Below are 112,314 nucleotides of genomic sequence, written 5' to 3' on the forward strand. Positions count from 1 at the left end.
CGCTAACCTCCAATTATTACCCCGGTACCTACCGCCACAGGGGTGCCAGGAAGAGCCGGTACCAACAGGTCCGGAGCATCAAATATGGTGCTACTGGGCCTAGGCTGGGGAGGGCCAGTAACATGGTCCTTGCCCACCCTGGTAACGTCAGGCTGTTGCTGCTTGGTTGGTATCTGGCTGAAAATAATTTTTTTTCATAAATAATTAAATAAAAGAAAAAAAGCATAGGGTTCCCCCTATTTTCAGTATCAGCCAGATACCAACCAAGCAGCAACAGCCTGACGTTACAAGGGTGAGCGAGGACCATTGTTACTGGCCCTCCCCAACCTAAACAACATCAGCCTGTTAGGGCTTCTGCCCAGGAGTGCCATTTTTGAAGCTCCGGGCCTGTTGGTACCGGCTCTTCCCGACACCTCTGTGGCGGTGGGTACCAGGGTAATAATCACCCACGATTATTACCCCGCTAGCTGATTTTGGGGCAAACGCTAAGCCCCGACTTAGTAATGGACTGTCTATAAGACTGCTTCCACTACTAAGCCTGTAAAGTAAATAAAACATTTAAAAAAAAAAATTTTATTCCAAAAAACACTCCCCCACAAGTCGTTGTTAATATTAAACAAAAAACGCTGGTTATCGTAGTCCGCCGAATCTGAAGTAGCCCACAGGATAGACGGATCTGAAATAGAAAAAAAAAATTATTATTACATTCAGGGGAAAAAAGTGGTAAAAAAAACATGTAATAAACACACACAATTTTTTTTTGCTTATGTGTGCTAAGAAAATGCTATTCCAAAGTGATTTTATTGGCTTTTGCTTATGTAAGCCAAAATTTATCAACCCCCTGTGATAGTATGATAAATATGTCACACATAAGAAAAACCAAATCCAAAAAATACCTACAGAACTCGCTTACCAAAGCAACAACGATAAATGTCCCCCATAATATACTGAACATTTTGGTCTCCTTCTGAAAATAATACTCACAATCTAATTTCTGAAGGGTGGGTATCACTGTCCTCTCCAATTAGAATAATCCCTTTTAATTTTACATTGCCAGTGAACCTGGAAAAGAAGCAGCAATGACTGCAGGAGCAAAGATGAAAGGTATTTAAACCAGGTTCGCCAAATGAGACAACATACTTACGGGATGTTGAACAGCAATTCTGCATCATCATCGCTTTCTACAAACTGGACAAAGAGAATTCATATGAAACACTTGTAAACTTTAAAACTGTTTATCTGAATATGTAAAATAGTGAATATAGACACACATATATATATTTATATATACATACACATTTTTTAAAATTAATTTATATATTTTTTTCTTTACACAAACAAAAGATCTGTTAATTACAGGAGAAATATCATGAAGAAAGACGTTTTTCCCATGCAGTCGGACCCCGACTCTCCCCAGGTACTGGGCGTGTTGACCACCGTAGGAAGCAGCGGCTGACACGACCTCTCCATGTGTCTCTATTGGAAAGCCAGAGATAGCATAAGTCCCCAAAACCGAGAAAAAGACTTGGGCCAGAGGACTGAAGCCGATATTGGAGCCACAGTGGGAGCAGCGGATGGTTTGCTCATTTAATGGTGGCAGCCTGGGCATATAGGATAAATTTAAAAATTTGTCTGGAGTACCCCTTTAAGCTTTGCATCACAACATTCTGACCCCCCTATAACATTTGTATTTTGCAGTTGAAGGGGTACTCCAGCATTTTAACACAAATTTCCTATCCACGGGAATGAGTGACTAATCACAGGAGACCAAACACCGGGGCCCCCCTTTCCTGAAAGGCGCCCCAACTCTCTCCTTGTGCACAGAGCGGGTTGACATGCCCCCTCCATGCACTGTCTATGAAAATGCTAGTATCAGCTGAGGGAGGGTCTATTCACATGGGCGGAATTCGCACTCCCGTTGACACTTCGGAAGTTCCGCTAGTGGAATTCCATCAAAAGGAGTGCAGAATCCCACAGAAGTGTATGGGCTTTTATTTAAGGCGGAAATTCCGTTGGTGTGAATAGACCATAAAGCACTCTTGTATCTTCAGTGCTTCCATAGAGAATGCATGGAGGGGGTGCGGCAATCCTGCTCTGCTCCACTGTTCGGGGACCCCAGTGGTTGGGCCAACTGTGATCAGATACTCATCTCCTATTGTGTGGGGATTGTTGTTAAAACGCTGGAGTACCCTTTTAAAATGGATGGGGGGGGGGACCATGTTGGGATAGCTGTGACTTTTTCATCACTTTTAACCCGTTAACAACAATGGACGTAAATGTACGTCACATACATTTACACGCCACCATGATCGCGAGCACCGGAGCTATCAGCAGCCAGGGACCCGCCGGTAATGGTGGAATCCGCAATCGTGCGGATGTCCGCCATTAACCCCTCAGATGCCGTGATCAATACAGATCGCAGCATCTGCGGCAGTGCGGTACTTTGAATGGATGATCGGATCGCCCGCAGCGCTGTCGCTTCTGGGTCTTCTGCTCTGGGTCTTCTGCTCTGGTCTGCGATCGAGCAGAAGATGACCAATAATACTGATCAGTGCTATGTCCTATACATAGCACTGAGCAGTATTAGTAATCAACTAATTGCTATGAATAGTCCCCTATGGGGACATAAAAAGTTTAAAAAAAATAAAATAAAATCGCCACATGCGTAAGTCTGAACTATTAAAGGGGTATTCCAGGCAAAAACTTTTATATATATATATATATATATATATATATATATATATATATATATATATATATATATATATATATTAACTGGCTCCAGAAAGTTAAACAGATTTGTAAATTACTTTCAGTACTTATGAGCTTCTGAAGTTAAGGTTGTTCTTTTCTGTCTAAGTGCTCTCTGATGACACCTGTCTCAGGAAACGCCCAGTTTAGAAGAGGTTTGCTATGGGGATTTGCTTCTAAACTGGGCGTTTCCCGAGACACGTGTCATCAGAGAGGACTTAGACAGAAAAGAACAATCTTAACTTCAGAAGCTCATAAGTACTGAAAGGATTAAGATTTTTTAATAGAAGTAATTTACAAATCTGTTTAACTTTCTGGAGCCAGTTGATATATATATAAAAAAGTTTTTGCCTGGAATACCCCTTTAAAATATATTGTTAATTATCCCGTACTGTGAACGGTGTAAACGTTAAAAAATAAAAATAAAAGTCCAAAATTGCTGCTTTTTTGTCACATTTTATTCCCAAAATTTTTTTATAAAAAAATGTATAAAAAGTAAAACCTAAGCGAAAGTGGTACTGATAGAAACTACAGATCATGGCGCAATAAATGAGCCCTCATATCGCCCCATATACGGAAAAATGAAAAAGTTTTAGGTGGTCAAAATAGGGCGATTTCAAAACATACTAATTTTGTTAAAATGGTTTGAGATTTTTTTTTTAAGCCGTACAATTATAGAAAAGCATATAACATGGGTATCATTTTAATCGTATTGACCCAAAGAATAAAGAAAACATGTAATTTTTACCGGAAAGTGTACAGCGGGAAAACAAAACCTTCCAAAATTTGCTAAATTGCGGTTTTCTTTTCAATTTTCCCACATAAATAATATTTGTTTGGTTGCGCCATACATTTTATTGTAAAATAAGTGATGTCATTACAAAGTACAATTGGTGACGCAAAAAACAAGCCCTCATATGGGTCTGTGGATGGAAATATGAGAGTTATGATTTTTAGAATGCGAGGAGGAAAAAACGAAAATGCAAAAATAAAATTGGTCTGGTCCTTAAAGTGTAGCTCCCACCAAGTAATATATAATCTAATATGTTCCTACCTATTAGTAATCTAGCCCTAACCCCTTACCTGGCTTTAAAAAAATTTTAAATCGCTTTAATAGAGCAGATTTGGTGCTTCTAAATCTGCTCTATCAAGCAGGGCAGGAAGCAGCGCTTCCCAGCAGGCACGACGTCACTGATGCCTTGCTGGGCGCTTGCTTCCGCCCTCAGATCGTCTATGCAGCGCTTCTGTCGGGAGCACGCATAGATGATCTGCCAATAGCACTGCAGGCAGCTCCGGGGTCTCCTCCTCCCTGTTTACCTGTGCATGTGCTATCCAGGGAGGAGGAGTAGAGGAGCATCGCCGGCCTGCCGTGCACGATATTACAGCCGAGACCCGGCTAATATAAGACCTCAGATCAGACTTACCCATCCGGAGGATTAGCGCAGCAACGAGTGCGCGCTCTGCCTCCAGACAGGGTAACGGGGGCGGGCAGGGCCGCGCGCGAGGGCAGTGGAGCTGGCCAATGCGCGCAGCCCCAGCTATCAGCGTGCTCGCTCTTGCCTGTTTGATTGACAGGCGGGAGCGAGCACAGCAGAGCCTGAATTTCGACTCATTGCCAGGCTGAAATGAGTCGAAATTCTATAGCGACGTCACTGCAGAATACATTCGGCCACTAGGAGGGCGACCCCTAGTGGCCGAATTTAAAAGTGATTTTAAACTTGTTTAAAATCACTTTTTTAAATTAAAGTATATAAGAGATATGTTGTAGTACTTAACCCCTTAACGACGCAGGACGTATATTTACGTCCTGCGCCGGCTCCCGCGATATGAAGCGGGATCGCGCCACGATCCCGCATCATATCGCGTCGGTCCCGCCGCTAATCAACGGCCGGGACCCGCGGCTAATACCACACATCGTCGATCGCGGCAATGTGCGGTATTAACCCTTTAGAAGCGGCGGTCAAAGCTGACCGCCGCTTCTAAAGTGAAACTGAAAGTGACCCGGCTGCTCAGTCGGGCTGTTCGGGACCGCCGCGGTGAAATCGCGGCGTCCCGAACAGCTGACCGGAAACCGGGAGGTCCCTTACCTGCCTCCCCGGTGTCCGATCGGCGAATGACTGCTCCGTGCCTGAGATCCAGGCAGGAGCAGTCAAGCGCCGATAATGCTGATCACAGGCGTGTTAATACACGCCTGTGATCAGGATTAGAGATCAGTGTGTGCAGTGTTATAGGTCCCTATGAGACCTATAACACTGCAAAAAAAATGTAAAAAAAAGTGTTAATAAAGGTCATTTAACCCCTTCCCTAATAAAAGTTTGAATCACCCCCCTTTTCCCATAAAAAAAAATAAAACAGTGTAAAAAAAATAAAAAATAAACATATGTGGTATCGCCGCGTGCGTAAATGTCCGAACTATAAAAATATATCATTAATTAAGCCGCACGGTCCATGGCGTATGCGCAAAAAAATTCCAAAGTCCAAAAAACCGTATTTTGGTCACTTTTTATACCATTAAAAAATGAATGAAAAGTGATCAAAAAGTCCGATCAAAACAAAAATCATACCGATAAAAACTTCAGATCACGGCGCAAAAAATGAGTCCTCAAACCGCCCTGTACGTGGAAAAATAAAAAAGTTATAGGGGTCAGAAGATGACATTTTTAAACGTATAAATTTTCCTGCATGTAGTTATGATTTTTTCCAGAAGTGCGACAAAATCAAACCTATATAAGTAGGGTATCATTTTAACCGTATGGACCTACAGAATAATGATAAGGTGTCATTCTTACCGAAATATGCACTGCGTAGAAACGGAAGCCCCCAAAAGTTACAAAATGGCGTTTTTTTTTTCGATTCTGTCGCACAATGATTTTTATTTCCGTTTCGCGGTGCATTTTTGGGTAAAATGACTAATGTCACTGCAAAGTAGAATTGGCGACGCAGAAAATAAGCCATAATATGGATTTTTAGGTGGAAAATTGAAAGGGTTATGATTTTTAAAAGGTAAGGAGGAAAAAACGAAAGTGCAAAAACGGAAAAACCCTGAGTCCTTAAGGGGTTAAGTACTACAACATATCAATTTTTTTACTTCATGACAGTGCCCATTTAACCCCTTAAGGACGCAGGACGTAAATGTACGTCCTGGTGAGGTGGTACTTAACGCACCAGGACGTACATTTACGTCCTAAGCATAACCGCGGGCATCAGAGCGATGCCCGTGTCATGCGCGGCTGATCCCGGCTGCTGATCGCAGCCAGGGACCAGCCGTCAATGGACGACGCCCGCGATCTCGCGGGTGTCCGCTTTTAACCCCTCAGGTGCCAGGATCAATACAGATCCCGGCATCTGCGGCAGTTCGCGATTTAAATGAACGATCGGATCGCCCGCAGCGCTGCTGCGGGGATCCGATCATTCATAACGCCGCGCGGAGGTCCCCTCTCCTTCCTTCGTCCGGCTCCCGGCGTCTCCTGCTCTGGTCTGAGATCGAGCAGACCAGAGCAGGAGATGACCGATAATACTGATCTGTTCTATGTCCTATACATAGAACAGATCAGTATTAGCAATCATGGTATTGCTATGAATAGTCCCCTATGGGGACTATTCAAGTGTAAAAAAAAATGTAAAAAAATGTAAAAGTAAAAGTAAAAAAAAAAAAGTGAAAAATCCCCTCCCCCAATAAAAAAGTAAAACGTCCGTTTTTTACTATTTTACCCCCCAAAAGCGTAAAAAAATTTTTTTATACATATTTGGTATCGCCGCGTGCGTAAATGTCCAAACTATTAAAATAAAATGTTAATGATCCCGTACGGTGAACAGCGTGAACAAAAAAAAAATAAAAAAAAGTCCAAAATTCCTACTTTTTTAATACATTTTATTAAAAAAAAATGTATAAAAAATGTATTAAAAGTTTTTTATATGCAAATGTGGTATCAAAAAAAAAGTACAGATCATGGCGCAAAAAATGAGCCCCCATACCGCCACTTATACGGAAAAATAAAAAAGTTAGAGGTCATCAAAATAAAGGGATTATAAACGTACTAATTTGGTTAAAAAGTTTGTGATTTTTTTTAAGCGCAACAATAATATAAAAGTATATAATAATGGGTATCATTTTAATCGTATTGACCCTCAGAATAAAGAACACATGTCATTTTTACCATAAATTGTACGGCGTGAAAACAAAACCTTCCAAAATTAGCAAAATTGCGTTTTTCGTTTTAATTTCCCCACAAAAATAGTGTTTTTTGGTTGCGCCATACATTTTATGATATAATGAGTGATGTCATTACAAAGGACAACTGGTCGCGCAAAAAACAAGCCCTCATACTAGTCTGTGGATGAAAATATAAAAGAGTTATGATTTTTAGAAGGCGAGGAGGAAAAAATGAAATCGTAAAAATTAAATAGTCTGAGTCCTTAAGGCCAAAATGGGCTGAGTCCTTAAGGGGTTAAAGGGGTACTCCGCCCCTAGACATCTTATCCCCAATCCAAAGGATAGGGGATAAGATGTCAGATCGCCTCGGTCCTGCTGCTGGGGACCCTGGGGATCGCCGCTGCGGCACTGTGCTATCATTACTGTGCAGAGTGAGATCGCTCTGCACGTAATGACGGGCGATACAGGGGCCGGAGCATAGTTACGTCACAGCTCCGCCCCTCGTGACGTCACGGCCTGCCCCCATCAATACAAGTCTATGGGAGGGGGCGTGGCGGTCGTCACGCCGCTGCCATAGACTTGCATTAAGGGGACGGGCCATGACGTCACGCTGCTCAGGCCCCTGTATTGCCCGTCATTACGTGCAGAGCGTTCTCACTCTGTGCAGTAATGATGGCGGGGTGCCGCAGCGGCGATCTCCAAGGTCCCCAGCAGCGGGACCGCGGCGATCCCCAGGGTCCCCAGCAGCAGGACCACGGCGATCTAACATCTTATCCCCTATCCATTGGACAGGGGATAAGATGCCAGGGGCGGAGTACCCCTTTAAGGCCAAAATGGGCCTGGTCCTTAAGGGGTTAAATCAATGTTTTCCCTGTCACCAAGAAAACAACAATTCTGAAGTTATTAATTGACAGTAACATGGCCATCTCTGTAGGAGGCAGTGTGGACTGTGGGGAAAATTTATAAAAAAAAAAAAAAAACTGTCTAGAGGAAAAGTTGCTGAGTTGCCCATAGCAACCAATCAGATTGCTTCTTTCATTTTTTTTAAAGGCCTCTGAAAAATGAAAGCAGCGATCTGATTGGTTGCTATGGGCAACTCCAACTTAACCTCTGGACAGGTATCTGTGAGTGGCACACCCCATGGCGGTTATCACTGCAAGCACCTGAGGGGAGCATGGTGGCAGGTGGAGGCTGCTGGAACCCCCAGCTGTCATTTTAACAACAACCCACCAGTTCTTCCGGCTGCTTTATATCCTGGTGACAATCCTTGTACCGCATCAGGTGCCACTCACCCGGCTCCGGTCTGCACGTTCTTCCCAGGCCTTGAACACTCCCTTCCCGCTCCCCTCCACACTTTCGTTCAGACACTGCAGCTTGTATAGGTCAATCTTACGGTACAGCCCGTACTCTAGCCCGCGCTCCGGGGTTTCTGTTCGCTCAGCTGCACAAGCGCAGCCCCCGCCATGACTGTGTCCGTGCGACATACTATCCGCTTCTCAAACTCCAACAGAGCCATCTTGGTACTCCCCGCTACATATAGCCATTCAGTGGGTGGCCATCTTGGTACTCCCCGCTACATATAGCCATTCAGTGGGTGGCCATCTTGGTACTCCCCGCTACATATAGCCATTCAGTGGGTGGCCATCTTGGTACTCCCCGCTACATATAGCCATTCAGTGGGTGGCCATCTTGGTACTCTCAGTGACGTCATCCCCATAGTCACGTGCACCGTCTGAAAACCCACCTCTACGTAAGTGTATAGGAGTACTGTATGTATATAAAGCAGTGTTTCCCAACCAGCGTGCCTTCAGCGGTTTTGTGTACTGTACTTTACATATATAGGTATGACTGAGGGGGTATTTATCATTCTACACCAGTGTTTCCTAACTAGCGTGCCTCCCGCTGTTGCAAAACTACAACCCCCAGCATGCCCGGACAGCCGAAGGCTGTCCGGGCATGCTGGGAGTTGTAGTTTTGCAACAGCGGGAGGGGCGCTAGTTAGGGAACACTGTATCTAAACATACACTCTGTTGTACTTCTAGGTTCACACCACGATTTTGCTATACGGTTTCATAATGCAACCGTACAGAAAACCGTGCCCATAGACTTCCCATTCAAAACCGTATGCACCATAATGTATACGTTTGTCTCCGTTTTTCAAACCATACGGTTCTTTACTTTTTTTTTTCTGGACAGAAAACCGTGGCCTACCACGGTTTTTGGTCCAGGGGAAAAACCGTATAAGGCTGGGTTCACACTACGTTTTCTCCCATACGGGAGCGCATACGGCAGGGGGGAGCTAAAACCTCGCGCTCCCGTATGTCACCGTATGCGCTCCCGTATGCCATTCATTTCAATGAGCTGACCGGAGTGAAACGTTCGGTCCGGTCGGCTCATTTTTGCGCCGTATGCGCTTTTACAACCGGACCTAAAACTGTGGTCAACCACGGTTTTAGGTCCGGTTATAAAAGCGCATACGGCGCAAAAATGAGCCGACCGGACCGAACGTTTCACTCAGGCCGGCTCATTGAAATGAATGACATACGGGAGCGCATACGAAGGCATACTGGAGCGCGAGGTTTTAGCTCCCCCTGCCGTATGCGGTCCCGTATGGGAGAAAACGTAGTGTGAACCCAGCCTAAGGCTGGGTTCACACTACGTTTTTCAACTACGGTTCCCGCATACATTTTGATTAGTGAAAATGTATGGAACTGTATTGAAAACGGTATACATAGGCAAAGCATTGCAAACCGTATGCACCCTGATGCATACGGTTTTTAGCAGTACTCCAAACCGTGTTCAACCACAGTTTTGACTCCAGTTTTAAAACCGTATTGCACCGCATACCTTTTTTTTAACATGGACATCAATGGGAAACGCACATCTATAAGGTTCCATATGGCGAAACCGTATGCGTTTTTTCTTCGCACATGCGCATTTGCATCCTAAAGACCCCTCCCATTAAAAATGGACAGAATTTTCAAAAACGTATGTTTTTTGTAAAATAAAAACGGACGGAACAGTATGCACTTTTAAAAACAGTATACTGTTTAAAAACGCATACGGTTTACTTTTCCCATACTGTTCCATCCGTTTTTTCCCCATACGGTTTATGATAGAAAACGTATGCAGGAACCGTAGTTGAAAAACGTAGTGTGAACCCAGCCGGCTGCATTCACATCTTGTTTTTTACATACGGTGCCGGATCCGGCTGGGGGAGGGGAAAACCGGGCGCTCCCGTACCCCAGCCGCATCAGCCCGTAAATCCATTTACTTTAATGAGCCGACTGGAGTCAAACGGTGACTCCGGTCGGCTCAGTTTTGACCCGTATCCAGTTTTGTGACCGGACCTAAAACCGTAGTACACTACGGTTTTAGGTCCGGTTGGGAAACCGGATACGGGTCAAAACTGAGCCGACCGGAGTCACCGTTTGACTCCAGTCGGCTCATTAAAGTAAATGGATTTACGGGCTGATGCGGCTGGGGTACGGGAGCGCCCGGTTTTCCCCTCCCCCAGCCGGATCCAGCACCCGTATGTAAAAAACAAGATGTGAATGCAGCCTTAAACCGTATACATTTTTTTTTAACATGGGAGTCAATGGGAACCGTATGTGCGTAAGGTTCCATCCAGTTTTCACCATACGGTTTTTGACTTTGCACAGTTTTTTTTTTCTTGGAATTTCATTGTTTCAATAAAACAAGTGAAACTTTATTCATAATAGAGTGAAAAGTTCAAAACTTTTTCAAAAATTTTCTTTAAAAAAATGATTCAACTGGACATCATTTTTAAAACAGTATACAGTATTCAACCGTATACAGATAAAAATTTCTACACACGTTTGATACAGTTTAATCAGGTTTTGAGGAATCCGTTTTTTATCAAAAACCTGATACAGGAACTATATTGCAAAAATGTGGTGTGAACCCAGCCTAAGGCTAAGTTTCTACTTGTTTTTTTGTCCTGCGTTTTTGGGTTGGAAAAAGCGCAAGAAAAAACGCCTGGAAAAAACGCCAGTGCAATTTCCTGCATCTGGCGTTTTTTCTGGCATTTTTTCATTTGTGTGGAAATTGCTTTTTGGCACCCAAAATTTGTTGGGTACCAAAATAAATAAATAAATAAATAAAAGGATGCAGTAGTGATGGTAAAAGAATGTATTTAACAAAATTTATATTTTTTATAATGAAATTTATATTTTTTATAACGAAATTTTAATTAATTCTTAAGAAAGTGTGTGTAACGCCGAGCGCTCCGGGTCCCGCTCCTCCCCCGGAGCGCTCGCGGTGTTCTTCTCCTTGCAGCGCCCTGGTCAGACTCGCTGACCGGGAGCGCTGCTCTGTGTTTCTCAGCAGGGATGTAATCCCCGCGGCAGGACGTGCCTGCCTGCGGGTTGCATCCCATGTCTCTCACCTGCCCCGTCCCGGCGCGTGCAGCCCCGCTCTCTAGGGCGCGTGCCGGGTCTCTCAGATTTAAAGGGCCAGTGCACCATTAATTGGTGCCTGGCCCAATTAGTTCCAAGCACTCCCTACGCTATAAAAACCCACTTCCCCTTCCTATCCCTGCTGGATCTTGTTGCCTTGTGCCAGAGAAAGCGTCCCCGTGTGTCCATTGCCTGTGTTTCCTGACCGTTGCCGCCTGCCCTGACCTTCTGCTACATCTGACCTTCCTTCTTGCCTAGTCCTTGTGTATCGCGCTTGACTCAGCAGTCAGTGCCGCAGCAAGTCCATCCCACCTTGCGGCGGGCTCTGGTGAAAACCAGTAACCCCTTAGATTCCGTTCCCCTGGTACGGCCCACGCCATCACCTCACTGACACAGAGGATCCACTACCTGTGTCGTCCCCGCATACCAGTCTGGATCCTGACAGTGTGTGTGTGTGTTTCACTTTTTTTCCCTTCGCTTTTTTGACATTTTATAGGCAGTACTACTACTCCCTGCATAGAACACACTGTATACACTGTACACACTAATAGACATATCGCCCGATGTGATCGTCCATAATATAGCAGAGATGCGGAGCGGCTCTATACAGTGCTCACATCTATGCTCTTTACTCTGGCCAGTGATGTGAATAGAACATCATTCATATTTTCCGCCCAGAGTGGGGAATGGCCAGATGGTTCCAGCCAATCACCGCTCTCTGAGGGAAATATGAATGAGTGATGTTCTATTCATATCACTGGCCGGAGTATAGTGCAGAGATGTGAGTGCTGTATAGAGCCGCTCCACATCTCTGCAATAGAAAGGACGATCGCATCAGGTGTTAGGAGTGATACCCGCTGTGATGTTTCTATTACTGCAGGTACTACTACTCCCAACATGGAGTACACTCTGCTCCATGTTGGGAGCTGTAGTACCTGCAGTTAAGGAAAGATCACAGCAGATGTCACTCCTAACACCCGCTGTGATCCTCCTGTATAATGTATAGATGCGGCCAGCCGCTTTTCTATGGTCCCCTGCACTGACGTATATATACACCTATTCATATTTCCCTCAGAGAGTTGTGATTGGCTGGAACCATCTGGCCAATCACAGCTCTCTGCAGGAAATATGAATAGGTGTATATACACGGCAGTGCAGGGGACCATAGAAGAGCGGCCGGTCGCATCTATAAATTATACACGAGGATCGCAACGGAACCCGGGGCAATCAGTCAATTAGTATAGGTACTACTAATCCCATCATGGAACAGTGTGTGTAGTAGTGAGTAGTAGTACCACCTAAAAAATTAAGAATAAAAAGTGAAATACACACACACTACATTTTTTATTATTGTCGGCTATATTTTTTAGTGCCCTGCCCGCACACATAAATTGATCCCTGTTTAAAAATTTTAAAAATTTTGTTATAAAAAAGAAAAATTTCGTTATATACAATTTTTTCTATCACTACTGTATCTTTTTTATTATTATGTTTTAACGGTACCCAACGATATTTTATTAAAAATGGTATCTCCATCACTTTTTTGTATCGCTTAAGTCCAAAAGACAAAACCTGAAAAAACGCCAAAGTTAAACCCACATGACGTTTTTCTTGGCGTTTTTTTACTCCCATAGACTTCTATGGGAGAAAAAAGCAACAATTTCAGGGGGAAAAACGCCAGTGGCTCAACATGCTGCGATTTTGCTAAACCGCCAAGGAGCTAAAAAACGCCAAAAAAGAGTGAAAAAAGCCAAAAGGATTTAAAAAACGCCAAACTGAAAAACGTCAAGTGGAAAAATAATTTAGCGATTACTCATTGATTTACAGCTAACATCTGGCCAAAGCGTTTTTTGGTCGAAAAAACGCCATGCGATGCCCAAAAAAAAAAAAAAACAAGCAGGAACTTAGCCTAACAGATAAATGGCGCACAATGTATAAAAAAAACTTAAATCGGACCAATACTTTTGTTGTGCTTTTTAAGGGCACGATTGCACAATTTTGGGGTTTATTTAAAGCTAAACTCCTGTCTCTTGGGAGGCAGGATATTTGTGAAAATTTCACTCCGTCATCTAAACTTTTCACAAGACGTATAACTTTATTATCTGGTTTATGGTCTATGGCTGTATAAGGGCTCATTTTTTACTCCGAGATCTGTAGCTTTTATAGATGGGTATTAATTGATCCAATTTTTTTATAATAATTTTTTTCCTAACCTATGTAATTCACTGTACGGGAAAAAATAATGTTATATTTTAAAAGGCCAAAAATTCTGCATGCAGCAATACCAAAAATCTTTATGTCGTTGTTTTTTTTCTTATTTGGAAAAGGGGGAGATTTTTTGCACACAAGGAGACTTTTATAAGTAATTCTTGGATTGCTCTGACGGACAGGCCTGACGCTAGCCTAAGGCAGCTGCCTATGGCTAGGTTCACACTACAGAATTTCCGCCGGCAATTACGCTTTAAAATGGCAGACAGAAATTCCGCTTACTAAAATGTACTGTATTTCCGTTCACAAATTCACACTTCGGAATTTGTGAAGCGGAATTTGTGAACAGAAAATGAATGAAACTATATATGATGTTTGTATGTATGATAGATGTGTGTAAGCTAGAAGGATGTATGTATGATGTGTGTGTATAAATAATGCGTGGGGGGATCCGGAGGCGGCGTGGGTGTGTGTATGTATGTATTATGCGTGCAGGGGGGGTATGGATATGTGTGTAGGATGTGTGTGTATGTATCATAGATGTGTGCGTGTATGTATGATGTGTGAATGTATGACAGATGTGTGTACCTAAAAGGCACTGATGCTACTACTGCTACTTCCTAGTGGGGCTGCTGCTACTCTTACTACCTAAATGGGGTCTGTTACTACTTTATTTTTAGGGGGAAGGGGGCTTTTAATTCTATATATGGGGGGCTACAACTATATACTGGGGACTGCAACTTTATAAAGGGGGCTACTATCTACTCTGCTCATAAAAAAAGGGAACACTAAGATAACACATCCTAGATCTGAATGAATGAACTAATCATATGAAATACTTTCGTCTTTACATAGTTGAATGTGCTGACAACAAAATCACACAAAATTAATGGAAATCAAATTTATCAACCCATGGAGGTCTGGATATGGAGTCACACTCAAAATCAAAGTGGAAAACCACACTAATCCTTCAAACAAATCAAATTGAGGCCCAGGAATGTATGTGGCCTCCACGTGCCCGTATGACCTCCCTACAACGCCTGGGCATGCTCCTGATGAGCTGGTGGATGGTCTCCTGAGGGATGTCCTCCCAGACCTGGACTAAAGCATCCGCCAACTCCTGGACAGTCTGTGGTGCAACGTGGCGTTGGTGGATGGAGCGAGACATGATGTCCCAGATGTGCTCAATCGGATTCAGGTCTGGGGAACGGGCGGGCCAGTCCATAGCATCAATGCCTTCCTCTTGCAGGAACTGCTGACACACACTACAGCCACATGAGGTCTAGCATTGTCTTGCATTAGGAGGAACCCAGGGCCAACTGCACCAGCATAAGGTCTCACAAGGGGTCTGAGGATCTCATCTCGGTACCTAATGGCAGTCAGGCTACCTCTGGCAAGCACATGGAGGACTGTGCAGCCCCCCCCAAAGAAATGCCACCCCACACCATTACTGACCCTCCGCCAAAGCGGTCATGCTGGAGGATGTTGCAGGTAGTAGAATTTACTCCACTGCGTTTCCATACTCTGTCATATGTGCTCAGTGTGAACCTGCTTTCATCTGTGAAGAGCACAGGGCACCAGTGGCAAATTTGCCAATCTTGGTGTTCTCTGGCAAATGCCAAATGTCCTGCACTGTGTTGGACTGTAAGCACAACCCCGACCTGTGGACGTCGGGCCCTCATGCTGGGTTGTTACCCTCCTACAGCCTCCTCCACGTCTCCTGATGTACTGGCCTGTCTCCTGGTAGCGCCTCCATGCTCTGGACACTACGCTGACAGACACAGCAAACCTTCTTGCCACAGCTCTCATTAATGTGCCATCCTGGATGAGCTGCACTATCTGAGCCACTTGTGGAGGTTGTAGACTCAGTATCATGCTACCACTAAAGTGAAAGCACTGCCATCATTCAAAAGGGGATAAAACATCAGTTAGGAAGCATAGGAATTGAGAAGTGGTCTGTGGTCACCACCTGCAGAACCACTTCTTTATTGGGGATGTCTTGCTAATTGCCTATAATTTCCACCTGTTGTCTGTTCCATTTGCACAACAGCATGTGACATTGATTGTCAATCAGTGTTGCATCCTGAGTGGACAGTGGGATTTCATAGAAGTGTGATTGACTTGGAGGTACATTGTGTATTTTTTTGAGCAGTGTACAATGGGACATACCTACAGGGAGTAACCCCTACTTATAGGTGGCTGCTACTGCCTACAGGGAGTAAATGCCCACAGCTATCTACACGGGGACCAGCCGACAGGTGGCATTTACCTACTCTGGACACCTCCGTAATGGGGGAAACCATGTGAAGGGATCTACTTAATAGTCCCTACTCTTAGAAGTCCCTACTCTTCCCCCAATCCTCTTATCTACCCACTCTACTGTGTTATACACCAAGGGGGGGGGGGGGGAGGTAGTATTACTGTACAGAGTGCTATAGTTGCTTAAAAAGCGCACAGCCTAAAATGTTTGTCTGGCAGGTTCTGTGGAGACGAGTTGTGGCTGGAAGAAACTCTATTAGCAGATTGCCTCTTGCTATCATAGAAACCAATTTCCACCAAGTTTCAGTGCTGAGACCCCACCAGCAAGCAGGGAGAAGCCCGCAGCAGCGCACTTCAGTCCCCAGCTCACAGCATTTTCTGTCCAGCTACTCTTGCTGAACCCATAGACCAGTGTTTTCCAACTAGGGTGCCTCCAGCTGTTGCAAAACAGCCTATGGCTGTCCGGGCATGCTGGGAGTTGTAGTTTTTCAAAAGCTGGAGGCACCCTAGTTGGGAAACACTGCCCTAGACTTATAAATGGGCTGTCTAGCTTTTCTGGAATGTGCTTATCCCTACTGTTTCTCGTAAACTGTGGGGGTCTCAGCACTGGGACTCAAACCTATCAAAACTTTAGACACTCTCAATAAAACTAATTTTTGCTATTGCACTCCTTATGGTAAATGAAAAATATTTCTAATATACTTTGTTTAAAAAAAATGAAGTTTTCTATGTTTTATTTGTGCTTAAAAAAGCTCAAGAGCACATTTTCCCCCAATTCATACACAGACTTTGGACCAAGGTCCAAACACAGGAAGTGCCGCCTGGAGTGCTGAGGGGGGGGGGGGGGGGGGGGGTGTCCAGCCTCATCCAATCATAGCTCCTCTCACACATAACTGCCATATGCTGTTGGCTGGACAAACCCCCCCCCCCCCCCCCAGCACTCTAGGCGGCACTTCCTGTGTTTGGACTTTGGTCCAAAGTCTGTGTATGAGTTGGGGGAAAATGTGCTCTTGAGCTTTTTTAAGCACAAATAAAAGATAGAAAACTTCATTTTTTTTAAACAAAGTATATTAGAAATATTTTTCATTTACCATAAGGAGTGCAATAGCAAAAATTAGTTTTAATGAGAGTGCCCATTTAAGTCAAGTAACAAGCTAGTCAGTGAGGACTACAAGTCCCATAGTGCCCAGAATCAAACGTGGTTCTTTGTGCATCCTTCATTGAACATTGCATTAAAAATTTACTGTTCCTGTTTATCCTGCAAGTTGCTGAAAGTAAAGTTTAAGTGGTTACCTCAACCTGGCATTTGAGGTGTTTTTTCACCCGGTGCCTGGCACAAGCAACTGCTTTTCCTTGGTGGGGCAGTGTGCAGGCTGGCTAGGATGCAGAGGGTCGGCATTAGGTGGCAGGGCAGTGTGCAGGCTGGAAGGGCGAAGGAAGGGTCCGCGTTAGGGGATGTGCAGGCTGGGAAGGGTTCATGTTACGGGGTAGTGCGGTGTGTGGGCTGCAAAGGGCGCAGGGAGGGTCTGCGGTAGGTGGCAGGGCGGTGTGCAGGATGGTAAGGGCGCAGGGAGGGTCTGCGGTAGGTGGCAGGGTGGCGTGCAGGATGGTAAGGGTGCAGGGAGGGTCTGTGGTAGGTGGCAGGGTGGCGTGCAGGATGGTAAGGGTGCAGGGAGGGTCCGTGTTGGGGAGCGGGGCAGTGTTTGGGCTAGTAAGGATGCAGGGAGGGTTCACATTCTGTGTGGGGCGGTGTGCGGGCTGGTTAGGGTGCAGGGAGGGTCTACGTTAGCGGGGGAGGCGATGTGGGAGCTGGGAAAGGTGCAAGCAGGGTCCGCATTTGAGGCAGCAATAAAGATATGAAGTTTGAAAGGTGACCTGTAAGAAGTCCCCTGGGTGGGAGCCGTCCTCTTCTAGTCCCATCTGCTCGGGCTGTAATTATGCCCACCTCAGTGTGATGGTGTGTGGGAAGGCATGAAACATCTGATGGAAACACAAATGACTGGTTACCCTCAGGTTGATTCCTGGCAGGCACAAGTAGAACAAAAAAGGCTCTTAATTATGGTCTATATGGTATATGCCATGATTAAGAACCTTACTGGTTCAAAACGCGCTGGTGTTTCATTTGCCTTTTTGATTAGTTTTGTTTTTTGTCTTTTTTAAATTATACTATATCAAATTTTAGAAGTTAACTACCCTTAGGAGCTGGAGACACTTAGCCTTTTTGTTACATGTGGTAATTGTAAGCCAGCATGGTGCACTGCACATAAGCATGTGACTGGCACCTTTTGAATGGCCTTTCTGTGTGTTACCATAGTACCAAGCAGTCACTCCAATGCCATTATGAATAGTAGGCGGGCAAGTAGCTCTTCATTAGTGTATTGTACCTGTGGAAACGTATATAACAGCTTACCTTCATCCTGCTGTGAACTGCTATTTGAATCTGCCATTGTAGCAGTAAGTATGGGCTTTTTCTGTGATTTCAACCATAGGGGGCACACAAGACATTCAGTATTCACATTTTATTAAGAGCCAGGTAAAATCATTTGCATATATAAGTCTAGTTAAAACTTGTAATCTTCTTGAAACCACAAAAAGGATTTTATTTACATAAAGCAAAAGCTCACATAAAAGACCTAAAGTTTATAGCCCCTGCCCAATAGCTACGGGTAAATGTAAAGTGGGATCTGCAAAATCCACAATATACTCATTTCACAAATGACCTACACTAGACAGCAAGTGTCTGACACTGCTATTTAAGTATTAGGAGTAGAAACCCCATCTGCAATGGTCAAAAATACTGAGAGCTGCCACATAGGAACTTATGTGTCTAGGATACCTAAGAGCCTGTTTAAAAAATACATATCTGTCTGAGAACTGAAATGTAGGAAAAGTCCATGCAGCGCAAGACTATGCCTTTCCAGTGATGAACAGAAAGTTCTTTTTGAGTTGGCAATGAAAATAAATGATGGAAACGGTGACCCTAAAAGGATTAAATTACAAATTCAAACACACATTGAAATATAGAGTCTACAGAGAAGTCCCAGCTTTGAAGCAGCATGTGTGTGGAGGTGGGGGACACCAATTTTATGTCACAGAACAATTCTGCAAAATAATTCACGACAAATATTACATGACACTGCAACAGTAAAACGTCAAATCCATGACAGGACTGCTAAGTACATGTTAGTCATCGAGGCATCCAAAGAGCAGTACATTTCCTTTCTTGGTTCCTTCCAACTGTACAAAAAAAAAAAGTAACCTTTGTACCTAATTCTTTTATAGGAAACCGCACAAAAATAGTATTTTCTAATTTGTATTTTTTTCTAATCAGTAAAAAAACTGATTTTCGCATGAGAAAAGGACATTAGTGTAGCACACAGATTATTCCCCAACATGATCTTGTGGCTTTCTAGGGTGGTAAAGTCAGGATCCATGTCTGTGACAGAGACGGGGACATGTCTGCAAAATAACTGGAATCCCGCAGAGCCACAGGACTGAGAGGTGGAAGAAACATATTAGAAACATGAGTATAACAGCATGTTGGGCATAAGGAGACGGTAAGGTGAAGGGAAACACTTTCAGGTGCTGATGGGTCCATTCTGCCATTTAATAAAGGCTTTCCAGTGCAATAATCCCTTCCCACCACCAAAAAAAGTTCATTCTCTTCCTTATTTTATCGTCGGGAGAAACGGTTCTTGAAAGCTTTTATTGTTTTGGCCATCATTGGAGCAACCTCTGAAAGACACAAGCAAAAGGATTGTCTTATAAGGCATACATAATATGCTGTATATCTGTAGAACACATGCACTGACAGAATGAAATCTTAAAGTGGGTTCAGTCCTATTGCACTGACACCACCCACCGGGCTACAGAAGAATTAGGGTTAAAGAATAGAGGAGCAACTCATAGATGAGACGACTGGATCATTCTTCCTAATATCTGGTGATGCTGGTTCTGGTACTTCATCACACTGATGTTGTACTCAAGGCTGGTGTCAGTACTCAACAAGGTCAGGCAGTCACTGGGAACGGCTAAAGGAGCCAGGACCCACTGCTGCTCCCTACTTTGAATGTATGCACTGTATAGTTCTAATGTACTGTGTAGTCTCTTCTATACTTAAAGGGGTACTCTGGTGAAAAACACATTTTTTTTAATCAACTGTAGCCAGAAAGTTAAACAGATTTCTAAATTACTTCTATTTAAAAATCTTTATCCTTTCAGTACTTATCAGCTGCTGTATGCTTCCGAGGAAGTTGAGTTGTTCTTTTCTGTCTGACCCCAGTGCTCTCTGCTGACACCTCTGTCCATGTCCGAACTGTCAAGAGCAGGATAGGTTTGCTATGGGGATTTGCTCCTGCTCTGGACAGTTCCTGACATGGACAGAGGTGTCAGCAGTGAGAACTGTGGTCAGACAGAAAAGAACAACTCAACTTCCTCTGGAACATACAGCAGCTGATAAGTACTGAAAGGATTAAGCTTTTTAAATAGAAGTAATTTACAAATCTGTTTAACTTTCTGGCAACCTTTGATAAAAAAAAAAAAAAAAAAAAAAAAAAGTTTTTCTCCGGAGTACCCCTTTAACTTTTATTTAAATCTTCTTTTACTAGGTGAAGAAGACCTGCTGTATGGGAGAAAAAACTATTACAGTAATGGAAGGTCCCCGACTTCTATTCCAAACAAATTCTCTCCCCAAAAGATCAATGGCGCTCCTTCCTTTCTGAGCATTGTAGTGCGCCAGCAGAGCACTTGACGTCCACACATGGGGTATTTCCATACTCAGAAGAAATGGGGTTACAACTTTTGGGGGGCATTTTCTCCTATTACTTGTAAAAATGTGAAATTTGGCTCACTGGATCCCTTGTTACATTCCTTGAGGGGTGTAGTTTCCAAAATAGTATGCCATGTGTTTTTTTTTTTTTTGCTGTTCTGGCACCATAGGGGCTTCCTAAATGTGACATGCCCCCCAAAACCATTTCAGCAAAATTCACTCTCCAAAATCCTATTGTCGCTCCTTCCCTTCTGAGCCTGAAACTGAACTGGTCCCTGAAAAAATCCGATTTTGAAATTTTCCTGAAAAATTGGAAAATTGTTGCTGAATTTTGAAGGCCTCTAATGTCTTTCAAAAGTAAAAACACATCAACTTTATGATGCAAACATAAAGTAGACATATTGTATTTGTGAATAAATATAAAATGTATTTGGAATATTCATTTTCCTTACAAGCAGAGAGTTTCAAAGTTAGAAAAATGCAAAATTTTCATGAAATTTGGGGATTTTTCACCAAGAAACGATGCAAGTAATGACGAAAATTTAACACTATGGTAAAGTAGAATATGTCACGAAAAAACAATCTCGGAATCAGAATAAAAGGTAAAAGCATCCCAGAGTAATTAATGCATAAAGTGACAGTGGTCAGAATTGCAAAAAAGGGCTCAGTCCTTAAGGTGAAAAAGGGCTCAGTCCTTAAGGGGTTAAATGGACCCTTTCCACATTTTTATTATTGTCGGCTACATTTTTAGTTCCCTGCCCACCCACATAAATTGATCCCTGTTTAAAAATGAATAAAAAATTTGGGTTATAAAAAATATAAATTTCGTTAAGTACAATTTTTTCCAACCCTACCGCATCCTTTATTTATTTTTATTTTTGTGGTACCCAACATATTTGTTAAAAGGCGCCAAAGGGGCCAAAAATGCAATTTCCACTCAAAGGCAAAAATGCCCAAAAAAACCTCAGTGGAATCCTAGCCTAAAGCTGGCTGCCCCACTAAACTAATTAAGGGAAGAAGGGTCTCAGTGAGAGAAGTGACCAAATACCAAATGGTCACTCTGGCGGAGCTCCAAAGGTCCTGTGTGCAGATGGCAGACTGTGCCATGTATCCTGACAGATACAGGCTGTCAGAGCATGATGGGTAGTTTTGCACCAGCTGGAGGCACTTTGGTTGGGAAAAACTCCGTTACAGACACCTGGTGGGGTGTTTACTTCCAACATTCTAATATGACAGATGTTATGATTCATGTCTGTATCTTGCCTATTTCTGGCCATTTAATGTGTTGTATACAGTATTTTTATACTTGCACATTTGTTACTAAAAAAGATTAACCCGTTCAGGACCCATGACGTAACGGTACGTTCCGACACCCTGGGTCTTAAAGGACCCATGACGTACAGTTACGTCATGGGCAGTTCCGGTCCCCGCCGTGCGCCGGGCGGGGATCGGAGTGGGATGCCTGCTGAAATCATTCAGCAGGCATCCCGTGCAAATGCCCAGGGGGGTCATCAGACCCCCCCCATGTCGGCGATCGTGGCAAATCGCAAGTGAATTCACACTTGCGATTTGCGCGATTCCGGGTCATTACGGGTCTATAGTGACCCGGTGACCCGGAATGTAAGGGGGATCGCGGGTGTCTAAGACACCCACGATCCCCCTGAAGCGATAGGAGTGAGGTGGCACGGGTGCTACCCCTCCTATCCCTGCTATTGGTGGTCTAGACGCGACCACCAATAGCAGATCGGGGGCGGGGGGGTTTACTTTCGTTTTCCCCGTCCTGCCCACCCACAATAGGCGGGGCAGAACGGGGAAAACGAAGAGGACCGGCGCCGAAGATCCACTTACCGATCCGGGCGGGCGACGGAGGCTGCGGGCGACGGAGATCGGCGGGCGGCGATGACGTGCGGCTGGATCTGACGGAAGCCGGTGAGTTGCCTAGCAACATCTGGAGGGTACAGTTTGAGACCATTATATAGTGGTCCCTAAACTGTAGCCCTCCAGATCTTGCCAAACTACAACTCCTAGCATTCCCAAACAACTGTTTGCTGTCAGGGCATGCTGGAAATTGTAGTTTTGCAACAGCTGGAGGACCACAGTTTGGAGATCACTTTGCAGTGTTCTCTAAAACTGTAGCCCTCCAGATGTTGCAAAACTGCAAATCCCAGCATGTCCAAACAGCAATCGGCTGTCTCGGCATGCTGGGAGTTGTAGTTGCGTACCTCCAGCTATTACATAACTACTTCTCCCAGCATGCCTGTCGGTGATCAGTACATGCTGGGAGTTGTAGTTTTGCAACAGCTGGAGGCACACTGGTTAGAAAATGCTGAGTTAGGTAACAGAACCTAACTGAAGGTTTTCCAACCAGTGTGCCTTCAGCTGTTGCAAAAGTACAACTCCCAGCATGCACGGTCTGTCAGTACATGCTGGGAGTTGCAGTTTTGAAACAGCTGGAGGTTTGCCCCCCATGTGAACGTACAGGGTACATTCACACGGGCAGGCTTACAGTAAGTTTCCTGCTTCAAGTTTGGGCTGCAGCTCAAACTCTTAGCGGGAAACTCACCGTAACACGCCAGTGTGAATGTACCCTAAAAACCCTACACTAACACATAATAAAGAGTAAAACACTACATATACACCCCCTTACACTGTCCCACCCAATAAAAATGAAAACCGTAATGTATGGCAGTGTTTCCAAAACGGAGCCTTCAGCTGTTGCAAAACAACAACTCCCAGCATTTCCGGACAGCCACTGACTGTCCAGGCATGCTGGGAATTTAGCAACAGCTGGAGGCACCCTGTTTGGGAATCACTGGCGTAGAATACCCCTATGTCCACCCCTATGCGATCCCTAATTTAGTCCTCAAATGCGCATGGCGCTCTCTCACTTCAGAGCCCTGTCGTATTTCAAGGAAACAGTTTAGGGCCACATATGGGGTATCTCCGAACTCAGGAGAAATTGTACTACAAATATTGGGGGCTTTTTCTCCTTTTACCCCTTATGAAAAGGAAAAGTTGGGGCTACACCAGCTTGTTAGTGTAAAAAAAAATAAAAAATTTACACTAACATGCTGGTGTTGCCCTATACTTTTTATTTTCACAAGCATTAAAAGGAAAAAAAGACCCCCAAAATTTGTAACGCAATTTCTCCTGAGTACGGAAATACCCCATATGCTGGCGTAAAATGCTCTGCGGGCGCACAACAAGGCTCAGGAGTGAGAGCGCACTATGTACATTTGAGGCCTAAATTGGTGATTTGCACAGGGGTGGATGATTTTACAGCGGTTCTGACATAAACGCAAAAATATAAATACCCACATGTGACCCCATTTTGGAAACTACACCCCTCATGTAATGTAATAAGGGGTACAATGAGCATTTACGCCCCACAGGTGTCTTGACAGATTTTTGGAACAGTGGTCCGTGAAAATGAAAAATTAAATTTTTCATTTGCACAGCCCACTATTCCAAAGATCTGTCAAACGCCAGTGGGGTGTAAATACTCACTGCACCCCTTATTAAATTCTGTGAGGGGTGTAGTTTCCAAAATAGGGTCACATGTGGGGGGGTCCACTGTTCTGGCACCACGGGAGGCTTTGTAAACGCACATGGCCCCTGACTTCCATTCCAAAAATTTTTTTCCCAAAAGCTCAATGGCGCTCCTTCTCTTCTGAGCATTGTAGTGCGCCAGCAGAGCACTTGACGTCCACACATGGGGTATTTCCATACTCAGAAGAGATGGGGTTACAAATTTTGGGGGGTCTTTTCTGCTATTAACCCTTGCAAAACTGTGAAATTTGGGGGGAAGCGCACATTTTAGTGAAATTATTATTATTTTTTTTACATATGCAAAAGTCGTGAAACCCCTGTGGGGTATTAAGGCTCACTTTATTCCTTGTTACGTTCCTCAAGGGGTCTAGTTTCCAAAATGGTATGCCATGTGTTTTTTTTTTTGCTGTTCTGGCACCACAGGGGCTTCCTAAATGCGACATGCCCCCCGAGCAAAATTTGCTCTCAAAAAGCCAAATATGACTCCTTCTCTTCTGAGCATTGTAGTTCACCCGTAGTTCACTTCAGGTCAACTTATGGGGTACCTCCATACTCAGAAGAGATGGGGTTACAAATTTTGGGAGGTCTTTTCTGCTATTAACCCTTGCAAAAAATTGAAATTTTGGGGGGAAACACACATTTTAGTGAAAAAAAAAATTTTTTTTTTACATATGCAAAAGTCGTGAAACACCTGTGGGGTATTAAGGCTCACTTTATTCCTTGTTATGTTCCTCAAGGGGTCTAGTTTCCAAAATGGTATGGCATGTGTTTTTTTTTTTTGCTGTTCTGGCACCATAGGGGCTTCCTAAAGGCAACATGCCCCCCAAAAACCATTTCAGAAAAACGTACTCTCCAAAATCCCCTTGTCGCTCCTTCCCTTCTGAGTCCTCTACTGCGCCCGCCGAACAATTTACATAGACATATGAGGTATGTGCTTACTCGAGAGAAATTGGGCTACAAACATAAGTATAAATTTGCTCCTTTTACCCCTTGTAAAAATTCAAAAATTGGGTCTACAAGAACATGCGAGTGTAAAAAATGAAGATTGTGAATTTTCTCCTTCACTTTGCTGCTATTCCCGTGAAACATCTAAAGGGTTAAAACACTTACTGAATGTCATTTTGAATACTTTAGGGGGTGCAGTTTTTGTAATGGAGTCATTTGTGGGGTATTTCTAATATGAAGACCCTTCAAATCCACTTCAAACCTGAACTGGTCCCTGAAAAATTGTGAGTTTGAAAATTTTGTGAAAAATTGGAAAATTGCTGCTGAACTTTGAAGCCCTCTGGTGTCTTCCAAAAGTAAAAACTTGTCAATTTTATGATGCAAACATAAAGTAGACATATTGTATATGTGAATCAAAATTTTTTTTATTTGTAATATCCATTTTCCGTACAAACAGAGAGCTTCAAAGTTAGAAAAATGCAAAATTTTCAAATTTTTCATCAAATTTTGGGATTTTTCACCAAGAAATGATGCAAGTTACCACAAAATTTTACCACTATGTTAAAGTAGAATATGTCACGAAAAAACAATCTCGGAATCAGAATGATAGATAAAAGCATCCCAGAGTTATTAATGTTTAAAGTGACAGTGGTCAGATGTTCAAAAAATGGCCGGGTCCTACAGTGAAAATTGGCTGGGTCCTTAAGGGGTTAAGATCTTATATTAACAAAAAAGAACACATTGAGATAACATTAGTACCATATACAGTATCTAATAATTCAAATGCATGTGGCAGGAGAATACAAGCTCTGTGTATATGTAAAGACTTGGCAAAGTTTTAACAAACATTGGTTATTTTCTTTCTGAATAGTCCCACTTTTCAGATGTCTATGTAAGTTCTGGCAGTTCAGTGAATAGATAACACAGAGATTCAGTACGGTACGGCACCAGCATGTACTGAATCTCTGTGTTATCTATTCACTGAACTGCCAGAACTTACATAGACATCTGAAAAGTGGGACTATTCAGAAAGAAAATAACCAATGTTTGTACACCCAGAGTAATTCTGCAGTTCATGCTCTGCTGGGACCTTTCAGCCATAACCCCCCTGCTATAAACAGGAGCTGCAAATAATATAGCAATGACTTGACAGTAAACAGATCTATCCACTATAACCCTTGCTTCTCCACTATGACTCGTAATATGATGTGGCAGTGAGGCAGCATTCTTTGATTGGCATTGTGGTGGGGCAGGGTTGGCACACAAAATAAATGCATGTAAGGCAAACTTTTACTTAAAGGGGTACTCCGGCCCAAAGACATCTTATCCCCTATCCAAAGGATAGGGGATAAAATGTCTGATTGCGGGGGTCCTGCCGCTGGGGACCCCCGCAATCTAGCATGCAGCACCCACATGTAAGCACTGCAGGAAGCGCTGCACGCTCTCAGTCGTCTCAGACTTGCATTGAGGGGGCGGGGCGTGACGTCACACGGGCGGAGTCATGATGCCACGATACTCCTTCCCCGTGGTCAGGAGGCACTGAGAACCTCCAGCGCTTCCTGCAGTGCTTACAGGTGGGTGCTGCATGCTAGATTGCAGGTGTCCCCAGCAGCGGGACCCCCATGATCAGACATCTTATCCCTTATCCTTTGGATAGGCGATAAGATGTCTTGGGGCCGGAGTACCCCTTTAAAAGGGTACTCCAGTGGAAAACATTTTTTTTAAATCAACTTGTTCCAGAAAGTTAAACATATTTGCAAATTCCTTCTATTTAAAAATCTTAATCCTTCCAGTACTGATCAGCTGCTGTATGCTACAGAGGAAGTTCTTTTCTTTTTGAATTTCTTTTCTGTCTGACCACAGTGCTCTCTGCTGACACCTCTGTCCATGTCATCCAGAGCAGGAGCAAATCCCCATAGCAAACCTCTCCTGCTCTGGACAGTTCCTGACATGGACAGAGGTGTCAGCAGAGAGCACTGTGGTCAGACAGAAAATAAATTAAAAAAGAAAATAACTTCTTCTGTAGCATACAGCAGCTTGTAAATATTAGAAAGGATTAATATTTTTAATAGAAGTCATTTACAAATCTGTGTAACTTTCTGGCACCAGTTAATTTTGTAATTTTTTTTTTAAACGTTTTAAATGGGGTTCTGCTCGGAGCAATTCATTCTGCAACGGTGCTGAATATTATATCTGTGTCATAAATTTGCATTTTCTTAAATATTTGCATCAGGCAGAAGAGAAAGATGTATTGTAGAAAGCAAAATGGACTGTGTAAAGCTAAGTGGGTGGATTATGGGAAGCTGGGTAGTTGTTCCTAGGTAGCCTTTTTCCTGTAGATTTGCAGCAGAAAAGATAGATGGGTAAATTGTAGAAATTAAGGCACTTGATGAATAAATTCTGAAAAACTGGGTAGTTGTTTCAAGATCAAAAAGCTGTGTGTATAAGCAGTTTCCACAACAAGGGAGACAACTATGAAAGATGAGCCAAGTACATCTAGAATATGGGAAGAAAGGACTGGTACGGGGGTGACAATTCACTCTGTAGGATGAGGCAACAGCCACAGCACCGAAACAAAACTTTTCGGCTCCTCCTCTCATGTTATCCAGGACCTTCTGCTGCAGAACAGAAATGCATGCAGCATCCACATGTAGATTGGTAGACGAGTAAATTGGTGAGCTACACAGCAATGGGATTTAGGACCTGTGCCTTATAGAAACTATGTGTGACAGCTTAAAGGGGAACTCCAGAGGGAAACATATTTTAAAATCAACTGGTGCCAGAAAGTTAAACACATTTGTAAATAAATTGTATTTTAAAATCTTAAGCCTTCCAATACTTAGCTGCTGTATTCTCCACAGGAAGTTGTGTAGTTCTTTCCAGTCTGACCACAGTGCACTCTGCTGACACCTTTGTCCATGTCAGGAACTATCAGGAGCAGGAGCAAATCCCCCATAGCAAACCTCTCCCGCTTCAGACAGTTCCTGACACGGACAGAGGAGAGCACTGTGGTCAGACTGAAAAGAACTACATAACTTTCTCTGTAGTATACAGCAGCTAGGAGTACTGGGAGGCTTAACATTTCTTTTATTCTCCGAAGTACCCCTTTAATAGAAAATACATTGCAACAGCACCATTACTTACTTTTGACTTGTGGTTTACGTGGGTCATGTCCAGACTGAACAACACTGCTTGATGTGGGCACTGTACTGCTAGTACTTGGTCTGTCAAATGATTGGGGTTCCTCAGGGGACACACTGCTATAACTACTACTTGCTGGCATGAAGGGCTTAATCCTGTCAAGAGAGAGGCAAGTCAGGGTTTGAAATTGCACTAAGATCAATTAAGACATAGGTTGTCCCAAAAATTCTCAGTTACCCTCCTTTGTTTTTACCTTGGTTTGTCAGGGACAACTGCTGCTCCTGTTCCAAATTTTTCTTGCCTTCTACGCACATCCCGCGGGGGTTTCACTTCTGTATTCACAAATGCCATCTTGGCTTGTCGGACTGTCCAAAAATAATGGAAGTAAAAACACCCGTTAAAGTAAAGCAGTTTTCACAAAATGACCCTATTGTTTAAATCATGTTTTTATGTTAAACATACGGTATTTTATGAAATCTTTTTTTAACTTTCCATGTCATTATCTACATAAAAAATGTTTAAATCTTGCAGTATTTATTCCCGACACTTAGTATAATAATAAGAGGACACTTCCTGTTCTGTAGAAAAAACTTCTCAGTAATTTCATCATTCTTATCACAGACAGAATTACAATACATTTTGGCACCTGTATATAGATAAGACAGCATTTAGCATTCACAAATTCTGATCTACATAGATTACTGCTTACTGTCTGACGGGTTAAGTGATGATGCACTCCTTGGAGACCAGATAGTAAGTGGCGATCCATACAAAATTATGGGTGTTCTGCTACTCTATGCTTTACATTGCCACTTAACCCCATATAGCTAGAGGAGCAGAACACCTATCATTTTTTAAAGATTGTTGCTTACTGTCTGGCCCCAAAGGAGCGCATTGTCACTTAACCCCTCATACAGTAAGCAGTGTTATATAGAAATAAAAGATTATAGTCTGGCATGAAAAAGAGTGAAGTGGCTATGCACAGCATGTCCACTTATCTCCTTCTTGGCTGACTGGACAGGAGGTATACAATGTATGCCTCCTGCTCTGACCAAGCGGCTGTATCAGCACAGGCCAAGCTTAGGCGTTTTCTGCTCTTGAGTAGTAAATCCTGTTCACAGCAGGGACTCCAGTCATATTGACAGGAGTCTGGGCTCATGTACAGTAAACAGCAGTGCACCATGCATCACTGTTCAGTATATTGTGCATGGAATCGCAACAAAAGAAGTAGAGAAATAATCGGCAACTCACCGCGGCCAGCTGAGTAAATCTTCTTTTATTTCATACTCACAAAAATCTCATATGGGAAGAGGGTAGTGGGGGGACACAGGATGGCGACCAAGCTCCGTTTCGCACGATGTTCGTGCTTCCTTCCTTCCTGATGGCCGGAGGAAGCACGAACATCGTGCGAAACGGAGCTTGGTCGCCATCCTGTGTCCCCCCACTACCCTCTTCCCATATGAGATTTTTGTGAGTATGAAATAAAAGAAGATTTACTCAGCTGGCCGCGGTGAGTTGCCGATTATTTCTCTACTTCTTTTGTTGCGATTCCATGCACTATCGCTAGTCAGAGCACCACCTCCAGCAATCCTTAGTCCTAGTCTGCCGTGTAATCACCGTTCTGCAACTGAAGGGAAAGTAGTGCCGTGCTGTCCATCTATGAACTGTGTCTATATTGTTCATGGAGTTTAGCGGTGATGCTATGCACCAGACCAATGGAGAGTAATACCTGCATGTTTTCTGCGAGATAGTAGCATATTTGCTACTTATTGGGTGGTAAATCCGCTGCAGATTTCACATAGCTAAATCAGCTGCATAAAATCCACAGTGGACTTGCTATGTGTGAACACACCCCTATACTAGTAGTACTCTTTGTTTGCCTTTGGGGTTGTATTTACTTTATGTTATAAACTGGCTGTTTAAGTACTTTTTCCAGCTTTCTACTATTCAGGGATATATTTATCTTTTCACCAGATGGTTATTGTGACTACATTGTATCAAAAAACATCCTGTTTTTCTCTTTTTTTATACTCCTGTGTGTGTGTGTGGGGGGGGGGTTGACTTTACTATATACTTTGATGCAATAAAGATGTAGTTTCTAATTAAAGTATGTGGTCACTCATTTTCTATGTAGGTTACACACACAGTAGTCTGGTTCGTATCTTTTACAGAGCAGATTAGTAAACATTTACAATGCGCACAGAAACAGTAAGTGAACCTTTTGAAATTACCTGGATTTCTGCATTGATAAAAAGTAATCTGATTGTTATTTAAGTCACAAATATAGACAAACATACTCTAACTAAACTATTAACACAAGGGGAGATCGAGGTGATCTGATGTGACACAAATACCCAATGTCTCTGATAGCTTAAATAGACGTAAAGGACTGAACACCCCTTCCCTTCTTTTTTAAACTAATAACACACAATCTATACTGTTCAAATTGATAAAACTGTACTGTTCATATTGATAACATTAAGTAAACATCCACAATGAAAGGACAAAATGCACATGAACCTCTATTTTAAAGAGTTCTCCAAGATCTTATTGTAAAAAGTTGTTGTAATTCCGTGGTGAATGGCTGTGCTGTCAATTCCCTAACCCTACAGAAATGTGGCGCCACAGGACTGGAGCTCCATGATAACAGCAGTGTCAGGGAAGCAAGGAAGGTAAATATATGACTTTTTTTCTTATAAAAGGGGTTGTCCAGAAATCAAAAAAGGTCTTACCTATTCTGCTCCCCAGCGCTTATTTCCACCCTTTGCATGTCTCAAAAGTATTTCCTCCAAAATAAGAGGGGTCTGGTGCCAGTTGCAATTACTGTGTGCAGATGAAACTACACTCGTACAGAATCACCTGTAGATGCATGATGTTGCCAATGTTGGTCATCTCAATCAGGCATTGTTTCACCCACACGAGATGATCGTGACTGGCACCCCTCCCCTCTCGTTTAAAAATATTTACTTCTAAGAAGTGGATTGGGTGGAAATGGACAATGGGGTGAAGAACAGGTCAGGACTCAGGACTTGCCTGAGTACCCATTTAAGAAAACAAGAGCACAATAAACAATCTTGAAATAGGGTAGAAAGGACTCAAGGATAACCAAAAAAAAAAGACATACAAAAATCCCTACAAACTTTAAAACCTTTGTTCACGTGTCCATGGTGTTTATGGAAAGACATGACATAGGAAGCCTCTGCTGTTCAAAAAAACCAAACATTGCAACCTGTCTTAAGTTTGCCCATGACCACATGCTGGGACCTCTGCAATGTCTGAACATCCCTGTGCACGGACCACAGGGTTGACTTGCCCATCCATGCATTTTTTATGGGAGCGCCAGGGACACACAAGTACAACACTCATGTTCCTCCGGCGCTCCCATTGAGAGTAACTGGAGGGGGCATGTCTACCTTGCGCTCTATACACAAGACAATACGGTGCCGTTCTGTAGATAAAGGGAGGAATAAGTTTGCAAACGCTGGAGTATCCCTTTAACATAAATGCACAACACCAAGGTTATGTTCACACTGGAAATTGCAGAAATCCTGATCCATGAGTAAAATGAAGCAGAAATGAAGCAGAATTTTGACTTATTTGGCATGGAATTTTAAGTGGGATTTGGCTCAGAAATTTTAAGTCCGATTGACTTAATGGTATTTTTCTTGTGGACTTCAGCGAAAGAATTCACATGTCCATTCTTCTGGTGGAATTCAGATCCACATCAGAAATTTACATGGGGAAATTACTGTGTGAACACAGTCCAGAGAAATCCCATTAAAATCACTTGGTGTCTGATTTAAGACGGAATCTGCGTCAAATTCCTTGCAGATTCTGTAAAAAAATTTTTAGCATGTAGTAGCCCTAAGTTTACAGAACTAAGAATGCTGCAAACTAACACAAACACCTCAACCAAACTGTGAAGCAGAGTGGAGGGAGCATCAAGGTTTGAGGGTGATTTGCGAATGTGAAGGCAGAAGTCCATGACCTTAAGCTGAAGAAACATTTTGTAATGCAAACAGACCATGACACCATGACAAAGCACACAAGTAAATCAACTAAAGAAAGGTTGAAAAAGAAAGAGATTTGTGTTTTACAATTGGAAAGTCAGGGTTTTAACCTTAAAGTGCATCTATCACATGAAATGAAGTTGGTAAACTGGCCACACAAAGTGTACGGTATTAAAGTCTATATTCCTTTCTTATTTATTTCCTTTAAAAAAAGCTTTTTTTATAGTCAGGGACAGGAATGGCCCAGGGTCCACTATGTCCCAAGGCTGCATTGCCTCTCACCGCTGACATCACCGCATCCTGTGTGTGTGATACTTAAAGGAGTACTCTGCCCCTAGACATCTTATGCCCTATCCAAAGGAATGTCTGAAAGCAGGGGTCCCGCCGCCGGGGACTCCCACAATCTCAGCTGCGGCAACCCAGACATCCGATGCACGGACCGAACTTCACGCCGTACCGGAAGACTGGTGATGGGGGGTGGAGACTCGTGATGTCACAGCCGCGCCCCGCTTGTGACATCACGGCCATGCCCCCTCAATACAAGTCTATGGGAGGGGACGTGACTGCCGTGACCTCACAAGGCTCTGTCGCTGCACTCGGCGCTTTAAACGGTGGCCCCAAGAACGGGACCCCCGTGATCAGACATCTTATGCCCTATCCTTTGGATAGGGATAAGATGTCTAGGGGCGGAGTACCTCTTTAAGACAAGCGCAGAGCTAGGGAACGCTCAGAGACTGACCATGCAGGCACATGCACGGGAGTACTGTGTGTCCATTACACACACAGGAGATGCCATGACATTAGCGGAGACAGGAAATAAAGTAGGAAATGGACTATAGATGTTAATACCGTACACATTATGTGACCGGTATAACAACTATATTTCATGTGACAGATGCATTTTAAAGGAATCTGTCAGCTCTATTTGCTGCTAAGAGCCACAGTCTAGTGCGCCTCCTTGCTTGCCCTGACCCCTTATCACTTCCTTGACTGATATACACAGCTCTGTATGTCAAAGAGGTGCTAGGAGGTGACGACGAGGGAGGAGACATGCCAGGCTGTGGCACTTGAAAAGTTTGGCCCCTTGACGCTTGGCGGAGAAATAAAAAGACCACAGTTTATTAGTAATCAATGCAGAAATTAAGGTAATTCCAGAGAGCTCCCTTACTTTCTCGGTCACCTTATTGGGGGACAGAGACCATGGGTATTATGTTGCTGACACTAGGTAAAAAAAGAAGTTGGCTCCTCCCAGCAGGATATACCCGCCCACAGGCACAGAGCTAATTAGTTTTAGCTTAATATCAGTAGGAGGCAAACACGGGTCTGGAGCTCTCCAGACCTGGTCTTTTTCTTGTTTTATAGTTAGGGATGTTTAGTTAGTTTTTTTCATTCCTTTTATATTCTGTCTTCAGGTGTGGGTTCAGGAGCATGGCGCTACCTGTTCCCCCCTACTGCAATGAAGGGGCACGGTACATAGAGTATGGACCATCAACCCCTTCTCGCCAACAGCCAGCACCAGGGTAGTACCTCGTGTCCGGGTCCCCTCTTGCCCCTGCTCACCCTGCTATGACAGCCTGGCATAATGCAGTGTGGCGTTAAGCTGGCCGAAGACTCCATCAGGTGAGTATGAGTGGACATGGTAGGTGAGTATTTCCCCTCCCCGTCCATTCCCAGGGTGGCTGTGCTCACCAACTGCTTCTGCAGTGGGCTGCCCGCACGTTTTACCGCAGTGGGGGTTGGTGCACTTATCCCTGCACTGATTCCCGCCGGCCTGCACTTACACTCGCTGGCGGCCATGATGGTCGGACGGGAAAACGGAGTATAGCTCCGCCCCCTGTCCCCTCTCCTATGTGCGGGAACTTGTGCCGGGGGTTGTTCATTCTTCTTCCCCCGCGGGATATTCTCCATCAGCCCATTGAGGCAGGGCACCATGCGTCCCTGCTGTCGGCAGTGCCGACTATGCTCTGTATACGGCGGATAGGCGGGGAGTCCTCCGGCGCTTATGGCGCCGCTTCCAGAGTTTGCTGAAGCCGGGCATACAATAAGTGTCCCATGCGTCCTGTTGTCGGCAGCGCCGACTATGCTCAGTTTCCAGCGGTTGGCAGGGGAGACCTCCAGCACTTCTTGCACCGCTACCAGGGCATATTTCCCTGGCTCCTCTGAGCGGGACACGCTCCAGCAGAGTTGTCGCTGTCAACCGGGGACTCGCATCCTCCCGCCGCCTGCAGCTAACTTCGTCAGCCGGTGGCCTTTTTGCTGTGCGGGGAGTCTGCGCTTCCCTCCGCCCTCCTCCCCTCTCCTGCAGAGTGTCCTGTGCAGCTAGGCACCATTATTGCACAGCAAGGACGACCTGCACAGCAGTCCCTGTCCTCTCCTTGCTCACTCTGTCGGCTGGAAGAGAGGAGGAGGTTAACAGCGGCACGCATACTGGCGAACAGTACCATTTTGTGCCAAATGCTGTCTGCATTAGGCCCCGCCCCTTCTCCCCGCAGTCCGCGATCGGAGGGTTTAAACACTCTCCTCTCATTAGTATGGCGCACTGTGGGAGGGTGGATTATGGGGCACCAGTAACCGCTGCCCTGTTTTCTCCCCATGCTGCAGCCACTGGGCTATTATTATCTGCCCACGGCTGCGTTCCATTTCTTCAAACCCCAGGCGTGCTTCAGGGTTTATCCCCCCCTTACTCCATGGAGGGCGCAGGGTGACATGGACAGCACATACTATTCTCCCGTGCTGATCGGGCGGCGCTGCTTCTCCCCGCCCCTCCTGGGTTTCTGTTGATCTTTGTTTCAATTAAAAAAAAAAAAACCTTCTCATGGGCCCTCCAATGGCTGAATGGTGTATTGGTGTACAGCACTGTGCAGTACAGAGCTACCCCCCCCCCCCTCTAGTGGCCAAAAGTAGTTACTACTACATTGTTTTCCTATGGTATTCTCCCCAGATCCTGTGCCTTTTGGCGGATCAAATGTAGTATCCGTTATATAAGTTTATCAGTTTAATTTATTTATTTTTCAGATGCTGGCTTCAACAGCACATATACCAAAAAACAATAAATAAATTAATGAATATAATAAATTAACAGAAAAATTGGAACGATACTGTGCAGTCTGCATGACGCCTGCACTTGGATGACTGCAAATTTGTGAAGCGTCCATGTGTATATGGTCCCCATCTGGAGACCATATACTAAGTGTTTTTTTTACAACGGGGGCCGAAGCCTGCTTCCATCGCCCTATGCATTGCCTGATATAGCAGTATCTTCGGGTACAGGGCTCCATTTCCCCTCTACTCTCAGCTTTGAGCATAGGTGTTTTGCCGTAGGGGGTTGTAACGGACAGTGTGGTTTAAACCTGACTGTCCCCTTTTCTAAATGGAAGGTTTGGCCTTGAGTCTGGGTGTTTGTGGAGCTAACATTCATACTGTACTAACTTGATTACATAGCCTGCAAGCCTAGAGTCCACACTATGTACTTTCTAGCCCATTTCCTGAGCAACTGCTTCAGGCCTTGGTCCGTTTTCCACAGCCACCTGTTGGTCAACTTCATGGGGGTATCGGGTTTTTACAGAGGTACAGAATTAGAAATGATCATACGCATGGCTCGCAACCCTGCCCTTCCCGTCCCTTGTGTTATACCTATTAACCGGGCGGCAGCCTGCCCAAGTCTCCATCACCCTGCTACCTGTGCGAGGTGGCTGAAAGGGGTGCCCCGACTTGTGTAACAGACACTTTGCACCTACCATGGGGATAATATCAAATAGACCCTTTCTAACGCCCATGGGGAGCGTGTCATCTGCTGCAGGCAGCTGCAGTTCCAGTACTCCACTGCGAGTGGGAGTTGACCGATGTGCAATGGACCCTCTACGTATCCTGCAGGAAGCGTGATGCCTGCCGCATCCACAGTTCTAGTACCTCACAATACGTGTGGGCAGACCAATGTAGCATGGACCCATTACTATGCCCGTGGAGAGCATGGTGTCTCGCAACATGTGGAGCCGCAGTTCCGGTACTCCACTGTGAGTGAGAGTTGACTGATGTACAATGGACCCTCTACAACTCCTGCGGGGAGCGTGTGGCCTGCCACATCCGTAGTTCCGGTACCTCACTTTACGTGTGGATAGACCGATGTCGCATGCGCCTCATGTGGTCATTGCATTTCTCCTCTCTGGTATTGTTAGCCTTATCTGAAACCTGCTATGGCTGGTTCAGTTATCTCATTCCTCCCTACCGCTGCCGGACGTGGGGTAACTTGGTGGGCTGTCAACTATCGGGATTTCAGCCCTTCTGCTTCTCCTTACTAGACGGAGTTGTGCAGGTCTTGTGCGATTCCTGCCTTTGCTTTTGCAGCCGCCATCCTTCGGCCTCCTATTATGGGATGGTTTGTTGCTTTGGTTTTATTCTTCTTCTCCCTGCCATTGTCCTTCCCCTTCGGTGGAGTGCTGCAGGATTGGCGTAGTTACAGCTGTTGCTGTCCTAGCCTTCTAGTTGCCTTTCCCTAGGGGCTCGTTAGCACTGCTAGGGCAGTTCTGCCTCACAATTCCCACTCATGGCTGTGCTGGTGCGGTTCAGTCTGGATCGGTCTCATGTCTTCATTTCCATTTGCAGTGAGGGTGCTCTCTGTTTGACCTCAGCTCTTCTCTCCAGCAGTCTCTGCTTGGGGTATCTCAGGTCCGTCCTCCTGTGGCTCTTCTGTTTTGGCCACCTTTGGATCCTCGAGGTTCCGGTTGCGGCATGTCAATCCTCCAGCTTGTTGACTGCCGGTTGTTCCGTGCTTGGATATTTGTCTTAGTGGGCGACTCCTTCATCCAGACTGTGCCTTCTGTTCCGTCGCATTCTAACTTTGGCTGGACTGGCACCTCAGCTTGGTCCCCTTTGTCACTTGGTTTTTCTGGGATGTTTCCTCCTAGAGTCTTCCGGTCAGTTCTGACCGTTGGGATCCAGTGCTGGTTTAAACTTGTCTGTTCTCTTGTCTCCTGCATCTGGGAGTGCTGGGCGGCGCAGTGATTAGCAGGGCCTGTCCCACTGCCCGCTTTTCTCTCTAGGGTATAGGGCTCCTTCCCTTTGTGGTTCTAGACTCGTTCGGGACCTTCTCCCTCAAGATTCTACCTTTTCAGGGCCTTCATGCTTTGTCCTGCCTTTCAGGGGACTGTTCCTTGTCTCATTGTCCGGGATGGGTTTCATGATACTTCAACCTTGGTGGCCTTGGCAGACCTTCCTGTCCCAGTTTTCTCCGCTAGTCCTGCATTGCATGGTTTCCCTCCATCTCTCCCACTCCGGTCTCTGTCTGGGCACATGTCGCCTGAGGTGTTTTGCTCTGACTTGGGTTTGCTCGATATTAGCTGGTGTTGGACTACCAGATCCCTCAACTTGTTCCGGATCTGGGAAACTGGTGCTGATGGTGGCTGCTCTAGTGTTGCCAGACAGATTTTGCCTTCTCCCGGCCGGTTTGCGTCCCTTCGCCTCTCTGGGGCCGTGCGGACCTTGTGGCCGAGGGCCTTTAGATCATCCAGGTTACCCATCTGACCAATACGCGTTTCCTAGACAAGCATAGTCTTTCCTGTCGTGCACTTTTCCCCCACCTTCCGGCATACTCTTTGAGTTTTCTTTTCCGCCCGGTTTCTCGCAGGGTGGTTTTCGGACTGTGGCTTTGGTGCCTGAGCCTCTTGGTCGGGTGGTCTGCAGTGTGGTCCATGCCCTAGCCTTCTATCTGGCCGGCTCGCCCTTGTCTGGACACGGATCTTATGTTGTAATTCTCTTCAGCTATTCCAGCAGCTTCTGGTTTATGCCTTCTTTCCTTCTTGTTGGTCAAGCTCCTGCTGTTGAGGCTTGCCTCCTCACAGGGCTTTCCCTTTTGAGCCTCTCAGGCTCATTTTTCTTATGGCAGTTAGCGGTTCCTCTAGTTCTCTTGTTGCTCTCTTCAGCTTTTTGGTCGGGCTTTGGTGGTCCTACGTCTTTTCGATGTAAGTCAATTCCGCTCTCCTTCCAGGACGTTGCTTAGCCCAGCGGACCTCCTGGATGACCATTTCTCCTTGCATTTGGTCGGCTGTCGGATCCCAGTATCTGCAAGGTTTCCTCCTTCAGGTTCTAGCTCTCCCCTCATGTTTTGTGGGGGCTTCCAGGTGGTTGGTTTCTGGATTCCGATTCCTCTGGGCCTTGTCCACATTCCTCTGCAGATGGATGTATTCAGTCTCTGGACTGATTCCCTTTCTCTGGCATTTGTTTTTCCCACCCCAGGGACTGCTTTGGTACGTCCCATGGTCTCTGTGTTCCCCAATAAGGCGAGTGAGAAAAGGAGATTTTTTTTCTCGTAGCCTTCATTGGGGAACACAGCACCCACCAATTTATGGTTCCTGGTCAGGTTGTTTGATACCTGTTGTTACTTTATAATGTCCTTCAAACTCATATCCTTTGTTGTTTGGCTTCTCCTACTGCTTTGTGACACAACTGATTAGCTCTGTGCCTGTGGGTGGGTATATCCTGCTGGGAGGAGCCGACTTCTTTTTTTTGCCTAGTGTCAGCCTCCTAGTGGAAGCAGCATAATACCCATGGTCTCTGTGTTCCCCAATGAAGGCTACGAGAAAGAGAGATTTTACGGTGAGTATAAAAATCTCCTTTTTTTCTCGCAACTGTCTATAAAAATAGTGTACCGATTTTTATGAGTTTTACACAAAGCATATGGCTCTCACATACAGGGTACATATGGTCACATGACTGAAACTTACAATTTCTTAAATGAGTACTGTATCTCTAAATCTCACCTTTGGGTTTGTTTGCATGTGAGGAACGGATATTCTGAGTTAGCATAACCAGCCTGTGCTCCCGAGCTTCATGAAGGCGGAGATACAACTCTCTCCAGGTCTCATACTCATCTGGCCTCTGATTTCTGAAATCTCTTTGACAGTGATTTTTCCATAGTTGATCTGTGTCCTCAATAAGTACCTAATTTAAAAAGTTATATTTGCTGAAATTTAAAGGTCAGTAAACAATAAGGATCAACACATATTTTCTTTGAGCCACCCAAAGATGTTTGTCCATGTTTATTTATTCACCCTCATGACACGTAGCCAGGAGTAATAGTGAATGTATCTACAGTAGGTTGCCATGCATGCTTTCAGTGAAGAAAGACACAAAAGATGACTAGATGAAGATTGCTCTTCTAACAAGAGGGGTAACAAGCAGATCATTGCCAGCCTTGTTTATTCACCTAGACAAACCTTTAGCCCTATGTCACAACATAGTAGCAAGGAGTAGGTACTGCTCTGTGATTGGCCAAAGAAGTAAGGGAAAGAAAGTCTATTTGTGAGAACTACAGGCAAATAGCCTGTTCCAGTCCCCTGTGCACCACTGAGGGGACTCCCAGAGGCTTTACAGCACTGAAACCACTAAAATCACTGTTGTTACCACTCTGAAGGGTTAATTTAACCAAACCATGCAGGCTTGAAAATATAGGTGCACTTTAAATTTAAGTCTGACAAGAAAATGTATTTACTTACTTTTTATGATACAGGTTATATAGCAGTTTTTAGGCTTGTTTGCCTAATCATATAAAGTGTATTGTTTACATTATTCAGTTTACAACATGTAATAATAATTTTTTTTAGCATATTAGCGATAATGGTAAACTCACATGATTGCAATCCTCTATCCGGTACAACTGCTCTGGGGTGCACTTCTCCAGGACTGGCTCTAGCATTGTAAAAGGTACACCCCCAACCTCATAGATAGCTGAAAACAGAAAGGTAATATTAAAAACAAATAAGTAAAAACATAATATTATTTTCCATTATACAGCAAAGTAAAAGTGTTGGTCTGTGCATTCAATAATCCGCCATGAATTACAAATAAAAATTATGCACTAGAGGTTTACATAAAATCCTCGGAATTAAATGGATATAAACCTAGAAACTGTTACACACAAATCAGTACTTAGCACTTTGGCAAATATATAAGCTCTAAAAGAGGTAACTAGACCAAAAATATCCATGCAGTTCAATGTATACAAAAAAAAAAAAAACAACGCACAAAATTTCTGCTACAGGTGGATAAATATATCTAAAGCCTTAAATGTGCTTTTCTATATAAACAAGCACCTAAACTCCACAACTGTACGATACCTACATGACACTTTAAACTTACAGTCTATGTTGTTAGCTAGGACTCTGATACACTGTTGGTAGAGGGACATCATCTTTGGCAAGTACGCAGATTTAGATCCAGAATACACCTGCATTTTCGAGTTTAACCTACGTCCAGTAAATCCATTCCCCTCATCTTCCTCTTGGGCATACAATGGAGCTAGGAAACAATAAAAAAAAAAATCAGATACAGAATACTCAACATTACTTACAGTTACTCACATCTTCATCACAGTCTCTTACCTTTCCTCTTATTTGACAAGTTGGGAACAGTTTCAATTGAAGGAAGAGGTCGATAATTTGGCTGAATAGTTGGCAATGGTATATCAGGTAGAACAGGGACTTGGTCTATCTGTAAAGTAGTGACACAAAAATGCAAGTTACTATTAAAAGAAATGAATGTTGTGCAATATACCTAATAAAGGGTAGGATCACATGTGCCATATTTTGCTGCGTATTTCTGCAGCTGATTTTGCAACCCATTTACTTAAATTGGTAGGAAAATATGCAGCAGCATAAATGGAGCAAAATACGGAAGTGGAAAATATAGGGAAAACCTTAGTAAATACCGTGGAAAATACTTTGTAGGGAATTAAAACCCACAAAGAAACCTACACAACACTCTTAGTAAATGAGGGCCATTATGTAAGTTTAAATGATAGATATGGTCCTGTATCACAGACATTCTCTGCAGTGTTTTATGTATAAATGAGAACCCAGCCAGTTGCCATTTCCAGAGTATTAAATGTATGGTTAGTATTAACCATGAGTAATAGTCTGTGGAATTGAAAGATGTGAGCCTTTTTTACAACGTTGTGATATTCATAACCAGTCCTTAAAGCGTTGGTGTCATTAAAGGAGTAGTCCAGTGGTGACCCAGTGGTGAACAACTTATCCCCTATCCTAAGGATAGGGGATAAGTTGCAGATCGCAGGGGGTCCGACCGCTGGGGCCCCCTGCGATCTCCTGTACGGAGCCCCGACAGCCCACGGGAAGGGGGCGTGTCGACCTCCGCACGAAGCGGCGGCCGACACGCCCCCTCAATACAACTCTATGGCAGAGCCGAAGCGCTGCCTTCGGCAATCTCCGGCTCTGCCATAGAGATGTATTGAGGGGGCGTGTCGGCCGCCGCTTCGTGCGGAGGTCGACACCCGCTATCTGGCCGGAGAGCCGGGGCCCCGTACAGAGAGATCGCAAAGGGCCCCAGCGGTCGGACCCCCCGCGATCTCAAACTTATCCCCTATCCTTAGGATAGGAGATAAGTTTTTCACCACTGGACTACCCCTTTAACAAAAAATTTTGACAACTTATTCAGACATGTCAAGAATTTAGATCGCACAGGGTCTCAGTGCAGAGACCCGCTGCGATCATGAGTAATAGCCAGCTGGCTGCTCGATCTGACACATTCACTTCATGGAGTGAATGAGTGGCATCTGGTGAACAGCTGCACACTTCAGTAGGCTATTACTTGCTATGGCAGTGGGTCTCAAGACTGAGAACCAAAGCAATCTAAACCTTCGATATGTTTGGACGACCTTTCAAAAGTTTATATTAATGACACTAACGCTTTAAGGACTGGTTAAAAACATCATGGTGGACAGCCATATTGTACATATAGAGAAGTATTTTCATTACATCAATGGAAAGTCGAATAGGTAACTCCCTGCACCCCTACTTCCTGGAAGCAACCAGTTTACATTTCAGAGGTGCGCCGTGATTCGTTTTGACTACTGTTATTGTGTTTCATTTACTTAATTGACTTACTTGTGCCTTTCTTAGCCGCATATTAGTTTTGTTTTGGTCCTGCCCTGGATCATGTGACTGGAAAACAGACTCACTGAAACTTACAGTGAGTTATGGGAGCAAGGGAAGGCTCAATCTCTATTCACTCTAACGAAAGTCAAATTAATGCCCCATTGGAATGAATAGAGAAAGTGTAGCCTTAGCCTGGTCCCGGACTGGACTGGAACAGAGCAGATAACTGGCTCATAAAGACACAAGTAAGTAAATTAAGTAGCTACAATGTACATAGTGGAGGAGACTCCCAGAATAACATTTTTATGGGGAGTGCTTTGTTAACTGTCCACTTAGCGCTGTCAGCTGAATACAAACAGAATACGATATACTACAAATGTAACCGACATACAGAAATAGTGAACACACATGAGTATCAGTAAGCGTGCACTCATACAGGGCTCATGCACACAAGCATACAGAATCAGTACAGTAAAGGAATATCAAGCTCATATTGCACAACCCTACCATGTACTATACTGAAACTGTATCTACATATAGTCATATTATTTTAACATTTAAAAATACTGTAAAAATATTAATCATTATTGAGGTAATAAAGGGAATTCTTCTTAGGGTAGCTGCGTATTTGCTGCTGCCTATTTTCCTACCTATTGAAGTCAATGGGTAGCAAAATCAGATGCATGAAATATGCAGCAAAATACTCAGCAAAATACCCTACCTTTAAAGGGGTTGTCTCATGCCAACCCCCTAAATAGGACAAAAAGACTTCATAGAGGGGGTGGGTCCCATACTTCTATGTAAAAATGGCTATAGCTTTAGCTGATCTGGCACATCCAAGTATTACATAGACAGGCCTTCACATAAGTAGTCACAATGTTAGCCTGGACACAGCTTCTCTAAGTGTTTACAGCTAGACCCATGGTGAACAGCTGATCACTGAACTGACTTCTCTTTAAAAATGTTATTCTAAGAGGGTAATACAAAGGAAAACATAAAATTTTTGGTTTCTGTAACATAACATTTTTGGTTTGTGTTGTATTTTCAAAAACTAAAATTATATACAATTGCTTTTTTAAAAATACTTATATGATTGACAGTAGTGTGAACAGAAGCTTAGCCATAGCATGCCAAAGAGGCTATGTTCACACTGCAGAATTTCCGTGTGGAATTCTGCACAGAGATTCTGCAGCAGCAGAGTCCCACTGATTTCCATGGGATTCTGCTGCACTGTTCACATAGCAGAATTTTAGCATCAGAAACATCTAGCACAGAAATTCAAATACCGGTGTCTGCAGAAAGAAAAGACATGTCTATTCTTCCTGTGGAAAACACACAGAATGCATTCCCCAGCATTCCTAGTGCCCACTGGTTATGCGGGCTCTTTGGCAACTAAAGCAAACTCAGTACGATTACATTTGCCTGACCTTGGGCTCCTTCTTTTCCTTTTTTTCAGGTCTTTGTTGTTTTGACTTGCTTTTCTCTTTACGTTCTTCTTTACTCTCGCTGTGTTTCTTGGTGCTTTTTTCTGGTACTGAAGATGTCGCCTTCACCGTTGGCTTCTTCTTCTTTTTAGCGCTCTGGGGTTGGTCATAGCTGAGATAGGACTCAAAAGACATTGTTGGCTGCTCAAATTCATCTTCGGGTTCAGGTTCTGGGGGTGGGAGAGAGAGTTTAATAGATTTCCTATCATGTGTTCCTGAGTCATTTGGTTGGGATTTACTTTTGGTTTTATTTGATTTGTCCTTGATCACTAGATTTTTTTCAGATACTTTTCCTTTCTCAACAGACTCCAATCCTGTTTTGTGTTTATCTGGTTTTGATTTCTCGTGATGTTTCACTGTTTTGGCATCTAAAACATCATCTGTTTGGCTCTTTGAAACACTATGTCTATTCTTGTCCTTTTTGTGAGCACGGTCTTTGCTCTCCGGAGATAACAACTTGTCCCGACTACTCCCCGCATGGGATGGAAATTCTCTCTGTGGTTCCTTTGAGACTAATTTCTCTTTCTTTATTTCTGGGTTAAGATTCTTTGTGTCTGATCTGTGTTTTTCCTTGTAAGGGGATTTGTGCTCTTGATTTTCTTTGAGGAAGGTTTTGTCTGTGGACATACTTGGAGGACTGTAGGTGAGTTCAGGGGAATATCCTCCACTTTCCTCAAAATCCTCTTGGTCTGAATACTGTTGCCAAGTTTCCTCTTTTCCTGATCCACTGTGTGAGAGATACCTTTCGTCACTTTCATCTTCATACTCTTCATCATCTTGTACAGGGGATGGAGATCGTGGCCTCTTCCGTGTGCTGCTTTTACTGTGTTCACGTTCTTCAACTTCAACTGCAGTTCTACATTAAAAATTTAAAAGAGTAAAAAACACATTAAGTAAGCAGTTTTGAATGTACAGGCATCTTTTAGCTATTAAGCAAAGCATTTGCAAACACTTTTACCTTGGAATCTCCTGTGGCACTAGTTTTTTCCATTGAGCAACTAAGTTCCTAGCAAGCTCTCCCACTAGTTCATGCTTTCGCAGTCCATTTACAGTCTTCCCAATGCCAGTGTCCTATATAAGGCACCATAGAATATGCAGGTTAAATTACCAGTTACATACATCACTTTCAGTATATATACATAAAGTAGCCTGTGTAGTATTCAGATTTTCAAGGGTTAAGTGGGCTCTCCAGCCTTGTGTATATAACACTTATCAAGAAAAAGTCAGTTAATGGAAGCAGTGTTGTATACAGCCAGAGGCTAAAAACCTGTACACACTACTAAAAGCTGAGGGTTTGCTTCAATCTACCCAGTATAGGTATTTATATCAGCCAAGGCATCAGACTGATAGCTCTTACCTATTATGTGTAAACGTTTATTGATCGTAAGCAGAGATTTTAAATATTGTTAACAAATGAAAGTACATCAAAATATTACATAACTACTTAATACAGTTATTAAACCTTATTAATATGAAAGAGTAACGTGTACCTGTGTAACCTTTGACATGTCACATAGACATGAATATAAAGAACAAAATAGGGGGTACCGTATATACTCGAGTATTAGCCGACCCGAATATTAGCCGAGGCCCCTAATTTCACCCCAAAAACTAAGGATCGACCGATATCGTTTTTTTAGGGCCGATACCGATAATCGGTGGAGGTTAGGGCCGATAGCCGATAACTTATACCGATATTCCGGTATAAGTTATCGGCTATTTATCCCCCCTCGACACCGCTGCAGAGCATTGATTTAAAGCGGGCGCTTTAAATCAATGCACTGCAGTGGGTTTTGCGGGGCCATAGGCCGCCGCCACCACCCGCTTCTCTCCCCCTACCTTTCAGGGTGGTCCAGGCCATCCATCCATCCATCGTTCCTGTACTGTCCGGGGGCATTCCGGGTGGAGGGTGAACCGGTCCTGGCTGTTCTTCTTCTCCGGCGGTCATCTTCTCCACTCCGGGCGGGCTCCGGCCTAGTACGCTGCATAGACGCCGCTGCGCAGTGACGCCCGTGCGCAGCGACGCACCTGACGTCACGGCGTAGCGGCGTCTATCCAGCGTACTAGGCCGGAGCCTGCCCGGAGTGGAGAAGAAGACCGTGGGAGGACAGCCCGGATCGGTTCACTCTTCACCCGGAATGCCCCCGGACACTACAGGAACGATGGATGGCCCGGACCACCCCCATTACGGGTAAGTTACATTTTTTTTTTTATTGACTCGGAGGGTGGGGGAGGGGCCCGACCGGTATAGCGGTATGGGCAAAAATCCATACCGGTATACCGCCCAGCACTACAGTACGGGGTGTGACGCGGTGCGGTTGGTCGGGGGGCGGTCGCGGTGCGGTTGGTCGGGGGGCGTGTGCGGGGGGCGGGGCATTATCGGCTTATCGACAAGGTAATTGCCGATACAGATAATCCCCAAAATCGTGATTATCGGCCATACCGATAATCGGTCGATCCCTACCAAAAACCCAGGAAAAGTTATTGACTCGACCATAAGCCTAGGGTGGAAAATACATCATCCCCCCATGTCATCATCCAGACCCCCGTCATCATCCCCCCCCCCCCCGCTTCATCATCATCGCCTGTCAATCCCTTCATCAGTGGTCTTCAACCTGCGGACCTCCAGATGTTGCAAAACTACAACTCCCAGCATGCCCGGACAGCCATCGGCTGTCCGGGCATGCTGGGAGTTGTAATTTTGAAACCTCTGGAGGTCCGCAGGTTGAAGACCACTGCGGCCTTCGTCATCATCCAGACACCCCCTTTAGTTTTCTACTCCCCTCCCCTCAGTGGGAAGGAAGGGTGTGCTGGTCCGGGTCATCTATGCTGCAGGGTGGAGAGGGTTAGTCGTTCCGGGCTGTCCATTTTCACCAGGGGGGGGGCCCTCTTCTCCGCGCTCCATGAACGTCCCTGTGCGTCATTGTCAAGGCAACGTCACTAGTCCGGGGCCGCGCGGAGAAGAGGCCCCCCCCGGTGAAAATGGACAGCCCGGAACAACTAACCCTCTCCACCCTGCAGCATAGATGGCCCGGACCAGCTCACCCTTCCTTCCCACCGAGGGGAGGTGAGTAGAAAACTAAAGGGGGTCTGGATGATGACGAAGGCCGCAGTGGTCTTCAACCTGCGGACCTCCAGAGGTTTCAAAACTACAACTCCCAGCATGCCCGGGCATGCTGGGAGTTGTAGTTTTGCAACATCTGGAGGTCCGCAGGTTGAAGACCACTGAGAGGGGATTGACAGGCGGAGAGTTCACTCGAGTATAAGCCGAGGGGGGCGTTTTCAGCACGAAAAATCGTGCTGAAAAACTCGGCTTATACTCGAGTATATACGGTACCCATGCCTTAACCTGGGGTAATCAGATGCAGGTCAGCAAGTCAGGGGTCTCATACTCTGGAATATAATACCCCCCCCCCCCAAAAAAAGTAAAACCTAAAAACTAAGGAAAGCTGGGGCCGAAACATAGCTTATGTGCTTTTAGGATGTCTATTTCTACCATAAATTAAATAAAAATGAAATTTAAACAAATTAAATAAAAATTTAAGTTTTGTAGACGATTTTTGCTCTCCTATTTGTTGGATGTCACAGAAACATGTCAAATGTTTTGATCGGCACTGAGACCCCCACAGATCAGGAGAACGAGTGGGGAGAAGTGTCATCTGTCATTGGATTTTCCTCAATGTGTGTTTTTACAATATACAGAGAATATTGTGAGAATCGCACAAGTTGTAAACTTACCACCAAAATATCAACAGTTATAGGCAACTCCGCTAATCTCTTCAATGTCTTCAGAAGCTGAGAGACAAAAAGAAAAAAGATAACTAGTAGTCATTGTTCACAACTCACAATTTATAGCTATAGGTCACGGCAGACAATTTTAAAGAGGAAAAGTATAACTGTCATTTCAAACAACTTTTTATAAATAGTACAAATGCATAAGAAACTCTGTAATATATCCTAGAAGAGAAATATTATCCCTTCTGCACTTACAAGGCTGTTTATATCTATATTAGCTGATATGGAATGCATACGTTGTCCGCCATCTTGATTTCTATTTCCCTTCTGATATGGTTTCCCAATGCTGACTACATTTTCCATGATGATTCTGGCTTTGTAGGGGAGGTTAACCCCGGACCAAGCCCATTTTCACCTTAAAGGGGTACTTCGCCCCTGGCATCTTATCCCCTATCCAAAGGATAGGGGATAAGATGTTAGATCACCGCGGTCCCGCTGCTGGGGACCCCGGGGATCGCCACTGCGGCACCCCGCCATCATTACTGCACAGAGCGAGTTCGCTCTGTGCGTAATGATGGGCGATACAGGGGCCGGACCAGCGTGACGTCATGGCTCCGCCCCTCATGACATCACGACCCGTCCCCTTAATGCCAGTCTATGGCAGGGGGCTTGACGACCGCCACGCCCCCTTCCCATAGACTTGAATTGACGGGGGCGGGCCGTGACATCACGAGGGGGCGGAGCCGTGATGTCACGATGCTCCAGCCCCTGTATTGCCCGTCATTACGTGCAGAGCGATCTCGCTCTGCGCAGTAGTGATAGCGGGGTGTTGCAGCAGCGATCCCTGGGGTCCCCAGCAGTGGGACCCCGGCGATCTGACATCTTATCCCCTATCCTTTGGATAGGGGATAAGATGTCTAGGGGCGGAGTACCCCTTTAAGGACCAGGCCAATTTTATTTTTGTGTTTTAATTTTTCCCTCCTCTCCTTCTAAAATCCATAACTCTTTTATATTTCCATCTACAGACCCATATTATTTATTTACCATAAAATGTACGACGAACCCAAAAAATTATTTTTATAGGGAGGAAATTTAAAGGAAAACCTAAATTTTGCACATTTTGGAGGGTTTCGTTTTCACACTGTACAATTTACGGTAAAAATGACGTGTTCTTTATTCTGTGGGTCAATACGATTAAAATGATACCCATGGCTAAATACTTTTATATTTTTGTACCGCTTAAAAAAAATCTAAAACTTTTGTACAAAATCAGTAATCTAAAATCGCCCTCTTTTGACCACCTATAAGTTTTTCATTTTTCCGTATATGGGGCGGTATGAGGGCTTATTTTTTGCGTCGTCATCTGTACCTTTTATCAATACCACATTTGCATATATAAAACATTTGCATAGATAATTTTTTATACATTTTTTTGGAATAAAATGTGACAAAAAGCTGCATTTTTGGGCTCTTATTTTTTACGCCGTTCACCGTACAGGATCATTAACATTATATTTTGATAGTTCGGACATTTACACATGCGGCGATACCAAATATGTTTATTTAAAAAAAACATTTTATGTTTTTTGAGGGTAAATGGGAAAAACAGACAATTTTTTTTTTTATTGGGGGAGGGGATTTTTCACTTTTTTTTACTATTTATTTTTAAACTTTTTATGTCCCCATAGGGGACTATCTATAGCAATCATTCGATTGCTAATACTGTTCAGTGCTATGTATAGGACATAGCACTAATCAGTATTATCGGTCATCTTCTGCTCTGGTCTGCTCGATCTCAGACCAGAGCAGAAGACCCCGGGAGACGGACAGAGTCAGGTGAGGGGACCTCCGTCTGCCATTACAGATGATTGGATCCTCGCGGCAGCGCTGCGGGCAATCTGATCATCTATTATAACATGCGCATTGCCACAGATGCCGTAATCTGTACTGATCACGGCATCTGAGAGGTAAATGGCGGACATCGCAATCACGGATGTGGCCATTACCGGCGGGTCCCCGGCTGCTGCTAGCAGCTGGAACCTGCCGTGTATGACCGCGAGCACAGCTCCGATGCTCGCGGTCATACACAGGACGTAAATGTATGTCCTGGTGCCCTAAGTACAGCCACACCAGGACGTACATTTACGTCCATGGTCGTTAAAGGGGAACTCCGGTGGGGTGAAGTTTTTTTTTCAAATCAACTGGTATCTGAACGTTAAACAGATTTGTAAATTACTTCTATTAAAAAATCTTAATCCTTCCAGTACTTATTAGCTGCTGTATATAACAGAGAATTTTGTGAATTTGTTTTCTGTCTGACCACAGTGCTCTCTGCAGACACCTCTGTCCGTGTCAGGAACTGTCCAGTGCAGGAGAGGATTTCTATGGGAGTATGCTTCTAACCTGGACAGTTCCTGACACAGACAGAGGTGTCAGCAGGGAGCACTGTGGTCAGACAGAAAAGAAATTCACAAATGTCTCTGTTTTATACAGCAGTTAATAAGTACTGGAAGGATTAAGATTTTTTTTTTATAGAAGTAATTTACAAATCTGTTTAACTTTCAGGCACCAGTTGACACGTTTTCTACTTGTTTCCACCGGAGTTCCCCTTTAAGACTTTTAAGTGTTATGACACTATTCTTACATTGAGTCCTAAGTGCAGTGAGTGATTGTTGACATATTATATAAGATATAACTGCAGTTAGTCGTCCTGTTCCCGTAGCTCTTACACACAGGACACACTAGAGAATCTGCACACAGCAGACAGAAACATGGAGTGCGAGTCAGGGAGGTGCATATAGTTATGTCATTTTCCTTCTGGACATTTCACCAACAGAACATGCCAGCGCTAGGACCGTTTGGAAATGTGCCGTCATATGGACAGCAATGCATTTCCGTGCGGACTTCACAGAAAGAATAGACATGTCTATTCTTTCTGTGGACTCCGGAATCAGGAAATTCCACTGAAATTCCAGCAATGCATTTCCGTGCGGACTTCACAGAAAGAATAGACATGTCTATTCTTTCTGTGGACTCCGGAATCAGGAAATTCCACTGTGTGCACAGTGCAGCAGAATCCCATTAAAATCAACAGGACTCTGCTGCAGCGGAATGTCCATGCGGAATTCTGCACGGAAATTCCATCGTGTGAACATAGCCTAGCTCTGCAGCTACTTACTATATATTGCCAAAGTAGAAAAACAAATCTGGCACTAATGTCACTAGGTGTCGAGTAAGCACAGTACTAGGAATAGTCCAAGCTGACCTATGGTAAACTGGCCGGGTGGTGTGATAACTGGCCGGGTGGTGCTCAGCCTGTGGTAGTAGTAATATCCAACAACAGAAAAGACATGAGAGACGGAACTCACCATCCAGGGAAATGCTTTATTCATGGTGTGTAAGCATAACAGGTACAGGCAGGTCTGGCAGTGCGAGGACGGGGGCAACTCGGTTGCCCCCGTCCTCGCACCGCCAGACTTGCCTCTACCTGTTATGGTTACACACTGTGAATAAAGCATTTCCCTGGATGGTGAGTGCCGTCTCTCATGTCTTTTCTCTTGTTGGTAATTACTATATTGACTTATGGACAATAGCACTGGTCTCTAAGAGGGCAGACATTTCATCTTCTGTGCATGGGAAGACATATCGAGAAACAAGGATGGCGAGGTTTGGTGGAGAAGGGACAGTCTGAGAGCTGCAATGAGGGATCTGATAGGTGTAACTTACAGGAAGTCAGACACACAGGAGAGACATCCTGTCAACACAACATATGGGTATGTTCACACAAACTGTGTAAGCTGTTGATTTTATGTCATAGACTTTATACAGCGGATTTTATCATTAACTTGCTATAGGCTATGTAATTTTCTTGTCAGACTAGTTGGTCACATGACCCTGCTGCAGTAATAAAAAGTACGGCTGCAGCTGAGCTGGGATGAAACATATGCCACTGTTAATACTATGGGTGAAACCTAGAGCGCCTATTTAAAAATACTTATACAAGTGTCTCTAGTCCTGCAAAAAACATATTTACTTAACCCCTTATCAGTGAGAGGCTAGGTTACCCATGGGTTCCCTGTAACAGCAGAACACAACACTATGGAAAGTATAAGTATTGCCGCTCCTAATTGTGCGTTGTGTGCCATATAGTGAAGCACATGAAAAGCATGCTTCTTCACGGTCACTTACCGTGTTTGTTTTGCGGTTACGTGAGGCACTGCATGCATTGATCTTTATTCTTACAGTAGAGAAGTCATTAATTATAACTTTTTGAGAATTGGGATATTTAAACTTGCTTTTTTTTTCTTTTTTATTCCAATCTAAATTTAGTAGGAGTCAGTGCATTGTTTGCTGACTCAGACTCCAGGTACCCAAAATTTCGTCCGACTCCACAGCCCTGTATATATACATATATATATATAGATCACAAACATGAACCGCAGCACACCAAATTAACGTGAAGTGGTCTTTATTCCAACCAACGGAGCAACGTTTCAGACGCCCATGCGTCCTTTCTCAAGCACACTCTAGTGACCATCTTGTCAGTATATATGTGGTAACCAATTTACAACTTAATTTACAGAAGAAGTATAAAAAGTGCACAAAATTACATATATAAGAGAAGAAATGATGTCATATACTTAAACCAATTGTGCAAATACAAGATGGGTATATAAACACCATACCCAATTTACAGTACTTTACAAGAGATGTAGGTACAGTTATAAGTGAATAACAAGTGACAGGTGATATACATGTGAAAGTTATAATTACCGGGAGGGGGGGAGGAACGGATGTTCTCGCATACATGCACTAGTTCCATATCCAGGAAGTTAAAAGGAATTAGAGTGGATACATAAATTGGGAACGCTGCACCCGAAAGGGCTCAACGTCCAATTTATTGTGTCAGCGCAAATTTATTGTGTCAGCGCAAATATATAACTCCAGATAGCAATCCATAGCCCTAAGATGTGGTTGTAGGTAATAAGTTGTATGTTAGTGACCCCCATTTGTATCTCTTTCCCTAAGTGGAATCTATTTAATGTTAATAACAACATAGTTTTTATACAAAACTATTATTCTTCATTTTAAACTTTCTTTTTCTTAATTTTTTACAGGGAGTTGGGAATGGAAGGATAAGTGTTACAGGAGGAAGAATCCATCTTTCCTCCTTCTTTTCATATATTAAGTTAGAAGTAAAATTTTGTAATAAGATGATTGGCCACTATTCAGTATACACAGCCTCTATGTCTTTATCACATGACTAATGTTGGCTTACTATGATATGTTTAAAGAATAGTGAAAATAAATATTATTTCATTGGACTATGTGACTGATTATTGGTATGACTGAGGTGTTACTTCACAGGTGGTAAGCTCCAGGGGTGGTTCCCCTCTGAGTGCTTCCTGGACACAGCAGGACACAATATGTAGCTCCGCTGCTGCCGGTAGACCTTTTGCGACACGCGCACACAACAGTGTGTGTGTGTGACCGCATAACAGTGGGGGTTCCACGGAGCCCCCTGTGGTATATTGCGACATGGTTGTCCGATGTGTATGGTGGTCCCGATACATTGAGATGTGACTGCTTTAATGCAGTCCTTATACTTTACACCTTGATATACATATATGTACTGCTATTGTACTTTACCATATTACCCACCATTCCTGTTTAATATACTATATTGCCCATATTTTTGCCCATTATTAAGATGGCCGCCGTTGAGGAAGATATCTCTATGCGCACGCGCGCACCTCCGGCAACCATGTGACTATATACGTAGCGGCTGTGAATATACTGATTGGCTGTTGTTACGGACACACGTCATCGAGACGCGCGGCGTCTGACGCATAGACTATGCGCCGGACGCCTCGCGCCGCGCAGGCGCAGTTATTGTTTTTACTTTTTTGGATATGGAACTAGTGCATGTATGCGAGAACATCCGTTCCTCCCCCCCTCCCGGTAATTATAACTTTCACATGTATATCACCTGTCACTTGTTATTCACTTATAACTGTACCTACATCTCTTGTAAAGTACTGTAAATTGGGTATGGTGTTTATATACCCATCTTGTATTTGCACAATTGGTTTAAGTATATGACATCATTTCTTCTCTTATATATGTAATTTTGTGCACTTTTTATACTACTTCTGTAAATTAAGTTGTAAATTGGTTACCACATATATACTGACAAGATGGTCACTAGAGTGTGCTTGAGAAAGGACGCATGGGCGTCTGAAACGTTGCTCCGTTGGTTGGAATAAAGACCACTTCACGTTAATTTGGTGTGCTGCGGTTCATGTTTGTGATCTGGATCTAGGAAGAGCTCCTGACCTGGGCTTATCTCCGCTTGCACCCCTTGTGATTAAAGGACTGATGTGCCGCTCTACTTGTTTGTTCTTCTATATATATATATATATATATATATATATATATATATATATATATATAAAACAGTATACACTTAAATACTGTTACTCAAATGCAGCGCACCTCAAGATGAAGCGGGTGGTGGAGCAGTCTAAATTGCGGTTAAAATTACACGTTACCACAATTTGAACATGCAATTTTTACTACAATTTTGGTCATTTGTGGCAAAAAAGGAATACAGTAGTTAGTTGCTGTACTGCAAATTAGCCGTAACATGTAAATACAGCCTAAATGCACGGCAGATGCGTCGTAATAAATTTCGACCCAAACCATATTCCTATGGGTAGCTCTGCTACAAGGCCTTAAAGGGGTATTCCAGGGAAAAAACTTATATATATATATATATATATCTCAACTGGCACAAGAAAGTTTTACAGATTTGCAAATTACTTCTATTAAAAAATCTTAATCCTTCCAATAATTATCAGCTGCTGAAGTTGAGTTGTTTTTTTTTTCTGTCTGGCAACAGTGCTCTCTCCTGACATCTCTGCTTGTCTCGGGAACTACACAGAGTAGAAGAGGTTTTCTTTGGGGATTTGCTTCTACTCTGGACAGTCCCCGAGACAGGTGTCATCAGAGAGCATTTAGACAGAAAAGAACAACTCAACTTCAGCAGCTCATAAGTACTGAAAGGATTAAGATTTTTTTTTTAATAGAAGTAATTTACAAATCTATCAGTAACTTTTCTTTTTTGTTTGTGCAATTTAGGGGCAATGGCACCCTCTGTAGCCATGCACCCGTCCCCTTTCACAGGAGGTATTTTAATTTAAATTGATAATGGATCCAGCATGTTACCCAGTCAGAGGCTATATGCCCAGAAGAGGTGAGTCTTATGAGTGTTAGGCTCAGAATTTGTGTTAGGGTCCCATCCAAAATGAAGCCACCTTCACGTGGTGGATGGGGGGACAGGTTTTGATCAAAAGGTGCGCTAAGAGCCTCCATTTTTGTGCTGTTGCAACCTTCTTTTTTTTGTAATTTACAAATCTGTTTAACTTTCTGGAGCCAACTGATATATGAAAAAAAGTTTTTCCCTGGACCTTTAAATCACAAGGTCAGTACCACGTGGGCCCAGGATGTGGATGTGTGAACCTGGCTTTTTGTACGCCACTTGTTACCCTTAGCAGTCAGAATAAACTACGTATTGGTAGGTCCCATAGTGTCCCCCTTCTTTCTAGTAGTGAAAATGTTCTCCCCACAAGAAACAGTATCTTCCATGGCAGTGATAGCAGCCACTCCATAATCCAGGGTGCCTCCAGCTGTTGCAAAAATACAACTCCCAGCATGACCGTACAGCTGGAGGCTCCCTCTTTGGGAAACACTGGTTTAGGCCAAACATGCTTAAACAAAGCTTAATAAATAAAAAAAGTGTATACACTTCAGCATCTGTGGACAATAAAGGTGCCCATACATGTTATACATATGTTGGCTCAGCCCATCAACTTCGCCAGAGTGTCCTGATCCTTCCCTGACAGATGATGTTGGGGGAGACAAAGGTTAAGAATGTTGGATTTCAACTGGCCACTTCTTTTGGTGTTTGAGAGATACGCTGCCACCAGAGCGGTCTGATAGCAGCTTACCCCTAACTCCCACTGATGGGAACGCATGAACGTTTGGCTGTGCCAACGATTTATATGTATGGGGGGATCGGGTGAGAGTCAGCTAACAGAATTGGAAGTTGTACAGCCAACTTTTTTTTTTTTAGCCTGTACCAAGGCATGGTAATAACATATAAAAAAAATAAATAAAAAAAAGATTAGATATACCTATCTCGCTCCCTGCCAGGCTCTGGTGTCAGGTGGTCCCAACTGCGGCCACTGACACTACGTTTCTCAAAGCTGCAAAGAAAAGTGTCTACAGCTGATGTAGCCTACAGTGCCTCTCAACCAAATACTGTCTGAGGCAGGAAACTGCTGTGGACAGCGATTGGCGATGAAGCACTGTGAGCTATGCCTGCTGCGGCGCCAAGAAACATAGTGTCAGGGGGCACAGAAGGGACCACCTGATAACAGAGCCAGACAGAAAGTGAGGGAGGTATGTGGATGATGTTCTTTGGGTTTGATTATGATCTATTTTATAGACAATCTAGGAACATACACAAAAGTATTGATGAATTTTTATACATCCAAAAGCTTTTAGAGCTAAAACCTATACTAACCCCTTTAGGACTCTGTGATTTTTTTTTTTTATCCCTTCCTTCTAATAGACATAATTAATATTTGTTTTACTATGTGTTGATTTATGCAGAGGGTCTGTTTTTTGGCATGATGCATTCTTCACTATATCTCTCCACTGCACAAACCATGCATTCTCTATGGGAGTGCTGGAGATACACGAGCGCTGTCCTTTTCCACCTCTGGTAGAGAGTGCACAAAATTATTATTTCTATAGCACCCTTGGTTCCAGGGCACTTACATATGATTAAGGTACAGTACATAACACTAACATGGGAACATTGAGCATTACACACATGAACTTGCCTACTGACAGAAGGGGGAAGAGAGCGCTGCCCGCAAGGGTTTACAATCTACAAGGAAAGGGGAAGGAAACAGTAGGTGAAATGCGTGGCGACCTGTGAGTCTGGATTTTTAAACATTATTCCCTAAGCACAGGATAGGGCATAAGTGTGTAGTGACACCTCTGGGATGCCCTGCAAAGGTGCACTAAGATGGCATTAGTACACAGGAACAGCGTAGATCATTTGGAGAGGAGGGAAGGGGGGGTCCTAGCTACACAGCACAGGGTCCTAGTTACATGTTAAGCCAATATGTTGTCAGTGCTCTGGATTAGAGATGAGCGAACTTACAGTAAATTCGATTCGTCACGAACTTCTCAGCTCGGCAGTTGATGACTTTTCCTGCATAAATTAGTTCAGCTTTCAGGTGCTCCGATGGGCTGGAAAAGGTGGATACAGTCCTAGGAGACTCTTTCCTAGGAATGTATCCACCTTTTCCAGCCCACCGGAGCACCTGAAGGCTGAACTCATTTATGCAGGATAAGTCATCAACTGCCGAGCCGAGAAGTTTGTGACGAATCGAATTTACTGTGAGTTCGATCATCTCTACTCTGGATACTATGGATCGACCAATTATCGGTTTGGCCGATATTATCAGCCGATATTCATGATTTTGGCCGTTATCGGTATCGGCAATTACCTTGCCGTTAATGCTCCGCCCCCCGCTGCACCCCCACCACCGCACCGCCCCGGTCAGAGACCGCCTCGGCCCCATTGCCTCCCCCATTCCCGGTTTTATAATTACCTGTTCCCAGGGTCCGCGCTATTTCTGGCTCCTGCACGTCCTGTGTTACGCTGTGTGCTGTGCAGCGCAATGACAACTGATGTCCTCAACGCGACGTCACTATCAGTGCACACTGTGACAGCTCAGGAGGACGCCGCAGGAGCCAGAAGAAGCGTGGGTCCCGGGCCCCATGAACAGGTAATTATAAAACCGGGGATGGGGGAGGCAATGGGGCAGCGACGGCGGCGGCAGTCTCTGGCCGGTGCGGCGCGGTGGTGGGGGCGGTCGCGGTGGTGGGGGCAGTGATAGGACTCAGAACAGGCAGGGGGAGAGAAGCGGGTGGCGGCGGCGGTCTCTGGCACTGCAAAAGCCGCTGCAGATCATTGATTTAAAGCGCCCGCTTTAAATCAATGAGCTGCAGCGGTCTCACGGGGGGCGGAATATCAGTATAAGTTATCGGCCCTAAAAAAAACAATACCATTCACAATCATCCGGCGTCTCAGTTCAGACGCCAGATCATTGGACTCGCCGGACCGGTACAGACAGGGGAACGCATCTTGCTGCGTTCCCCCGTCCGGCGATCACAAATAATGGATGCCGGATGATGCACAACTGATGCACTTCTGGCATCAGTTGGTGCATCAGTTGTGGCAATTTTCATGTAGGTTCTCCGGACGCCAGATATATGTAAACCTAGCCTCGCCGGATGCCAGATATATGTAAACCTAGCCTCGCCGGACGCCAGATATATGTAAACCTAACCTCGCCGGACACCAGATATATGTAAACCTAACCTCGCCGGACACCAGATATATGTAAACCTAGCCTCGCCGGACGCCAGATATATGTAAACCTAGCCTCGCCGGATGCCAGATATATGTAAACCTAGCCTCGCCGGACGCCAGATATATGTAAACCTAACCTCGCCGGACACCAGATATATGTAAACCTAGCCTCGCCGGATGCCAGATATATGTAAACCTAACCTCGCCGGACGCCAGATATATGTAAACCTAACCTCGCCGGACACCAGATATATGTAAACCTAGCCTCGCCGGATGCCAGATATATGTAAACCTAACCTCGCCGGACACCAGATATATGTAAACCTAACCTCGCCGGACACCAGATATATGTAAACCTAGCCTCGCCGGATGCCAGATATATGTAAACCTAGCCTCGCCGGACACCAGATATATGTAAACCTAACCTCGCCGGACACCAGATATATGTAAACCTAGCCTCGCCGGATGCCAGATATATGTAAACCTAGCCTCGCCGGTCGCCAGATATATGTAAACCTAGCCTCGCCGGACGCCAGATATATGTAAACCTAGCCTCGCCGGATGCCAGATATATGTAAACCTAGCCTCGCCGGATGCCAGATATATGTAAACCTAGCCTCGCCGGACACCAGATATATGTAAACCTAGCCTCGCCGGACACCAGATATATGTAAACCTAGCCTCGCCGGATGCCAGATATATGTAAACCTAGCCTCGCCGGACACCAGATATATGTAAACCTAGCCTCGCCGGACGCCAGATATATGTAAACCTAGCCTCGCCGGACGCCAGATATATGTAAACCTAGCCTCGCCGGACACCAGATATATGTAAACCTAGCCTCGCCGGTCGCCAGATATATGTAAACCTAGCCTCGCCGGACGCCAGATATATGTAAACCTAGCCTCGCTGGATGCCAGATATATGTAAACCTAGCCTCGCCGGACGCCAGATATATGTAAACCTAGTCACGCCGGATGCCAGATATATGTAAATCTAGCCTCGCCGGACGCCAGATATATGTAAACCTAGCCTCGCCGTACGCCAGATATATGTAAACCTAGCCTAGCCGTACGCCAGATATATGTAAACCTAGCCTCGCTGGATGCCAGATATATGTAAACCTAACCTCGCCGGACACCAGATATATGTAAACCTAGCCTCGCCGGACGCCAGATATATGTAAACCTAGCCTCCCGGATGCCAGATATATGTAAACCTAGCCTCGCCGGACGCCAGATATATGTAAACCTAGCCTCGCCGGACGCCAGATATATGTAAACCTAGCCTCGCCGGATGCCAGATATATGTAAACCTAGCCTCGCCGGACGCCAGATATATGTAAACCTAGCCTCGCTGGATGCCAGATATATGTAAACCTAGCCTCGCCGGACGCCAGATATATGTAAACCTAGTCACGCCGGATGCCAGATATATGTAAATCTAGCCTCGCCGGACGCCAGATATATGTAAACCTAGCCTCGCCGTACGCCAGATATATGTAAACCTAGCCTCGCTGGATGCCAGATATATGTAAACCTAACCTCGCCGGACGCCAGATATATGTAAACCTAGCCTCGCCGGACGCCAGATATATGTAAACCTAGCCTCCCGGATGCCAGATATATGTAAACCTAGCCTCGCCGGACGCCAGATATATGTAAACCTAGCCTCGCCGGACGCCAGATATATGTAAACCTAGCCTCGCCGGATGCCAGATATATGTAAACCTAGCCTCCCGGACGCCAGATATATGTTAACATAGCCTCTCCGGACGCCAGATATATGTAAATCTAGCCTCGCCGGACGCCAGATATATGTAAACCTAGCCTCGCCGGACGCCAGATATATGTAAACCTAGCCTCCCGGATGCCAGATATATGTAAACCTAGCCTCGCCGGACGCCAGATATATGTAAACCTAGCCTCGCCGGACGCCAGATATATGTAAACCTAGCCTCGCCGGACGCCAGATATATGTAAACCTAGCCTGAGATGGCAGCAGTACACATTCTGAAACCTGGTATACAGCTTGAAGACCGCCCAGAAGTCAGTTATGTAAAATACCAGAGGATGGGCAAGCAGGCTACAAACATAACACTATTCTCTACAACAGTTTCCCAACCAGGGTGCCTCCAGCTGCTGCAAAACTACAACTCACAGCATGTCCAGACAGAAAGGCTGTCTGGACGTGCTGGGAGTTGTTTTGCAGCAGCTGGAGGCACCCTGGTGGAAACCACTGCCCTACAAGTATAGGGAGACAGTCCAGACTGCCATGTCACTAGTCATCCTGGCATTTTTACATGGCCCACACAATGTGGGGTACTGAAGTGATGCCAGTAATGTATTAGAAGCTAGGCATCAATGCTCTCTATGAAGTCACCCACTGAGATGAGAGGCCACAGAATAAAGGGACCAGCAGGCGGCTAGAGGGTTACTTCTAATCCCTTCCCGGACAGGGCACAGAGTTGGCACATCACAACAGCTCTCAGCGGGCATATGGCGGTGGTTGTACCATGAAGCAGCCGTACACGGTCAGAGCCCCAGTAGGGCACATGCAGCTGTCCAGCCGATCACCCCCAGCCCTTCCCGTACACCCAACACAGTGCCAGGCCCCGTGTCACCGGCTGCCATCTCCTACTATACCTTCTTAGGCTCAGCATTAGGCGAGAGTCTGGACTGCAGCTTCTCCACAACTTCCACCACGGAGTCTGCCATCTTTAGCACTGGCAGGTGGGAGACCGGAAGACTCCTTTACTTTCCTTCCAGAGAGCCTTCGCCATCACAAATCCGGCCTGAAGGAAGCGGAAACTGGACAGTGACGTGAGAGGAAGTGCCGGTGCCGCCATCTTCAGTACTGGCAAACTGCCCCACGTCACCCACTCATTCCCTGAGCACTGCGAGGTGAGATTTCGCTATGTATACTGTGCACTCTGCAGCTGGGTCTACTCCCATTAGTGACTGAGCCCCACAATTACCGCCTCCCAAAGCCCCTGCAGGGCTGGGGGTTACTATGGTGTGAATAGCTCCCTAGGCGCAGGCTCAATGACGAGTTACTATTATAGGCACGCACAGGCGGCAGCGGGGGATGACGGGCTGGCCAGATAAACAAGAGACCATTCACAATTCACCTCAGGAAGTGAACGTGCCTAGCATACCCATAACCTGCTACAGAGGCATTACCGCACCAAATTCACCTCACACAAGTAACGTCTGCTTGTTTTGGAGGGAAACGGCACGAATCGCTGGAGCCACCTCACTAAGCTCCTATTAGTTTCAATGGGAGCTTACAAATACCAAACCCTGAAGGGAAAGTTCGAGCATGTTTTGATGTGAGATTCACTGTAGGTTAGTGTGAACATGGCCTTAGCGTCTCCCCACAATGGCCTGTTGCAATACTACTAACATGCCCAGACAGCCAGAGGCTGTCTAGGAACACTGGGTATTTTGACAGCTGAAGGCACCCTGGTTGGGAAATACTGATTTAGGGTCTATTCACACATACAGTATTCTGCACAGAATTTCATGTTGTATTCAGTCAATTTACATTGAAATCTGCAGCAGAAAATCCTGCGCCTAAGTCTGCACAGAATACTGTACGTGTTTATAGACCATTAAAGATTATCTACATGTTCTATTTTCAACAATGAACCAGTGCAACACTACAACTCCCAGCATGCCTAGAGTTGTAGTTTCACAAGAGCTGGCAGCAACCTGGTTGGGAAACATTGCAGTAGGCAGATGTTACAATACTAAACTGAAACATTCATGTTTGTCTACAGAGCAGCTTATAATACAGATAGGGGGAGATCAAAACCTGTCCAGAGAAAGTTAGGCTGGGTTCACACTACGTTTTCTCCCATACGGGAGCGCATACGGCAGGGGGGGGGGGGGGAGCTAAAACCTTGCGCTCCCGTATGCCACCATATGCGCTCCCGTATGTCATTCATTTCAATGAGCCGGCCGGAGTGAAACGTTCAGTCCGGTCGGCTCATTTTTGCGCTTTATGCGCTTTTACAACCGGACCTAAAACCGTGGTTGACCACAGTTTTAGGTCCGGTTGTAAAAGCGCATACGGCGCAAAAATGAGCCGACCGAACGTTTCACTCCGGCCGGCTCATTGAAATGAATGACATGGGAGCGCGAGGTTTTAGCTCCCCCTGCTGTATGCGCTCCCGTATGGGAGAAAACGTAGTGTGAACCCAGCCTAACTTGGTTGTCCATAGCAACCAACCAGATCTCAAAAGTGAAATAAGCAAAGGACACAGCAACTTTTCCTCTGGACAGGTTTTGTTAGATCTCCCCATACACCAGAGGGTAGACAAATTAATCTATGACATGTTAACAGTTAAGTAGGTCTGTGCACACTACACTTTAAGATCAATGAAAACTATAAAACATACTATCTGATCTCCATGATAGAAGCTCAGCCTGGCCCAATGCCCCTAACCCAAGCTCCGCTTTCCATGTCTGGTAAACTTACAGGGCTATTCCCAAATTCAAATGATCAGTTTGGGACCTTGGTCAGCCCTACACAGAGAATGGAAGAAATTTGTTCCCCAAATTATCAGAAGGAAGCCCTTCAGCTGGACCCTCCAGCTTTGTTGGGGATAACTAAATTGAGAATACCCCTAAAGATGGACTGATTGGTTGCTTTGAGAAACAAGGCCTGTGTTCATTCCAATAAATAAGGTCCAAATACACTCCAGAAGACTTTTGGGGTGAATGCTGTAATAAAAGACAGTACAAGGGTGTTTCAACAGATATTTTATTGAATTTATATAAACTTAAGCAGCTCATTTTCCAGGGAGGATGATTCCATCATACTGAAAGAGAAGAGGAAAGTTAGTTAATTTTTTGAAGTGTGGTTAAAAAGGTAACAAAGCCAGTAGACTGGTCCTGTTAATGGCTACAAGTGTACTGATCTAGTCACATGTCAGACCAGTGTATCATTGCCACTATTCCATGTGCATTCACACCAGTTCTGGAGTACTAAAAACCCCACAAGCTATATGATTTTATATAGTCATTGATTACAGTGCTATAAAAAGCCAACATGAATACATGTTTTAAACCACTGACATCCACAACCATGCCAAACCATCTACTTTTACTGGAGTTTGCATGCACTCAAAAGGGAATCTCAAATATGCTGCTCACAAGCAGGGAAAGGGATCTTGTGTAAGAATAGGTTTCTTCATGGCTGCTCTACACGTGATAATCCATGTTAATCACATGATCAGATATTTATGAGCGGTGGCTCCAGCTCCCCCTTCAGTGATTACTGTGAATAGACTGAACCCTGTCAGTCACTGACTGGTAGGAAGGCTGGAAAACTGCTCATAATATCTGACTACCAAGTGTCTACTTGTTTACTCTGTTACCAACAGGGATTATATCTAAAAAAAAACCTTGTCCTTTAAGGCAAGGCAGAGGTGGTATGAATTTGCTTTTTAGTGTTAGTGCATTATTTTTGCACCTTCTAAATAAAAAAGTCTAGTTCTAGTTAATAAATCTTGTCCATTGCATAGTCAAAAATGGAGCACTGCATTTCAGTCACTTTTGCTGAAGTTGCCTATTTTGACATTGCACAAAATACTTGCTCAAAATTGCAAACATTTTGTGCCATGTTTCAGCCAATAAAATATCAGGAAGGCAGATATAAGTCTCCCTCATAGCAACTATGAACACTATAGATTAGTTAGGGTCTCCATCACCAGGTTGAGGGCGCTTTCACACTATGTAGTGTACGGTTGCTGGATCTGGTTGGGAGGGGTGAAAGCCAGCCGCTCCCGTATCCCAGCTGGATCTGGACAGAACCCCATTCATTTCAATGAGCTGAACGCAGTCAAATGCCGACTCCGGTTGTCATTTTTCACCATATGCAGTTTTCTGACCGGACCAAAAACCGTGGTCTACCATGATTTTAGGTCCGGTTAGAAAACCGTATTCGGGGCAAAGATTAGACAACCGAGTCAGTGTGACTCCATCAGCTCATTGAAATGAATGGGGTTCTGGCTGAGATACAGGAGCAGCCAGCTTTTGCCCCTCCCAACCGGATCCAGCAACCGTACACTACAAACGTAGTGTGAAAGCACTAAGCTGCAGCTATTCCAATGACCGTGGCTACAACTGGTTACTTTCCATATCACCAAATTGTGTCACATGAACACCAACATTTTGGTCATGACATTTGAGGATGTGGAAGTCAGCTATGCTTCCACTCAAGGCAGATCGGTCTGTCAGCTTGGCCACTGAAGTACTGTATGTTGTGGACAATAGGATCTTAAACCCCAGTCCCCTCCAGACAAACCCCACTAGTTACATGATGCAAGAGACCTTTCTGCAGATTCATATTAAGCACCTACTTCAGGGACCTTAAAGGGGTACTCCAGTGGAAAACCATTTTCTTCAAAATCAACAGGTGCCAGAAAGTTATAAGATTGGTAAATTACTATATTAAAAAAAAATAATCTTGATCCTCAGTACTTAGCTGCTGTATGCTCCAGAGGAAATTGAGTAGTTATTTTCTGTCTGACCAGTGCTCTCTGCTGACACTGCTGTCCATGTCAGGAACTATCCAGAGCAAGATAAGTTTGCTATGGGGGGCGGGGGGGATTTGCTCCTACTATGGAAAGTTCCTGACATGTCAGCAGCGAGCACTGGTCAGACAGGAAAGAACTACACAACTGGAGCATACAGCAGCTGATAAGAACTGGAAGAATTACGATTTTTAAATAGAAGTGATTTACCAATCTAACTTTCTGGCACCAGTTGATAAGAAGCAACAGCTTAAAAATTAAGTGCAAGTCTGAACTAAAGTGCACCTAAATTGTCAACTAGAACATGTACAAACCATATAAACGGCAAATGACCCGCCACAGATGTTTCAGATCAGCAAACACCCTAAATAGATAAAACTGGTGCATTTTGCTTACTGCCAAGTGTCAGTTTTAGACAATTTCCCCATTTCTAGTGCCATGTGCAAGCTACACTCCTTATGCAAATTCCACAGAAGCATCACTGATGTTCTGTACCTATACAAGTGCTGTTTAGAGAGGACAAATGGTAAAAATGTATTAATGTTACTATTCCTAGATGCCCTGATTTACAGTATGAAATGCCCCACTGCTCCTGAAAAGGGGTATATAGATTGATAAGTCAAGGAATAGTCATGGGTGTGAAATTTTAACTTGTGAGCGATTATACAGCCAAGGGTGCGACTGCCTAGTACACTCCTGAACAGTATAGGACCACAAAGGATTATACAAGTTCACATCAATTAGACACAAATTCATTTTAAATTAAGATTTAAGCAGTCACTATAGAGCTCACCTTCTGCTGGAACCAGCGCATGGCTTCTTCTTTACCAATTCTGTGCTTTGCACCGATAGTGCCAGCTTTGCGCTTTTTGTCAGCAATACTGAACCCAGGACGCCCAAGAACCTGTAGAAATACTCATTGCTTAAGACTTCATTACAACCAATTCTACACACGCACACACATGCTTTTATTTCTTATCGCCCCGTACAGATGTTTTCTACTAAATTAGGCCTTCCACACTGAACTGAGCTGAAATTTCCATCAAAAGCCATGAATGAAATCCAGAGCAAAAACTTAAAGAACCACATCAAGCATTTGTGCCACAGCAGCTGATTAGAGGACTAAATAGTAGAGTAAATAAGTGCATTCACATCACAATTTCAAGAACTTCTAACCGTATACATTGACCTCCCATATAAGACGGTACACAAGATGTATCTGGTTGTGTAAGTTTTTGTCATGCACAAAACTGCAGTCAACCAAGCTTTTGTGCCTTTTTCCTGCTTAAAGGGTTGTGTCCTTTATAAAAACCATATGTTTAACACTAGTCAATGGAAACAATATTGAGCATATGATTGCAAGCAGTTTTGTCAATGAGGGATACATTTCCAAACCAAAACCGATTCAAAACAGTATGACAAGAGTGATGTGAATGTAGCCCAACAACTGACATTGTTGGGATAATGGCAACCACTACTTTAAAGGGGTAGTCCAGAGGGGGAATGTTTTCCCATCAACTGGTGCCAGAGTTATGGATTTGCAAGTCACTTCTATTTTAAAGTCTTAATATTTCTAATACTTAGCTGCTAAATGCTCCACAGGAAGATGGGTATTCTTTCCAGGAGGACAGGTGGCAGCAGAAAGCACTGATCAGTGTCAAACTGTCCAGAGCCTAAGCAAATCCCCTTTGCAAAGCTCTGGACAGTTCCTGAAGGAAAGATGGATCAGAGCACTGCTCAGACTGGAAAGAACTACACAACTTCCTGTTTAGCACAGCAGCTGATAAGTACTGGAAGGATTAAGATTTTTAAATAGAAGTAATTACAAGTTTCTTTAACTTTGAAAACTTTTCCCCTCTGGAGTAGTCCTTTAATGTTGGCATCCTTATGCAATTACTTTTCAGCCATTCAATCCTTTAGGACTGAACTGGTCAGGAGTCTCATGTCCTATTTGAATGAAGCAGCAGCGGAATGAACAAACTAATCGTATGAAATACTTTTGTCTTTACATAGTTGAATGTGCTGACAAATCACACAAAAATCAATGGAGTCAAATGTATCAACCCATGGAGGTCTGGATATGGAGTCACTCAAAATCGAAGTGGAAAACCACACTACAGGCTGATCCAACTTTGATGTAATGTCCTTAAGACAAATCAAAATGAGGCTTAGTAGTGTGTGGCTTCCACGTGCCTGTATGACCTCCCTACAACGCCTGGGCATGCTCCTGATGTGTGGTGCAACATGGATTGGTGGATGGAGGGAGACATGATGTCCCAGATGTGCTCAATCGGATTCAGGTCTGGGGAATGGGCAGGCCAGTCCATAGCATCAATGCCTTCCTCTTGCAGGAACTGCCGACACTAGAGCCACATTAGGTCTAGCATTGTCTTGCATTAGGAGGAACCCAGGGCCAAGCGCACCAGCATATGGTCTCACAAGGGGTCTGAGGATCTCATCTCAGTACCCGGGCCACGTGTGTTGTAGACTCTCATGCTACCACTAGGGTGAAAGCACCGCCAGCATTCAAAAGTGACAATCAGCCAGGAAGCATTGGAACTGAGAAGTGGTCAGTGGTAACCACCTGCAGAAAGACTCCTTTATTGAGGATGTCTTGCTAATTGCCTATAATTTCCACCTGTTGTCTGTTCTACTTGCACAACAGCATGTGAAATTGATTATCAGTGTTGCTTCCTGAGTGGACAGTGGGATTTCACAGAAGTGTGAGTGACTTGGAGGTACATTGTGTTGTTTAAGTGTTCCCTTTATTTTTGAGCAGTGTAGTTAAGCACTGCCATAAGACCTGGAGCAGTAGCATGCATGCTTAATGCTGTTCCATTCAAACCAGATCTTCAATTCTAGTTGGGGGTTCAGGCAATTACAATGTTAAAAAGGGGTAGTCCCGGGTCAAGACTAATTTAAACCACAAAAATGCCAAACGAGTTGTAGGCAGAGTATAAAACAGCATTTACTAAGGATTTATGACACTTCTAATCAGTAGTGTAGGAAAACTACAGGTTCTTTGAAAGGCTGCCATACTATCTTTAACACCTGATCGGTGGGAGTGTAGACCTTGACAGGAGCAGTTGCATCCACTCCATGACTGATAGCAGCTGTCTACAGCAGGCATAGGCATCCTGCAGATGATAATGCAGCCAACACATACAAGATTTATTCCAACACATCTGCAGTGCCGGAGGTTGCCTATGCTTTGCCTACATCAGAATGCCATTTTCACATTTCAAGTTATTTGAGTCAGATTAAAGGTCAATACAGACATTAAAATCTATACTGCTTTGGCTAATAGGATGCCAAGTTGTAATCGCATTAATTACTCCAATCTCAGCCTCACAGGGATATTATTTGAATATATTTTTATAAAAACTAAGACCAACTTATTTGAAGCATGCTGAACGGACTTGCATGCATTGACATGATTTACACCTGACCGGGAGCTGTGTTCTCCTTTTCAGTGCATAATTCTCTGTCTTTGAGGCATGTCTGAGTTCCAGCCCTATGAAGGATATCATCTGACCACACTTTATAGCCTACATCACCATCTCCTGGTCATATATATCTTTACTGGGATATTTAGGGAGAATGAGGAGTGTTTACAGCTGACTGAAGATGGAGCTTTGGGTAGGGGACTGGTAGGATTGCTGTGGGAGGGGGAACAGATGAAGACTACAAAAAAAAAAATTCTGGAAGTTTAGTGCTGAGCAAACGCTTAACCAAGCAGTACAGGACAAATACCCCAACCCCCCAAAAAAACAAAACTGCCCCAGTTCTGAGAAAAAAAAAAATTTGAAAGGCAAGCTACGTGCTTCTATTTTTAACCAATGTTGGCACACCCATTTTAACTAATTGTATGTTAGCTTTCTGATGTCAGGCCAACTTCTATAGTTAAAGACATTCCCAATATACATACCACATAGAAATCCAGCCCATAAATTCCAATGCTTGGGTCGTATTTAATTCCCAGATCAATGTGCTCCTGGATACCAAAGCCAAAGTTTCCTGTGTCAGAGAAGTTGTTCTTCCTCAGTTCATATTCTCTGACCTAGAAGATAAAGACAAAGTCAGAACGGATATCTACCAAATGAGAGCAGAGTAACTTGGGATCCATTCCAACATGTAACAGTGTTCACTGGCACCAAGATCTATATCTTAGCAACACTGGGGTTTACAGATCTACCAAAGTATAGCTCCTGCACATGTAGCTCCTACATTACACCTTGCTTATTCATTACTGTTCAAGATTGGCATTCTATATATCCTGGGATACAATTAATATGAACTGGTTACCAGCAGTTTGTAATTTGTATTTATATCCTGTAACTTACTAAAAACATGCAGGAGAGGAGTAAGGCTAAGGCTGGGTCCACACTACGTTTTGTCCCATACGGGACCGCATACGGCAGGGGGGAGCTAAAAGCTCGCGCTCCCGTATGTGACCGTATGCGCTCCCGTATGCCATTCACTTCAATGAGCCGACCGGAGTGAAACGTTCGGTCGGCTCATTTTTGCGCCGTATGCGCTTTTACAACCGGACCTAAAACTGTGGTCAACCACGGTTTTAGGTCCGGTTGTAAAAGCGCATACGGCGCAAAAATGAGCCGACCGGACCAAACGTTTCACTCCGGTCGGCTCATTGAAGTGAATGGCATACGGGAGCGCGAGCTTTTAGCTCCCTCCTGCCGTATGCGCTCCCGTATGGGACAAAACGTAGTGTGGACCCAGCCTAAGACTTTTGGCTTGCAAAATTGACAATAGCAGACTCAATCACTTGTTTATGTAAATAACCAAGCAGGGTCAGCTGACTAACCCAAGACAATCAGGTAACCCCCACATGCAATGAGCCATCACCAGGGGGAACCATTTGATTTTAATATTTCTATACAGGGACAGTATTTCATACAATCCATAAAGAAGAGTTAAAGAGCACCAGTAGTAGCACCTGCTAAGATACCATTGCCAAGGGACCCCCCAAAGGAAAAAAATAAATAAATATTCACCCCTAAGAGCCATACCTCTGTCGCTACCTCAATTTAGAGGCAGTTTGAAAATTTAGGGCAGGGGTCTCAAACTGGCAGCCCTTCAGACGTTGCAAAACGTCAACTCCCAGCATGCCTGGACACATCCAGACAGTCATTGCAGCTAATGGCTGTCAGGAATGCTGGGAGTTTAAGTTTCGTAACATCTGGAGGGCCACAAGTTTGAGACCCCTGCTTTAGGGGGGGAAGATTTATCAAAACCTGGGCAGAGGAAGAGTGGTGCAGTTGCTCATGGCAACAGGTCTATAAAATGAGAGAAGCTCTGGTTGCCATAGGCAACTGCACCACTCTCCCAATGGGGAAGATTTATCTAAACCTTTGCAGAGGAAGAAATTTATCGAAACTTGTGCAGAGAAGAAGTTGACCAGTTGCCCATAGCAACCAGATTGTCTTTGCATTCTTTTTTGGAGGCCTTTTAAAAAAATTAAAGCAATCTGGTCGTCAATTTTCCTCTGCACAGGTCTTTATAAATCTCCCCCAACCAATGTGGCAGCTGCCTGTTATACAACTCAGCACTTATTCTGGGAAATACAATGTTGGCTTCTAATGCAAACTTCAGGGAAGGGTGTCTAACAATCTAATAAACGCCAGGCTGAGCCGAAGTGAAGCACTGTGCTCCCTTTTCCAAGATCTGCTGCAGTTCTGATGACATCCAGTCTCTGCTATTCTGCAATTCCTGTGTCCTTTTGAGACAAGAAAGTTGCCAGAGATAGCACGGATGCTACCTTGAGTGCTATCCCAAGTTCCACAGCAAAACATGCATGGAAGTTTTCATACACTATTCTTTTAGATTTAAAACATTGCTGCACAAATTGAAATATAAATATTCTATTCAGTTCTGCAGCGTGGTTACTGCCACAATAACTGCAATGCCAAACAATGAATTTAACACCTAGAGGACACCGGTTGTAAGTGTATGAAGTGAATGCAGGGGCTGAGCATGCTTCGCATCCAGTTTGTCCTACTTGCTTTAAGCAGCCAGGACACATTGCCAAAATTGTAACAAGTTTGTCATAAAGTATGATTGGCAGAGTAAAAATCCTCAAGGGTCTGTAGGCAGAAAATTCTAATTATGACTATTAGAAGGGGAAAAAACGAAGCAAAAAATCCCCGAGTTCTTGAGGGGGTTAATGGCAACAGCAGATAAGCAAAGAAAATGAAGTCCAGCAACTCACCGCAAAGATATGCTTCAGAGAAGTACAGACACCATGGATGTCTGGGATAGTGCTGGAAGCTCAGGCTACAAACCGATTGGTTTCGTGCACTTCTTCCGGCCTCATTAATGAGGCAAGAAGAAGTGCAAGTGCAAAACCTACCAGTTTGTAGCCTCTGCTTCCTGCACTATCCCAGACATCCATGGCGTCTGTACTTCTCTGAAGCATATCTTTGCGGTGAGTTGCTGGACTTCGTTTGCTTATTTGTGTCTATGGATCCCCAGGCACCACCTCACATTCACCATATTAAACCGTTTCTTTCCAAGACTTCCATTGCTGTACATACATAATGTCTCAGGTGTTAGTCCGGTGCCTCCAGTAGGAATAGTCCGATTATCGGTTTGGCCGATAATCACGATTTTGGACATTATCGGAATTGGCAATTACCTTGCCCATAATGCCCTGCCCAGAGACTACCATGGCCACCGCTGCCCCATTGCCTCCCCCATACTGCTGCATCCCCCATGTTATAATTACATGTTCCCGGGGGTCCGCGATCCTTCTGGCTCCTGCGCTATTGCTGTGTGCTGCGTAATGACGAGTGACGTCCCCAACGCAACGTCACCGTCAGTGCGCACAGTGACAGCGCAGGATGCCGATGGAGCCAGAAGGATCGCAGACCCCTGGGAACAAGTAATTAACACCGGGTATGGGGGAGGCGATGGGGCGGTGGCAATATGTGGGCAGTGGCATGTGGCCAGAGGATGGGGGGGGGGGGGGAGGCAATGGGGTAACTGGTGGTTAGACTCAGGACAGGCAGGGGGAGAGAAGTGGGCAGCAGCGGCAGTCTCTGGCACCACAAAAGCCACTGCAGTTCATGGATTTAAAGCACCCGCTTTAAATCATTGATCTGCAAAGGCTTCTGCCCCGCCGGGGGGGGGGGTCGTGTTGAAACAGCCGATAACTTATACCGATATTCCAGTATAAATTATCGGCTATTGGCCTGAAAGGTGACAGATTATCGTATCTGCCCTAAAAAACAATATCGGTCGATCCCTAGCCTCCAGCTTCTGCCTTTATTTGTGTTAATGGTAAAAGGCCATGAGTATAAATGTGCTTTTGCTACATGTGTAGAAATCGCACAGGTAATTTCTGTCTGACAAAGCAGATTTCCAAATCTTGACAGCTGTTTCTATATTCTGCTGCAGATTTTACATGCACAAAACCAAGGTAGTATTCACAATTTGTCTCTATCCTATGATTTGTACCTTAAGACCCTTCTCAAGAATTTCTTCTGCTTTAGCTCCCCGGACTGTACAGTGAACTGCAATCTTTTCATTTCTCCTGATTCCAAAAGACCTCACGGTGTAGCGAGCTGCACGGGGGAAAAAATATACAATAAATATGCATAGCAGAGCTTCTAAAGCAGGACACTGCAGCCTTTTCATAGATCTAGCTATATACATGTGTAAGGTCAGCTGTGGAACTAGTGTCAGAACAGCACAGTTGACAAACTTTTGCCAGGTAAACCAACTTAACTGAAATCCTGTTCACACACTAAACTCCCCCTGCAGTAACCAGAGGTACTGGCTGGTGGTGCGGGGGAAGCTGAGCAATATGCTGCCTACCATGCCCAGATCCATCCACCCATGCGCCCATTATCTTCATTATTCCTGATCTGCAAATGATCTAACTGGCACAGACAAGGTTACATGCCTTCATTTGGCACTGACATCAGCGCCACTTGTCCGCAGAACCACCTGGCTTATGAATAATCCCCTCCCAGCACCTCCTGTCCTCTCCGCTCTTTACAGGACTCCTGTGCGAGGCCTCTACCGGGTGTACATATGAAGTAGCACATGCGCAGTGGAGTCCTGTAAAGAGCAGGAAGGAGAGGGGGCACCAGGAGGGGATGAATTTTCATAAGCCGGGTGGTTCTGCAGATGAGCGGCGCTGACATCAGTGCCAGATGGAGGCATGTAAACCCGTCCATGCCAGTTAGATCATTTGCATACCAGGAATAATGAAGATAACAGGCAAACGGCTGTACAATCCGGGCTTGGTAGGCAGCATATTGATCAGCGTCCCCCGCACTACCAGCCAGTACCTCTGCTTAGTGCGGGGAGTTTAGTGACAGTTTTCCTTTAATGGGAGCAGCAGACCCCCATTCACCTCTATGGCCAAGCAAAGCCAGCTAGTGACTCCTTTCTGGATGTATACCCTAATTTAAAAGCACAACAGCTCCCGTTAAGAGCTCATATGAAACGTGGTGACTGTTCAGCCATAGAAATAAATTGCATCCGCTGCTCCCATTAACAGTATACATCAGCATCCTTATTCGCTGATATGCCAATGGATACAAATAATGGGACAGGAAAGCAGTGTGATCATACCCCTTAAGGTTTTTCCTTCAAGTGACTACATTTCTAACTTTATCAGTATAACAGCTGATATCTTGTATGCCAGTTGTGCCAAGTGTATTTAAAGGACAAGTATCAATGTAAAAAAAAACTATGTGAAGGCTAGGGGGATAAGTTAAATCCCCAACTGAATGAAGCTCAGGGCTTTGCAATGCTCAGAAGCAGCATAGAGCCCTGGTTATACATATATGCTGCTAATAGATGTAATGAAACTGTCATTTGTACCTGTAATCTATAGGGGCCCCAGATGTCCGATCTCCACTGGTCACCCATCATGTCTATCTTAAGTTGAGACTAAAGCCCTCAGCCATACAAACCTTTAGAAAAGACGGGGGTCTGCCCGGTGAGCTGTTCCAGCACCTTAGCTGCTCGAGTCAGCCTGTCACCACTCTCACCAACACAGATATTGAGGCATAGTTTGCGGATCCTCAGCTCACGCATAGGATTTTCCTTTTCTGATTTTTCCTACAAGAGAACAAGTTCATTAGATCTCTGAAGAGTTTTATTGGAAACTACAAGAACACAAACTGAGCCACAACACCACCACATTGTAGGCTCCATCAGACTAATCATGTTAGAAAGTGATGCAGGCGTATAAGCCAACACGCACATAACATGGCTGTCCTACACATGGACCAAATGTACACAAGACTCCATTCAGCCCAGCAACACTGGGCTATATGTGGACATACCATTAGACAGGGTGCTGACAAGAGACAAAATGTTGTGTGAACACAGCTTTAGAGTGTCCTCAAGATTTAACAGTTTACAGAACATACCTGTGTAACACAAGGGCTTAGTATACTTTACAACACAGTGACCAGCAAGAAAAGACTACATAACTAGACAGGCACTGTCCTGCCTCCAGCATAGTCCAACAGTGTTTCCAATCAAGGTGCCTCCAGCTGTTGCCAAACTACAACTCCCTGATTCGGAAACAACTTTGTCCTGTTAGACCAAGTGTGTCCCAATCAAGGTGCCTCCAGCTGTTGCCAAACTACAACTCCCTGATTCGGAAACAACTTTGTCCTGTTAGACCAAGTGATTCCCAATGAAGGTGCAAATCAAGGTTGCAAAACTACAACTCCCAGCATGCCCGGACAGCCTTTGGCTGTCCGGGCATGCTGGGAGTTGTAGTTTTTCAACAGCTGGAGGCACCCTGATTGGGAAACACCCTGATTGGGGAGCAGTAGTGGTGACGGGACTCCTACAGAGCCTATACTACAATACAGAACACACTCCGCCAATTACCATGTGTGCGACATCCAGCAGCGCAGGTGATCAGAGCCCCACACATGTCCAGGCAGATAGCCAATGGCGTACAGGCCAGGCTGGGCCCGCTATACCAAGGCACACATGTAGGGCAACAGAGCGGCCTCACACAGGGAACCGACCGCACACCACATAACCCTCCATACACCCATAGGGAGGCAATAGGCCAAGCAAGTGACCGTCCTCCATTCCACCCAGACACTCAATAGCGGCGCCGACACCTCCCTCAGACCGTGAGCTCAGCACACCGGACAGCCGGCACTCAACTCACAACCACAAAGACAGGATGGCAGAGGATTGAGAAGCGCCGAATCCGCCTTCCAGCTCACACTCACCGCCATGTTGGGAGATGGGAAGAGATCGCGAGATTTCCGCTTCCGCCTTATATAGTACGGGAAGTGGGGACGCTGACGTCGACTGGACGTTCTCTAACGCTGCAGACGTGATCACGTGATTAGTCTTTTCTGTCATTTCTCGTTTTTTTCAGCATCCTTGCAGGGTAAATGCGAGTTGTTGTGCATCCCCTGGATCAGAATCAGAACGTACCCGACAAGTCAGTCACATTAAGGCTGGGTTCGAATGGGACAGTTTTTTTTTTTTACAAGTTTATTACAGTTTAAATACTTAGGGGGGAGCTATCAGCCAGCTTTACTTTTAGTCCATTGGTAGCAATTGACTTGATAAATTAAAGGGGTATTCCAGGAAAAAAAAACATTTTTCATATATCAACTGGCTCCAGAAAGTTAAAAAGATTTGTAAATTACTTCTATTAAAAAATCTTAATCCTTCCAGTACTTATCAGCTGCTGAAGTTGAGTTGTTGTTTTCTGTCTAACTGCTGTCTGATGACACCTGTCTCTGGAGCTGTCCAGAGTAGGAGCGAATCCCCATAGCAAACCTCTTATGCTCCAGACAGTTCCTAAGACAGACAGAAATGTCAGCAGAGAGCACTGTTGTCAGACAGAAAAGAACAACTCAACTTCAGCAGCTGATAACTATTGGAAGGATTAAGATTTTTTTTAATAGAAGTAATTTACAAATTTGTTTAACTTTCTGGAGCCAGTTGATCTATAAAAAAATAAAATACCCCCTTAACCCCTTCCCGACCTATGACATACCTGTACGTCATGGGTGGCAAGGTGTTCCCGACCCATGACATACAGGTACGTCATGAACATTTTTGCCGCTACTCGCGGCATCCCGCAGCGCCGGTAAGATGGTGGCTATCACTGATAGCCAGCCATCTTACCATGCGACCACGGGGGGTTTCATCCCCCACCCCCCCCCCCCAGCGATCGCTGCTATCAGCTGGTCAAATCTGACTAGCTGATAGCAGCGTTTCGCTATGAGAATACTTAGCAGCGCGGTGTGTGAGTCCCGATCACGGGGATCGGGACACACACCGCTCTGCTAAGTGTCCCGTCCCCCGGCGTCACTTATCCGTCCGAGCGGTCCCGGCGTCCTCCATGCAGTCCCGGCGGCGCTGCGTCCCGGAGGTGAGTTTGCAGCAGCAGGGCGGCATCTTCATTGGCAGCAGTGAGATCGCCGTAAAGCGATCTCACTGCTGCCTCTGGGAGTTTCAAAACTGCAACTTCCAGCATGCCCAGACAGCCTTTGGCTTTCTGGGCATGCTGGAAGTTGTAGTTCGGCAACATCTGATCCTTCAGATATTGCCGAACTACAACTTCCAGCATGCCTGGGCAGTCTGGGCATGCTGGGAGTTGTAGTTTTGCAACAACTGGAGGCACACTAGTTGGGAAACATTGTCCGTTTCCTAACTCAGTGCCTCCAGCTGTTGCAATTGTTGCAAAACTATAACTCCCAGCATGCACTGACAGACCATGCATGCTGGGAGTTGTAGTTTTGCAACAGCTGGAGGCACACTGGTTTGGAAACACTAAGTTTGGTTGCAAAACACTTGAAAGTTTATTACTTAACTTAGTGTTTCCAAACCAGTGTGCCTCCAGCTGTTGCAAAACTACAACTCCCAGCATGCACGGACAGCCAAAGGGCATGCTCGGAGTTTGCAACAGCTGGATGTTTGCCCCCTCCCCACAATGTGAATGTACAGGGTACACTCACATGGGCGGAGGTTTACAGTGAGTGCTGCAAGTTTGAGATGGCGCAAATTTTGCGCTGCAGCTCAAACTCCCAGCGGCAAACTTGCTGTGAACCTCTGCCCATGTGACTGTACACTAAAAACACTACACTACACTGACACCAACCTAAAATAAAAAGTAAAAAACACTACATATACACATACCCCTACACAGCCCCCCCTCCCCCCAAAAAAATGAAAAACGTCTGGTACGCTACTGTTTCCAAAATGGAGCCTCCAGCTGTTGCAAAATAATAACTCCCAGTATTGCCGGACAGCCATTGACTGTCTAGGCATGCTGGGAGTTTTGCAACAGCTGGAGGCACCCTGTTTGGGAATCACTGGCGTAGAATACCCCTATGTCCACCCCTATGCAAATCCCCAATTCAGGCCTCAAATGCGCATGGCGCTCTCTCACTTTGGAGCCCTGTCGTATTTCAGGGCAACAGTTTTGGGACACATATGGGGTATTTCCGTACTCGGGAGAAATTGTCTAACAAATTTTGGGGGGCTTTTTCTTCTTTAACCCCTTATGAAAAGGTGAAGTTGGGGTCTACACCAGCATGTTAGTGTAAAAAAATTAATTTTTTACACTGACATGCTGGTGTTGCCCTATACTTTTCATTTTCACAAGAGGTAAAAGGGAAAAAAGACCCTCTAAATTTGTAATGCAATTTCTCCCGAGTACGGAGATACCCCATATGTGGGCGCAAAGTGCTCTGGGGGCGCACAACAAGGCCCAGAAGGGAGAGTGCACCATGTACATTTGAGGCGATTTGCACAGGGGTGGCTGATTGTTACAGCAGTTCTGACAAATGCAAAACAATAAATATCCACATGTGACCCCATTTTGGAAACTACACCCCTCACGGAATGTAATAAGGGGTGCAGTGAGAATTTACACCCCACTGGTGTATGACAGATTTTTGGAACAGTGGTCTGTGAAAATGAAAAATAAAATTTTTCATTTGCACAGTCCACCGTTTCAAATATCTGTCAAACGTCAGTGGGGTGTAAATGCTCACTGCACCCCTTATTAAATTCCATGAGGGGTATAGTTTCCAAAATGGGGTCACATGTGGGGGGGTCCACTGTTCTGGCACCATAGGGGCTTCCTAAATGGGACATGCCCTCCAAAAACCCTTTCAGAAAAACTCACTCTCCAAAATCCCATTGTCGCTCCTTCCCTTCTGAGCCCTCTACTGCACCCGCCGAACACTTTACATACGCATATGAGGTATTTCCTTAATCGAGAGAAATTGGGTTACAAATTTTAGGGTGATTTCTCTCCTTTTACCCCTTGTAAAAATTAAAAAATTGGGTCTACAAGAACATGCGAGTGTAAAAAATGAAGATTTAGAATTTTCTCCTTCACTTTGCTGCTATTCCTGTGAAACACCTAAAGGGTTAAAACACTTATTGAATGTCATTTTGAATACTTTGGGGGGTGGAGTTTTTATAATGGGGTCATTTATGGGGTATTTCTAATATGAAGACCCTTAAAATCCACTTCCAACCTGAACTGGTCCCTGAAAAATTACGATTTTGAAAATCTTGAGAAAAATTGGAAAATTGCTGCTGAACTTTGAAGCCCTCTGGTGTCTTCCAAAAGTAAAAACTTGTCAATTTTTTTATGCAAACACAAAGTAGACATATTGTATATGTGAATCAATATGTCATTTATTTGGAATATCCATTTTCCTTTCAAGCAGAGACTTTCAAAGTTAGAAAAATGCTAAATTTTCAAAATTTTCATGACATTTTTAGATTTTTTACCAAGAAAGGATGCAAATATCAGTGAAATTTTACCAATAACATAAAGTAGAATATGTCTCGAAAAAACAATCTCGGAATCAGAATGATAAGTAAAAGCATTCCAGAGTTATTAATGTTTAAAGTGACAGTGGTCAGATTTTCAAAAAATGCCCAGGTCCTGAAGGTGAAAATGGGCTGGGTCATGAAGGGGTTAATCTGTTGAGGGTATAAATTGGACCAATATGAGTCTAATGCAGACATGTTATAAGCACCCCCTCTAATATTGTAGGATTTTATTGTGCAAATTGAACAGCTGGAGGCACACTGCTTGGAAAACACTGGCCTATCTGTTACAAACTGAAATGTTCTTAATATTTCTAAGTGGGATAAATGCCTATGGTACAGTATTGAACAGTGTATGCAATGAAACAACTAATTGTAATAGTCCCATATGGGGACAAAAAAACATGTAAGTCCCTCCCCCAATAAAAGTTAAAACCAACCCCCTTTTCTTATTTTTCAAATATAATAATGTAACTAAATAATGGGGTCATGGGAACACCTACTATAGGTAAGATAGGAGCTATAGTAAGATTTTTGAGGGGTTTCTGAGGGATGCGATTCTGGGGTATTTAACCCCTTAAGGACCAAGGGCGTACAGGTACGCCTTTGCTCCCTGGTACTTAAATGGGCACTCTCATTAAAACAAATTTTTGCTATTGCACTCCTTATGGTAAATGAAAAATATTTCTAATATACTTTGTTTAAAAAAAATGAAGTTTTCTATGTTTTATAAGTGCCGCCTGGAGTGCTATGGGGGGGTCCAACCAACAGCATATGGCAGTTATGTGTGAGAGGAGCTATGATTGGATGAGGCTGGACACCCCCCCCCCTTCCCCTCAGCACTCCAGGCGGCGCTTACTGTGTTTGGACTTTGGTCCAAAGTCTGTGTATGAGATGGGGGAAAATGTGCTCTTGAGCTTTTCTAAGCACAAATAAAACATAGAAAACTTCATTTTTTTTAAATGAAGTATATTAGAAATATTTTTCATTTACCATAAGGAGTGCAATAGCAAAAATTAGTTTTAATGAGAGTGACCCTTTAAGGACCAAGGGCATACCTGTATATCGATATCGATCAGCAGTCACCCTGTGCAAATGCCCAGGGGGGTCATCAGACCCCCCATATCGGCGATTGGCGCAAATCGCAAGTGAATTCACACTTGCGATTTGTGCAATTCCGGGTCATTACGGGTCTATGGTGACCCGGTATAGAAGGGGGATCGCGGTTGTCCAAGACACCTGCAATCCCCCTGAAGGGATAGGAGTGAGGTGGCAGGGGTGCCACCCCTCCTATCCCTGCTATTGGTGGTCAGAAGCGACGACCAATAGAAGATCGGGGGCGGGGGGGTTAACTTTCACTTTCCCCGTCCTGCCCACCCACAATAGGCGGGGCAGAACAGGGAACCGAAGGGGACCAGGCGCCAAAGTTCCACTTACCCCTCCGGAGGCTGCAGGCGACGATCGGTGTCGGAGATCGGCGGGCGGCGATGTCGTGCAGCAGGCTCCCTGGATCCGACGTAAGCCGGTAAGTTGCTTAGCAACATCTGGAGGGCTACAGTCCGAGACTACAGTTTGAGACCACTGTATGGTAGTCTCTGAACAATAGCCCTCCAGATCTTGCAAAACTACAACTCCTAGCATGCCCACACAACTGTTTGTTGTCTGGGCATGCTGGGATTTGTAGTTTTGCAGCATCTGGAGGGCCACAGTTTGCAGTGGTCTCTATACTGTAGCTATCCAGATGTTGTAAAACTGCAAATCCCAGCATGCTGGGAGCTGTAGTTGCGATCCCCCCAGATCCCCTTCGGCGATCAGTACATGCTGGGAGTTGTAGTTTTGCAACAGCTGGAGGCACACTGTTTGGAAAATATTGAGTTAGATAACAGAACCTAACTGAAGGTTTTCCAACCAGTGTGCCTCCAGCTGTTGCAAAAGTACAACTCCTAGCATGCACGGTCTGTCAGTACATGCTGGGAGTTGTAGTTTTGAAACAGCTGGAGGTTTTCCCCCCATGTGAACGTACAGGATACATTCACACGGGCAGGTTTACAGTAAGTTTTCTGAGATGTGGCAAATTTTTCGCCGCAGCGCAAACTCCTAGCAGGGAACTCACTGTAAACCTCCGCCAGTGCGAATGTACCCTAAAAACACTACACTACACTACACTAACACAAAATAAAGGGTAAAACACTACATATACACCCCCTTACACTGTCCCTCCCCAATAAAAATTAAAAACGTATTGTACAGCAGTGTTTCCAAAATGGAGCCTCCTGCTGTTGCAAAACAACAACTCCCAGCATTTCTGGACAGTCACTGACTGTCCAGGCATGCTGGGAATTTAGCAACAGCTGGAGGCACCCTGTTTGGGAATCACTGGCGTAGAATACCCCTATGTCCACCCCTATGCAATCCCTAATATAGTCCTCAAATGCGCATGGCGCTCGCTCATTTCGGAGCCCTGTCGTATTTCAAGGAAACAGTTTAGGGCCACATATGGGGTATTTACGTACTCAAGAGAAATTGCACTACAAATTTTGGGGGGCTTTTTCTCCTTTTACCCCTTATGAAAAGGAAAAGTTGGGGTCTACACCAGCCTGTTAGTGTAAAAAAAATTTTTTTTTATTTTCACAAGAGGTAAAAGGAAAAAAAGACCCCCAAAATTGTAACGCAATTTCTCCTGAGTACGGAAATACCCCATATGTGGGTGTAAAGTGATCTGCGGACGCATAACAAGGCTCAGAAGTGAGAGTGCACTATGTACATTTGAGGCCTAAATTGGTGATTTGCACAGGGATGGCTGATTTTACAGCGGTTCTGACATAAACACAAAAAAATGAATACAGACATGTGACCCCATTTTGGAAACAACATCCCTCACGGAATGTAGCAAGGGGTATAGTGAGCCTTAACACCCCACAGGTGTTTGACAAATTTTCGTTAAAGTTGGATGGGAAAATGAAAAAAAAAAAAAAAATTTTTCACTAAAATGCTGGTGTTACCCTAAATTTTTCATTTTCACAAGGGAAAATAGGAAAAAAGCCCCCAAAATTTGTAGCCCCATTTCTTCTGAGTTAGAACATACCCCATATGTGGATGTAAAGTGCTCTGCTGGTGCACTACAATGCTCAGAAGAGAAGGAGCGCCATTGGGATTTTGAAGAGAAAATGTCCGAAATTGAAGGCCACGTGTGTTTACAAAGCCCCCAAAGTGCCAGAACAATGGACCCCCCAACATGTGACCCCATTTTGGAAACTACACCCCTCACGGAATGTAATAAGGGGTACAGTGAGCATTTAGACCCAACAGGTGTCTGACAGATTTTTGGAACAGTGGTCTGTGAAAATGAAAAATGTAATTTTTCATTTGCTCAGCCGACTGTTCCAAAGGTCTGTCAAATGCCAGTGGGGTGTAAATGCTCACTGCACCCCTTATTAAATTCTGTGAGGGGTGTAGTTTCCAAAATGGGGTCACATGTCCACTGTTCTGGCACCACGGGGGGCTTTGTAAACGCACATGGCCCCTGACTCAATGGCACTCCTCCTCTTCTGAGCATTGTAGTTCGACCGCAGAGCACTTGACGTCCACACATGGGGTATTTCCATACTCAGAAGAAATGGGATTACAAATTTTGTGGGTAATTTTCTGCTATTACCCCTTGTAAAAATTTTAAATTTGGGGAAAAACCAGCATTTTAGTGAAAATGCTTTTTTTTTTTTTCATTTACACATCATTAACAAAAAGTCATGAAATACCTGTGAGGTGTTAAGGCTCATTGTACCCCTTGTTACGTTCCTTGAGGGGTGTAGTTTCCAAAATACTATGCCATGTGGGTATTTTTGCTGTTCTGGCACCATAGGGGCTTCCTAAATGCGACATGCCCCCCCAAAACCATTTCAGCTAAATTTGCTTTCCAAAAGCTGAATGTGACTCTTTCTCTTCTGAGCATTGTAGTTTGCCCCGCAGAGCATTTTACGTCCTAACATGGGGTATTTTCATACTCAGAAGAGATGGGGTTACAAATTTGGGGGGGGGGGCATTTTCTCCCATTACTCTTTATAAAAATGGTAAATTTGGGGAAAAAACTGCACTTTAGTGAAAAAAACATTTTTTTTCATTTACACATCCGACTTTAACGAAAAGTCGTCAAACACCTGTGGGGTATTAAGGCTCACTGGACCCCTTGTTACGTGCCTTGAGGGGTGTAGTTTCCAAAATGGTATGCCATGTTGGGGGTTTTCTGCTGTTCTGGCACCATAGGGGCTTCCTAAATGTGACATGCCCCCCAAAAACCATTTCAGAAAAACTCACTCTCCAAAATCCCACTGTCGCTCCTTCCCTTCTGAGCCTTCTACTGCGCCCGCCGAACACTTGACATACACTTATGAGGTATTTCCTTACTCGAGAGAAATTGGGTTACAAATTTTGAGAGGATTTTTCTCCTTTTACCCCTTGTAAAAATTCAAAAACTGGGTCTACGAGAACATGTTAGTGTATGTGGCCTCCACGTGCCCGTATGACCTCCCTACAACGCCTGGGCATGCTCCTGATGAGGTGGCAGATGGTCTTCTGAGGGATGTCCTCCCAGACCTGGACTAAAGCATGGAGCGAGACATGATGTCCCAGATGTGCTCAATCTGATTCAGGTCTGGGGAATGGGCGGGCCAGTCCATAGCATCAATGCCTTCCTCTTGCAGGAACTGCTGACACACTCAAGCCACATGAGGTCTAGCAGTGTCTTGCATTAGGAGGAACCCAGGGCCAACCGTACCAGCATATGCTCTCACAAGGGGTCTGAGGATCTCATCTCTTTACCTAATGGCAGTCAGGTAACCTCTGGCAAGCACATGGAGGGCTGTGCGGCCCCCCTGTCCCCAAAGAAATGCCACCCCACACCATTACTGACCCACCACCAAACCGGTAATTCTGGAGGATGTTGCAGGCAGCAGAACGTTCTCCACGGTGTCTCCAGACTCTGTCACGTTTGTCACATGTGCTCAGTGTGAACCTGCTTTCATCTGTGAAGAGCACAGGGTGCCAGAGGCAAATTTGCCAATCTTGGTGTTCTCTGGCAAATGCCAAACATCCTGCACAGTGTTGGGCTGGAAGCACAACCCCCACCTGCAGAGGTTGAGCCCTTATACCACCCTCATGAAGTCTGTTTCTGACCATTTGAGTGGACACATGCACATTTGTGGCCTGCTGGAGGTCATTTTGCAGGGCTCTAGCAGTGCTTTTGCTGCTTGGTTGGTATCTAGCTGAAAATGAAAATATGGGGAAACCCACACGTTTTTTCATAAATAATAAAATTTTAATTAAATATAAAAAAATAAAAAATAATAACACATAGGGTTCCCCCTATTTTCATTCTCAGCCAGATACCAACCAAGCAGAAACAACCTGACGTTACCAGGGTGGGTGAGGACTATTGTTACTGGCCCTCCTCAGCCTAAATAACGCCAGCCTGTTACCACCTAGGCCCAGGAGCACCATTTTTGACGCTCTGGGCCTGTTGGTACCGGCTCTTTCCGGCACCTCTGTGGTGGTGGGTACCGGGGTAATAATTGGGGGGTAGCACTAGCTGTTTTTGGGACTAATGCTAAGCCCCGGCTTAGTTATGGATTCCATCTATAAGGGTGGGTTCACACCACGATTTTGCTATACGGTTCCTGTATCAGGTTATTGATAAAAAATAAACGGATTCCTCAAAACCTGACTAAACTGTATCAAAACGTCTGTACAAATTTTTATCTGTGTACGGTTGAAAACCGTATACGGTTTGAAAAATGATGTCCGGTTGCATCCGTTTTTTAAGAAAAAAAAACGTATACGTTTTGAACTTTTCACTCCATTATGAATAAAGTTTCACTTGTTTGATTGAAATTCCAAGAAAAAAAAATGTGGAAAGTCAAAAACAGTATGGTGAAAACTGGAAGGAACTGTTCGCACATACAGTTCTGTATGGTTCCCATTGACTCTCATGTTAAAAAAAACATATACGGTTTAATATGGTTTTTCACCCGGACCAAAAACCGTGTTAGGCCACAGATTTCTGTCCAGAAAAAAAAAAGTAAAAAAACGCGTGGTTTGAAAAACGGAGACAACCGTATACAATATGGTGCATACGGTTTTGAATGGAAAGTCTATGGCCACGGTTTGCTGTACGGTTGCATATGTTTTTTTTTTTTTTTTTTTTTTTTAAACATATCCAAAAACTGTTTAGAAAAATCGTGGTGTGAACCCACCCTAAGACAGCCTCCACTACTAAGCCTGTAAAGTAAATAAAAAAACAAAAAAAATAAAAATAAAGTTTAAAAAAACCTTTTATTTAAAAAAAAATACTCCCCCACAAGCCCTCGTTAACCATTTTATTAACATTAAACAAAAAAAGACGCTGGTCATCGTAGTCCGCCGAATCCTAAGTAGTCCACAGGATACACGGACCTGAAATGAGAAGAAAAAAAACACAGAAAATAGGTTAGTACATTTATTGTAACTCGCCCGCTCAGCATGACTACAACTCCCAGCATGTTCTCACTTTAAGGGCAAGTTGGGAGTTGTAGTCCTGCAATAGCTAGCAGGTGGTAGATTTGGGCAGGAGGCCGGGGAGCGGAGCTTTACAAAAAGTCACACTTGCGTATGACTTTCGCACTTGATAAATTCCCAACCACTGCAAAGTGAAAACTGAAAATTTCTTAGGTAGGGCTAACTGGTATTTGTTGCTTAATCACAAAAGTCGCACAAAAAGTTGCTTACGCGTACGTGGGACTTTTTGTGGGACTTTTGTAAGCAAAAAAAAAACTAAATCCCTTGATTAATCTCCCCCATTGATCTTTGTTAAGTACTGTATATTTTATCCGGTATCAGTATAGAGCTAAAAGGGTGCTCTCTTAATACATCCCATGACTTTGTTAGCCTTGGCAGCCACTGCCTGGCACTTGTCACTAAAGTTGAGTTTATTGTCCACAAGTACCCCCAAAGTCCTTTTTGCTATAAGTTTATAAGTTCCAGTTTTTTCCTCCAAGTGGTAACTGTGAACCTGAAGCAGTAAGTGAATTTATGAGATAAACACAAGTGACATTACAGGTTTGTAGTGAAGGGGTTTATAGAGCAGGAGAAGACTGCTGTGAAGGTGAGAGGCTGTACAGAGCTCCACAGCGAGTAGAGGCATTACTAATAATGTACAAATTTAATGCCAGTTTTCTGGTGTAAAAATGTATAACTCCCCACCCAGTATTTTGTCCTCTAAGTGTCTGCACATGTTATGATGCCCACTGCAGTGCCTCCAGCACAGTATAATGGCTCCCACACAGTAAAATGCCTCCTTTAGTGGCCCCCAACCAGTATAATGTCCCCCACAAAGAATAATGCCCCCCTAAGTTCCTCACACAAAATAATGCCTTCTTTAGTGCCCCCATACAGTATAATGCCGCCTTAATGGCCCACAGAAAATATAATGCTACCATAGTGTCCACACACACAGTATAATGTCATCTTAGTAGCTTCTATACCATATAATGCTCCCTGTAGTACCCCTATAGAGTATAATGCCCCCTAAGTGTCACACACAGTATGTTGCCTGCCTGCAGTGCCCCCCCCTCACACAGTAAAACGCCCCCTGTATAGTGCCCCTACACACTATAATGCCCTCTTTAGTCCCCCTTCACAGTGTAACACCCCCTTAATGGCCCCCAATACTGTAAAATGCCCCCTTAGTGGCCCACACAAAGTACAATGCCCCCTAAGTGTCAGACACAGCTTAATGTCCCCCAAGTGCCCCACGGCACACACACACAAAAAATATTTATATACATATATAGTTATTATATACCATTGTTCCCAATAAACCAGGAGCAAATATTACCACCATACAGTGATAGAAATATACTGTTATACTCCATACTACTACTGAACAAAACACCCTATACTCAGAAAGATATTCCCAATGATACCCCTAAATAATACTGCCACACCATGGCTGCTATCATTACTACATGTCAGCGATCGGCGCAAATCGCAAGTGAATTCACACTTGCGATTTGCGCCGATTCCGGGTCATTACGGGTCTATGGAATAGAAGGGGGATCGTGGGTGTCTAAGACAACTACGATCCCCCTGAAGGGATAGGAGTGAGGTGGCAGAGGTGCCACCCCTCCTATCCATGCTATTGGTGGTCTAGACGCGACCACCAATAGCAGATGGTGGAGGGGTTTACTTTCGTTTTCCCCGTCCTGCCCACCCACAATAGGCAGGGCAGAACGAGGAAACAAAGGGGACCGAACGCCAAAGGTCCACTTACCCCTCCGGAGGCTGCGGGCGATGGTGATCGGCGGGCAGCGTCGGAGATCGGCGGGCGGCGACATCGTGCGGCAGAAGAGGACGGCTCCCTGGATCATACGGAAGCCGGTAAGTTGCCTAGCAACATCTGGAGGGCTACAGTCTGAGACTGTAGCCCTCCAGATGTTGCAAAACTACAACTCCCAGCATGCCCAGACAGCTGTTTGTGCATGCTGGAATATGTAGTTTTGCAACAGCTGGAGGGCTGCAGTTTGAGACCACTATACAGTGGTCTCTAAACTGTATCCCTCCAGATCTTGCAAAACTACAACTCCTAGCATGCTCAAACAGTTCTTTGCTGTCTGGGCATGCTGGGATTTGTAGTTTTGCAACATCTGGAGGGTCACAGTTTGGAGATCACTGTGTAGTCGTCTATATTATCTGTAGCCCTCCAGATGTTGCAAAACTGCAAATCCCAGCATGCCCAAACAGCTGTCTCAGCTTGCTGGGAGTTGTAGTTGCGTAACCTCCAGCTGTTGCATAACTACATCTCCCAGCATGCCCTTCGGCGATTAGTACATGCTGAGAATTGTAGTTTTGCAACAGCTGGAGGCACACTGATTGGAAAATTCTGAGTTAGGTAACAGAACCAAACTGAAGGTTTTCCAACCAGTGTGCCTCCAGCTGTTGCAAAAGTACAACTCCCAGCATGCACGGTCTGTCAGTACATGCTGGGAGTTGTGGTTTTGAAACAGCTGGAGGTTTGCCCCCCCCATGTGAACGTACAGGGTGCATTCACACGGGCAGGTTTACAGTAAGTTTCCTGCTTCAAGTTTGGTCTGCGGCAAATTTTTCGCCGCAGCTCAAACTCCTAGCTGGAAACTCACCGTAAATGCCCGCCAGTGCGAATGTACCCTAAAAAGACTACACTATACTAACAAAAAAATAAAGGATATAACACTACATATACACCCCCTTACACTGTCCCCCCAATAAAAATGAAAAAGGTATTGTACGGCAGCACTAACATGCTGGTGTTGCCCCATACTTTTTATTTTCACAAGCAGTAAAAGGAAAAAAAGCCCCCCAAAATTAGTAACGCAATTTCTCCTAAGTACGGAAAACCCCATATGTGGGCGTAAAATGCTCTGCGGGCACACAACAAGGCTCAGGAGTGAGAGTGCACTATGCACATTTGAGGCCTAAATTGGTGATTTGCACAGGGGTGGCTGATTTTACAGCGGTTCTGACATAAACGCAAAAAAATATATACCCACATGTGACCCCATTTTGGAAACGACACCCCCCAAGGAACGTAACAAGGGGTATAGTGCGCCTGAACACCCCACAGGTGTTTGACAAATTTTCATTAAATTTGGATGGGAAAATTAAAAAAAAATTGTTTACACTAAAATGCTGGTGTTACCCTAAATTTTTCATTTTCACAAGGGAAAATAGGAGAAAAAAAAAGCCCCCCAAAATTTGTAACCCCATTAAGAGTAAGAAGTAAAAGTAAGAACATACCCCATATGTGGATGTAAAGTGCTCGGCAGGCGAACTACAATGCTCAGAAGAGAAGGAGCGCCATTGGTATTTTGAAGAGAAAATGTGTCCGGAATTGAAGGCCACATGAGTTTACAAAGCACCCATAGCGCCAGAACAATGGACCCCCCACATGTGACCCCATTTTGGAAACTACACCCCTCACGTAGTGTATTAAGGGGTACAGTGAGCATTTACGCCCCACAGGTGTCTGACAGATTTTTGGAACAGTGGTCCGTGAAAATGAAAAATGTTATTTTTCATTTGCACAGCCCACTGTTCCAAAGATCTGTCAAACGCCAGTGGGGTGTAAATACTCACTGCACCCCTTATTAAATTCTGTGAGGGGTGTAGTTTCCAAAATGGGGTCACATGTGGGGGTCCACTGTTCTGGCACCACAGGGGGCTTTGTAAACGCACATGGGCCCTGACTACCATTCCAAACGAATTATCTTTCCAAAAGCTCAATGGCGCTCCTTCTCTGAGCATTGTAGTTCACCCGTCATGTGGGGTTTTCTGCTGTTCTGGCACCATAGGGGCTTCCTAAATGTGACATGCCCCCCAAAAACCATTTCAGCAAAATTCACTCTACAAAATCCCATTGTTGCTCCTTCCCTTCTGAGCCCTCTACTGCGCCCGCCGAACACTTAACATACACATATGAGGTATTTCCTTACTCGAGAGAAATTGGGTTACAAATTTTTTATTTTTTTTTCTCCTATTACTACTTGTAAAAATTCAAAAACTAGAACATGCGAGTGTAAAAAATGAAGATTTTGAATTTTCTCCTTCACTTTGCTGCTATTCCTGTGAAACACCTAAAGGGTTAACACACTTACTGAATCTCATTTTGAATACTTTGAGGGGTGCAGTTTTTATAATTGGGTCATTTGTGGGGTATTTCTCATTTGAAGGCCCTTCAAATCCACTTCAAAACTGAACTGGTCTCTGAAAAATTCCGATTTTGAAAATTTTGTGAACAAATGGAAAATTGCTGCTGAACTTTGAAGCCCTCTAATGTCTACCAAAAGTAAAAACATGTCAACTTTATGATGCAAATATAAAGTAGACATAATGGGGGACATTTACTAATCTAGTCTATTCTGGGTATGCTTATAGACCAGCGTATGTGGTAGTCTCCTGTCTATTGTGCACCTAATTTATCAAAGGTCTCACAGCCCTTGATAAATTCTGTGCTCAGACTTCAAGGGTCTACAGCTTAAACTGCATTTAGACCTGCTCCAACATGGTCTGACATTTCATCGTATTTTGGGCAGATGCGACTTATCGCACAAAAGTCACACTTGATAAATTCAGCACCAATGCATTTTCCAATGCATTTCCATCTAAAATAGACTTGCATGCATCATGTTCTAAAAATCCTCTACAGCAAAAGTCGCAGAAAAGTCGCACATATTTAGACTGCGACTTTCTGTGCGACAAATTTAGACAGGAAAAACAAGTCTAAATCATTTGATAAATCTCCCCCATTGTATATGTGAATCAATATATAATTTATTTGGAATGTCTATTTTCCATACAAGCAGAGAGCTTCAAAGTTAGAAAAATGCAAAATTTTCTAATTTTTCATCAAATTTTGGAATTTTTCACCAAGAAATGATGCAAGTATCGACAAAAATTTACCACTACCATAAAGTAGAATATGTCACAAAAAACAATCTCGGAATCAAATTTATAAGTAAAAGCATCCCAGAGTTATTAATGCTTAAAGTGACAGTGCTCAGATTTGCAAAAAATGATCCCGTCCTTAGGGTCATAATGGGCTCCGTCCCCAAGGGGTTTAAGCCAGAGGCCTTACCTGGTCCTTGGTGTCTTCCATGGCTTATTGACTGATAAAGCCTGTCTTAGGCAGGCTGTAGCATTCAAGTTGCAAGAACATAGATCATTACATTGATCTATGTAAGTGATCTACTGGCAGCTTATAATAGGCCCCTAGTGGGTCCAAAAACTTTTGTATAAAAAAAACAACAACAAAAAACAACAAACAACCTAAAAAAATAAACATATATGATCACCACATGCATAATTGTTTTAACTATTAATTTATAACATTCCTGATCCTGCGCAGTCAATGGCGTAAATGTAAAAAACAAAATCCGGGGGGCGGGGATGGAATGGGCTTGGCGAGGCACCGTCCAAGATCCCCATTCAGCCTCCACTGCCCCCTCTGGCTGCTCCACCTGCCTCTATATGGAGCCCTCACAGGCTCCATCTCCCTGCCAACACCCTGTCCTCCTCTGCTCTCCCCCACCGTGACTTTCTCCCAGCCGCCCAAGCAGCAGGGGGTGTCTGAGAGGGGCAAGCTGAATGCTGACGATCCCTTCTTCCCTCATAAGATATTTTCCTCTCCAAAAGGGCCACATCCCTGCCAGTGGAGACTACTACTGTGGAGACTACTGCATGGGACAGACTGTCTGATTGCAAACTGGAGTGCTGGGGGGTACCTGATCCTTCTAGTACACCACCAGACTGGAGCCAGTTCCTCTCACAGATGCCTACCAAAGAGGTCTTTCCCTCTCTGGTGTCAGAAATGAAGGAAACCTGTAGGGCTGAAATTGCGTCTCTTAGGCGTAACCTGCAACATGTCTCTGACGGAGTGGAGGTCTTGGAGGGGGATCATGCCTCGGCTGAGGCCTATATCTCCCGTGGTGGCCTCCCAAACATACCTTCTGAATGACCTTCACAGCCATGTTGAAAATCTGGACAACCGAGCCAGATGAAACAATATCAGGGTCTAAACTAAGGCCTCCCAGAGATGACTCATAACAAGGATCTTCCGGTCACCCTTGAAGATATCGTTTACCTCATCCTCTGTGAACCATCCTCCTTTAAAATAAAGCTGGACAGGGCCAACCGGGCGCATTGTCTTAAGAACTCCTCCGGTGTGCCCGGGATGTTGTTTGCTGCGTGCACGACTTTGCACGAAGTTATCCTGGCCAAGGCTTGTAATCTTCGCAACTTTGAGTTTGACGTGGCCCCCCTCTAGTTCTTCCTGGACCTCTCCTGGATCACTTTGAGGAACAGGAGGCGGTTATGTCCCCTCCTTACCATGCTACAGGACTATCGAGCCACTTATCGCTGGAACTTCCCTTTTGCTTTGACCGCCGGCAAGGATGGCCGCTTAGCTTTGCTGCAGTCCTTCTCTGACCTTACCTCCTTCTGCTCTGCCCTGGACATTCCAATTCCTACAATGTCTGACTGGGGTTTGGCTCCCACTCCACCTCCGCTTACCCCTGTATGCGACCCATCAGTAAGCAGAGGTTTAGATCCCAACACTCCTCCACTCCCCCTAGCCCTCAGGGCCTGCCACCTCCACCTTCCTGAAGGACTCTGCTCCCTATTGAGAAATTGTTTTGCTTAAATGGGCACTGTCACCAACTTTATTTTTTGATATGTTGTAGTACTTATGTACTACAACATATCTCTAATATACTTTTATTATTTTTTTTTTCATTAAAAAGGTTTAATTTACATTTAAAAACCGGCCACTGAAAAAGGACTGATTTTGGAGTGGCAATCAGTCCTTTTTCAGTTAGGCTGCACTCGCTCCCTGCCTGTCAATCAGACAGGCGGGAGCGAGCGCATTGGCTCCCCGGCCACTGGCTGGGAGGCCACTCCTCCCGCACATTGCCGCCGCTGCCTCGTTGCCGCTGCTGTCCCTGCACGCCCGCTGCCGGACTCTGCAGTAACTGCAAGTGTAATGAGGGAACGGGGTATGCGGGGCGGGGAGGGGGTTGTGGGGGAGGAGTGAACGCTTTCTAGTGGAGTACCCCTTTAACCCCTTAAAGGACGTAAATGTACATCCTGGTGAGCTGGTACTTAACGCACCAGGACGTACATTTACGTCCTATGCATAACCGCGAGCATTGGAGCGATGCTCGGGTCATGAGCGGCAGGTCATAGCTGCTGATAGCAGCCAGGGACCCTCCGGTAATGGCGGACATCCGCCATTAACCCCTCAGTTGCTGTGATCAATACAGATCATGGCATCTGCAGCATCGCGGTCAGTAAAATGGATGATCTTATCGCCTGCGGCGGCCATCCGATCATCCAGAAGGAGGTCCCCTCACCTGCCTCCGCTGCCTTCCACGGATCTTCTGCTCTGGCCTGCGATCGAGCAGACCAGAGCCGAAGATAGCCGATAACACTGATCAGCGCTATGTCCTATGCATAGCACTGATAAGTGTTAGCAATCGAATGATTTTATATACATATTTGGTATCACCGCGTGCGTAAATATCCGAACTATTAAAATAAAATGTTAATGATACCGTACGGTGAACGGCGTGGCGTGATCGTAAAAAAAAAAAAAAAGTCCAAAATAGCTGCTTTTATATTACATTTTATTCGAAAAAAATGTATAAAAAATTTATGAAAAGTTTAATATAAGCAAGCAATTTTTAAGCGCAACAGTAATAGAAAAGTATGTTATCATGGGTATCATTTTAATCATATTGACCCAAAGACTAAAGAACACATGTCATTTTTACCGTAAATTGTACAGCGTGAAAACAAAACCTTCCAAAATTTGCTAAATTGTGCTTTTTATTCATTTCCCCAAACAAATAGTATTTTTTTTGGCTGCGCCATACATTTTATGGTAAAGTGAGTGATGGCATTACAACGGGCAACTGGTCATGCAAAAAACAAGCCCTCATACTAGTCTGTGGATGAAAACATAAGAGTTAGGATTTTTTTTGAAGGCGAGGAGGAAAAAACGAAAACTTAAAAATAAAATTGTGGGCTGAGTCCTTAAGGGCTGATATTGGACTTTCTCCAAGAGACCCGCTTTGACCATTCTGGAAGTTTCCAGTTCCTGACCTATTTCTATCCCCAAGTGTTCTCAGCTACTACTGACTGGAAGAATGCAGAAGTTGCTATCCTCATTTCCAAGTTCTGCCCTCTTCAGGTGACTTCCTCCTTCCTAGGGGGTAGATTCATCATTGAAGAGTGTTCCCTAGAAGGTAAGCAGTTATTGCTTTGTAATGTTTATGCCCCTAACTCTGCCCAGCTCCCCTTTTTACATAGGATTCCCCATAGTATCTGCCCTGTGCATGGATTTTGGGCGGGGACTAACTTTATTTTCTCTCCCTCCATGGGCTGTCTTTCTATTACTGCCAGCCCTTCTTCCCTGGCCCAACTGCATCTAATGTCTTTTCTTCGCCAGATCCGCTTGACATATGGCACAAATCACCTAACAGATAAATCCTTTTCCTTCTTCTCTCACCCCCATCAGTCCCACACACGTATCAATACATTTTTCAGTAATGTTCTCGTAGTCCATATGCCCTCAGGTGCCTCAATTTTCCCTTAAAGTGACTTATGAAAGTAGAGGGAGAGCTCCAAGAAGCCACACAGAAAATTTGTTCTAATGGAACTAAAGACTGCTTGTCCCAGGAGGTGGAAACAGCTCTCATGGAGTGTGCCTTAACAAGCCGGGTGGCTCCGGATCTTGAAGGAAACTCCTGATTTCCCTTGTTTTTTGCCAGAATGAAACCCTGAAGATTGTCATCCTTCCAAAAGTCCATTGTCCTGCTTAAATAGATCTTGATACATCTGGAGTGTGGAGAGACCAGTCTTCCTCCAAGGAAGGAGCAGATGCCAGAACTGGTAAAAAAATATTAGCTGGTTCAAGTTACTATAGTAAGGGACCTTGGGTACAAAGGACAGCAAGAACCGGAGAAGTACCCTATTCGACAACAATGTAGGGGACATAGGCTGAAAAGGCCTAAAGCTCTCCAATTCTCTTGGCAGATATAAAAGCCAGCAGGAAGTCAACCTTCAGAGGAAAAAAAAAATCCAGGATCGGATTCCAACAGATGTTGAAGAGGTAGTGGAGTAGTTGTCTCAGTGCACTCAACACAGCAATCAGATGCTCAAGAGAAGATCCATCGTTCGTAGGGACTATGGGACAATTTAGATATGGCCATGTCCCCTTTAGGGGGAAGTCCCTACTGACATGTTATCCTTAAAGGGGTACTCCACTGGAAACAATTTATAAATCAACTGGTGCCAGAAAAACATTTGTAAATTACTTCTTTTAAAAAAAAAAAAACACAACCTTCCAGTACTTAGCTGCTGTATGTTTGAGGACGTTCTTGTCTTTTTGAATTTCCTTTCTCTCTGATCACAGCGCTCTTTGCCGACATCTCTGTCCATTTCAGGAACATACAGCAGCTGATAAGTACTGGAAATATTAAGTTTATATAGAAGTAATTTACAAATCAAACTTTCTGGCACCCATTGATTTAAGAGTGTTCCATGGGAGTACCTCTTTAATAGTGAAGAGATGAGCGAACTTACAGTAAATTTGATTCATCACGAACTGCTCGGCAGTTGATGACTTTTCCTGCATGTTCACTATTAGAGATGAGCGAACTTACAGTAAATTCAATTCCTCACGAACTTCTCGGCTCGGCAGTTGATGAGTTTTCCTGCATAAATGAGTTCAGCTTTTAGGTGCTCCGGTGGGCTGGAAAAAGTGGATACAGTCCTAGGAGACTCTTTCCTAGGACTGTATCCACCTTTTCCAGCCCACCGGAGCACCTAAAAGCTGAACTCATTTATGCAGGAAAAGTCATCAACTGCCGAGCCGAGAAGTTCGTGACGAATTGAATTTACTGTAAGTTCACTCATCTCTAATAGTGAACATTGTCTTAAACCTGCAGTAAATGATCGATCCTCTCTCAAGGTGCATCTACTCTACCTCAATGGCTCTTTGAAGAGCCTCATCCACTTTGAAGGTCCTGGACCCCTAGGTATGAATTCTGGTCTCCTGACTGGATAGTCTCTGGACCCTTTTCCAGAGAAAATAGCCAGAAGACCACTCCTCTCCATCCTCAACCCGGGAGGACTCCTATAGGCACTGATCTTAATGTCAGCAAAAGACTCCCCCTTAAGTACCTCAACAGATGTGGTGACAAACTGCTTCACCCAAACATCCTGCACTGTCTGCTCTTTATTTAGTCCAGGGGGCCTACAGGCGGTGCAAAGTGAGAACTCAGGAGTCTGGAAGAGGGGTGTTGCAATTCATATAGGCAAGGTGTCTGCTTGCTTAAAGACTTGCGTCCCACCGAGTCCTGCTCACCTGAAAGATTACACACAGGCAGGCCAAAAGCAGTGCGCTCCCAAAGACAAGAGTTTACACAAACCGCATGCAGTACAAATTAATCCTGCATACTCTAATGTTTCAACTAGGGATCGACCGATTATCGGTATGGCCGATACTATCGGCCAATAATCACGATTTTGGGCATTATCGGTATTGGCAATTACCTTGCCGATAATGCCCCGCCCCCCGACCGCCCCCCCACGTCGCACCCCCACCGTAGTGCTGGGTGGTGTACCGGTATGGATTTTTGCCCATACCGCTATACCGGTCGGGCCCCTCAACTCCACCCTCCGAGTCAATAAAAAAATAAATAAACTTACCCGTAATGGGGGTGGTCTGGGCCATCCATTCTTCCTTCCTGTAGTGTCCAAGGGCGTTCTGGTCGGAGGGTGCAGCAGTACGGGCTGTCCTTCTCCGGGGGTCCTCTTCACTCCGGGCAGGCTCCGGCCTAGTACGCTGCATAGACGCCGCTATGCAGTGACGTCAGGTGCGTTGCTGCGCACGGGCGTCACTGCGCAGCGGTGTCTATGCAGCATACTAGGCTGGAGCCTGCCCGGAGTGGAGAAGAGGACCCCCGGAGAAGAACAGCCCGGACTGCCCCCGGACACTACAGCAAGGAAGAATGGATGGCCAGACCACCCTGACAGGTAGGGGAGAGAAGCGGGTGGTGGTGGCGGCCTATGGCCCTGCAAAAGCCACTGCAGTGCATTGATTTAAAGCGCCCGCTTTAAATCAATGACCTGCAGCGGTGTCGAGGGGGGATAAATAGCCGATAACTTATACCGATATTCCGGTATAAGTTATCGGCTATCGGCCCTAACCTCCACTGATTATCGGTATCAGCCCTAAAAAAAAAAAAAAAAAAAAAAAAAAAAAAAAGGATATCGGTCGATCCCTAGTATCAACCCCTACTATGGAATAAAAAGGTGATTGGAACTCTGTTTATGGTTGACCAGGATACATTCTCCAACCTTTTGGCTAGGCAGTTTATTACTAGAGATGAGCAAACTTAGTAATTTGATGTCAAACTCTCCAGTTGAGGACTTTAGCCTGCATAAATTAGTTCAGCTTTCAGGTGCTCTGGTGGATGGAGACTCTCCTAGGACTGGATCCACCTTTTCCAGTCCACCTGAAAGCTGAAGTTTTTTTATGCAGGAAAAGTCAGCAACTGCTGAGCTGAGAGGTTTGTGACAAATTGAATTACTGTAAGTTTGCTCCTCTTACTTTAGGCATGTATAAATTAGTTCAGATTTCAAAAGAGCTCTGGTTGCCTGGAAAAGTATAGGATCAGTCTTAGGACTGTACCCACCTTTTCCAGGCAACTGGAGCCCTTGGAAAGCTGAATTAATGCAGAAGTGGTCACACCATGAGGTTTGCTATGAGCCAATTTACTGTAAGGTTGCTAAACCAACCAACATTTCCAGCAATGCAGTGCATTTACATTTCACCAAGAGATGTCCTGGGGACAGTAGGAGTCTTTGCACCTAGCAGAAGTTCTGATGTGTTTAACAGCATTTAGTGATCCGCTTTACAGGACCCGTCTCATTTAGATGAATTGTGTTCTGTGACATTTAGAGGTCATTCTACAGGGAGGGGCTGATATCTGCTTTGAATGGTGGATCAAGATTTAACAAATTGAGTTACTGCTTTTCTATTAGAATCAGAGTCCCAAACTGTTAAATGTCACTTGGGCAATAGGGGTGTATGGCAATCTTTAAATAGCTGGGCTGTTATCTTTAGGGTTCTTGCACGGTTAGCCTTTACCATGAAGCTGTGATCGCTTTTCATTATGCATCAGATTTAACCCTCTCAAATGCTGTGGAACTTCCTATTGATAGCTGAACTTTGTAAAAGCTGTTTAGACTTTGGAAGAAATTCTCTGGCCAAGTTTAGCCTATGTCCCGATGAAAACCAAGTTTGTGTACAGAGAAGTTAAATGGGCATTCCAGTGTTCAGACAAGTTGCAGTGTCCAAGACTAATCCTACATCCTAACCATGGTCACAGTCACTGCTGCTCCCAGTGTGCACTGTTCAGTGCAGCAAGACTGGTCCAAGTTGTTGGGACCATAGTTGGCTCCATCTAGCCAGCACACCTCCTGGATCATTCAGCCATTAAATGAAGTGTATATAACACAAATGCAGTATGTTTAATGCCTTATGTTAGCTCCTGGGCCATGGGGGAGATCAAAACCTGTCCAGAGGAAAAGTTGCTGAGTTGCCCATAGCAACCAATCAAACTGCTTCTTTCATTTTTAAGAAGGCCTCAGCGACCAGATTGTTGCTTTCATTTTGCAATGGGCAACTCAGCAGCTTTTCCTCTGGACAGCTTTTGATAAATCTCCCCCATGTTCCGATATAGAACTTCCTTGTGCTGAAACAAGCACATCTGGCCAGCAAGATGGAAAGTAGGTTGAACCATGGGCAATAAGATCAGTCAGATTGGGCAAGTGTAGTGCAGTTGTGTGGGAAGCTACTGAAGTGAACATTGTTTATGCCGAATTTTGGTATACTAGAACCCTCTAACCTCAGATTACCTTTTTAGATTAGGTTCAGGTTCTCTAATACAAGCCAGAATAACTCACCCACACAGATTCAATACACACTTGCAGTCCATCTACAGTCACAGCTGGTGTTTGGCAAATTGCACAAAACAGTGAGGTAAACTTTGCATTTTATTAAACAATCTCAGCACAAAAATAAGTTATTCTCAGAATGGAAGACCTCATTTCTTCAAAGCTTTCACTGCAGCTTTGGTCACCTTAGCACTGCTTGCTGCCTTCTTTTCTACAGCTTTAATAACACCAACAGCTACCGTCTGCCTCATGTCACGAACAGCAAAGCGACCTGCAAAGTGACATTAAAAAGTTTAACACATTGTCATTCAATACAAGATACTAAAACCCTTTCCATTTAGTGGACATGATCAATAATCTGGGAAGGCAAGGACCAGTACGTTATCTTTTAATAACACATGGTGTTTATGTACTGGTGGACAAGTAGATCAGTATTACCCCCTTAAGGATCTGGCCAATTTTACATTTTGCACCTACAGACCTATTTAAGGGTTTGTTATGTGCATCACCAATTCTAATTTGTAATGGCTTATTTTATAACAATCTAGTGAAAAATAAATAAATTGTGGGATGTTAAAAAAGCCAAGTTTTGGGGGTTATTTTCTAAGCAATGCACTTTTCGGTAAAAAATGGCTGTTTTGTAGGTCCATTTGATAACAATGTAGGTTTTATTTTACTACTTAAAATTACATGCTTAAAAACGTGCTTAAGTGTTTAAGTCATTTTCTGACCCCTATAATTTTTTCCTGCATGCAGGGTTATATAAGGTTAATTTGTGCCATGGTCTAGTTTTTATTGGTACAATTTGTTTTGATGGGACTTTGGTATGTGAAGTGACCAAAAATAGACAATTTTGGACTATGTGTATGCCATCAACTGTGATTTAACTAATCTTATAATACTTGGGATATTTATGCACGTGTCAATGCTACATATTTCTGATTACATCCCATTTATAAAAATGGGGCAGAGTCAAACTTGTTAGGGGCTTATTAACTTTAGTCCCCATATGGGGCTATACCATACACTGATTAATGTGGCTCCTTAGAACAGCATTGATCAGTGTTATGCTCTGCTGCTCCTGCCTTCAGAGCACAGATGGAAGGGAGGCAGGCAAGGGCCCTCATGTCATCCTTTCAGGTGATTGGGACCTCTGTGGTGAAATAGTGATGTCAAGATCAGCTCCACTGAGCTGTTGGATATTTACCATTCCAGAGACCTGTGAATGATCGCAGCATCTAAAGAGTCAATGCTAGGCATCAGTCCGATCTTTGATGTCTGGCATTAACTGGGTCCTGGCTGCTGATAGCAGTCGGCACCCACTGCCTATAAAGCACGCTCAGCATGTTAGCATGCTTCAAATGGCCATAACAGGACCAGGGTGTACAGGTACTACCGAAGCACAACCAGGATGAAAGGGCTCTGCATCCTGAATGGATTAATTAATTTGTGCACATGCATCTTTAGTTTCAAACAAACGTTTGTTTTTCTGACAACTCTGCCCTGATCCACCCATGCATAACCGTTCTCCAGCTTTCCCTAATGCATGTAGTTTTATAGGCAGTGTCCCACTTCCATACCCATTAATCCTAGGTCATTATCTGTAGCTTACAAGACTAATGCAATTTTCTGTATTTCTTACCAAGAGGAGCATAATTATTGAAGGTTTCCACACACATTGGTTTTCCAGGAATCATCTCAACAAGTGCAGCATCGCCTGATTTTAAGCTTTTGGGGTTTTCCTCCAGTTTCTTGCCTGATCGACGGTCAATTTTTTCCTTCAGCTCTGCAAACTTGCAAGCTATATGAGCAGTGTGACAGTCCAGAACTGGGGCATAGCCAGCATTTATCTGTCCTGGGTGATTGAGGATGATTACCTGTAGATATCAAGAACACTTTATATAAGAACACTACACTTCTTGCATATAAGGAAGTCAGTATTAGAATTTCTCTTTAAAATTGGTCTAGAGAACAAAGTTCCTTACCTGAGCTGTGAAACTGCCAGCTTCCATTGGTGGGTCATTCTTGCTATCACCAGCAACATTGCCTCTCCTGATATCCTTAACAGATACATTCTTAACATTAAAGCCAACATTGTCCCCAGGTAAAGCTTCCTGTAGAGCTTCATGATGCATTTCCACAGACTTTACTTCTGTTGTCAAGTTTCCAGGTGCAAATGTCACCACCATTCCGGGCTTCAAGAGTCCAGTCTCCACTCTTCCTACTGGAACTGTTCCAATTCCTGCAATAGACCATAAATTAATACCTAGTGGCACATCTTGAAGACGCTGGGCCCCAGCATACAAGAGCTTCGGCTCAGCAGTCTATCAGCTTACACATGAATAAGAGTAATCATGCTATTAACTAGAATTACTTCATTTACCTCCAATCTTGTACACATCTTGCAGGGGAAGGCGTAGAGGTTTGTTTACTGGACGGCTGGGGGGAATAATTGAGTCCAGACCTTCTAAGAGGGTAATTCCACTGGCATTTGCTTCTTTTCTTTCAATCTTCCAGCCTTTGAACCATGGCATCTAAAGACAAAGCATAAACCATTGTTGCAAACTTCCATGCAGAATCTTATTCCTGCTAGAGTAGATTTTTGCTGGCACCTTGACTGCTAGACCCACTGTGGTTAGTTACATCTCATCAGTACACTCAGGGTTAAACGAGAAAAAAAATAAAGTCTAAATGTGATGACCAATAGCTACATATTGCAGAAACATTCTGCAGTTATCTGTGTGCATGTGTGGTTTTGATGGTGATCACAGCTGACACCAACTCACCTCAGATGGTACAGTGGGCATGCAATACTTCGCTCCCTGGACAACCCCCTTTAGGATGTATTCTGATTTACAGTATCCTGTGTATATTTGATGCTGCAGATCTTGTAAACTTAACAGCATCAAATCTGCAGGATACTGTATGTGAGTAGACTAATTGTGTTTTCCAGCCAGGGTGCCACCAGATATTGCAAAACTACAACTCTCAGCATGCCTGGACAGCCTTTGGCTGCCCAGGCATGCTGAGAGTTGTAGTTTTGCAACACCTGGAGGCACCCTGGCTGGAAAACACCATTAGTTGGGAAACTGCCCTAATGTCTCAAGTTTCAACCTTTACCAGGACCCATTACCTTGCTCAACCTGTCCATTGTACAACTAGATAAAGCACCAACTGGTGTTCCCAACAAACTTAACACCCCTTACTACATTTCTAGCAATATCAAATTGATGAACCACTTCTAGATTTTTCATGTGGAATACAAAAATCCAGCAGGCCAGGCCACATGTCCTCCTTAGCACATAGATCTGTTACTGTAATGTCAGGAGCCATCACGGTTTACACTAAGCTACTAACAGAATACTTACTTTGCTGCTAGGTTCCAGCATATTGTCTCCATGCCAGCCAGAAATTGGCACAAAGGCAACAGTTTTGGGGTCATAACCAATCTTCTTAATGTAGGTGCTAACTTCCTTTGTTATTTCTTGAAACCTTTTCTCACTGTAAGGAGGCTCTGTGGAATCCATCTTGTTCACGCCAACGATTAACTGCTTGACTCCCAGCGTAAAGGCAAGAAGGGCATGCTCACGAGTCTGTCCGTTCTTTGAAATCCCAGCTTCAAACTCCCCAACGCCAGCAGCCACAATAAGTACTGCACAGTCCGCCTGTTGGAGAAAATAATGACCATTATGGACTAGAGTAAAACAACTTTACACAGCTGCCACACATTGTAATAGGTACAATAAGCTAGGTCACATTTGCTTTAAATGGGTACTGTCAGAAAAACCATACAAAAAAAAAAAAAAAAATAGTACATCTCAGCAACACATTAACACCTACACTTTTTTTTTTAAATCAACTGGTGCCAGAAAGTTAGATTTGTAAATTACTTTATTAAAAAAAAAATAAAAAATCTTAAACCTTACAGTACTTTTTAGGGGCTATATATTGAAGAAATTTTTCTTTTTGGATTTCTCTGATGTCATGACCACAGTGCTCTCTGCTGTCCAGAGCAGGAGAAAATCTCCATAGCAAACATATGCTGCTCTGGACAGTTCCTAAAATGGACAGCAGAGAGCACTGTGGTTGTGACATCAGAGAAGTCCAAAAAGAAAGGCATTTCCTCTGTAGTATACAGGCTATAAGATGTAATGGAAGGATTAAGCTTTTTTTAATAGAAGTAATTTACTAATCTGTAACTTTCTAGCACCAGTTGATTTAAAAAAAAAGTTTCCAACAGGAGTACCCCTTTAAAGGCTTACTCCACTCCTTGGGTGCGGGCTTCTGCATTCATGCCCACCCCATCAGTGAAAGTCCATGGGAAGGGGGCCATAGACTTGCATTGAGGGGGGCAGGAAGTGAGGTCACGAGGGGCGGGCGTGAACATGGAAGCCTACACCCAGTGTTCAGAACTCCTTTTCCTAGAAATCATGGCTTTGTCCAAGCTGAAGCAGAGTGGGCTAGCACTCTTATCTGCTAGGACAGGAGAGGGCATAAAGGAGGAGTCCTATCAGACACAGTAGTGCTAGCCCACCCTCACTTACTGGACAAAGCCATGATTTCTGTAAAAAGGAAATAAAATTATCTTATGATTTATATTAACAAAGTTAAAGGGGTACTCCTTTGTAAATTATGTTTTTTTAAATCAACTAGTGTCAGAATTTAACAGATTTGTAAATTACTTCTATTAGAAAATCTTGATCCTTCCTGTACTTAACAGCCATTTGCTCCACAGAATGTTATTCTCCTTTTAAATTTCCTTTCTGCCTGACCATAGTGCTCTTTTCTGACACCTGTCTATTTTAGAAACTGTCCAGAGTAGGAGCAAATCCCCATAGCAAGCCTATCCTGCTCCAGACAGTTCCTAAAGTGGAAAGAGGTGTCAGCAGAGAGCACTGTGGAGCAAACAGCTGATAAGTACTGGAAGGATTAAGATTTTAATAGAAGTAATTTACAAGTCTGTTTAACTTCCTGGCACCAGTTGATTAAAATAAAATGTTTTCCAGGGAGAGTTCCCTTTAGTGTTTTAATCTCCACCAATGCATTTACCCCTTACATGCTGTAGGACAAAAAAAAATATAAAAATTGTAATACACCCAGCTCTCCCCTGGAATGGAGTGTGTCGACCCTCACAAAAGCAGCAGCCAACACACCCCTTCCAAGTATCTCTGGGAGAGCCGGAGGTTGTTGAACACTGATCTAACAAATGGCAGGGGCATGTCAGTGGCTTCATGCAGGTGGTCACTGTTCCAAGGGAGGGGGTCCCAGCCACCATACATTTCTCAACCTTTGATAGGGGATAAGTGGTCCTGCACAATAGTTCTGTTAGGGTACCACCACATGCTGCAGATTTTCTGCAACAGAATGGATCTAGTTCTGGTGCAAGCAGAATGGGAAGGAGAAATACAGGTCATTCCTGTTCCTATTGAATCCAATCTTTGACTCAATAAGTATTCTTGATTCTTCAGAACACCAGGAGCATGTGGCTGTCCCCTAATCTACATAACAGGTTGTGAGGAACTAAGATTTCACAGCCAGAACTAGTTGTATATCAAACACAAGTATTTAGATCTATCACCCCCAGCCATGTAGTTGTGCCCCCAGAACATGCCAGTTTCAGCACACAAGGCAGTCCAGATAATCTAGAATCCTGGGCTACAGTCAGCCCTACACTAGAGTCCTCGGCCCGGGCGCAGTACTTACCTGAGAAGTGCCGGTGATCATGTTCTTGATGAAGTCACGGTGCCCGGGGGCATCAATGATGGTTATGTAGAACTTGCCAGTCTCAAACTTCCATAGTGAGATATCAATGGTGATGCCCCGCTCCCGCTCTGCCTTCAGCTTGTCCAGTACCCAGGCATATTTAAAGGAACCTTTACCCATCTGCAAGACAGAAATAACGTTACAAACCCGCACCGTAATGAACACGCCTCCATGACTCCCGCCAAGTGTCCCGAGCCTCTCACCTCTGCCGCTTCTTTCTCGAACTTCTCGATGGTTCTCTTATCGATCCCGCCGCACTTATAGATCAAGTGGCCGGTAGTGGTGGATTTCCCGGAGTCGACATGGCCAATGACCACGATGTTAATGTGAATCTTCTCTTTCCCCATTGTGGCACGTAAACAGCAGTGAACCCGCGCAGACGGAGAGAGGTAGATTATGGGCCGCCGTGCTGGCGATTTAAAGGGCTCAAAGAGGGCGGGGCTTAGAGGGAGTAGCCAATAGTGAGCATAGCGGCCGGGAGCTAGAGCGCTGTGATTGGATGACGTGCAGTGTGGGCGTATCAGGTACAGATCACACGTGTTAGCGGTTATAGGGTACTGTAGTGGGGAATTCATCTCATCTGTTTACATGGTAATATCCATAGGTGGGTTTTGAATAATTGTGACTACTATGATGGGATATCACAGGAAACATTTTAGGTATAGGTGAAGGTGAATGGCTTCTATTATTTCCAGCACGATCCTCTGCACTGACAAGTATTTGCATCCCTGCATCTCATGATCATGTCTCGGCACCATTCTTCATTGAAAAAGTAAAAAATGTGCCCCATCATCCTCCCTCCACAGTATATGAGGAGATCACAGCTGATAATTGGTGGCTGGACAAGAAGGTGGAGAAGTAAATGATTAGATAGTCGTTCATATCTCCCATGGCTGTAGGTCAGTGGTCTCTAAACTGTGGACCTCCAGCTGTTGCAAAACTACAACTCCCAGTATGCCCGGACAGCCAAAAGCTGCTACTGCTATAGAGCCTGTGCCCCTTAGGGGATCTATTCCCCCTTACGGAATTCAGCAAGCGGAATTTCAGAAGTGTGAATGGGAGTGCAGAATCCCATAGAAGTCTATGGGCTTTAATTTGAGGTGGAATTCCGCAATCGGAGATTCTGCTGTGTGAATAGAGCCATAGGCTAGGTTCACAATACGGAATCTCCAAATGGAAAAATTCTGTCTACAGATTCCAAGTGAATCAGTTGGCACTAGGACCGCGCGGATATTGCCTTCCCCAATGGAGGGCAATGTCTTCTCTGAGTAGATCCGCCAGAAGAATGAGCACCACCATTCTTCAGGCGGAAATTTGAATTTTCAGCTCACAACTTCCGCTTCAAAAATTGCGAAGTGTGAATTGGTGAACAGAGAACCCATTGACTATATTCTATACATTTTAGTAAGGAGAATTTCTGTTTGAAATTTCAAAGCAGAATTGCAGGCAAAAAATTCTGTAGTGTGAACCTAGCCTTAGGATAAGCCCACCCCCATTAATTATATCCTTCAGCATCCCGCCAGCAGGGCTGGCGTTAGGGCATAGCAAACTGGGCAATTGCCCAGGGTCCCTGTCCTTCAGACGGTTTCCCAACCAGGGCTCCTCCAGCTGTATAGGCTGTTCGGCATGCTGGGATTTGTAGTTTTGCAATAGCTGGGGGCATCCTGATTGGGAAACACTGATTTATGCATGTGTGTGTTTCAATGTTTCGCAACCAGGGTGCCTCCGGCTGTTGGAATACTACAAATCCCAGCATGCTGAGAGTTGTGGTTTTACAACAGCTGGATACACTCTGGTTAGGAAAAAAAAAAAAAAAAATATATATATATATATATATATATATATATATATATATATATATACATTTTTTTTCCCTATGATATACACACACACACACACACACACACACACACAGTAGTGTATTTCAGGGGGTGTAATCCAAACTTCTCTCTCCACCGTGTCCAGGGCTCAAGTCCTGTAGGAACTAGTGGGAACTGAGTTCCTGCACTTTTTTTCACAGCAGGAACACAGTTCGCTTTAGCAAGACCAGCCCTTAATTGGATATCTTGGGTGAGTTCCCACACTTTTCTTTGCCAGGACTTGACCCCTGACCGTGTCCAACCATCCGGCATCAAAATTAAGACGCTGAATGATTGTGAACTGTCCCATTCTAATAAATGGGCTCAGTTCTAGCATCAGTTTCCCTCCAGTGCACACCAGAGAGAAACTGTGCCAGATGCCTGATATATGTGAACCCGGCCTTATTCGGTCTGCAGGGTGCCAGTGCATAGCTGGTATCTATTCCTCTATGTATCATGGTTTTTATTTAGGAACAATATAGCGGTATTGTGTGTGTATAGCAAATATTGTGTGTCTACAGGGACAGACACTTTGTGGCTTGTGCACCTGATACTTAAGGGTGCGTTCACACACTAGTAACTAGCAGCGGATTTTCCGCTGCGGGAAATCCGCTGCGAGTTACGCTACCATTCATTTGAATGGGTCCGCGGACAGTCCGCAAATCTGACACTATTGCGGACTGTCTGTGGACTCATTTAAATCAATGGTAGCGTAACTCGCAGCGAATTTCCCTCAGCGGAAAATTCGCTGCTAGTTACTAGCGTGTGAACGCACCCTTAACCCTTTCACCCTTAAACCTTCTAGAAACCATAACGCTTTCAATGGGCACTGTCACCAACTTTTTTTTTTTTTATATGTTTTTAGTAGATATGTACTACAACATATCTCTAATATAGTTTCATTATTTTTTTTTTTATTATAAGGGTGTAATTTACATTTGAAAACCGTCCACTAGGGGTCTCCCTCCTAGTGGCCGGCTGCAGCCTGACGTGACGTCACGCCTGAAAAAGGACTGATTTTGGCCTGGCAATCAGTCCTTTTTCATTTAGGCTGCTCTCGCTCCCTGCCTGTCAATCAGACAGGCGGGAGCAAGCGCATTGGCTCCCCGGCCACTGGCTCGGAGGCCACTCCTCCCGCACATCGCCGCCGCCTCGTCGCCACCGCTGTCCCTGCACGCCCTCTGCCAGTAAGTATAACGGAGGGAACTGGGTATGCGGGCGGGGGGGTTTGTGATGGAGGGAACAGGGTTTATGCGGGCGGGGGGGGGGGGGGGCTGTTTGTGATGGAGAGAACGGGGCATGGCGGGGAGGGGGTTTGACGGAGGGAACGGGCTAGCGCCGTAGTGCCGCATGGCACTAACTTATAGTTTATCTACACAGGGTGCCTCCAGCTGTTTCACTACTACAACTCCCAGAATGCCCTGACACCCAATAGATGTCAGGGCAAGCTGGGAGTTGTAGTGGTGAAACAGCTGGAGGCACCCTGTGTAGATAAACTAAGGGCGGAAGTCCCCCCCCCAGCAGGCATCAGTGACGTGGTGCCTGCTGGGGAAGTCTGTCTGGTAGTGAGCACACTACCAGGCAGAAAAAAAGTTATTTTTAATATAGTAAAAATAAAAATTTAAAGCAGGGAGGGGATTAGGGATAGATTGGCAATAGGCAGGGACAGAAAAAAAAATAGGATGGTGGGAGCTACCTTTTCAGTTTTCCACATAAAGACCCATACGAGGGCTTGTTATATGCACTACCAATTTTACTTTGTAATGAAATCAGTAATTTCACCATAAAATCTATTTTTGTGGGAAATGTTTTTTTTTTTAAACACACGCCATTTTGTAGTTTTTAGCAGCTTCCGTTTCTACGCAGTGCACTTTTTGGTAAAATGACACATATTTATTCTGTAGATCCATATGGTTACAAGGATACCCAATTTATGTAGGTTTTATTTTATTATACTAACTAAAAAAAATACAACTACATGCACCAAAATTTGTATGTTTAAAATTGGCATCTTCTGACCCCTATAACTTTTTTATTTTTCCATATATGGGGATGTATGAGGGTTCATTTTTTGCACCGTGGTCTGTAGTTTTTATTGGTACCATTTTGGTTTTGATTGGACTTTTTGATCGCTTTTTATACATTTTTTAGGGTATACAAAATGACCAAAAATACTAAATTTTGGACATTGGAATTTTTTTTTATGTATACGCCATTGACCGGGCGGTTTAATTAACATTATAATTTTATAGCTCAGACATTTGCACACGTGGTGATACCACATATGTTTAGTTTTATATTTGTTTAAAAAAAAATTAATGGGAAAAGGGGGGGGGGTGATTCCAACTTTTATTAGGGAAGGGGTTAAATCACATTTATTAACTTATTTTTTATTTTTTACTTTTTTTACACCATTTTTTATTCCCCATGGTGGACTATTACATGCAATCTTCTGATTGCTTACACTGTTCAATACTATGCCATAGCATAGATCAGTGTTATCGGCGCTCTGCTGACCCAGCCAATTTCACTGCGGCGGTCCCGAATAGCCCGACTGAGCTGACGGGAACGGTTTTACTTTCACGTTAGACGCGACGATCAACTTTGATCACTACGTCTAAGGGATTCATTCTGGACATCACCGCGATCTGTGATGTACGGCATTAGACATGGGTCCTGGTGGCTGATAGCCACCGGGACCACCCGGCTATGATGTGGGGTCAGCCCGTGAGCCCACGTTATAGCAGGGGAGCGGGCGCAGGGCATAAGAGGCCCTAAAGATGTTAATAAACTTGCAACACTCTTGGCATGCTACATCCTGAATTAACTAAATGTGACTGACTTGTTCGGCTTTTGGGGCCCCACTTTAAATTTTGGCCAGGTCCACATTAAGTCTAAAACCGGCCCTGCCCGCCAAAAACGGGATGCTGACGTATACTGTTAATGGAAGCACCGGACCCCATTCGTTTCTATAGAAGACAGATACGATTGATGCTGACAGATACGATTAACGGGGGTGGGAATGCAGTGTGGACCTAACCTCAATATATTTCCTTTATATGAAAAAGCAAAAAAAATAAAATAATAATAATAATAATATATATATATATATATATATATATATATATATATATATATTAAAAATATATATTTTTTGAGTATCCCTGCTCCAGACTGAAGGTACCAGACAAGACTCAGATGGACTTCTGGCATTGTTTCATTGGCCAGATGAGTTTTTCTCAGTACCGCACTTGACCGATGGTTCCGGCCCTGCCTCCTCCGCAATTTGCACACACTGGGGGTTCTAATTATTTTCCTATGAGGCACCATGAATTTTATGTATGCCCCTGTATAAATCATTGTTCTCTGTTGCAGTTTATAACACTTTGCTGCATTAGCTAAACAAAAATTCTGTCTGCAGTATATGCGAGAATGAGCACAGACAAAGAGTGAGACACCTCTAAGATCATCCCCATTGTGATGTGATCTGCCAGTGCATACACCACCTGATGTGACAGCAACAAGTATTTGCATTACAATATCCATATGAAAAACTAAGGTTATCCAAAGAAACCTTGTTGTCTAATGTTAATGATCTTGGATTTGCAATACAAAAAAACTAAACTTGCTCTGCAAGATATCAACACTATAGGCTAGGTGGGCTTCCCATAATATCCACTGGCAATTCCTGTTTAGATAAAGATTGTCTGTTATAGGACCTGCACCAAACAAATGTACTGAATGTAAATATTTTGATACATTTTGCATCATTGTTGCTGAAGGTGCTTTTAGAAGGGTTGATCAGTTGTGCGTCTGGATCCCCGGTCCCTGGGTCGTTCATGGTGCCCTTTAAAGTCGTAATTTTCGGCGGCACATCATCTGTTTACACGAGCGATGGGCGACCAATAAATATAATTACATTTTAAACACAAAAAGAACAATAAATCTTAACCAATGGATTATAAGGAATGAGTGTTCCTGTGTAAGGCTGGGTTTACACAGTGTGAAATGGAGAAAAAAAATGGTCATAATTGTATAAAAATATGGCAGTAATTCCAGAATTTGAATTAAAAATAATGGGAAAGCTTAATGAATCTTTTTTTTAAATTACTAATGGTCTAATTTGCGTTGGGTTTTTATTTGTGCATATTTTTTGGGGAGTTTGCATATTTTCTTTTTTACTTAAAATACAAGTGATTTCTGAAGACGCATCTTTGTAGGTCACTGTACATGTAGTGGTCATTAATTCCTCATTTTTTTTTAATATGTAAACATAGACCACTCTCGGTGTTGCTCTAGAAACAAGTTTACAAAGATGAGGTGTCATGTGTGTTGCTTGTCCCTCATGAAGGAAGCTGGCAGTTATCTGTCGATATGTTAGGATGATCATATCCACCTGTCAAAAGTGCTGTGAGCGCTCGCTCATATGCAGATTGAACATGGTCCAGCTCCCAATGCATTTGAATAACATATGACATCTTTACTTATCATGATAAGTATGGACTATTATGTTGTATTGCTTGTAGCCGCTGCTGGGTAACAGAACGACACATTACTTTTATTGAAGATATCTGCAAACAGAGCCTCTTAACCCCTTAAGGACGCAGCCCATTTGGGCCTTAAGGACGCAGACAATTAAATTTTTTCTTTTTTGTTTTTTCCTCCTTGCCTTCAAAAAATTCTAACTCTTTTATATTTTCATCCACAGACTAGTATGAGGGCTTGTTTTTTGCGCGACCAGTTGTCCGTTGTAATGCCATCACTCACTTTACCATAAAATGTATGGCACAACCAAATAAATACTATTTGTGTGGTGAAATTAAAAAGAGAACCGCAATTTTGCTAATTTTGGAAGGTTTTGTTTTCACACCATGCAATTTACGGTAAAAATTACACGTGTTCTTTATTCTTTGGGTCAATACAATTAAAATGATACCCGTGATAACTTACTTTTCTATTACTGTTGCGCTTAAAAAAAATTGCAAACTTTTTAACCAAATTAGTATGTTTAAAATCCCCCTATTTTGAAGACCTATAACTTTTTCATTTTTCCGTATAAGCGCCGGTATGAGGGCTCATTTTTTGCGCCATGATCTGTACTTTTTATTAATACCGTATTTGCTTATATAGAACTTTTAATCCATTTTTTTATTAATTTTTGGGGGAATAAAATGTTATAAAAAAAGCATCTATTTTTGACTTTTTTTGATTTTTCCGTTCACGCCGTTCACCGTACTGTATCATTAACATTTTATTTTAATAGTTCAGATATTTACACACATGGCGATACCTAATATGTATATAAAATATTTTTTAACACTTTTTTTCTTTTTTTTTTTTTGGGGGGGGTATAGGGAAAATGGGACAATTTACGTTTATATTGGGGGAGGGGGTTTTTCACATTTTTTTTACTTTATTTTTTTACTTTCATTTTTACACTTTAATATTCCCCATAGGGGACTATTTATAGCAATCACTCGATTGCTAATACTGTTCAGTGCTATGTATAGGATATAGCACTGATCAGCATTATCGGTCATCTTCTGCTCTGGTCCCAGAAGACGCTGGGAAGGCAGCGGAGGCAGGTGAGGGGACCTCCGTCTGCCGTTCTGGATGATCGGATCGCCGCGGCAGCGCTGTGGGCGATCAGATCATCCATTTTAGTGACCGTGATGCTGCAGATGCCGTGATCTGTATTGATCACGGCATCTGAGGGGCTAATGGCTGACATCCGCGGGTTCGCGGATGTCCGCCATTACGGGCGGGTCCCTGGCTGCGATAAGCAGCCGGGATCTGCCGTGCATGACGTGAGCATCGCTCCGATGCTCACGGTTATGCTTAGAACGTAAATGTACGTCCTGGTGCGTTAAGTACCACCTCACCAGGACGTACTTTTACGTCCTGCGTCGTTAAGGGGTTAAAGGGGTACTCCGGTGGAAAACAATTTATGTCAGAAACTGTACAGAGTACAAGCAAATCCCCATAGCAAACCTATCCAGCTCTGGACAGTTCCTGACATGGACAGAGGTGTCAGCAGAGAGCACTGTGGTCAGACAGAAAAAAAAAAAAAAAAACTTTCTCTGAACCAGCTTCAGTGCTCCACTGCTCCTCCAGTCCGAAGACCGACTGCTATGGTCCAGCCATAGCAATAGTTTCCAACCCTGGATCAGGGGAGCAGTGAAGCACTGAAACAACAGGACAGTATGGCTAGGCTACTGGAGGCAGTATATTTGTGGAGGCCACACACCTATTACTGTATATTGGGTCATAGAGGAGAGGGGGCCTACAACAAATGGAGGCAGTATTTGGGCCTACAATAAAACATGGAACATTACCCGTCCCATTTTTGCTATCCCAATGTCCCATTTTTGTCTCAAGGAAATATGGTCAGCCTACTTTTGACAGATGATGTGCCCAACAAAGTTAAAAAAGGCAGAAAAGCTCCTTTTGCCTCTTCTATATATAATTCAACCGGATTCTTCAGTGAAGGAAAAATATCGTCTACTATATCAGGTTCAGATGATCCTATCCAGTATCATATTATGTATAATAACCGGAATAACCTTTTAAATGCAGTAAAAATAATTTAGATTCAATACATTTGAAGAGAGCAGATCCAGAAGAATCACAAGTTGCATAACAGAAGCATGGAGTATATTCCAAGATTTTTTCAATAGCAAAACTGGGGAACAGATGGAGACTAGAGACAGGTGTATAACAATGCGCCCCCCCCCCCCCCTTTATTTTTTCCATATTATAAGGCCTTTCCTCATCATTGTTTTTGAATCCACTTCTGACTATGGCCCAAAAATGCTAAATGAAAAACTGGCACAAAAGCACTATGATGGGGGAGGGGGGTAAGAGCCTTTTTTGGTGTTGAAAAGTTGCAGAAATGTTTCTGCTGAGCAAAATCTGTGCAAGTTTTTGCTAAAGTGCTTTAGACTAAAATGACTTTGGTACACACTTTAGTGTTGGTTACTGATTTTTGAAATGCCACTATTCTTTAAAAAGTCAAAAGTTCGACTCAAAGCACGGAATTTTTTGAAGATCT

General features: G+C 44.2%; 4 protein-coding genes across 5 annotated transcripts in view; all 4 read right to left on the bottom strand.

The window, feature by feature from the left end:
• PITHD1 (PITH domain containing 1) overlaps positions 1 to 8,630 on the bottom strand; it is a 19,313-nt gene extending 10,683 nt beyond the window's left edge. Inside the window, exons 1-4 of one of the 2 annotated variants that reach the window (XM_056556619.1) lie at positions 8,545 to 8,630; positions 8,197 to 8,415; positions 1,145 to 1,188; positions 985 to 1,062 (exon numbers count right to left, since the gene is read on the bottom strand). In XM_056556619.1, coding sequence (XP_056412594.1) covers positions 985 to 1,062; positions 1,145 to 1,188; positions 8,197 to 8,388 — 314 coding nt within the window. In that variant the 5' untranslated portion in view covers positions 8,389 to 8,415; positions 8,545 to 8,630. Of the gene's footprint in view, positions 1 to 984; positions 1,063 to 1,144; positions 1,189 to 8,196; positions 8,468 to 8,544 lie in introns of those variants that run through there. The other variant, XM_056556618.1, reaches the window with a different exon arrangement.
• Positions 8,631 to 18,293: 9,663 nt separating this feature from the next.
• Positions 18,294 to 60,895, bottom strand: ELOA (elongin A). Its single transcript, XM_056556611.1, has 11 exons — positions 60,407 to 60,895; positions 47,312 to 47,368; positions 44,532 to 44,644; positions 43,517 to 44,429; positions 40,578 to 40,686; positions 40,336 to 40,494; positions 39,827 to 39,924; positions 38,958 to 39,138; positions 28,446 to 28,557; positions 28,196 to 28,347; positions 18,294 to 19,524 (listed from the first exon to the last, which is right to left on the bottom strand). The coding sequence occupies exons 1-11, from the start codon at positions 60,476 to 60,478 to the stop codon at positions 19,463 to 19,465; spliced, it is 2,028 nt and encodes a 675-aa protein (XP_056412586.1). The 5' UTR covers positions 60,479 to 60,895; the 3' UTR covers positions 18,294 to 19,462.
• Positions 60,896 to 62,514: 1,619 nt separating this feature from the next.
• RPL11 (ribosomal protein L11) lies at positions 62,515 to 74,652 on the bottom strand. Its single transcript, XM_056556620.1, has 6 exons — positions 74,538 to 74,652; positions 73,248 to 73,395; positions 71,779 to 71,885; positions 68,231 to 68,362; positions 65,096 to 65,206; positions 62,515 to 62,586 (listed from the first exon to the last, which is right to left on the bottom strand). The coding sequence occupies exons 1-6, from the start codon at positions 74,541 to 74,543 to the stop codon at positions 62,557 to 62,559; spliced, it is 534 nt and encodes a 177-aa protein (XP_056412595.1). The 5' UTR covers positions 74,544 to 74,652; the 3' UTR covers positions 62,515 to 62,556.
• A 23,078-nt stretch (positions 74,653 to 97,730) lies between these two features.
• On the bottom strand, positions 97,731 to 103,874 carry LOC130355852 (elongation factor 1-alpha, oocyte form). The gene is made up of 7 exons (XM_056556612.1): positions 103,608 to 103,874; positions 103,345 to 103,524; positions 101,010 to 101,306; positions 100,025 to 100,175; positions 99,627 to 99,883; positions 99,284 to 99,518; positions 97,731 to 97,912 (listed from the first exon to the last, which is right to left on the bottom strand). Exons 1-7 carry the CDS (start codon positions 103,749 to 103,751, stop codon positions 97,791 to 97,793), a joined length of 1,386 nt encoding a protein of 461 aa, XP_056412587.1. The 5' UTR covers positions 103,752 to 103,874; the 3' UTR covers positions 97,731 to 97,790.
• Positions 103,875 to 112,314: the final 8,440 nt, after the last annotated feature.

This window comes from Hyla sarda, chromosome 2 (genome assembly GCF_029499605.1).
Source record: "Hyla sarda isolate aHylSar1 chromosome 2, aHylSar1.hap1, whole genome shotgun sequence".
NCBI lineage: Eukaryota > Metazoa > Chordata > Amphibia > Anura > Hylidae > Hyla > Hyla sarda.

Bases quoted from the DNA above. Each gene is read 5' to 3' on its own strand.
- ELOA (XM_056556611.1), bottom strand. From the start codon at position 60,478: ATGGCAGACTCCGTGGTGGAAGTTGTGGAGAAGCTGCAGTCCAGACTC. The intron at 44,430-44,531 runs GTAAAAGTGTTT...TTTTTAATGTAG, and splicing joins GTGCCACAGGAGATTCCAAG to AACTGCAGTTGAAGTTGAAG. The intron at 40,495-40,577 runs GTAAGAGACTGT...ATTGTTTCCTAG, and splicing joins CTTGTCAAATAAGAGGAAAG to CTCCATTGTATGCCCAAGAG.
- RPL11 (XM_056556620.1), bottom strand. The intron at 71,886-73,247 runs GTTTGTATGGCT...TCCCCCGTGCAG, and splicing joins GACCCCCGTCTTTTCTAAAG to CTCGCTACACCGTGAGGTCT. The intron at 68,363-71,778 runs GTACAAATCATA...TTTATCTTCTAG, and splicing joins TTCTTGAGAAGGGTCTTAAG to GTCAGAGAATATGAACTGAG.
- LOC130355852 (XM_056556612.1), bottom strand. From the start codon at position 103,751: ATGGGGAAAGAGAAGATTCACATTAACATCGTGGTCATTGGCCATGTC. The intron at 100,176-101,009 runs GTAAGTATTCTG...CTTTGTCTTTAG, and splicing joins TGCTGGAACCTAGCAGCAAA to ATGCCATGGTTCAAAGGCTG. The intron at 99,884-100,024 runs GTAAATGAAGTA...GGTCTATTGCAG, and splicing joins AGATGTGTACAAGATTGGAG to GAATTGGAACAGTTCCAGTA.